General features: G+C 56.5%; 7 protein-coding genes across 18 annotated transcripts in view; 3 read left to right on the top strand and 4 right to left on the bottom strand.

Moving 5' to 3' along the window:
• The window catches only part of SHMT1 (serine hydroxymethyltransferase 1), a 59852-nt gene extending 13475 nt beyond the window's left edge, over window positions 1–46377 (top strand). For 2 of the 4 annotated variants that reach the window (XM_029211368.1, XM_029211367.1), the window contains exons 2-12: window positions 31693–31807; window positions 32950–33095; window positions 37660–37775; window positions 38034–38194; window positions 40601–40682; window positions 41071–41283; window positions 42870–42986; window positions 44154–44276; window positions 45129–45245; window positions 45675–45785; window positions 45990–46214. In XM_029211368.1, the coding sequence (XP_029067201.1) occupies window positions 31712–31807; window positions 32950–33095; window positions 37660–37775; window positions 38034–38194; window positions 40601–40682; window positions 41071–41283; window positions 42870–42986; window positions 44154–44276; window positions 45129–45245; window positions 45675–45785; window positions 45990–46162 (1455 nt within the window). In that variant the 5' untranslated portion in view covers window positions 31693–31711 and the 3' untranslated portion in view covers window positions 46163–46214. Of the gene's footprint in view, window positions 1–25354; window positions 25487–31692; window positions 31808–32949; window positions 33096–37659; window positions 37776–38033; window positions 38195–40600; window positions 40683–41070; window positions 41284–42869; window positions 42987–44153; window positions 44277–45128; window positions 45246–45674 lie in introns of those variants that run through there. The other 2 variants (XM_029211366.1, XM_029211369.1) reach the window with 2 other exon arrangements.
• A 4263-nt stretch (window positions 46378–50640) lies between these two features.
• SMCR8 (SMCR8-C9orf72 complex subunit) lies at window positions 50641–58501 on the bottom strand. Its single transcript, XM_029211365.1, has 2 exons — window positions 55712–58501; window positions 50641–51133 (listed from the first exon to the last, which is right to left on the bottom strand). The coding sequence occupies exons 1-2, from the start codon at window positions 58045–58047 to the stop codon at window positions 50680–50682; spliced, it is 2790 nt and encodes a 929-aa protein (XP_029067198.1). The 5' UTR covers window positions 58048–58501; the 3' UTR covers window positions 50641–50679.
• Window positions 58502–58706: 205 nt separating this feature from the next.
• On the top strand, window positions 58707–85049 carry TOP3A (DNA topoisomerase III alpha). 4 transcript variants are annotated; one of them, XR_003791964.1, is made up of 20 exons: window positions 58709–58988; window positions 66063–66122; window positions 67013–67086; window positions 68020–68095; window positions 68833–68941; window positions 70057–70200; window positions 70313–70483; window positions 70593–70801; window positions 72410–72484; window positions 73699–73781; window positions 74716–74923; window positions 76243–76428; window positions 76554–76683; window positions 79020–79133; window positions 79229–79394; window positions 80058–80201; window positions 80861–80983; window positions 81845–82512; window positions 83532–84500; window positions 84869–84955. XR_003791964.1 is itself a non-coding variant. In XM_029212043.1 (19 exons), the coding sequence occupies exons 1-19, from the start codon at window positions 58809–58811 to the stop codon at window positions 83709–83711; spliced, it is 2988 nt and encodes a 995-aa protein (XP_029067876.1). In that variant the 5' UTR covers window positions 58707–58808. The 4 variants fall into 4 exon arrangements, 3 of the variants coding, with proteins under 3 accessions (XP_029067876.1, XP_029067874.1, XP_029067875.1); XM_029212043.1 differs by lacking the exon at window positions 84869–84955 and having other exon boundaries at window positions 58707–58988; window positions 70701–70801; window positions 81845–82520; window positions 83544–83711; XM_029212041.1 differs by having other exon boundaries at window positions 83532–85049.
• Window positions 85050–88967: 3918 nt separating this feature from the next.
• On the bottom strand, window positions 88968–93273 carry MIEF2 (mitochondrial elongation factor 2). 3 transcript variants are annotated; one of them, XM_029211645.1, is made up of 5 exons: window positions 92594–93273; window positions 91430–91488; window positions 90858–91015; window positions 90514–90694; window positions 88968–90079 (listed from the first exon to the last, which is right to left on the bottom strand). In XM_029211645.1, the coding sequence occupies exons 3-5, from the start codon at window positions 91002–91004 to the stop codon at window positions 89025–89027; spliced, it is 1383 nt and encodes a 460-aa protein (XP_029067478.1). In that variant the 5' UTR covers window positions 91005–91015; window positions 91430–91488; window positions 92594–93273; the 3' UTR covers window positions 88968–89024. The 3 variants fall into 3 exon arrangements, with proteins under 3 accessions (XP_029067478.1, XP_029067480.1, XP_029067479.1); XM_029211647.1 differs by lacking the exon at window positions 91430–91488 and having other exon boundaries at window positions 90858–91141; XM_029211646.1 differs by lacking the exon at window positions 91430–91488.
• A 138-nt stretch (window positions 93274–93411) lies between these two features.
• On the top strand, window positions 93412–106793 carry FLII (FLII actin remodeling protein). 2 transcript variants are annotated; one of them, XM_029211640.1, is made up of 30 exons: window positions 93412–93537; window positions 95104–95214; window positions 95520–95591; window positions 96703–96783; window positions 97111–97196; window positions 97280–97441; window positions 97579–97682; window positions 97997–98172; window positions 98257–98414; window positions 99208–99292; window positions 99651–99798; window positions 99956–100092; window positions 100228–100440; window positions 100597–100776; window positions 101492–101574; window positions 101691–101765; window positions 101978–102061; window positions 102172–102343; window positions 102811–102915; window positions 103004–103195; window positions 103441–103629; window positions 103715–103845; window positions 103934–104156; window positions 104264–104418; window positions 104502–104562; window positions 104651–104779; window positions 104855–104961; window positions 105054–105159; window positions 105252–105317; window positions 105401–106793. In XM_029211640.1, the coding sequence occupies exons 1-30, from the start codon at window positions 93475–93477 to the stop codon at window positions 105533–105535; spliced, it is 3789 nt and encodes a 1262-aa protein (XP_029067473.1). In that variant the 5' UTR covers window positions 93412–93474; the 3' UTR covers window positions 105536–106793. The 2 variants fall into 2 exon arrangements, with proteins under 2 accessions (XP_029067473.1, XP_029067472.1); XM_029211639.1 differs by having other exon boundaries at window positions 103706–103845.
• Window positions 106069–121219, bottom strand: LLGL1 (LLGL scribble cell polarity complex component 1). Of its 3 annotated transcripts, XM_029211643.1 has the most exons (23): window positions 121067–121219; window positions 117858–117955; window positions 115966–116047; window positions 115740–115870; window positions 114577–114735; window positions 114323–114485; window positions 114100–114235; window positions 113806–113860; window positions 113533–113687; window positions 113242–113465; window positions 113005–113072; window positions 111795–111948; window positions 111617–111721; window positions 110927–111219; window positions 110622–110766; window positions 110391–110544; window positions 108472–108767; window positions 107862–108126; window positions 107646–107760; window positions 107376–107488; window positions 107067–107187; window positions 106831–106918; window positions 106069–106287 (listed from the first exon to the last, which is right to left on the bottom strand). In XM_029211643.1, exons 1-22 carry the CDS (start codon window positions 121145–121147, stop codon window positions 106840–106842), a joined length of 3192 nt encoding a protein of 1063 aa, XP_029067476.1. In that variant the 5' UTR covers window positions 121148–121219; the 3' UTR covers window positions 106069–106287; window positions 106831–106839. The 3 variants fall into 3 exon arrangements, with proteins under 3 accessions (XP_029067476.1, XP_029067474.1, XP_029067477.1); XM_029211641.1 differs by lacking the exon at window positions 121067–121219 and having other exon boundaries at window positions 117858–118091; XM_029211644.1 differs by lacking the exons at window positions 106069–106287; window positions 106831–106918 and having other exon boundaries at window positions 107063–107187; window positions 107376–107482.
• A 5665-nt stretch (window positions 121220–126884) lies between these two features.
• Window positions 126885–135668, bottom strand: part of ALKBH5 (alkB homolog 5, RNA demethylase) — a 23763-nt gene continuing 14979 nt past the window's right edge. Inside the window, exons 3-4 of the mRNA XM_029212261.1 lie at window positions 131898–132053; window positions 126885–131107 (exon numbers count right to left, since the gene is read on the bottom strand). Of these exons, the coding sequence (XP_029068094.1) occupies window positions 130930–131107; window positions 131898–132053 (334 nt within the window). The 3' untranslated portion in view covers window positions 126885–130929. The remainder of the gene's footprint in view (window positions 131108–131897; window positions 132054–135668) is intronic.

The following is a 135668-nucleotide window of genomic DNA, read 5'->3' as shown; positions in this document are numbered from 1 at the left end:
ATTATCTCACAGTTCTGGAGGCCAGAAGTTTGAAGTCAGCATCGCTGGGCCACGTCAGGTCAACAGGGCCTCTCTCCCTCCCTCCAGAGAGGCTTTAAGGGAGAATCTGCTCCTGGCCTCTGCCAGCTTCGGGGGCTGCCAGCCTTTCTTGGATTGTGGCTGCATCACTGCAATCCCTGCCTCAGCCTGCACACTGCCTTATGTGTGTGTGTGTGTGTTGAATCTCCCCCTGCCTCTCGCTTAGAAGGATATGTGACTACATTCAGGGTCCACCTATGTGATCCAGGAAAACTTCCTCATCTCAACATCCTTAACTTGATTATATCTGCCAAGACCCTTTTTCCAAGCAAGGGAATATTTACAGGTTCCAGGGATGAAGACTTGATATCTCTGTGGGGGCATTGTCCAGTCTATTACACCACTGTTATTCATGTCCCTGTTACTTAGCACTGAAGGGAGAGGGAGACCCCAGTGAATAGAAAAGAATACATGCAAAGGAATGTTCTGGGCAGCAATCTGTGTTGTAGCGAAAAGGATGGACATGATCTCTATGATGAGCTGACTTTGGGGAACATACAAACAGATCATGGTCTGATATCATGGGGCCTTATACAGTAATGAAAAGGAATGAGCTGTGGCTACATTTATCAACACGGATAAATCCCCTGCAGAAGGCTATGCTGAGCTCCGTGCTGGGGGTTGAGGGCCAAGAGTTGAATTGGACCCAGCCCTCCCCCAAAGGAGCCCCCAGTCCAATGATGGACCCAGACCCAGAACCAGTCATAACAGCACAGTGTATATACAACGGCAGTGTGTCCTGGGACCTGTGGTTGTGCTGGGAGCTCAGGGAAAGCTTCACTGAGGAGGATACTGAAGGATAACTAGGTTTGCACCAGACAGTCTTGGGGGAGGGGCATTCCAAGTGGGGAGAAGTCCAGGGACAACGGTGTGGCTGTGTGAGAGGAGTGAGGGGAGCAGCTGCAGGCAGGGTGCTGCCAGGGTCGGGCAACAGAGCTCCCAACAAGAGAGGGGACTTCCTGGCCCAAGTGACTGAGTGTCACGAGTGGTGTGACCAGGCTCTGCCCACCCCTCCAAGTGTCAGCAGTCACCAGGGTGACAACCTTCCTCATTCAGTCCAGGGTGGAAAGACGTTTCCACAACCAGGGATGACAGTCCTGAATTTTCCCTGTGCGCAGCTGTTTTCCCTTTGCCATGCGCTTCCCTCCCCCAGCGACCCAGTCATTCCCCACTGTTGTCTGCACGGCTCTGCATCCGAGTAGCTACACAGGTAAATACAGGTAAATACAGGTAAATACAGGTAAATACAGGTAAATACAGAAGCCAGCATTCTTGCATTTTTGGTCGGTAACTCCTCTCCATTTTCTTATCTGAGGAAGACGACTACACGAAGCAGTAGTTAGAAATCCATGAGGATGGGCACATGACGCATAAAGATGAACCTTTCGGCAGTAACAGCACGAAGGGGGGAGCGAATGCAGCTATTTAGGAGCAAAGTTTTAGTAAACCATCGAAATGAACGTTAATCTTGGAAACATTATGTTAAGTGAAAGAAGACAGACATAAAAGGCAACATATTTTATGATTTTATTTATCTGAAATGTCCAGAATAGGCACATCCGTAGAGACAGAAAGTAGATTAGTGGCTGCCAGAGTCCGGGATTGTGGGGGTTAGGGGGAGAGAGCAATGGCAGTGACTAACTTCTTTGGGGAATGATGAAAACGCTCTGAAATTGGATTGTGGTGAGGGTTGCACAGCCTTGTGAATAGACTGAAACCCACTGCACTTTATACTTTAAATTAGTGAGTTTTACAGTATGCAGATTATTTCTCACTTAAAAAAAAAAAAACCAAAAACCAACCCTACCACCCTGTGTGTAGCAATAGAAATGTACTCGGGTGCAGTAATGGACAAAAACAACCCCCCAGAGCAGCTGCACCCAGGTGTCCACTCCAAGTGCCACTCCATGTAGCAGCCAGGCGGCACGGAGCGTGGTGTGTAAACGGGACCGGAGGTCAGGCTGCGGTGCAGATTCAGATTCTCAGCGTATAGCCCAGAGAATCTGAATTTCTCACGCTCTCCCAGATGATGCTGGTGCCGCTGGTCTTAGGACCACACTTCCTGTAGGAAGGCAGTTCTGGTTATCTACTGCTGTGTAACAGTCCTTCACAAAACATAGAGGCATAAAACGATTGTTTACATGTCACGGTTCTGTGAATTGACTGGACTCGGGTGGCTCCCATGGGGTCTCTCATGCAGTTGTAGTCAGATGGTGGCTGGGGCTGGAATGCTCCGAAGGCTGCTCACCTGGGCTCACCTGTCTGGTACCTGGGCTGGGATGGCTACAACCGCCAGGGCCTGGCCAGGCCTTGACCTCTCTCCATGCAGCCTTCTCACATGACTACCTTTCCACATTCCTTAGAGTAGTCTGCTCTGTGACATTGGCAGCTAGCTTTCCCCGGAATGAGTGTTCCAAGACACTGCACAAGAGTGTTCCAAGAAGCTGCAAGGTCTGCTGGCCTGAGCCTAGAAATTGGAGCATTATCATCATTCTTTGGGGTTCTAATGGGCAAAGCAGTCACAGGGCCCACTTGAATTCAAGGAAAGATCACATAAGCCCTCAGTGGGAGGGATTTTAAAGAGCTTCAGCGCCATTTTTAATCCTCCAAAAAGGTTCTGCTAGATTCCTCGGGAAGAGCTTGTAGGTGCACTGTTCCCTCCTGAGTTCTCGTACCTTCACAACAGTTTCGTTGCCACCTGGTTTTGTTGTAGATCTAGTCTGTGAGACTGGGTGTGCTATCCTGGCTGAACTGTTTCTATGTAGGAATTTGTGGATATTGAAGTACTATACCACCACTGACACCATCATCCAAGACTCTTCCCTCTGTGTTTCAATTTGAACCTGTATATTTTTTTCATTCCTGATACAGGTCATCACCCAGTGTGGGAGCCACAGGGCTCATAGAACATGTAGGAATGTTCTGGCCAGTGAGCCCTCATCTACCTTTGGCTGTGTGACCTCTAGAGACTTGAACTTTCTGAGTTTCCTCATTAGAAAATGAAATACTTACTTTGAGGAGATGCATTAAGAGATGGCAGATTAAAAAAAGAGAGAGAAAGAGATAGCAGATAAAGGCACCTGGCACATGTTACACAGTCAGTAAAGAGTAGACATGAGAAAAATAAAAAATAAGACAGTTGCCAACAGATTGAAGAGAAAAACAAAGACAGATTGGAGGTGTGGGCAGGATGGTAAGTCAAGCCAATCCTTCTAGAGCAATTGGTAATATTTTACAAGAGCTGGGCAGCTGTTCTTTCCTTTGGCCTGGAATTTCCCCATCTGGGAATAAATTCCAAGGAAATCATTCCCAAGGGGCAGATATGCAGTTCCTCTGCAGATGTTTTTAACAGCACTATTCACAATAGGAAACAAAACAAGTGACTCATTTAAAAAGTCTTGAAAAAGCAGAGGAAGAGAGCAAGACAGCAACAGAAAACAGAAGTATAGGGAGTTCAAGGGGTTAGTCCTTCCACTAAAGCAACCATTAAGCAAAAACTGACAGAACTAACTTATTTTGGAACTCTGGAATCCAACCAAGAGCTTACAGCAACCAGGGGAGTGTTTAATGAAGCAAAAAAAAATGTTAAGTTTCAGTAAGAGGGGATTGTGGTGTCTTTTCCTTCCCACCCACCATCCCCCATTGCCCTGCACACAGGTGGCTGTGGAAATGGTAGCCCATGTTCCTGGTGTGACATGCTGAGCCAGGGGTCAATGTGGACTTTGTTTTCAAACACTGTGCTGGAAAGTTTCAACCAATTTGGCAGTTCCCTAAGGTACTGGTGCTGAGGTTTTGCTTGGTTTTGCGCCCCCTCAGGTTGAATCCACTTTCAGGAAGTGACTGTCAAAAGCATTCAAAGACATAGAATCCCCTTAGCCATCTGGGGCAAGGGTCAGTGGACAAGGATATCAGCAGATACTAAAAGGCCTGGGAAGAAGGAGGCTGAGGAGGAAGACACCTGGGTGGAATAACGGCATATGCCACGGTATTTGGACTACAATGAACATGCCCAGGGCCAGACGCATACACAGAAGCGATCTCATAGGATCCTAGGCCTACAAGTCTAGCTGACCTCTAGGCTCTGCATAAGCAGGAGATGAAGCAGAGTCCTAGGTGGCCTGGCCAAGCATTGTAGGAGCACCCCAGGTCAGATCCAATCTGCAAAGACCGGGAGAAGTGTTATTTCTTCTTCTTTTTGGCTCCGGGCTTTTATGAAAATTTCTGTCCACTGAGATAATAGAACAGAGAGTTCAGTGATGGCACATGGCAAGAAATACAGTTTTTACAAAATAGTTTTGAAAAGTCACCAAAAAACCCCACACAAAACAGAAAATGTCAGTTCTCCACAATCAATAACAACAAACTCTGGGGAGAGGGAAGAATCTGATCTTCAGAGTTATCATGTTATAATATCCAAAATATCCAGTTTTCAACAACAACAAAAAATGACGAGGAATGCAAAGAAAGAAAAGAGTATGTCCCATTCACAGGAGAAAAAGAAATTACAAGAAATTGTCCCTGAGAAAGCTCAGATATTCAACTTACTAGACAAATACTTTAAATCAGTTGTCTTAAATATGCTTCAAAAGCTAAAGAAGCCCAGGAGAATGATGTAAGAACAAATGGAGACTATTACTAAAAAGATATAAATTATGAAGAGGAACTATACGGAAATACTGGAGATGAAGAGCACAGTAGTTGAAATAAAAAGTTCGCTGGGTATCAGAACCAGATCTGAGCAGGCAGAGGGAAGAATCAGCAGACAAAGACAGAGCAAGTGAAACCATCCAGTCTGAGGAGCAGAGAGAAAAAATCATGAGGGAAAATGTTCAGAGCCTGAGGGATGCGTGGGCCATCACGAGATATACCAATATATGCATTATGAGAACCCCAGAAGAAAGAGAGAGAGAGAGAGACAGAGAGGGAGGGGCAAAAGAATATTTGAAGAAATTAAGGCCAAACACTTCCGAAATTTGGTGAAGTCATAATCTGCATATTCAAAACCTCAATGAACTAAAAGTATGACAAACCCAAAAAGATCTGCAAGAGACGTATTATATTCAAATTCTCAAAAGCCACATACAAGGAAAAGGATTTGGGAAAGTTAGAGGGGTAGCAAGCACCAGAAACTTGTCTCCCCACCTAGACAAGAATTGCCCAGGCAAAATCTGTCTCTTGTAAATATTTTGGAACTCTGGAGTCTATTGGAGGCTTGTAACTTCCAAGTAAAGGCTTGGACAGAAAAGGTGGTTAATCTCAGTCAATTTTAGCTCTTAGCAGCATATTAATTCCTCCTCCTACCCCTCAGTGCCATGGCAGGCAGCTGTTCATGTGTTCTTGGAGCAGCTTGTACAAGGTTGGCAGAAGCCGGGCAGAGGGGAGGACCATGTACTTCAGATACTGCACATCTGCCCTCTAATCACTGATTGCTGCTTCTGATCACACAGGTGCAGACCCAGAGGCAGGGCTATTGTGGCTCCTCCACCTAGTGTTACAAGCCACACCCTCTCTGGCTGAAGTGACTTCCAGGGGATGTAAAGGACCAGGCCTTTTTTTCTTACTTTATTTTTCTCTTTTCCCCATTTTGGGAGCCAGACATTGAAAAATAAGACATTCAAAAGCACCTGCAATACAGAAGAAATTAGAAAATCATCGTGCATGACCAAGGGAAAATGCAGACTCAAAAAACAACAGACAAGGGATTTCCCTGGTGGTCCAGTGGTTAAGAACCCATCTTGCAATGAAGGGGACGCTGGTTCAATCCCTGGTCAGGGAACTAAGATCCCACATGCCACAGGGCAACTAAGCCTCAACGACGGAGCCTGTGCGCCACAACTAGAGAAATGCCCGTGCACTACAACGAAACATCCTGGGTGCCGTAACTAAGACCCGACACAGCCAAAAAATAAATAAATACATAAAAACAGAAACAAAATAACAAAACAAAACAAACAAAGAAAACCACCAGGCAGGACTGTAAGTTTACACCTCAGGCTGATCCTCAGCAAAGAGACAGCTACAACAACTAAAAAATCAAAATCAAAACCAGCAAGTTCTGGGGAAGAGAGGGAATCAGATTTCCAGAAGTATCACATTATTAGGTTCAAATGTCCACTTTTCAACAAAAAATCACAAGGCATTAAAAAAAAAAAAAAGGACAGTATGGCCCATTCGACAAAATAAATAAACAAACAGCCAGGAGAAATAGTTCCTGAAAAAGACCTGGTGGCAGATTTACCAGATAAAGACTTTAAAACAACTGTCATAAAGATGGTTGAAGAACTAAAGGAAGATGTGAAGAAAGTCAAGAAAACAATGTATGAACAAAATAGAAATATCAGTACTTCCCTGGTGGTGCAGTGGTTAAGAATCTGCCTGCCAATGCAGGAGACACAGGTTCGAGCCCTGGTCCAGGAAGATCCCACGTGCCGCGGATCAGCTAAGCCCGTGCGCCACAACTACTGAACCTGCGCTCTAGAGCCCATGAGCCACAACTACTGAGCCTGCATGCTGCAACTACTGAAGCCTGCACGCCTAGAGCCCGTGCTCCGCAACAAGGGAAGCCACCGCAATGAGAAGCCCGCGCACTGCAACAAAGAATAGCCCCCACTCGCCACAACTAGAGAAAGCCCGCATGTAGCAACGAAGACCCAATGCAGCCAAAAATGAATAAATAAATAAATAAGTAAATTTATTTATTAAAAAAAATAAAGCTAATGGGGCAAAATATTAGCAATAGGAGAATGAGGGTAAAGGAAAGGGTACACAAGTATTCTTTGTATTATTCTGATTCTTGAAACATTTCTGTACATTTGAAATTATTTACAAATGAAGTATTTTTAAGGTATCTGTGTACACTGATAAAGTTTTCGTCACTTACTCATCCCTTCACTCCTGCAGTGTGCACTGAGTTCCTTCCATGGGCCATGCGCTGTGTCAATGCTGGGGATCCCCCTGAGCAGCCCCAGTTCCTGCCTTCGAGGCCTGTCCTGTCTCAGCAGACGTGTCAGCAACACATCACATAGCTGAATGGCTCCGTGCAGTTATGGTGTGTGTGTATATGGGTCCTAGCCGGGTTTTCTTCTCACTACATTTCTCTGACTCCAGCCTCTCCAAGGGAGAGGCTAGCCTTTTATCCTCATGCGTTTGGGGCTGCTTGGCCATTTTAGAAAAGGACCAGGGGAATGACCTTGGGCAAAACAGGCCTTGAAACTAAAGAACAAAGGCCCTGGGGGCCTGAGTCCCAGAGACAAAAGCCAGGCTCCCAAGAGTTAAAGATTAACTTTGTCTCTGTTACACTCTCAAGTATACCTAGTTGCCACAAGACAAGAAGCTCAATTATCAATTTTAACCTTATCTGTTCCTGTGCTTTCTTGCAGAAAATTCTCATTCACTTCTTTCCCCTCACAGAAGCAGTCCCTATTCCCGATATATAGCCACCATGGCTGCTGATCCAAGAATTTTGACGATTTCTGAAAATTACCAGTGATCATGAGACAAAACCTCCCTTTTGTTATGAAAGCAACTCACCCCTTCTGCTCAGGGAGCTGGCACCTTTTTTTCTGCCGTCTTCCTTGTGCACAAGCTGTCTCCTTTAATAAAAAGCTTTGCTCAAGAGCCTTGTGGAAGCGATATTCATTTCTAGGGTATTGCTGTCCAAGAATCTGGAAAGGGCCCAGTAACAAGGACACCTGAAATGAAAATCTTCCTGTCTCCATAGAAATTCTGATGTGAGGGAGGACGATGATGGTGAGAGTAAAGACAAGGACCACATCCAGACTGGAAAGTAAGAAGTGAAACAATTTCTCTCCCCGGATGGCATCCTCTTGAATATAGAAAACCCTAAGGTATCCACCCAAAATTATTACAACTAATAAGTCAGTCCAGGAAGATTGCCGGACACAAGATCAGTGTGCAAAAATCACTTATAATTCCACACACTTGCAACGAACAATCCGTAAGTAAAGTTAAGAAAACGACTCTATGGCATTAAACAAAAAAACAATAAAATGCTTAGGAATAAGTTTAACGGAAGAACTACAAAACTTCCATTCTGAAAACTACAAAACATTGTTAAAAGCAATTAAATAGGATCTAAATAAGTGGAAACATGGTTTTATCAACCTTAGCTGTTTCTGGAACTCTATGAGTGCGTAGGGTAGTCATGCAAAACAAGGAGCAACTCGTGAACTGAGGTTTCAATACTTATCACAAGACCAAAAGAGAAAAAAATGACAAAAACCTGTGCTTTATTCTGGGAGTGATTTTGTAGGATTATTCCATGCTTTGCCCAACGAAGCTTGATGCCTGAACTTGTCACATGTGGATCTGTATGCACAGTGGTAGCCACACAGCAAGTGCTTTGCCAGATTGACATTGTGAAGATAGGTTTTTCCTTATTAGTTTCCTGTCAACATTCTCTTTTCCTCACTCTGGCTCCCTCTGCCTTCCTGCCCTGTGTGTGCAAACACAGGTTTACAAGGGAAGATGTAGGATCTCAAATGAATTGAAGGTGAAATGCAATCATGGTGCAGCATCTTTCCCCATTCTATTTTGTATTCTATTCTAAAATCATACATGTTAGAGATGGATGAGCTCGCATAGCCTCCAGCACGTGGTAGGACCTCAATCTCCATTTGTATGCAATTGAGTCAAAGACAGAATCACTGAAGATGTGGTCTCAGAGGATGGGGAAGGTTTAGACAAGCATATTCCATGGAGGTGACCTCTGGGAATGTCTACTTTTTTACAAAGATGTTAAGCCCACGGGAACCATACCATCTTTTCGACTTTTCACTAAAGTAATTGACTAAAACACCTGATTATCATGAGATTTGAACCATTTTAAGCCATTAAGTTGGTGGTGATTGTGTACAATTTGTACCCTTTAAATATGTACAGTTTGTTATAGATCAATTATACTCCAGTAAATTTTTTTAATGGCAAAAGATCTGAACAGACACTTCACCAAAAAAGAGACATAGGAGGTAAATGAGCAATGTCATGAGTCCGTAGAAAGATGCAAGTAAGAAACACAACACCATTCCTCTACCCTACTAGAAGGGCTTAAAAAACCAAACCAAAACAAAAAAAACGCTGACAAAACCAAATCCTGATGAGGAAATGCGACAGCTATAACTCTCAGACCTTGCTGATGGGGGTGCAAAACGATGCAGCCACTTTGGGAAACATGTTGGCAGTTTTCTATAAAGTTATACAAACACTTATCATAAGACCCAGCCATCCCATTTCTGATATTTACCTAAGTGAGATGAAAACTTATGGTCACATGAAACCTGTACCTGTGTGTTTATAGCAGCTTTATTCATAATAGTAAAAAACTTGGTGCCGAATTTGACCAATGCTTTTTCTGCATTTATTGTGAAGATCGCTTTTTTTCACCTTTATTCTATTAACATGGTAAATTGCGTTGATTGATTTTCAAATGTTGAATAAACCTTGTATTTCTGGGATAAACCCCACTTTGTCAAATGTATTTTCATTTTTATATATTGCTGGATTTGATTTGTTTTGTTTTTAAATTAAGTAATTAATTTATTTACTTTTGGCTGCGTTGGGTCTTCGTTGCTGTGTGAAGGCTTTCTCTAGTTGTGGCGAGCTGGGGCTACTCTTTGTTGTGGTGCACAGGCTTCTCATTGCAGTGGCTTCTTTTGTTCCAGAGCATAGGCTCTAGGTGCGCGGGCTCAGTAGTTGTGGCACGCAGGCTCAGTAGTTGTGGCACACGGGCCCTAGAGTGTAGGCTCAGTTGTTGTTGCGCACGGGCTTAGTTGCTCCGCAGCATGTGGGATCTTCCCAGACTAGGGCTCGAACCTGTGTCCCCTGCATTGGCAGGTGGATTCTTAACCACTGCACCACCAGGGAAGCCCCAGGATTTGATTTATTAATATTCTGTTAGCTATTTTTGTGTCTCTGTTCATGAGGGATATTGCTATGTAGTTTAATTTTCTTCTAATAATTTTTGTCTAGTTTTTATAATAAGTAATACTGGGATCATAAAATGTTTTGGAAGGTGTTTACTACTTCTTTATTTTTCTGAGAGACTTTGTATAGTATTCTTTCTTTCTTAAATGTTTGGTAGATAGGAAAACTGTCTGGGCCTGGAGTTTTCTTTATGGGAACTTTATAAATTCAAGTTCTTTACTTGATATGAAACTCTTCATAATTTCTAGTTCCACTTAAGTCATTTTTGGTAATTTGTGTCTTTCAAGGAATTTGTCCATTTCATTTAAACTCCCTTATTATTATTTAACACTTGTATGATACATAGTGATGTCTCCTTTTGCCCTTCCTGATGTTGGTAATTTGTGTTTGCTGTCTTATTTTTCTTGAGTATTTGAGCTAGAGGTTATCAATTTTGTTGATTTCTCAAGACAGCTTTAGATTTCATTGATTTGTCTTCTCAGTATGTTCATGTATTGGTTTAAATGGTCGAGCGCAATTAAAAAGCTGTCTTAATGTCCTTGTCTGCTAGTTTCAACACCTCTGTCATTTCTGCATGTTTCTATTCATTGATGTGTTTTCCTAGTATGGGTCACATTTTTCTGCTTCTTGGCATGTCTCCTAATTTTTTATTGGACACAGGACATCATGGATGTTATTTGTTGAGTATCTGGACTTTGTTGTCTTCCTTTGAAGGGTGTTGGACTTTGCTCTGGAAGGCAGGTAAGTTACTTGTTGATGTGTTCGATCTCTTTGAGACTTTTAAAATAGTTTATTTCAAAATAATTACGGAGTCACAGGAAATTTCGAAGATAGTGCAGGGAGGGCTCATGAACCCTTCAGTGTTTTCCCCATGTCTACATCTTCCATAACTATTGTACAATATCAAACTCAGGAAATATATGTTGATAAAATATGTATGTATAATTCTGTGCCATTTTATCACATGTATAGATTCATGTACAGCCGCCCACCCTTACCATGGTTTTACTTTCCAGGGTTTCAGTTACCCACGGTCAACCTCAGTCCTAAACTACTGAATGGAAAGTTCCAGAAGCGAATAATTCATTAAGCTTTAAATCGCAGGCCTCCTGAGCAGCGTGATGAAATCTCCCACCGTCTCGCCCGGGATGTGAATCTTGCCTTTGTCCAGCTTAGTCCACCTGTTAGTTGCTTAGTAACCATCTCAGCTGTCAGACCAGCTGCCTTACTTTACTTAATAGGTCCCCGAAGTGCAAAAGTAATGATGCTGGCAATTGGGATATGCCAAAGAGAAGCCCTACAGTGCTCCCTTTAAGTGAAAGGGTGAAAGTTCTCGACTTAATAAGAAAAAAAATCATATGCTGAGGCTGCTAAGGTCTACGGTAAGAATGACTTTTTTTTAAATTGAGGTAGTTAATGTACAATATTATAAGTTTCAGATGCACAGCGTAGTGATTCACAATTTTTAAAGGTTATATTCCACTTAGTTATTATAAAATATTGGGTATATTCCCTGTGCTCTACAATATATCCTTGTAGCTAATTTATTTTATACATAGTAGTAGTTTGTACCTCTTAATTCCCTACTCCTACCTTGCCCCTCCTCCCTCTTCCCTCAACTCACTGGTAACCACTAGTTTGTTCTCTATATCTGTGTATCAGTGAGTCTGTTTCTCCTCTTTCTTTCTTTCTTTTTTTTTTTCTGGCCGCACCACACGGCACGTGGGATCTTATTTCCCTGACCAGGAATCAAACCCGTGCCCCTTGCAGTGGAAGCAAGGAGTCTTAACCACTGGACCACCAGGGAAGTCCCTCTGTTTCTTTCTTTTACCTTCACTAGTTTGTTTTATTTTTTTAGATTCCGCATATAAGTGATATCATACAGTATTTGTCTTTCTCTGTCTGACTTAATTCACTTAGCATGATACCCTCCAAGTCCATCCATGTTGCTGCAAATAGCAAAATTTCATTCGTTTTTATGGCTGAGTGATATTCCATTGTGTATATGTACCACATGTTCTTTATCCATTCCTCTGTTGATGGGCATTTAGGTTGTTGATTTTCGTATTATCTTCGTGTTATTGATTTCTATTTTGGTTCCACTGTGGTCAGAGAATACACTCTGTGATTTCAGTTCTCTTAAATTTGTCACAGTTTGTTTTGCAGCCCAAGATGTGGTCCACCTTATTCACAGTCACTCGAAAGCACGTGTAGTCTGCTGTTCTGTTGTTGGGTGGAGTGTCTGAGAAGTGTGAATCGGGTGCAATTGGTTGATGGTGGTGTTGGGTTCTTCAGTATCCTGGCTGGTTTCTGTCTGAGGCTTGTTTTAAAGTTTTCCTAGAGGAAGGTAGGTTAGCTTTCACCCAGGGGTAGTTTGGACTTACTACGCAGACGTGGCGGCTCCGGGGTGTCTGCTGTGTTCCCCTGGCCAGCACTGAGGAAGCTACTCTGGCTGCTCAGAGCTTGAACATCTTTCCCTGTGAACTCTGGGAATTTGTCAGCTCACAATTCCCTGGTTGTACGTCTTTGTGCAGTTTTACTCTGTGCATGCAAGTCACGCACTTGGCAAAACTCCAAGGAATTCCACACACAAAGGAATGGCTCATTCTCTCCAGCCCTGATCTCCACCCCCTCCACCCACCGAGACCACCAGCCTCTGTGCCATCCCCTCTCTGCACCCAGGATCGCCTCTGCTCACCCGACCAGGGCAGACCCAGGCTCCCCCTCCCCCTTTCTCATGAGTCCGAGCCCCTGACCCCTGGTTGTCCAGAGATTGCAAAGAGCTCTTTGATAGGTTTTTCCCAGTTTCCTAGTTGTTTATCAAGGAGGGTTAAGTGCAGTCCTTTCTACCATATCATGCCTGGAAGAGGAAGTCTGTTTCATATTTTTAACATTCTGAGAATAATAATGCCACATGGCAACACGGGGAAGTGATGGCAGTGGAGTTTCAAGTTCTCCTTTTATTTTAAGTGTTGCTGAATAGGAAAAAAAGAAAAGACAGTTACAGAGGCAACCTGATGTCAGGGATGAAGCAGTGGATGGAACTCCAGCCGTCCTGCATGCTGCTGCGTCCTGTCCACCTCCCTTCCACCTCCTGTCGTCTGGAGTCAGACCTGTTTGTCTGACGTGATCCTCACTCGGGGCGGGCTTCCTTGCCCCCCGCAGGCAGAGTTAGTGGGTCTCTTCTTTGCCACCCCCTCTGCTGCCTCACTCACTCGCTCCACCCTCACCCCAGTATTTGTCTCCTTCTCTTCCAACACCTGTGACACTTCACCCAGATGGTCACCTCAGCCTGGGTGTGGATGAGCTGGTCTGGGGAGAATGTGTGGGAGGACAAAGACCATAGGTGGTGTCTGGAGATCCCAACGCCTGGAGGAAAGCAGAGGAAGAGAGAGGAGCCCAAAGTGGACTTGATAAAAGCTCAGAGAGGTCAATCGACTTACTCAAAGCCACACGCATTCACTTCGCATGCCTCTATGTGCCTTTGTGGGAAGATCAAAGCTAACGTTAGCCGGTTTGCACTCGTTTGGCCATCCTTGTTTCTAGCTGGCATCCACTCTCACTGACCTGTGTGGCCTCTCCTAATTGGCTAAGATCCACTCTGCACGAGACCTGCCCCCCCACCCCGCCCCTGGCCCCCGGCAGGTAATATTTTGATCTGCTTAACGGAAGTGTACTCTCTCCTCACCCGATATTGGCTGTGACTCCAAATCCTCCTCCCGCTGTAGCCTCAGGAAGAGACAGCACAGCAGGAGGCAGAGAGAAGAAAGGCGTTAGTTCTTGATTTTCCAGTCATCTGGGAACTTCCTCACAGAGCAAATGGTTTGAGAGAGAAGGGTTTGAGTGGCAGAGGGGAGGCCTTGGGCTTACAAACACCTTCCCTCTCTTGAGAGTTAGAGCAAAGAGGACACCTGGTAAGACAATTTCCCATCCCACCCAAGCCTCTAAAATGAAAGGAGTTTCTCTGTGCTGGAGAAACAAGTGGTCTGGAGGGGAACAGCCAGGGGTGCAGGGAGCTCCTGCTCCGGCTGTGCTGTGCAGCTGGCTGCTGTGGGCAGTGGGTAAATAAAACCCCTGCTGGCTTTGGGTGGGCTGGGAATGCAGAGGACTGTGCTCGGGGAAAGGCAGGCCCCGGGGGTCTGCGTCCAGTGTCTGGAGTAGAGACACTCACGTGGGCTGACCCATAGCCTGTCAGGGCACTGAGGGGGTAGGCGCAGGATTCCCCAACACCGTGTGGGCACAGGGTAGATGGGGGCGTTACAAAGCCGAAGAGGCTGGGTGGTGGAGGGTACACAGAGCGGACATGACTGAACACCTCAGGGACCAAGGCCACGAATGCACCAAGGATGCCAGTAATTTGCGTAGAAGTGGACACTGCTGGCCCAGTCCATGCTGGTCACCACGTAACCCTTGAACTTCAATGCAGCAGCAGGAATAGTGGAAGAGACTGTTGCTGACTGAGCACCAGCTCCAAACATTCGGCAAGGTGAGACTTAAACGTAAGGCGGTATCAAAGAAGAGCACAGCTGCGTTTCTTGTACATCCACATTTGTCGTTTGAGATCCGCACGTGCTGCACTCCAGTCTCAAACATTCAGATGTATTTCTTCTGCACCTACTACGTGTCATGCCAGGCTCCAGGATGGCTGCAGCACTTGCCACACAGCACTGTGGACCCAGCCAAGCTCCAGAGTCCGACCTTACTTTGCATCCCGTCTCCATCACACTAGCCATGTGATTGTGGGTTGTCTGACTCTCAATTTCCTCATCTGTAAGCAAAGCTAATGATATAACTTGGCAAAATAGAACTAAAAACAAAACCTTCCCCCAGCCCAGACATCTCCACAAAAGCACTAGAAAAAGAAAACTCTTTTACTGTTGAATAGGCATTAAACTAGAGCGTGATAAGCATCACAGGCCACCTGCTAAGGGTTTGCAAAGACAGAAAGGAATCCACTCCTTTACACAGCCAAGCGCACTCTCCATTGCACGTGTGTTCTTGAGCTAAACAATAACTAGCCCTCTAGTAAGAGGATTCAACTGTACCATCTATCACATATAATTCATCCTAATTTTACCTGGTAACTGGGGAGATTAACTGTGCCTCCAAGTGAGGGTCTTTGGCAGGAAAGAATTCAAGGGTGAGCCATAGTAAAGTGAAAGAAGGTGAGAGCAGCCCCAGCGTATGGGGCTGTTAGTTTTATTTATTTTATTTTATTTTTGGCTGCATTGGGTCTTCGTTGCTACGCATGGGCTTTCTCTAGTTGCAGCAAGAGGGAGCTACTCTTCGTTGCGGTACGTGGGCTTCTCACTGTGGTGGCTTCTCTCATTGTGGAGCATGGGCTCTAGGTGCGCGGGCTTCAGTGGCTGTGGCATGTGGGCTCAGTAGTTGTGGCTTGTGGGCTCTAGAACGCAGGCTCAGTAGTTGTGGTGCATGGACTTAGTTGCTTTGCAGCATGTGGGATCTTCCTAGACCAGGGCTCGAACCCATGTCCCCTGCATTGGCAGGTGAATTCTTAACTACTGTACCACCAGGGAAGTCCCAGGGTTGTTAGTTTTTACGGGCTGAGTAACTTCATAGGCTAACAAGTGGGAGGATTATTCCAACTATTTGGGGGAAGGGGCAGGAATTTCCAGGAGTTGGACCATCATTGCCCACTTTTGGGCCTTTTATGGTCAGCCTCAGAACTGTCATGGTGCCCGTATGTGTGTCATTTAGATGCTAATGCATTACAGTGAACATATAATGAGGCTCAAAGTCTAGTCGAAGTTGAATCTTCCACCATCTTGGGCTTAATTGGTTCTAACCAGTTTCTGTTGTATCCTCAAAGGCTGTGTCATTCTTTTAATGGTTGCACCCTGCCCCCTTCCCTCCTGTCTCATTACTCTCTCAGAGATTTCACTCCCATATTCTTATCGGAAGAAGAGGGGTGACAGTTCGTCTTCTGTAGCTTGTTTCAGGGCTGAGTAGGTGTGTTGACCCTGCCTATCAGGGAGTAAATATCTCTGGATGCCTGATCCAGGGGTCCCAGGGGCAGGACAGCTCCTTGTTTTGAGTCAGAGGGCAGCAAGGGCTGGAATCCTGGCATAGTCATCATCTTGATGTGGAACTGTCGTAACTGCTCCATAGCCTTCCTACAAATCTTCTTGATGAAGCACTTTTGCAACAGCATCAGAGTACAACAATAACTATCTATAGATGACAAAAGACTTAAAAAGCCACAGTTAAACACTTGATTACAAGGTAATAGACAAAGAAACTCGATTACTGCTGTTACACACAACATTTTAAGGTAATAACCAGAGGGACTTCCCTGGTGGTCCAGTGGTAAAGAATCCACCCAAAGTTAGTTGAAGGTCAATGAACTTCAGTTAGAGTTTGATATTTGGGAAGTTTGTCAAAAATACCAAAAAGCTTTCAAAGCACTTTGTCAAATAGGATCACAGGTCACTGTGAAACAACACTTATTCACTTAACCAAAATGACAGAATATTTCAAAAGCAAATACAGATCACTTAAATGCAAAGAACCTCATACAATCTGTCATCTAAAACAGGATTCCAAGAAAACTTTGTTCTCTTAACAGAGAGAGAACTAAGCTCCAGTCTTGTACTAGCCTACTCTTAATAACAAAATCCATTTACCTAATTAAATTTAATCCAATCTTAGCCAGTCCTGACCATGTACAAAAGCTTTTCTCAGGGCTCCTTTTCCATGAGCCTTCTCTAACTTTTTGTATCCATACTATTTTGTCCCTTATTTTCTTTTCCATTCAGAAACAACCAGCTCTAGGACAAAACTAACCTTTTTCTCTTTAACAAAATGCATTTCCTCACACCTTCTTTTACTGAAAGCACACATCTAACTTTCCTGGAATAATGAAATGTTTCCCTTCTTGTTATTTTTTAAAATATTTATTTATTTACTTGGCTGCATTGGGTCTTAGTTGCGGCACACGGGATCTTTGTTGCGGTCTGCGGGATCTTTTGTTGTGGCACACAGGCTCTTCACTGCGGCACATGTGGGCTTCTCTCTAGTTGTGGCGCATGGGCTCTAGAGCATGTAGGCTTAGTTGTCCCGCGGCAAGTGGGATCCTAGTTCCCCGACTAGGGGTTGAACCTGCATCCCCTGCATTGGAAGGCAGATTCTTAACCACTGGACCACCAGGGAAGTCCCCCCTTATTATTTTAATAGCTTTAATTACATATATTATAATTTTAACCCTTAAAAAGCTTAATCTCCAGTGAAAATCAAGAAGCAAGTAATTGTGATCTGTTTCTCATACCAGTTTCTCCTGATTGGAAAACTTATGCTTTAGTTTTCCTCTTCTAAGAAGGCAAGCATAGGTAGACTTAGACCTGCCCAGCAATTAATGTCCTAGTATTCTATCCTATTTGAAATGACCCAGATAGTCAGTGAGTTCTCTTCATTTAACTTAGCTTAGTTTCAAGTTACCAAAATCTGGAGAGACCATATTAGACATTCCCAAAACATAATTATTCCTATAGAGTTTACCTAAAAACTCTTATCTCATTTACATTTACTTTCCTTAAAAGTTTCTTGGGAGTTCCCTGGTGGTCCAGTGGTTAAGACTCTGGGATTCCGGGACTTCCCTGGTGGCACAGTGGTTAAGAATTCACCTGCTGGGCTTCCCTGGTGGCACAGTGGTTGAGAGTCCGCCTGCCGATGCAGGGGACACGGGTTCGTGCCCCGGTCTGGGAGGATCCCACATGCCGCGGAGCGGCTGGGCCCGTGAGCCATGGCTGTTGAGCCTGCACGTCCGGAGCCTGTGCTCCACAACGGGAGAGGCCACAACAGTGAGAGGCCCGCGTGCCGCAAAAAAAAAAAAAAAAAAAAAGAATTCACCTGCCAACGCAGGGGACATGGGTTCGATCTTCGATCCCTGGTCAGTGAAGATCCCACATGCCGCGGAGCAACTAAGCTCATGCGCCACAACTACTGAGCCCGCATGCCACACTACTGAAGTCCACGTGTGCTCTGCAACAAGAGAAGCCACTGCAATGAGAAGCCTGTGCACCGCAACGAAGAGTAGCTCCTGCTCGCCACAACTAGAGAAAGCCTGTGTGCAACAATGAAGACCTAACGCAGCCAAAAATAAATAAATTAAATAAATAAATTTAAAAAAAAAAAAAAAAGACTCCGGGCTTCCACTGCAGGGGGCATGGGTTTGATCCCTGGTTGGGGAACTAGGATCCTGCATCCCATGCAGTGTGGCAAAAAAAAAACAAACAAGTTTCTTTGCATTGAGTTACTTTCCTTGTTGGCAAATTTGCAACAGGCATAAGGTCTTATTTGACCTCTAGTAAGCCTAGGTACAGCAGAAATAGTATACTTAATATTGTAAAGACACATCTGTATTAATCAAACCAACAGGCTTAAGCAGCTTCAATACCAGATATAGATTCAGTATGGAGTATTTCCCAGTTTCATTCTGAAATTCATTCTGGCCAGTTTCTTTTATATTTCTGAGTATTTATATAAGCGCTTAATTTCCTTTAAGCCACTTAAAAATATATTTATTTATATTTTTTGGCTGCGTTGGGTCTTAGTTGCGGCACGTGGAATCTTTCGTTGTGGTGCGCGGGCTCTTTGTTGCAGCGCCTGGGCACATTTCTAGTTGTGGCATGCAGGTTTTCTCTTCTCTACTTGTGGCATGTGGGCTCAGTAGTTATGGCGCACAGGATTAGTTGCCCCGTGGCATGTGGGATCTTACTTCCCGGACCAGGGATCAGGGATCAAACCTTGTCCCCTGCATTGGAAGGCGGATTCTTTACCACTGGACCACCATGGAAGCCCCCTTAAAGCCATTTAAATAGAGCTCTTTTACAGATTAATTTTGGTAAGATACATACAAACAGAGACCTCATAGTTGCCATTCCAAAGTTTTAGCCATGAATCAGGTAGAACAACGTATAATCCATCAGTTGCAAAAGAGGTAGAATTCAAATCGGGTTTCTGGTAGATGGAACAAGCCAAGGTCACCTGTCTAGATGGATCCCTTTTAACTAATCTTTGTGAAAGGCACTTAGACTTCTATTTGTCCTTGACAGTCAAGCTCCAAATTACCTACCCCCTTTCCTGAAATTTGCATTTTAAAAAGAAGGCAGAGATGAGGGTTCCTGGAGAAGATCAGGTAGAACATTTGCCTCTCAGAGGCATGAAGAGAAAGGCATGTTCCTCCTAGGATGATTTTGTTCCCTTAAGGCCAGAAAAAAATTTTTCCCTCAACACTTACAAGCCTCTTAAGATAAGTAGGGGAGGTTTGGGGAGTGGTAAAAGGATTTGTAGGTTTCGGATTATTTGGAGCCACACCTCTGGTCCTGTAAAGACTAGATGTGTAAATTAAGGACAGCTTTTTGTGTTTTCTCTCAAAGAATTTGGTGGCCACCTCAATGATACCAAAAGACTTGACACCTAGGTTGGAATGTTTCACTTTCCCTTATTTACCTTAGGGGAGAAGGCCCTCCCCCCCAAAATTCCTATCAACTATGGTCAGTTTAGTCAGACCGGTGACCTCCCATTTTGTTAATCTATTTGCAAACACTTTTGAGCATCCACGCTGGGTTTAAGAAATTTTCTAATTATGGCCCTCAGTTGGCCTTTGATCTGAAGAGGCTGGCCTACAGCCCCACGTGGTCCCATTTCTGAAGGTAGCCTGACTATTTTTAGTCCATTCCACTTACCCCATGGTTACCCTCTACTCGAATGCTACAGAGTGGAGGCATTTGTGGCATTATGTGGCTGTCTGGATTTGTCCACTCAAAGGCAAAGAGGTATTGGGAGTGTGGGTGCAGGGGGATGCTAGAGAAAGCATCCTTTAGGTCTAGCACTGCGAACCAGTTTGCAGTCTCTGGGACTTGGGTCAATATGGTGTATGGATTAGGGACTATCGGGTGAGGGTGAACTGGAACCACTGCCTCATTAACTGCCCTCAGGGCTTGAACAAACCTGTATTCTCCACTCTGTTTCTGATGGGCAGAATGGGGGTATTACACAGAGATCAGCAGGGTCGTAACAGCCCATATTTTAAGAACTTGGTTATTAAAAGTTGGATACCTGTTGAGCCTTGGGCCTCAAGGGACCCTGTCTCTTCCACGGTTAATCAGCATTGGGTTTTAACGAGATATGAACTGGGGGCACATTAGTAGTTTTGCCAGGACCTCAGTGTCCCAGACAGTGAGGTTCACTTGTGATATAATATGGGGTGGAATGGAGATCTCCTCTGGCTTGAGACTGAGGCAGGTTCGCACGGCTGGGTGCCTTCTCTGTGAGGGTCTCCAAGTTTGGAGTACTGTCTGGAACTTAGTGAGCAAGTCCCTTCACAGCAGGGGATGGGGCACTCAGACATGAGCAGAAACTGATGTGCAAGGGTAAAATTTCCTAGCAAGCAGCTGGCGGGCGGGGGGGGGGGGGTGTACTGAATCACTTGGTTTGGGCCATCCATCAACCCCCGTTATCATACAGGATTGTACAAGGGTCCAGGGAAGTCAGTCAGCACAGAGTGGGCAGCCCCCGTATCTAATAAGAAAATAACTCTTGTGCTGGCCACGTCAATGGCTGCCTGAAGCTCCTCTGGAGACGTGACCAGGAGTCCTTTGGGAGCCATGGAGGGTCCCAGGCCCCATCAGTCTTTGGTCCTGTCAACCATCGTTGGTGTGGGAGCCCTGAGCCGCCTTTGGGACTGAGGGCAGTCCCACTTCCAGTGGTCCTTGTGTTTACATTTTGGACAGGGTACTGCTGGCTGCCTTCCTCATGGGTGACGTTCATCTTCCTGGCTGCACTTCAAACAGATCCCTTCTTGGCAGGGCCGTGGCTCTGATCCAGACTTCCTGGATCCTGTCCCTGCCATGGACTTTCTCAAGGGAGGGTAACCCTGAGGTGGTGCAGGGGCTAGGGCTGCAGCCAATAACTGTGCCTTTGTTGTTGTCCCTGATATCCCAAAATGTAAGAAGAGAGTGGAGTGTGCTGCCACAGACTCTAGTGGGTGGAGCTCCTCAAGGGAGTGTCACAGAGATAAATCCTGATGGCAGTGTAGGAGATAGTGTAATTGGCTTGATCCATGATGGCTCCCAACTCCAGGGTAGGGGATCACGGCAGAAGAGATGTTTAATTAAGCAGGGGAAACTGGGCTTGTGGCTCTCAGGCCATGAGAAAGGGTCTGTTTGGCAAAGACAACAGTGAGGTCCCTGTGGGCACCTGAAATCTTTCTGAGAAAGAAAAAGAGAAACAAATAGAGCTGAAGGGTAGGGCTGGAGCTGTAGTGATAACAATACAAGGCAAAAGCTCCCCTCAGGGTATGTCTTTGTGCTGTTGAGGAGGGGCACCTCTTCACAGAAGTAAAACAGAGGTAACACCCCATCTGCTGGCAGAGCTGGCAGGGAGGCTCCAGGACCTGTAGACAGCCTAAGAAATCAGGAGGGGATGAGAAAAGGAGGATATAAGAGAAATCTGGGACAGGAAGGAAGGTGTACAGCCGGGACACTTCCTAGGCCAGAGATTCGTAGGTCCATTGAGAAAGGAGCTCCACCACTGCCTCTGCTCAGGGGTTGATAAAGTCTGAGACCACCATGTGTGACCAGGGGTGCAGTGAGGCCGTGAGCCCTGAGCGGCACCCAGGGAGGGCCGAGCCACAGCCTAGCTGGAGGCTCCTGTAGTGCCCCATTTGGGCCCCCTGATGCAGTTCTGGCATTCTGGAACCAGGCTAAGACTAAGAACGAGTAAGGAAGCGGAATCGGGCTTGAGGAGCCGCGGATGGGAAACTCACCCAATCAAGTTGCCGATGGCTTGCCACGGTCTTAATTTGGAAGTCCGAGTGATGGTCCCTGTGGATCATCTTGGGTCCAAAGAGATAGAGTGATAGGGAGAATGAGGGAGATTGAGGGGAGAAAAGCCCTGGGCCCGGCAGGCTCCTTCAGGGCCAGAGAGCTGGTCTCTGCCCAATCTCGCAGGCAGCGTCAGCCTCCACCTAAGGGCTACTTGAACTTTCAGGGCTCGGGACAAGTCCCGGCCACCCTCCGCAGAGGGGAGCCATAGCTCAGTAGGCGGATCAACACTATGCCCTTTGATGTCCCTTTCGTGGCCGCCACAAAAGGTGCTGCAGGAGAATGGGGGAGTGAGAGAATAGTCATGTCTCAGGTCTCGCGTGAGTTCCTGGGACGGGACAGACCCGCAAGTGAGGGTCCTTGGCTTCACACGGGAGAGAATTTAAGGGCGAGCCATAGTAAAGTAGAAGTGAGTTTGTTTAGAGAGATATGCACACATTCCTCAGGCAGAATGCAGTCCCTTTCAGAAGGTGAGAGCAGCGCTGGGGTGTGGAGTTTTAGTTTCTCTGGGCTGGGTAATTCCGTAGGCTAACAAGTGCGAGGATTATCCCAATTATTTTGGATAAGGGGCAGGGATTTCCAGGAATTGGGCCACGGCCCACTTTTTGTTCTTTTATGGTCAGCCTTCGAACTGTCTTGGTGCCTGTGGTGTGTCATTTAGATGCTAATACATTACAGTGAGCATATAATGAAGCTCAAGGTCTACTGGAAGTTGAATCTTCTACTATCTTGGGCCTGATTGGTTCTAACCAGTTTTTATTGTATCCTCAAAGGCTGTGTCATTCTTTTGACGGTTTTGCTCTGTTCCTTCATTCCTGTTTCAGGGGGAACAACAAACTTCTATCTTTATGACAGGAGGTAGTTTTGCAACTTAGAAGGAGGCTCCTACCCACCCACAGTCACTTGGAAATAGCTGTGCTGGATCCTTCACATTTCCGTTTCAAAGAGATGGCTCCCAGGTTCTTGAGAACGACATTCCTGGGTCATAAATTTGACAAAAGCCCTATCTAGTCTTCAAAAGAATTTATATACATTTCAAAGAGATGTTACCAAACTGAACTTGCATCTGCTCACCTGATGCACAGCAAAGCCAACCTACTGACGCAGGGTTGTGGTGAAATAAAGTACAGCATTTACCGCAGGGCCAAGTAAGGAGAATGGCGGCTCATGCTCAAAAGACCCAAACTCCCCAATGGTTTTCAGGAGGGTTTTTAAAGACAATATTAGGGGTGAGGGTTCAAGGGTGTGTGATCAGCTCGTGACCATTCTTCTGATTGGTTGGTGGTGAGGTAACAGGGTAGTGTTTTGGGAATCTCAATTATCAATTTTTTGGCTCTCACCGGTCTGGGGTCTGTGTGCTGGTGGGCAGCATGCAGCTAACTCCTTCCACCTGGTGGGGGTTTTAGTTTCTGCAAAACAGCTCAAGGATACGGCTCAGGATGTTATCTGTAGCCCTTGAGGAGGAACTAAAGGTTCTTAATTTGTTTATGGGTAAACTATTATTATTTTATCTTGCTTGACTGCTTTCCTTTGTTTCTGCATTTTCTCACTTCTCTGATTAAATTTGCTTTTTGGAACTTGGGAAAGCTTAGGAGGCTAAAGCCTTTCTACAAACAAGAAGCAGGGGACACAGGGGTGGGGGTGGGGTGTCTGTCCCCTGGAAGGTCCTGCAGGGTCCTGCTTTGTTTCAAAGAATAGAAAGCACTTACAAGTTTTCTAAAGTAAATGCTCAAAGAAAATGGAGGGGAGGGAAATCTCTTATTTAAACTGAGGAAATTAAGCCTTTTATTTTAAATTTGTATTTATCTTTACAATCTGCTTCCTGCTTGATGCTCTAAATTCCAAAAATCCATGGGGGAAGTGGGGGGGAGTGGAGGGCAGGGGAACTAGGGGAAGGAAGGGAGTCACTAGGCAAAAAAGCATTTGACAAAATCATTCTCACTACAGTTGAAACTCAAGGAGGATGAGTTTGAACTGTGCGGGTCGACTGGTATGAGAGTTTTTTTTTTTCTATATAAATACTAACTACAGTACTACACGATCCATCGTTGGTTGAATCCTTGGATGTGGAACCACAGACACAGAGGGCTGATCTTGAAGTTGTAAGTGGATTTTTGACTTTGCAGGCATTGGGGCCCCCAATCCCCAAGTTGTTCAAGGATTAACTTTATATGCATTGCAGTGCATGACTCCTGGAAATAACAGTGCTTCCTCTCTGAATTGTTATGGATCCCTACTCTCTCATTGTCTTTCCCTGGACTTTTCCGAATCAGCTTTGAATCCATTCACTGTGACATCAGTGACATTTGTTGCAACATTTTGGAAATTGCTTGACATTGTAAGAGGTAAAGTGTTGTAGGTACGTTGAGAACTGAAAGATCAGGAGCTACTAAAGAAAAAAATATTCAATGACACAGTAAGGCAGATTTTATTCAAGGGGGCGGGGATATTTCAGTAGGTGTAGGGACCACTGCCACGGAATCTTGCAGTTGGGGATAGAGATTGGGCTCAACTCTGAACACAGCAGGAGCAGTGGAAATTTATAGCCAAGGAACATGGTGAGGTTGGTGGATGGAAAATTACTAAGAGGAAACATCGGGGGGGGGGGGGGGGGGGGTCAGGGTTTCTGACATCACATCAAGTTTCTGATGTGATGTCAGAAACTTGATGTTTCTGGCTAAACTGACCAGGCCTGGGTGATCAGACATCACCGAGGATCGTAGAGGATGAGGATCCAATCAGATATGGAGAATGGGGTGGGGGTGGGTGGGTGGGGGGTAGGGTTCTGTCTAAACTGACTTAGCAGGATTCTTGCTTAATTAAATCCGACAACACAGAGACAAACAGGAAAGTCCAAAAGTCAGGCTTCTGTCAGGGAGAGAACTTTTGTCAGCTCTTTCCCTATATCGTGCAGCCCCTCGGTTTTTTAATTCTTAACAATGTTTTATATTATTGAGCCCTTACTGTGTGTCAGGCACAATGTCAAATGTTTTAGATATGTCTATGAGTCCTCCCAACAGCCCTGCCAGGCAGATATAATTATCTCCAATTCAAAGATGAGAAGTGTGAAACTCAATAAGTGAAGTGACTGGTCTAGGATTCTGTATGTGCAGAATAATAGTGTCGGAGTTGGAACCCACGTTTGTCCTATTTAAATGACCACCGTGCTAACCTATAAGTAGAACAATGCAAAAGTTAAGTATAGCAACAGAATCCACCTCTAATCCTCCGTCTTCTCGGAAATCCCCGGCCCCTGGCCCGCAGCCCGGGCGGATGACACCATGTCCCCTGGCCCAGGTGAGCAGGGGCACCTCTCCACCGTGCTGGGCGGGGCCCAGCCCGCTGCAGCCAATAGCGCGGGCGCCTCCGGGGGCGGGGCTCGCCCGGTTTCGCGCTCTGACTGGACGCCTCTGGGGCGGGGCTCGCCGGGATGCGCGCTCTGATTGGGCGCTTCTGGGGCGTGGCCGGGCCGGGGCGTTGCGCGCCAGGTTCTGCCTGCCTGACGCGCGGATCACGTGGCGGGGGGCGCGGGATTGCGGGTCCAGACTCCGGTGTAGCCGGCAGCACCGAGTGGCGCGGTGTCCCAGGCTGCACTTAACCGCGGCTCCGAGAAGCGGGGTCGGGTGAGTGCGGAGCGCCTTGCTGGTGCCTGGGGTGAGGGACCCGGCGGCAGTGCGCGCGCGCGGCTCCGGGTCGAGACCCGTGCCGGGGCGGGGTGGGGGAGCGGTGGCCTCGGCCGCAGCTGCGAAGGCTCGCTGCCCGTGCTGGCGGCCGCGTTGCTCGTGGAGCACTTTAGGTTTCAGTGCAGCGCGTCACCTCGCCACAGTATCCTCACGGCGGGGCTGCAGCCGAGTGCTGTTCTGTAGCCCATTTCGCAGGCGGGGAAGGGGAAGCTCGGAGAGGGCGGCGGGCCTGGGAGCCGCCCTGCGGCCTTCAGAGTGGCGTAGCCCGCGCGGTGCCGCTGCACGTGCGGTCGCCCTGCGGGGCGGGCCTGCGCCTGGCTTCCCCATCCCTCATCCCGGCCTAGGAGACAAGCGCTGCCCTGTGGGGTTCTTGGCCCGGGGCCCTGCACGTCGAGGTCCAGGAAGTTAAGCGACCCTTGGTCAGCTTAGGCTGGCACAAACATGCGCTTCAGTCGGGCAGAGTTGGCGGACTGGAAACACCAGTTCAGGTTCTTATGGACTCATATTTTTTTTACTTGAAGGAACATGCAGTGGACGTGGGCGATTGTGCTTTTATTTAGTGCAGTGTCACGGAAAAGAGTTGATTCTGACTCTATTATAAACCACTTAGCTTCTGAGTCTGTTTCCTCCTTTATAAAGTAGGGAACATGGACAGATGGTAGTTCCCTCAGGAGACTCCTGGCTGGTACCACTTGTGTGACAAAGGCCCAGGGAAGATCTGGGGGCATGGAGAGGCTGGTAACCTTGGCAAGTAAATTCACGTACTTGGACTGTTTATCCCTGGGGTTGAGGCGAGGATCATGCCAGAGGTGAGTGACATTTCTCCAGTGGAAGCACCAACAGTGTAACATAGTAACCGCTGCAGTGAGATGTGTTTTCCTAGGGTGCTAAGCTGGGGTTACTGAGTGGTAGTAACATGGCTCTAAGATCCCCAGGTGTCTTTCATAACAATAGTAGCTGCTGATTTTTGAGTAGTTACTCTGCCTGGCCCTGAGTGCTCTGTGTCTGGTACCTCATTTAACTCCCAATTAACTCAGAACTGTCGTCCCTGAGTCATATATGAGGGGACCGACAAACAGGTGTCAGCACCTGGGGCTGCACATTAGGAAGTGGGGGCGGGGCTTGAACCCCACAGGCTGCCTCTGCAGTGAGTTCAGCACAGCTCCCCTGGGTGTGGGGTGTGGGGGTGTGGTCTTCACCGTTGGGAAGTGGAGAATGGGAGGGGTCCAGCCTGTGAGATGTCCACCTGCTCTTCCATAAGGAACCTGGATCTTCTCCAATTGGGTTTCTCTAGTTGTTAGTTTCAGACAGTTATTTCTCAAAGAGGTGCACTGGGAAATAACTTGTCAGCTATGTACTGTCAAGGTGAGAATCTGTTCTCCCATCCCAGCTCTGGCCTTTGGGCCCTCAGATCTCATCTCCTGTGTCTCTGTTTTGTTCCTGATTTCTGCCCCTCAACAAGTGAAACCTCTTCCCATTGTAGGGCCTTTGCTGTTGGTGATGGCTCTTTCCCCCATCTCATAAGCTTGGCTCCTTTCCGCCGTTCAGATCTTAGCTCAGGCACCTTCCACGGCCGGTCTGCAGAAGCCCGCCACCCGTTTATTGCCCTCATAACAGTCATCACCCCCTGAAGTTATCCCGCGTATTTCTTGTTTACTTTTTTAGAGCCTGCTTTTCATAAAAGCAGGGCCTCTGTCTTGCTGACCCTAGTATTCTTAGCGCCTAGCTCAGTGCCTGGGATATAGGAGTCACTCAATAAATATTTGTTGAAGGAATGAATGAATCCATTGTAGGCTAATAATAGTGAAGTAAAGCTCCTAAATACCAAAAGCTTATTTTGAATTAAACATAGAATTACTATATGATCCAGCAGTTTCACTTCTGGGCCTATACCCAAAAGGATTGAAATCAGGGACTTGATATTTGTACACCCGTGTTCATAGCAGTGTTACTCACGATAGCCAAGAGGCGGGAGCAGCCCAGGTATCAGCAGTGGATGGATGGATAAACAAAACATAGTCTATCCATACAATGGACTATTACCCAGCCTTTAAAAGGAAGGAAATTCTGACACATGCTCCAACATGCATGAACTTTGATGACATTATGCTATGTGAAATAAGCCAAACACAAAGGAGAAATATTCTGTGATTTCATTTACATGACATACCTGAAACAGTCAAATTCATAGAGATAGAAACTAGAATAGTTTTTAGTGTGTGGTTTTTTTTTTTTTTTTGCGGTACGCAGGCCTCTCACTGTTGTGGCCTCTCCCGTTGCGGAGCACAGGCTCCAGACGCACAGGCTCAGCAGCCATGGCTCACTGGCCCAGCCGCCCCGCGGCACGTGAGATCTTCCCGGACCGGGGCACGAACCCGCGTCCCCTGCATCGGCAGGCGGACTCTCAACCCCTGCGCCGCCAGGGAAGCCCTAGAATAGTTTTTAACCCCAGGCTGGAGGAGAAGGGAACAGTATGTTTAATGGGGACAGTTTCAGTCTGGGAAGATGGAAGCGTCCTGGAGACGATGGTGGAGACGGCTGCACGACAGTGTGAGTGTATTCAATGCCACTGAACTGGGCACTTATATCACATTTCAAAAAAGATGAGAGAAGTTCAGGGTGTACTGTTTTCCAGCCAACCTCCGGACTCGAAGAATAGATGGTAAGTATGTCTTCCCTAAATATAGTATCAGTTAAAAATGATCTTCCCTCTGATCTAAAAAAGCACAGCCTCAGGATCTTTGTCTCACTTGTTTGCCAGCTATCTGGGTGTCCCTCAGCCCTGACAGGCTGGCACATGAACTAACCGTCACATTCAGGATCTTTGCTTTTCTTACTGTAGTTTAGAATGCCCCAGGATATAATAGATTATATCTGTAATAGATATTATTGATTTAATTGAAACAAGTCAAAAAACCTTGAAGTTATTGTTTGAATAAAGAATTCAGGCTTCTTCGTGGTTTAAAAAAAAAAGCTTAATTAGAACTCAAGTTGGGTGTGGACTGAGCACTCCATTTGGGGGATGACTTGACCTGAGTGGGAACAGGATACATGGTGGAAAACTCCCCCACGGGGTTTCAGTGAGAGCAGGGGGGCACTGCCCGCCTAGGAGGGGGCGCCGGCCACACAGAGAGCCCTCGCCAGGGTCGAGAAGGAACTGGGACTCCGAGTTTGCAACTTGGGTAAGAGAAGGGATTGCAGAGAGGGCAGAGGGCCACAGGTGGTGACTCTGAGTGAGACGAGCGAGACCACAGCTGGAGAGCAGAGAGCAGTTTCTTCCTGAGCAGAGCTGGTCTGAGTGCCTCTCAGGGACGGTTGTAGATCTGACTGTCCTGGGGGGAGGGCGGGGAGAGGGGGCTCCAAACGGACTTCAGTTACTTGGTGGTTGAGAAATACCTGCTCTGTGTTGCTTGCCACCTTTGAATCCTCTTTAACCTTGAGTAGTCGGTATTTAAAAGAAGCTTTTCTCTGAGATTCTAGGACCAGAGGGCCTGTTTTGTCTCTTGTGCTTTTTCTGTGGGTTTGCCACCTGCTGAGGGCACGTGGGAATCCGGGCTTGAGTTAGGAGGAGCCGTGGGCAGGATGCCCAGAGCACCCACGTCTCTCCACTTCTGGCACAATGTGGATGAGGCCCGGGCACGGTGGCCTGTGCTGCCTCTGCTGCTGAAGCATTCGTGGCATTTAAGTCCCAGCACTCACTGTTGGGTTTGTAGGAGTGGCCGCATTTCTAATCACGCTGTGCTCGTGTTAAAATAACGGCTGCTTCAAAAGTCCCAGTTAGGGATTTCCTGGTTAAAGTTTACTGATGGTGTCTTTTCAGTAGCTCTCCCAGAGATGAAGGAGGACCCCTGTGACTGGGGAACTATTAGCCTATTTACTTACTGGGTATATTTGTCTAGCAAATTATACTGTCTGTACTTGTGTAGGAAAAACTGTGCTCTTTCTGCCGTGTCTCCCCTTTACTCTCCCCGCTACCAGTCACAGCACTTCTGACACCAGACAGTTCCTTACCCAGCACTCCTGCCACACCAGCTGGTGTCTTAAAATTGAACTCAGTTCTGACACTAACCAGAGTTAGCACAGGTCAAGTGTTTCGTCCCAGCAGACAGCCTCCCCCGGCCCACTTCAGGTGCCGTTGCGAGTACTGGGTCCCCAGGTGACCCACAGCTTCTGTCGGGCTTGCCTACAAATCCGAGGCTCCCAGGATCCCCCTGGACTGGAGCATTTGCTAGAGCAGCTCACAGAATTCAGGGAGACACTTACGTTCGCCGGTTTATTAAAGGATGTGATAAAGGACACAGATGAGCAGCCAGATGGAGAGAGAGAGGCACGGGGCAGGGCCGGGGAGGGTCCTCGTGGAGTTGGGGTGCATCACCCACTCGGTGTGGAATGTTCACCCACCTGGTTCGCTCCCCGAACCCTGTGGTACTGGGATATTATAGGGGCTTCTTCCTGGAGGCCTGATGGGTCATTAACCCCATTTCCAGCCCCCTCCCCTCTGTGGAGGAGTTGGGGCTGGCCGTGTGGGTGCTGCGAAGCTTCTCATCATGGCCTGGTCTTTCTGGTGGTCAGTGCCCATCCAGGAGCCCGCCTGGAGTCGCCCCATCAGGACAAAAGATACTCCCATCACCCAGGGAATCGCGGGGGTTTTAGGAGCAGAGACCTATGTATATATTATATATATTATGTATACACACCCAGTGCTCCGTCTGGTGTCCTCTCCTCCAACAGCCACTGTCCAGACTGAGCCCGCCCCCAGCTCTAGTCCTTGTGGCTCAGTTATCCACCTGCATTTAGTGCGCTTGCTCTGTTTCCTGCTCGCCTCCCCCGGTAAGCGCCACGAAGATTCGGCCCGTTTGGTTCCCACTGTGTTCCCAATCCCAATGCCATGGCTGCTGCAGGCCTCCATCAAGTAATTGTCGAGGGAAAGAATTTGAAATGAAAACTTACCTAATTCATGGAGAGCACTGAAAAGCTGCCAACTATTGATTAAAGGAGGTCAGTTCCTGTAAATATTTAAGCCCTCGCTTGAGCGGCAATACCACTGAGCTCAAATGCTCGTTCTTTGTGGGAACGTATGTTAAGACACACGCCTGTCCAGTTGGCTGTACTGCAGTGATGCCAAATACAGGCGTGTGCCTCTGACCGTGGTCCTTACGGGAGGCCTGGGTTCCAGCCATATGATAAGACACACTCCTGTCCAGTTGGCTGTACTGCAGTGATGCCGAACACAGGCGTGTGCCTCTGACCATGGTCCTTACGGGAGGCCTGGGTTCCAGCCAGCGCGCGCTTTACCTGCAGCCCCGGCGGCGGGACTCTGGGTGTGTGGAGTGTGAGCTGGGGTTTGAGTCTGTCCTCCGTGGCCAGTGGGCTCTGCAGCCCTTGGCTAAGATACTTTCCTGAGTCTCATTTTCAGTACTTGAAAAATGGAGGGAATAATACATAAGCCAGCAATTCACTTGCTCACTTGGCAAATATTACTCCTGTATGGCTGTGCCTGGTACTGTGGGAGATTTTTTAAAAAGTAACCCTCAGTCCTTGCCTTCAAGGAAGCTGGCTTAGAGCTAAGCCACAACTAGGATAAGTTCAGCTGTGAAGAGAGGATGTCGGGCTCCTTGAGGCTGGTTTGGCCTCGAGGCAAGGAGGGTGGGTCTCCTGATGAACCAGCAGGGAGCCCCCGTGGTGGTTCTGCAGCAGAGTCCTCGTGGTCTCCAGGTGGTTCTGGGGGCAAGGCTAACACGTGTGTCAGTACTTTGGCGACTCAGGAACTGACAGGTGGTACTGAGCTGTGACTGAGGGTTTTTTAATTATTTATTTTTGGCTGCATTGGGTCTTCGTTGCTGCGTACAAGCTTTCTCTAGTTGCGGCGAGCACAGGCTACTCTTTGTTGCCGTGCACGGGCTTCTCATTGCAGTGGCTTCTCGTTGCGGAACACGGGCTCTAGGCGCGCAGGCTTCAGTAGTTGTGGCGTGCGGGCTCAGTACTTGTGGTGCACGGGCTTAGTTGCTCCGCGGCATGTGGGATCTTCCCGGACCAGGGCTCGAACCCGTGTTCCCTGCATTGGCAGGTGGATTCTTAACCACTGCGCCACCAGGGAAGCCCCAAGCTGTGACTGAGTTTAACGTTGGAAGTTTTCCCATTTTTAGGCGACTCTGAACCAGCGCGATGGCGACTCCCGTCAACGGAGCCCCCGTGGATGCCAACTTGTGGTCCTCGCATGAGAAGATGCTGGCGCAGCCCCTGAAAGATAGCGACGTGGAGGTGAGACTGCGGGTCCTATCGGGTGTTCTGATGTTGGAGGCCCTTGTTCAGACCTCTAGTTCTCACTAGAAGTAAACCGTGCTCGGGACAGCCTTGTGGTTCAGGTAAGAGGGCGGATTTATAGGCAGTGGCTGCAAAGTGGCTAAAAGTCCTTTGAGGGTAAATTTAGATATTTGAGTTTCTGTGAAGTGCAGAGCACTGTGCTGGCTGCTCCCGAGGAAAGGGGGACCGGTCGGTCATTGAGATTTGACCTTACATTTTTCCTTACACTCAGAGGAGTATTTCTTATTTATTTATTTATTTATTTATTGCGGTACGCGGGCCTCTCACTGTCGTGGCCTCTCCCGTTGCGGAGCACAGGCTCCAGACGCACAGGCTCAGCGGCCATGGCTCACGGGCCCAGCCGCTCCGCGGCATGTGGGATCTTCCCGGACCGGGGCACGAACCCGTGTCCCCTGCATCGGCAGGCGGACTCCCAACCACTGCGCCACCAGGGAAGCCCCAGAGGAGTATTTCTAGAAGCATCTTTTATTTACGTATTTTTACAACAGCTTTATGTGTGAGATGAGTGAACGCACCTACCATACAAGTCACCCATTTAAAGTACACAATTCAGTGGTTTTTAGAGTACTCACGATCACTTTTAGAACATTTTAATCCCTCCAAAAAGAAACCTCAAACCCATTAGCAGTCACCCCATCCACCCCCCAAATTCCCAGCCCTAGGCAACCACTGGTCTATTTTCTGTCTCTGTGGATTTATCTAAACATCTTTTATTTTAAGGAAGGGGAGCAAGGTTCAGGAGGGAAAACTTGGTGAACTGTAGGGATGAAAAGAACAAGGTGGTATAGAATTTAAAATTCTGTGGGATATGTGTTTTAAGGATCATCTTCTCTTCCATCGTTTTGTTTTCCTTAATTCATTTTCTGTTAATTCCTTCCCAGGTGCTAAAAGCTTTGAGGAAGATTTCCTCTGTTCCTTAGGTGCTGTGGGAATCACCTTAGTCCGGTTATGCTCGGCTTCTGAGGGCAAAGTATGAGTGTGTAATAGCATCTCTTCTCTTTACTGGGTTATAGCTTTGATCAGAGCGAAATGTTCAACTGAAACGTCCCAGTGTTCAGCGCCTGTTTTCTTCTCGTCAGGTTTACAACATCATTAAGAAGGAGAGTAACCGGCAGAGGGTCGGCCTGGAGCTGATCGCCTCCGAGAACTTTGCCAGCCGGGCTGTTCTGGAGGCCCTGGGTTCTTGCCTAACCAACAAGTACTCCGAGGGGTACCCGGGCCAAAGGTACGTGAGTGTCATCCAGGCCTGCCTCTGAGGCAGTGAATCAGGATGGAGTCTAAAACTGGGGAAATTTCAGAAGACAGCCAGGTTCTCAACAGTGGGGCCTTCTGTTTCCTCTCTTACAATTCCCAGAGGGTGGCAGCACCGATGCTGTCAGGGCAGGATAGTCGGGGTCCATTGGACCGTCCCCCTGGGGCCTTTCTGGAATACCAGCCAGGCCCGAAGGAGCAGCTGCCGGCCGTAGCTGAACCTCCAGAGGAATGTCAGTGCTTAGTGGAAGGTTGTGCAGGGAATCGCCTCCGTAGCAGGAAGGGGACCCCGAAGTGAAAATAACCTCTCATCCTAGAAAGCGTTTCAGCATTTTAAGTGCTGGGTTTACCTACCCAGTGATTTCCGTCAACTCCTTCACCCTGAGAACCACAAGAAGTCGTATTCATTTCTGGTTTTCATTACAGTCATTGTGAGGCAAAGATGGTGATTCCAGAATTAACACGAGGTTTTTGCAAATTTGTACACTTGTGTCCCAAAGGACACGGAAAAGGGAGGGTCATCTTGGAGTGGAGATGCCATGCTACACTGATTAGAGGGTCAGCACTTTTGGCCCCCGATGCCCAACCCCCTGGAAGGGGCAGGGTGGGGCAGCCAGAGGGCAGTGGTTGTGGGTCACACACCTCCCTTACCTTGTCCCACGCGTCTCCTTCATTAAGCTGTTCCCAAGGTGAGTCCTTCATGATAGACCAGTGATCATAAGTAAAGCACTTTCCTGAGTCCCGAGTTGTTCCAGTGAATTATCGAACCTGAGGGGGTTGTGAGCACCCCAGAATTTGTAGCCACCTTGGGCAGCAGTGCGGGTGGCCTGGTGACCGGGGACTTTCTCCTGACGTCTGAAGTTGGGGGTAGACTTGTGGGCCTGAGCCCTCAGCCCGTGGGTCCGTGCTGACCCTGGGTGGTCAGTGTCGGAACCGAGTGGAATCACTGGACACCTAGTTGGTGTCCGAGAATTGGCCGTTGATGTTGGAAAACCACACACACTCCAAACCCCAGGCTGCCCCGGGGGTTCCAGCATTTCCAGCTGACCTTGTAGAAAATGCTTCGGTGCCTCTGCAGAGAGGTGTGGTACAGAAGCCTTGCTGCTTCCTGCTGGGGCTGAGGGCGCCGTGGCCACAGCAGTACCCCCCACCCCAGCCCTGTTCCCATGGCGACATGAGTGAGGGGCATCCGCTCTCTGGAGGGTCAAGTCGACCGTGGCTTGGATCCCAGGCCAAAACCGAATCCCTAGCCCAGAACAGAATGGGGTGCGCGGGCAGATGGGGGTGTGTGTGGGGGGGGAGGGGATGGAGGGGAAAGTGGGGATGAGGAGGGACAGCAGCCGGGGCCGCGTTGCCGCTCCCTGAGCACTCACTGACTTTCTTCACCCCCGAGCCTCATTTTCTCGCATTTTAGCAGCGCGAAGCGTGGTCACACACCCTCATTTTTAGGTATCCACAGCCCGACCACAAAGTAAGCATGCTCACCCCTTTTCAGATAAGGAATTGGGGAATATGTGAAGGAGGCTGCTCCAGTCTGATGGGCCCTGTTGCCACGTGGCTCCTGCCACAGCTCCCAGCTGCCTCTGTGGGAGACTTGCAGTGACCTCAGATCCCGTCCTGTCTTTGCTCCCCTGGAAAATGGTGCAGCCTGACATCCTGCCCGTCCACAGCTCTGTCCCTGGCGTGGGCTGCTCTCCCGCAAGCTGTGGGAGACCAGGCCCTTTGGGTCACAGAGCAGGGAGTATGAGGCAGAAGCGACCCTCCAGATCAGTCCGTGAAGCCCCTTTCAGCTGTAAGACTAGTTCTGTGGTTTTCAGTTCCTTCCCTGAACCAAATAAGACTGTCGTTAAAAACTTAAATAGATGTGTATATAATTAACTCATTTATTCATGGTAAAATACTCTTTTAAGAGGTGATTATTAACCATTTTCATTTTCATGTTTTGTTAGTAACGTCAGTTAACCTTTTGGAACATTATTAGTGTTCAGAGTTAATATTTGAAAACAATATTGATCTAGCATTAACGGCTGCCTGACACAAGTTGAAAAACAAAGTTCTGGTTTGTATTTTCTATCACAGTTTTATTGAGATGTAATATGCGTGCCGTTCAGTCCCCCCAGGTAAAGTGTTCAATTCTGTGGACCCCAAGAGTATGGTAGAAGGGTATCGGGGCTTTGTCCCATTCCTGACACAGCTCCCAAATCCCTTGAGCAGCTTTTGTTACTCACGATGAGCCCTTCCCACCGAACCTAGTGTGTGTTAAGGGGGTGACACTTGGTGGCCCCTCGAGCGCTTCGGGATGGGGGCTGGTGGCCTGACTGGAGAGCTGGAGACCCAGTCAGTCGTGGCAGCCGATCTCACCAGTCAGGCCTCATAGTAACCTGAGCAGCGAGGCTTGGGGACCGTCCTGCCTGGCGGACACATCAAGGTGCTGGGAGGGTGGCGCCTGGTGGGGAGCGTGGAAGCTCCAAGCCCCTTCCCCATACCCTGCCCACGCATCTCTTCATTTGTCCTGAGTTGCATCCTTTATTTTTAAAGTTTATTTTATTTATTTATTTTTGGATGCGTTGGGTCTTCGTTGCTGCGCGCGGGCTTTCTCTAGTTCCGGCTAGCGGGGGCTACTCTTTGCTGTGGTGCATGGGCTTCTCATTGTGGTGGCTTCTCTTGTTGCGGAGCACGGGCTCTAGGCGCACGGGCTTCAGTAGTTGTGGCTCACGGGCTCAGTAGTTGTGGCTCGTGAGCTCTAGAGCACAGGCTCAGTAGTTGTGGTGCACGGGCTTAGTTGATCCGCGGCATGTGGGATCTTCCCGGACCAGGGCTTGAACCCGTGTCCCCTGCGTTGGCAGGTGGATTCTTAACCACTGTGCCACCAGGGCAGCCCAAGTTGTGTCCTTTATAATTAACCGGGAACAGTAAGTAGAGTGCCGCCCTGAGTTCTGTGAGTCCTTCTAGCAATTGCTGGACCTAAGGGGGTGTTACAGGAGCCCCAGGCTCATCACACGGAATGGGGGGGCCCGAACCTTGCAGGTCCTATAGGTCTGGCGCTAACTCGGGGCAGCTAGGTCAGAGCTGAACTGTAGGGCAACTGGGTTGTCAGAGCTGGTCGGTGTGAGGAAAAAGCCCACACGTTTGGTGTCCGAAGTGTTGTGAGTACAAACCTCACATTCCCCCTCTTTAGTGTGGTAAAATGCGCATACCGTAAAAGTTACCATTTTTAAGTGAAAACTTCAGTGACATTAAGTACACTCTTGATATGGAGACCATCCATCTCCAGAACTTTTTCATCTTGTGGAAGCAAAGCTCTGTACCCATGAAACAGTGACTCTGGCCAACAGGCACACGCAAGACGTTCAGCATCGCTAACCACCGGGGAAATGCCAATCAAGACCGTGGTGAGATACCACCTCACACCCCTAGGAGGGCTACTATCCAAAAATAAAATGACACTTGTTGGCGAGGATGTGGAGGAACTGGAAGCCTCGTGCTCTGTTGGTGGGAATGTGAAACGGTGCCGCCACTATGGAAAACAGTATGGAGGTTCCTAAAAAAAACTAAAAATAGAGCTATCATATGATCCAGCAATCCCACTCCTGGGTGTTTAGCCAATAGCGTTGAAAGCAGGACTTCAAATAGATATTTGTACACCCATGTTCATTGCAGTATTATTCACAAGAACCGGAAGGTGGAAGCAACCCAAGTGTCCACTGTTGGATGAGTGGATACACAAACTGTGGTCCATCCATACACTGGAATGTCCTTCAGCCTCAAAAAAGAAGGAAATCCTGACACTTGTTCCAACATGGATAAACCTTGAGGACATTATGCTCAATGAAATAAACCAGTCACAAAAAAGACAAATACTGTATGATTCCACATAGATGAAGTTCCTGGAATTGTCAGAACAAAGTAGAACTGTGGTTTCCAGGGGCAGGAAGGGGGTGGGGAGCTGTTCTTCAGTGGATAGAGAGTTTCAGTTTTGCAAGATGAAAATGTTCTGGAGATCTGTTACACAACAATGTGAACGTACTTATCAATGTAACACTACTGAACTGAATGCTTAAAAATGGTTAATAAGATGGCAAATTTTATGTTATGTGGTTTTCACTATACTCAAAAAACGTATATACATTTAGTTTAAAATTTTTAAAGCTGTTTGTGACCACAAGGCCTAAGTGTTAAAAATTTCTTCTGGATTGAGTTATTACAAGTATTAGTATACAAATAATAAAAAATACAAATGCATGATAAATTTTGATATGGAATTACTCAACCAAAAGTAAAATTTTATTAGAATGCAACCACTGTTCCCCACCCCGCCCCTGTGAATTGACTCCTGTGGGCACCTTACATAGGTGATCACACAGCCGTGACCGTGTCCCTAAGGTCTGTCCGCCCCTCCTCACAGATGGCCAGACACAGCCCCCTGGGCGCTGGCGGAAGCTGTCGCGTGGGTTCAGGGTGTGCGTTCTCATCCTTGCTCCTCCGTCCTCAGTGCAGAGGTGGGCTGCGTGGGCCCACGTCCCCTGCCTTCCCCGCAGGTACTACGGCGGGACGGAATTCATCGATGAGCTGGAGGTCCTCTGTCAGAAGCGAGCGCTGCAGGTCTATGGCCTGGACCCCCAGGGCTGGGGAGTCAATGTCCAACCCTACTCAGGTAATCACCACGTCCAGACAGGCCTGGGCAGACCCCTTCCTGCCAGCCTCCCGGGGATCCCGCTGGGCTTGGGGTCTTCCCCTGTCGCCCTCGGCTGCTAGCTACACGAGCGCCTCCCGGGCAGCCCCCGTCTCTGAATGTCCCCACCAGGGGCACCTGGGGCCAGAGGAGTGCATCGCGGCCAGGCCTGTTCTGGCCACCCTGGTCGACGGCCTTGTGGGCAGGAGTAATCGCACCTCCCTGGTCTGCCCGCTCCAGGCTCCCCCGCAAACTTCGCGGTGTACACAGCCCTGGTGGAGCCCCACGGCCGCATCATGGGCCTGGACCTGCCCGACGGGGGCCACCTGACCCACGGCTTCATGACCAACAAGAAGAAGATCTCCGCTACGTCCATCTTTTTCGAATCTATGCCCTACAAGGTACAAGTGTGTCTCTCCGCAGCTCCACAGCCTGTTCTCAAAGCCTCCAATGCTGGGCGCGCCCATGGGAATACAGAGCTTCATTCCCAGGCACCTCAGGGAGTATCCCTGTCACTGTCCTTTCCCTGCCCTGGGGACCCTCGGGCGCTCAGGGCTCGCAGGGGATGGAGCGCTAGGGGCTGAGCTGAGGCGCAGGGAGACGGGCGGGGAGGTGACTGACCACGGCTTTCAGCCGCAGTCGGGGTGCTGGCTGGTCCAGAACCGGGGGTGTGTGTGACAGCCAGACCCCCCAGGGTTGGCCCCAGCACACAGCCCTCCACGCCGGCCGAGTCCCTGCAGGTGGGGGGCTAGAGCTGGGGCTGTGCGGCCACCCACGCCTGGCATGGTGAGAGTAGCCTGTGTCTACACCCCCGCCCCTGCCAGACCTGACTTCAGCCAGCTGCACCCAGTACCCGCCTGTGCCTGGCATGGGACCAGCCCTCGTCATCATAAACAGTGTGGTCAAAAACCGCATGTAAGGTTGGTGGGCTCGTGGAGGCGTGGCGGCTTATCAACAGGGATGACCAGAGTGGGGTGGAAAGCAGGTAACCTGCATCGTGACTTGTGGTGCACAGGGTGCTGCTTCCTTGTGTCTGGACCCGTCTCCGGTGTTTCTTGTCGAATGGCTGCCCCTGGTCATTTCCACGTGCCCCGCCACCCACCGAGCCACGGCAGCCGCGCAGCATTACGCTCGCTGAGCTAACTTTGCTCTTTGAAAAATCCAGCCAGCGGGTTCCCTCCTCTGCCCGCCGGGCTGCCTCCCTGCCAGGCCCCTCCCCTGCCCCTGCCCTCTCTGGGGGACCGTCACCTCCCGGCAGTCGCCCCACACGGGCAGACAGGAACCGCAGCAGGAATCTCTCCTCTCCACTTCCTGTTGCTGCCCTGTGACGAATGCCTGTGAATCCTTCCAGGAGCTGTTGTATTGTTGAATTTTCAAGATACAAAAAACCTTTTTAAAAAATCCCACAAATTTAAAAAGCAAAATGTGGAGGGAGAGAGTAGCAACAGATTTTTTTTTTTTTTGGTAATCAGTCTCTTTTAAAACTTTTTTAGAATTATGTCCAATTTTTTACTGTGGGTCAGCTGTTGATTGTTTATTAAGACAACAGTTTCTTCACCGAGTTCAGCTGACTGAGGAGGAACCGGTTCACGCCCTTGAAACAAAGCCCCAGACCAAGCCCCAGAGCATCCTTCCGCCGGTCCCAGCGACGTCTCACACAAGCTCTGTAACTGTGCTAAGCTGTAGGCACCTTTTTCATTTGGAAAGGGCGCCTACCCAACCTGAATCCTCCCCCCGCGGGGGCAGGGGCTTCCAACCACCTCCTCCCCAGGGGCTCCCATGCCCCTAAAGTCTCCCTACAGCGACCCCTCTGTGGTTATACCCACTCCCCAGCACAAGTGCTTTGACACAACTTTAATAAACTGAAATTACTAGGAAATGAGTTCCCCCCGACCCCCCGAAAAAAAAAGGTTTTGTGTTTTACATGCTGCACATGGATCCGTGGTCTGCGGGGAAGGGATTTCTGTGTATGGGGTGAGGTCAGCGCCCCGGCGACAGGTGGGCACCCACCTGGCCTAGTGCCGCGACCGGAAGGCCTCCTTCCTGCAGGCCCCCCCGCCCCCGTCCTCACCATGCGGGTGGCCTTCCAGCACAAGGGATTCTGCTTCTGGGCTCAGTTCTGTCTGTCAGATCGTCCTGCAAGCACACGCTGCCTTAATTACTCTTTTTAGGTGTTTTTAAGTTTTTCTCAATAGTGCTTTGTGCAGAGGTCTTGTTCATCTTTTGTTAAATATTTCAGTTTTTCAAAACTAATGTAATGATATTATTAAAATTTTGTTTTCTATTTTTTCCTGCCTATATATATATATACACACACAAATATAATTGACCTTTGTTTTTCAGCCCTGTAACCAGGGGCCTTGCTGATCCGTTACTGGTTCTAAGGGGCTCACCTCTGGTGCCCAGGCCTTCGTGGTGCACAATCGAGGTGTCCGAGTAGCGTCGGCCTGGGTGGCCTTTGGGCCCCCGAGCCTTTCTCTCTTCTTTTCGCCTCATGTGTCTGGACTAGACGGACATGGGGTGAGGCGGCCGGGCCTTCGCGCCCGCACACGTGCTGCATGTTTGTCCCTCTGGTTCCTTCTGCGGCGAGTCAGAAGCAGGGCTCGCTCTTCGCCCAGGGCCCCCAGGGCATCCTGTCCGAGAGCCATGATGCCTGGTTGCCTAAGCGCTTGTGCCCCGTCTCGCCCACAAGTCCTGGTTGGCAGCGAGGGCAGCAAAGAGCTCTGGGCAGGTGGAGGGAGTCCTCTTACCCTCGACAGCCAGGCAGGAAGAAGTGGCCCAAGCCCCCGTCTCCGTGCTGTCCACAGGTGAACCCCGACACCGGCTACATCAACTACGACCAGCTGGAGGAGAATGCCCGCCTCTTCCACCCGAAGCTCATCATCGCAGGTGAGGAGCCCGGCAGGGCCCCAGCCTCTCACAAACAAGCTTGTGTGCTGCTCCCACCCTGTCCTCATTCCCTGCTGGTTTCTTCCGCGCAGCTGAGCTGCTTGGGTCTATTTCCTTTTCTGTCAGGACCATTAGTCCTGCACTGTTCCCCAGAAGCATCTGGACATGTTGGCCCCTGCCTAGTTGGGCTGCTAATGGCCAGGGGCCGCCCCAGCCACGCAACACAGGGGCAGAGAGCAGGGGGTCGCCTTTGGCACAGGTGGGATTTGCAGGCGTCCCTCGTTTCCGTCCTCAGGCCTTAGAGGGGGCAAGGGTGGCTTTCAGACATCGTGCCCAACCGAGGCGGCTCTGCTCTCGAGCTGACTCAGTGTCACCCTTGCCGTCTCAGGGACCAGCTGCTACTCCCGGAACCTGGACTACGCCCGGCTGCGTGAGATCGCTGACGACAACGGGGCGTATCTCATGGCCGACATGGCACACATCAGTGGGCTGGTGGCGGCCGGCGTGGTGCCCTCCCCCTTCGAGCATTGCCACGTGGTGTCCACCACCACCCACAAGACCCTGCGGGGCTGCCGCGCCGGCATGATCTTCTACAGGAAGGGTGCGCTCCTGGCGGGGCCAGGGCTGCCTTTCTTCTTGGGGCCCACAGTCGGTTTAGGGAGCTGGGAAGACTGACCCAGATGCTGTAAGGAGCAGGAAGCCCTGAGCACAGCTGTCCAGGTCCGGGGGAAGGGGGAAGGGGAAGGGTGTCCTGGGGGCCAGCGTCCTGTGGCTCAACTTATCCTGTTGAGTGGAAGATGTTGGGGTGACAGGAGGGTGTGCGTGGCTGGCAGGGCTCTAGGAGACCTCGCAGTGCAGCGTTATTTTGGTGAACTTACTGTAGCATGTTTCTCCCAGAGACAGACTCAGTAATCAAACCATAAGACACTGATGTGTAAACCGTAGTAGGAGTTTGTCGTTTGAGTGAGGAATTTTTCCTCCCCACAATGGAGCCTACGTGCACGTGTCCCCTTATTTGGGAGTCCCATTCCTGAGAAGCAGGATTAGGGTCCCATAGTCTTCAGTCCCGGTGCACTAACCTCACGTCAGCAGAGAGAACCCCCCTCTGGTGACCGCATCTCTTTTTACCCCCTGCGGGACCCCCTTGCCCAGCCGCTGGCCAGGACTGGATACACCATGTGCCCACTGGGCTTCTCAGGGCCCTGCTGCCTCTGTGCCCCTCAGAGTCCCCTCCTCAGTTGTGTTCAGGTTTCTGAGGCAGGCGGCCTTTCCCACCTGCTGGGGAGACATTTGTTTTCCCCACTGTATGTTGGTGATATTCGATTGACCCTCCAGGCGGAGCAAGTCCTGGCTCTGCCATGGATGTGCTGTGTGATCTTTGGCTAGTTGTGCAGCCTCTCTGTGCCTCAGTCCCTCACCTCCAGAGTAGGGATCATAATAATAGTACCTGGCCCTGGGGACTGCTGTTGTGAGGATCGAATGAATGAATTTAGGGAAACTGCTCAGAGCAGTTCCTGGCTCACAAGAAGCTCCATGGAGACACTGGCAGCTCTTATTACTGGTCCTTAACTTTTCTCAGAAAGGAAGCTTCTTCTCCGTTTCTGGCCAAATGAGTCACGTCTCCCCCAAAGGAGTCATCTTGGAAGACTGCTCTCTTGGACAGTTCTTTGAGGAAATATGCCCGAGGCGTATTCTTTGTTACTATCTCAGTGGAGGGGCATTTTCATCTTTCCTTTCACCTCTTTTTTTTTTTTGGCTGCATTGGGTCTTTGTTGCTGCACGCGGGTTTTCTCTAGTTACGGTGCACGGGCTTCTCATTGCTGCCAAGTACGGGCTCTAGGCACGTGGGCTCAGTAGTTGTGGCTCGCGGGCTTTAGAGCGCAGGCTAAGTAGTTGTGGCACATGAGCTTAGTTGCTCCGTGGCATGTGGGATCTTCCCGGACCAGGGCTCGAACCCGTGTCCCCTGCACTGGCAGGCAGGTTTTTAACCACTGCACCACCAGGGAAGCCCCTTCCTTTGACCTTTGAAGGGTCAAAGGAAGGGTGGTTCCCCCACCCAGCCCCCCTGGGAACAAGCACCCTCCCTGGCCTGCAGCATTGCCTCCAGGAGTGGGGCCGGGTCTGTGTCCAGGTGGGGAGAAAACAGAGGGGATCGCCTGTCCCATGTTCGTGTTGTCTTTTGTCCAGGAGTGCGCAGCGTGGACCCGAAGACGGGCAGAGAGACTCGCTACAACCTGGAGTCACTCATCAACTCTGCCGTGTTCCCAGGCCTGCAAGGGGGCCCCCACAACCACGCCATTGCTGGTAATGCAGACCCACCTGCCCAGGCCCCGTGGCCACACGCCTTGGGCGGCTCCCCCATAGCCCGTCCCCCAGAGCGTGTGCACTGTCTAAGAGGTGCTGACGAGGCAGGGAAGGGGAGCATTGCATATGTCATCAGGGACAGAGGTGACGGCCACTCCACTGAGTCGGGCAGGCCCCACCTGAGCCCCTGAGAAACTGCGGGGAGGGGACCTGACAACGGAAGACTGCACAGCCGAAGGAGCACATGGGCGTGCGGGCGGCCCTCCCCTGGTCTCCTGGCCTCCAGGGGAGAGGACGGCGACACCCGTGTCTGACCCTCGGCCTTGACTTTGGGGCCACGCTGGTACCTCCTAGGTCCTATTCCATGATGGCCCAGCAGCTGTCATAGACATACTCCTTCTCTGGTTGTACCCGAGCCTTAGAAAATCTGATGAGCTCAGAGCTTTTACTCCGTCTTTGGAGCACAGCAGTTGGTGGGGGAGCCAGGACAAAGGTGTCCTGTCCCCATTGGGAGACCGTCAGGAGAAGTACCGGTGTATAAGAGAAGGGGTGTGGAGGGAGCAGTGAAGGGGGAGTTTTAGGCTCCAGAGTGGGCAGGGGCCGCTCCCCTTACACCCACCCGCTCAGCGCCCTCCAGTGGGGGGATGCCAGCCCTCCAGCCTCTCCAGGCCGTTCTCCACACACGGACTGGGGGCTCCTGTGCCAGGACGTGGGCACGTGGTTTGCATCCTCCTCCATCTCTGTGCCCCTGTAAGCAGCCCTGGGGATCGAACAAGGTCCCAGAGGAGTCTGGGTGTGCAGGTAGATCAGGCCTGTACCTCTCATCTGGACTCTGCTCTGAAAGGTGCATGATTTGGCATCAAAGCATCAGCAGCTAAGTGATCCGTTTACACACGTCGAGCTTAAAAAGGACATAAAATCCATCTTGCTGGGAACAGCTCTCCTCTGGTGATTTCCTTAGCCCGAAACTTCATGCTGGAGAGAGGCCACCTCAAAAGCACTTGCTCAGGGAGAGAGGTCTGAGGCTTAGCCGGGTAATTGCAGGGTTAAAAGGGATCATTTTGGGAGGAGATGTAACCTGCCGCCCTGGGTGACACTGAGAAGCTGGGAAGCCCGAGTGGAGACGGGTGTTTCTTTGACTCACGGTCTGTCTTCATCTCCTGCCAGGGGTGGCGGTGGCTCTGAAGCAGGCCATGACTCCGGAGTTCAGACTCTACCAGCGCCAGGTGCTGGCCAACTGCAGGGCTCTGGCCGAGACCTTGATGGGGCTGGGCTACAAAGTGGCCACAGGTACGACAGGAACCGAGCCCGTCCCGGCCCTGTCAGGGTGTGGCTGTAGGGTCGTGGCCTGGGCACGGTGGCCACAGCCTTGGGGTGACTCGGGATCCCCGCAGCTCTGTATACACGACCTCGTTCAAACCTCGAGATAGCTTTGGGAATCACTGGTCTTATTTTACAAATGGGCGTCTGAGGTTCCTAAAGCCACGTGGCAAGCAAGGGGGCTGTGGGTCCAGAGCCGTGCATCCGCTTAGGCCACATGCGTCTTTGAAGCCGCGGTCATCGCCTAAGTCAGCGATGGGGGTCTAGTTAACCCAGGGATTAACTAGAGTTCAAAGTGAAGATCGGGTGCTTGGAAGATTCCTTGGGCCGTTCCAGAAAGTTCTTCCTTATCTCTTCTGCACCATCATCCTCGCAGGATTGGGGTTAAAGCACACAATGGCTGGCAGTGCCTGCACCTGACGTGCCCGTCACCCTGTCACCTAGATTGCCCACTGCCCGCTACTCTGAGGCCCCCTTAGAGGGAGCCTTGAGGGTGGACTTAACGAGAAGGGGCACATTCCCAGATGACGTCATCACCCCAACAGGCTTCGAGGTGCTGCCCTGGCACCTGACAGGTTGGGATGTGGCGGCAGGCCGCCTGGGCTGGCCGTTTGCCCTCAGCCCCCTCTGCACCCTCAGGTTCCCTTTTTAAACTACTCTGCTTCTTCTCAAACTCTGAGGCCCTGGGGTATGTGGTCTTCAGCAGGTGATGAAAGCCCCGCAGGACACGTGGTGGGGGTCACACACCCCCATTTCTTTGAAAGAGAAAGATCCCTTGGCTCGGCACGGGGTTGGCTTCCATGTGTGTAACCTGGTTTCCAGGTGGTTCTGACAACCACTTGATCCTCGTGGACCTCCGCTCCAAAGGCACAGACGGCGGCCGGGCTGAGAAGGTGCTGGAAGCCTGTTCCATCGCCTGCAACAAGAACACCTGCCCAGGTGAGCATCCTCAGCCCTCTCCTGTCTGCACCTCTCAAGGCCGATGGTGACTTGGCTCTGGGGACAAGATGTGCAGCGTTGGATGGGGCCAGGCCGTGCTCCCCTGCCCGCCCCCTCTGACACGGCGCTGACCCCGCTGGGGACGGAGAGGGAGAGGGAGGCTGGGGCCTCTGGAAAACTGGCTGCATTTCTCAGCGGGTCGTGAATAAGATGTGGGTGACGCCCCCGAAACCCAGACAGATGCTGCCCTGGTGTCAGGAGCAAGGACCACGTCGCAAAAGGCGGCTCTCCTGATATTTCAAGTAGTGCAGCCGAGGTGTGAGCCAGCGTCCGTGGGCCTACTCCTTTTGCCCACGAGCCCCTTCCCAGTGCCCGACAGTCAGTGGGGAGACGGGTGCAGCCCAGGGACAGAGCCTGTTTCTCTTGAAGGTGACAAAAGCGCCCTGCGGCCCAGCGGACTGCGCTTGGGGACCCCGGCGCTGACATCCCGAGGACTCTTGGAAGAAGATTTCCAAAAAGTTGCCCATTTTATTCACAGAGGTGAGGAGAGGCGTGGACACTGGCCGCACGGGGCTGTGCGGTCGGGATGAAGGACGGCTCTGCGTCAAGGCTGGAGCAGGGCCGAGAGCCAGAGCATCGCCCAGCAGACCGTGTGGGCTGAGAGGGTGGCGGGCGCGTGGACGGCAGAGCAGTCGGGCCCGGCCGCCGGGGGCACGTGGGCAGTGGCGTCTCTCGCTGGTGCAGGGATAGAGCTGACCCTGCAGATCCAGGACACCGTGGGGGTGAAGGCTACCCTGAAGGAGTTCACGGAGAAGCTGGCAGGGGCCGAGGATCACCAGCGGGCTGTGGCGGCACTCAGGGCGGAGGTGGAGAGCTTCGCCGCCCTCTTCCCTCTGCCCGGCCTGCCCGACTTCTAGAGGAGTGCCCGCCCGCCCAGGGACCCAGCGCCCTGGAGGCCCCACACAGGTCCCATTTCGGACTTTGCTTTTTTTACCTTGTTCACAAACCAACATTTGTTTAAGGCTCAGTGTTAGTCATCCTGGGACAAGTTATTAAGGAGTTTAAATCTGAACCTCACTTTCTCACAGCTACGCATAGTTGTTCTGGAAAAATGAAATACAATTTAGCCATTCAGCGTTAATTATCCAGACGGGTGGAGGGCAGAGTTACTGGGAAGACTCCACTCTTAAGAGCCCCTGGGCTTCCCTGACTTGCTGCGGCAGCCAGAAGCACCGAAGTTCGAGCTTGGAAGAGCTGCCCGTTGCTATCTGCTCCCCCGTGGGCACCAAAGGAGGACTCAGTTATAACCGTCGCAAACGAGGAGGGAGCGTCCTGGCCCTTCTGCTGTGCTTTCAATCAGAATCACAAGTTAGACGGGTCTATTCAGGTGCCACCCAGCTCCGTGGGAGTGCCGCTTACAGCACCTGGGCAGGAGGGGGATGTGATCCCCTTCCCCCAGCCCAGGGCAGGCAGGCCAGGAAACCTGGTCCCAAGCCGCTGAGTAGACAACCACCTCCCTCCCGTGATCGGGAAACCAGAGGTCACCTTCCCACAGAAACTTTATTTTTCACAAATCTCAAGTGCAAAACATAGGTGACCATTTATAATAAGCACAAATTTTTAACCACAGAATGTCTACAAGAATTATAGCTTTAAAAAATACAACCAATTTTTATATCTCAAAAATATCTCAACTCAAATAAATTAATTTCTTAAAAAGTACACCTCCTACTATTCGTTTGGCATGACTGGTTGAACTCTGGTGCAGCCACACCGGGAGCTGCAGGCAAGCGTGTGGCGTGTGCAGCGTGCTCTCGCCCTGGCCGCAGTGACCACGGCTCACCCGGTGGGACTCACGCTCACACATGACGAGGAGCATGCAGTAATAATACAGCTTTTCAAAAAACGACAAACACGACGTCCTCACGCACTATGCTTCTCACTGTGGCCTTAACACAGCTGCAGTTGACGCCCCAGGGCTCCAGCGCAGCGGGCAGGGCGGCTGCCACCTCCGCAGCTGTGGAAACAGCCTTACACCCAGGAGCTTGACTCTTCCCCCCCGCAGGAGACAAAGGCCACCACACAAGCACTCCCGGGAGGCTAGGCCCCAGACCAGCACTTGATTCATGGCCAAGTGCTCCCTCCTCTCTGCAGCTGAAACCAAACCTCAAAGCAGGACAGGCTCAGAACAGCTGGGTGTGCTCCAGCCTTAGCTGAGGCTAGGCTGGATTTCCTTCCAGCCAGAAGTAGAGATTTGATACTTTTCCTTTTTGCAATGCTAATACCATCTCTCTCTCAAAAATTCCAGTTGTATCAGTTTCTATCACAATATTGAGAAAAAGCCAGAAAGCTAGCTGGTTTGCTTCAAAGCACGAGCCAAGGCACTTTCTTGAGCCTCTAGGGAGATGGGAGGTAAGAGCTGATGCTGGCTTGGGGGGCTGGTGCCTCCGAAGGCTGTCCACATGGACTGATGGACCGCACCAGCCCAGGAGGGCTCCTGCCTGTGCAAAGATGACGTGGGCCATGTGGAGAAGCTGACCGGCCAGGCGCCATCAGGCTGGGAAGGCGGTGGGGGGGGGGACGCGCCCAGCAGTGGTGGAGTGGGTGGCGAGCTGCGTGCGAGATCTTCCAGGCCGCTGGGCCTCCGGGGACGTGTCACGAGCTGCAGCAGCCCTGGCACTCTGGGGAGAATCTATCGGCCATCCTGGGATTTTGACATGGGATTTGTTACTTGTTTGGGGATGAAGTCTATGATACTTTGCACACAGTAACTGATCTGAAGCAAGAAGTTCAGAGCTAGATAGGAAATGGCAGCTGGACTATCACAGCTCATTTCCAGGTTCTACTAAAGGAGTAGGGTCCCCAGGGCCACAGGTGCTAGAAAAGGGTTCAGCTGATGTCTACCGTGGAGCTTCTGGAAATCACTACTGCATAAATGCCAGCCTGGGCAGGTTCTTCTTAACCTGGACTGCTTTAAAAAGGCAGGGTGGGGGCTTCCCTGGTGGCGCAGTGGTTGAGAGTCCGCCTGCCAATGCACGGGACGCGGGTTCGTGCCCCGGTCCGGGAAGATCCCACATGCCGCAGAGCGACTGCGCCCGTGAGCCATGGCCGCTGAGCCTGTGCTCCGCAACGGGAGACACCACAACAGTGAGAGGCCCGCGTACCGCAAAAAAAAAAAAAGCAGGGTTGGGGGGCAGGTAATGGACTGGAAGTGAAGTTGAAACAAACCTCAAGGTTTTGGTGCCTGGGCCTTCGAGGCAATACTTAGGGTTGAAAAAGTATTAAGGGCACGGACACCCTCTGATTTTTGAAGCGTTTCTCAGCATTTGGACGCTTGCTGACCTATTACCAGAGAAAACCTCTTAAGATTCCCGACGAGATGAGTTTGTTGCACAGGCCCCCACCACTCAGACTCAGGTGCGTCTGAGACTCCTGGCAGGTTCCAGTCCCCAGCGTGGCGGGGCCGGGAGGGCCTGGTTCCCCTTTGAGCTCCCTTTGAAGAGAAACATACTTGGTTGGCATCAAGCATTCTGTGAAACTGCCACACTGCAAAGCTGGATTTTAACCAAAATTTAAATGCTGGAGTTCAGCCACTAGTCAGCGAATACAGCTCTACTCCTCGATGAAGAAACAGCTCAGGAGAGGGGCTCCGGGTGCCCTCTCTGCGGCCGCCCCACGGCCAGGCCTTCTCGCACCGGCAGGGCTCGCCCGAGGCGGAGCTTCTGCACAAACACCCTCCAGAGTGGACTTTCGCTTCTAGGAGGCCAGTGTGTCTGAACTGCTGCCCTTTCTGGCTTCCCAGGTGCGAGGTGTGAACCGCAGAGGCCATGTTGGTGGCCCGGGAACGAAACAGGGGTGGGCCCATGATCGCTTCCCATCTGGTCATTTGGGCCCCACGGACCGCTCTTCCCTCGGAGATAAGGTGTCACAAGCTCGTGTCCCAGGAGGCCCAAGTAGATGCAATTAGCCACCTACCTAGAAAACAAAGCAGCATCTGAACACAAGGGGGCCGGTGGTAACAGGAGGGCAGCCTTCCCACCAGCACCCACACTGCACGTTCAGAAGCTGCCATGTGGTCCCTGGAGACGTCTCTCCGGGGGACACAGGTGACAGCACAGGTGCGAGGACCTGAAGAGACGCGGTGGCAGCCCTGTCACAGTGGGCCTTGGTCACGGCCTCCGGAGCAGAATCACACTCTGGCAGGAATGGGGACCCTGACCAGAAGCCTGGGCAGGGAGGGCCACGGGAAAGAGATGATACGAAGCCTCCTTGGTCGCCAGGGGGTCCTGGCCGCTGTGCTGCAAAGCTGGTGGCGGACCAGGTCTCAACAGCAGGACTCTGACGACACAGGACACGGCCCTGGCAGACATGCACGCGTGCTCAGGAGCAACCACTATGGCTGCTTCAGGTGCGCTTTACCACAACTTGGGGAAAAAAATTAAAAAGCAGTAATACCAAGAGTTCTCCCTGCTTAGGGACAAACAGCTTAAGGAAGAAAAGTATGACATTTTCAAGGTTGCAAAAAACCATCCACCTACACACACCAGTGGTAACTGTGTCAGGAGGGTCCTGGTGGGTGAACAGGAAGTGGGGCTGGGACTCAGCTGGGGTGGAACGAGCTGCTGTGCGCGTGCTCCAGGCCGGCACGGCCTTCCCGGAGGAGATCCCAGCCCGCTGGCTGCCCCGCGCCCGCGACACCCCGTGAGGTAGTGAAGTGGTAGCGACGGTCTGCGGTGACCTCTGCCGGGCGAGCGCCAGCCCACCTGCAGACCCTCCCCGAGAGGACAGTGTCGGCACCCCCAGGACAGCTGGTGGCTCCTCGCCCGCACAGCAGGAAGCCTGTGCCCAGGCCCCCACGACAGCGGTTCTGATGACCAGGGGCCAGTGACTGGTCACTCCGCTGAGCCTGGGAGCCCAGCGGCAGGCCCCTCCGTGCCTGGCGAGGACGTGAGGACAGGGCAGGGAGCATCCAGGGGCCTCCCCTGGGAGGGCGGCTCCGCGACGGCACGCGAAAGGCCCTGCTGGGGTCTGCACTAGGCAATGGACGTTCCATCGTCCTGCTTTCGACCAAATCATCCAGTTAACGGCTGCTCCCCTTGATGTTGCTGCGCAAGAGGGCCGGCGTGGTCCTCCCTGCAGGCTCCGCCTCCCTGTCCCTCATCACAGTGCCGAAGCTTTCTTCTGCCCTGGCCCCCAGTCCCGACCCCAGGCCACTCTCCAAGGGGCCGCGAGCTGTTACCGTCCTTCCAGATGCCACCAGGGGGCCAGTGCCCCCACCGTCCTTGCCCAGAGCCATCTGGGAACCACGGCTGCCACCTCGGTTTCCTTCCCGCCAACGACACCAGAAGTCTAAACAGCTCAGAAGACCCCCGGTCATGCCAACGCCCTCCCCGTACCGAGTCACAGGTCTTGGTCACAGTGGCCGGGCCTGACCTCAGATCTTGTATAGGAAACTGGGGACGTAGTCGAACCTGAGCACGGGTTGGCCGGCTGCGGAAGGCTCCCGCGTGTAGTGTAGCTTCAGCAGCTCTGCCAGGTACTGGACCACCTTGACGTCTTCGTTCACCAGCCCCAGGTTCAGCTGCAAGAAGCTGGCCTGGCGGCTGGCGGCCAACCCCTCAGCTTCCGTGCCGCGGGCAGGCAGGTGCAGGTGGCGGCAGAAGGCATAGAGGAAGGCCTTGGCGCAGAGCTGCGTGAGCACACTCTGCACGTGCAGGGAGTAGGTGCTGCCCCGCTTGATGTGTGTGCGGTGGTCCGCCAGCCGGGGCACCAGGGTGCCTCTGTAGAGGGGGCAGCGCAGGGTCTTCCGGTCCAGGTCCAGGATGCTCATGTAGCGGCTGTAGCGGCTCAGGGCGTGGAGGGTGCCGGCACTGGCGGGGGACGCCACCCTGAAACACACAGGCCAAGGTCAGGAGGCAGAAGCCGGGGTGGGCCCCTGCCGTGAGGCCAGCCCCCACCCGGCCCCACTTGCCAGCACACTCTGGAAGGCAGGTCTGGCCACCACGACCTTCAAGGCTCCTCACCCCTCTCACGACCAAGGTCAAGTGCCTAGTGTGGCCCACGAGGCCGTGACGACCTGCTTCCTGCTGCCCCTGACGCCCCACCTGTCACTCCCCAGGCTTTCCGTGGGGCCCCTTGTGCTCTGCCCGGAACACCCAGCCTTCCCGGACCTGTTCGCTCCTCTTGTTCTTGCTCTGTGACCTGGGGCGAGGTCCTTAACTTCCGAGCCTCGTCTGTGAGGCAAGGACGATAGTCCTGCCTCTGGGGTCACAGCGGAGGCACAGGCTGTGGCGCTCAGGACAGCGTCTGGCCCTCGCCACCGGCCTGGCACTGACCGGTGTGGCGCCAGGAGCTCCTGCAGACCCAGGACCATACCCCATGCCGTGCCCGGCACATCAGAGGCAGGCAGGCCGGGTTCACTCAGCGAGGGAAGGAGGCCAGAGTGTCGGCCTCAGTAAGCGGCCCCTGACCACCCCGTCTAGACCAGGTCTCCCAGAGGAGCTGGGATTACCCTGCAGAGTCCAGCAAACGGCTGGCTGACCAGCCACTTCACACACTGACGCTCCTCTGGAAGCTGGGGCTTGTGAAGTAGTTGTAAAAGGACTGACGGTCTCTTGGGACTGAGGTCGCCTCATCATACTTTCCCCTCATGGGTGTTCTCTTCTTGTAGAGTTGACAGTCGTTTATCGTGCGCCTAGCGTATTCCAGGCAGTGACCTGGGGCCTGGCCTGGCCGGGAAGAAAGGACACACACACGAGCCGGCCCAGCGAGGGGAGGCATGGCCTCCGTGTCCACAGCAGCGGCCGCGGGCTGGGAAGGCACTGGAAGAGGGGCCTCGGAGTCCTAAGAGAGGTGGGCTCTGGGGACTGCAGAGCACGGCAGGCGCAGGGGCGAGCGGGGCCGGGCCCCCCACCACAGGCCACGAGGAGTCAGACTTGCCGGCGGCTCCCCGCCCGCTCCTGGGTGACCCTTACCTCCCCCCCAGGGGGCTGGGCCACGAGCTAAATGCCTCACCTCATCTTCCTGCCCTGCACTCGGCTGCCGCCCACCTCAGGCCAGCCTCTCCCCAGGCTCTGGCGCCCCAGCCTACTCCCGCCCACGGCGGCACCACCTCTTTTGCGCCTCCAAACTCTTCCTTCATTGGCTCCCCCCAAAGCTCCTCCGGAGGCCAGATGACACGGGAGGAGGTGCGGCCGGGCCTCTGTCCCTCGGGCAGCACCCCGCCCACCCCCGTCTTGAACTTCATTACGGCCCATCTGAAGCCGGGGTGGCGGGGGGACTCTGCACAGATGAGGACACTGGGCCCACAGAGGGACTGTGGCTTGTCCTAGGTCACCCACGTAGAAGGCGGCTGAGCCGGGATTCAGCCCAGGGCCTCTGACGCAGCACCAGCACCTCCCCGCGCGGAGCGGAGCTGTCTTCCAAACAGTCCAGGCCTTCTCACTGCTGCTTAGTAAGCAACCTGATTATCGCTGCCTTTGATTTATAATCGTGCGAAACCAGCCTGATTGTTTATCCATCTCTTACACCCACAAATGTCTGATCTGACTGACAAGCATTTCCAGGCAGAGGGCCTACTTCAGTGGAAAAAGAAAAATCCAGGGCCAATGCCACTGGTGGTTCTGGGGTAAGAGTCCTGAGGAACAGTCCTACACACAGTCCAAGTGCCTGGGGGGGGGAAGGGACTGTCCTAGGCCACAGCTCTCGGATCCCAGACTGATCCAGCACCCGGGACCGAGCCCCGTAGACACACAAAGGCACCCCTCTGCTCGCACCCTTAAATGCTGACCCTCAGGTGGGCCTCCACCTGCCTCTCCGTCTCAGTGCCGGATCTGACTGCGGGGCCGTCTCACTAGCCACCTGCAGCTCTGGGCACCCCTGGGGCCGGGGCTCTGCATGCATCCCGGGCGCAGCCCTTCCCTGCTCCGCGGGGTAGCGGCAGAAGCCTCCACGCCCGACAGCTGGGGCCACGGCGCCTGACAGCTGGGGCCACGGCTCGTCCCCTCATGGCGCCGCCCCACCGGGTCCGCTGCTCACCGCCCGGGACGCCTTCGGGTGAGCCGCAGCGAATCCAGTTCCCTCTCTCCTCCTGGCCCCTCGGCCGACCCTCCAGTGACACGTGCCCTGGGGGGCAAGGCCCCTGACCCGTCGACTGCGGTGCCCGCTGGAGCAGGGCCCTCCGGGGGCAGATCTCCCGATTCCCAGCACCTGTGCGTGCTCAGGGGTGTGGGAGGGAGGGCTTCGTGGGACGAGTCACCAGACATTCCCTAGAAAGGTCTCAGCTGTCACTGCTGACAGGCCTCCCGCTTTCCTGGAGGGACCCTCCATGGTCCAAGTCTGGAGGTGAGGGCCCGGCTCCACCCCGGCCACCTGGCCTGCCTTCCACACGGCGATCGGCGCCCCCCTCCACTGCCCCCCAGGACGTCAGAGCAGCGCCTGCACGGAGCAGGCGCAGGTCAGACACGATGGGTCCCCGACACTTGCCAGCACGAGGCAGGTCTTCCTCGAGCAAATGGAAACAGCCTGGGGGAGCGCCAGCCCACGGGGTGGCGACGCTGGGACGGGAGCAAGGGCAGCCCTGTCACGCAACGCCCCACTGCTGACGCACCTGTATCCTGGCTCCAGGCACAGCGGCTGGCCTGTAATGGCTCTCAGTAAGTATCTGGCAAATGACCACTATTTTCCCAGGAGGGAGGAAGGCGCTGCCCAGGCGCCCACTGCAGAGGAGCAGCTCACAGCCCCCTTCCAGGGACACTGCCACCTGCCGCTACCCCCGCCTGCATCCCAGAGACATCGTGATTGATCACAGCTGGCTCCCCGGTGCAGCCACGCCGGGCCGCAGAATCCTTCTCAACACAGCACTGCAGTTGGGTGCCCAGGAGAGTGGAACTGACGTGAAGGATGCACCTCATTTGCCTGCCACCGCGTTCTAAGGAAGGAAGCTCAGGGGAAGCCTCTGGAAAGGGCAAGGCCATCCCGAACCTGGTCCTGGATAAGCCAGGTGATGTCGATAAACTGACTGTGTTTTTAGATTCTCTCCCTTTTGAAGCAAAAAAAAATCAAAGGTCAGGAGTTGGGGTGAGAGGAGAGAGTTGGAGAAGTGAAGGTGTGTGTGTAGGGGCCGCCCGCCCGTCATCCCACCGAGAAGAGCAGCCAAACACAGTCCCTTAAAGGCCTCCCCCCACCCCGACCCCAGCTCAAACTTGGCGCCGGCAGGGGGCGCGGGGGCCCAGGCACCCGCTGAGCCTCAGCCCTGCGTCCACACTCCCACGATGCCCACGGGCTGGGCTTGCCCCGGTTTGGCAGGCCCGTCCTCACTGTTCCCCCACTGCGACCCCAGCCTCCCTCCACTCAAGTCAGAGACCCCAGACCTCCTCCGGGCACCCGTCCCACGCCTCCCATGTGAGGCGCCCCCGTCAGAGCTCTCGGCTCCCTGTGCCGCCGGGCTCTGGCCTCCGGAGCACGAATTCTCCCAGAGCAGGGCCCCTGCCCGAGACCTCCACCTCGTACCCCAGCCCCGCCAGCACGGCCCGAGAGTGAAGTGGACGTGGAAGCGCCCCGGGCTTGAATCCCATCGCCATGCCCCCGCAGGGCGGCCACGGATCGAGCAAGTCAGGTGGCCGTGAGCGGGGCGAACACGAGGCGGCTTGGGACGGTGACCTCACGGATGCCAGGGACCCGTGTAAAGGCGCTGACTGCCACGGGGAGGAAAGGGCTCCTGCCCTCTCCGTAGTCCAGAGAGTGGACTCCTACCATCACCCAGCTCGACGCGCATGAGTCTCAGGTGAGCAAAGGCAGGTGCGGGGAGAGAAGTGAGCCCAGTGTGCACGCCAGGGCAGAAGTCCCCCGAGCCAGACAAGGAGAACGTGGAAAACCCCAAAAGAACCTGCTACAGCACAAGCCGGTGACGTGGGGAAAAAGGAGAAAGCTTCCAGGGGGTGGGGGGAGGGGATGGGCTCCTGGGGCAGAGGGGACAGGGGAGGGAGAGCCGGGGCGGCTGCCTCTCCCAGCACCCCTGCCCTCCTCAGATGCAGACCCCGCCTCAGTCATTTACCCCATAGTGTGAGTTAGAGACTCAGCAGGGACCTGAGACCCAGCGGTCCAGTCGTTCCCAAACCTCGCCGCACACCGGGCGAACTCCACGTCGTACCCCAGGCCAACCCAATCGCAACCCTGCGGCATTCTAGAAAATCCTCCCAAACCATTCTGACACAGCAGGGTGCAGACCAGGTTGGGAACCACTTAGGAACTGCAACCCCTCATGTGACAGACAAGGTAACAGGTCAGAAAAGGGAGAGGATTTGCCAAAAGCGACACAGCGAGTTGGTGCTGGGGCCAATCTGGAAGCCAGGCCTCCTGGTTCTGGGGCCACCACACCGACTCGTGAACCTCACCCAGAGGGACGGCCACCTGAAGCCTCATCTCTGACCAGCCAGGGCCCATCCCCACCACCTGTGACCAATTACCTCTGCAGACCAATAAGCTTCCACTTCTGAAAATCCGTGATGTGCAAAGGAGAAGACACCCAGTGCTTCACGGGCTTGGCGTGGAGGCTGTAGCTGGGGACAAAGATGGACAGCGCGGTCACAAGCTTCCTGACTGCGGCCTCCTCCTCCCCGAGGATCACGAGCGTCCTCCCGCTGAGCAGGGAGTAGATGGCTGGGTGGGCAAAGGGGTACTGGCGGACGAATCTTAAAGCGTTCTGGCCCGCCCTCTTCTTACGCCTCTCGGAAGAGGGAGTCCCGTCGGAGCTGGTGGAGATGACGCCGCTCCCGCAGCTGGTGGCGTCGGAGTGGTCATCCAGGCTGGTCTTACTGCCGTCCTGGCTGGCCAGCAGGTGGCTCGGGTCCAGCTCATAAGCAGGGAAGCCTTCGGAACCGCTGCCTCGGGAAGAGGCGTTGGCATTTTCCACCGAGAAGTCCATGTGGAACTCCTGGTCCTTCTGCCGGTAGCGCTGCGGGGGGACACTCACGACCCCGTCCTCGTCAGAGCGCGTGTGGCCCGGGGTGGAGAGCGGCACCCGCAGAGTGCCACCCTCCCTCCCAATGCAGCAGGAGTCTGTCTGTGACGGGGTGACTCCCGAGCCGCCCTCCTCGGCCTCCCCCAGCTCCGGCGGGCTGAGGCCTGCCTGGAAGTGGATGGCTCCCCCGCCGTCATCCGCGTAGGACTCTTCTTCATTAATGGCACTTGGGTAACTGGCCTTGAAGTCGTCGGGGATGAGGGCCTCAGAGGGGCAGGTGCTGAGGACTTCAATACTGTCCCCGCTGATCGTCCTGTGGCTGACAGCCTTGCTCCGGACCACCTGGGGGCTCAAGGGCACCGTGAGGCTGGCCTGGCTGTCAGACTTAGACAGCACAGAGGTGGACTTCTCTGTGCCAAGAACCTCAATGCTCTCTCCACTGCTGATGCTTCCTTTCATGTCCATATCCAGGTAGTCCAAGTTTTCCTGGGGGTCAAAACTGCTTGACTCTGTCACCTCCACTTCCCTGGACCCCTCCTCCCCAAGTTCCCGCTCCATCTTGATTAGCACGGACTCCACACTGGACTTGTAGGAGCCCACGCTAATTAACACTTGAGGAACTGGACATTCTTCTACAGACCTGGAAGGCAGCCTGTCGTGACTAGGCTTAGGGCGTGCACTCTCCTGTTTCTCTTCCCCCCTGCCATCGACCTCTACCAAGTCTTCAAAGAGGAAGTTTGTGATATGCTGTTGCTTCAGGAGTGCTCTGTCGATCTGGCTGGTCAGGAGGTAGCACAGGTCTCCTCTGAAAATGTGCTCAATGTGGCTGAGCTGGGCTAGGGTCTGGGTGAAGTACTCGGTGTCGCAGAGCTCTTCCAAGGTCTTCAGCTTCTTGTCAAAACACTTGGTGGACTTTGCTTTGATGAGTTTTGGGGTGTAGGTGGGTCTGCAGGTGTAATGGTCTGTGTCAGCAGACTCTTCGGGGTCAGAGGTAGTGGCTGCCTGGCTGGGCGGATCCTGGGTGTGCGCCGTCTCCCCAGGACACAAATCGGGCCCCCTCAACTTCCGATGAGGGTACGAGCGGATCTGCCTCAGCAGGTCTTGATGTTCAATGATGGACTTCTCCACACTGGCCAGCTCATTGGCCTTCTCGATGGCCTGAGATGAGTAAAAACCTTTGTCATTGGCTTTCTTCTGGATCTCTGTCTCGGTGTGCAGCACTGTCCTGGTGTAATCCAGGTCTTTCAGTTTTTTTTCAAGTTCCCCAGCAAATGCCTTTCTGTTGCCTGTTTTCAAGCACTCTGAAGCTTTGGAAAATTCAGCTGAGAGCTCCTGGAACTGCTGCATGATTTTGTGCTGGTCTGCTGAGATATAAGCCATACAAAAGGGCCTCACGAAGCCACGGGCCTCCAGGTCGTACAGGGTGAGGTGGTGCACGTAGGCAAAGGCCCCCTCCTTGGAGTCTCCCAGCACGACCTTGGAATCCTCCACGAAGTTCAGCTTGGGGTAGGCAGAACCAGGGGGATGGCCCACGAAGGAGGCCTGGTAATCCACAGACATGATCCGCAAAGAGAAGTAATTGAGATCAAAAGAACCGAAAACTTTGGTGTCATTGGGGATGGTCAGTAAGGGCTGGGGTCCCACCTGCTCAGAGAACTCGGAAATAAGGATGAAGTCCCGAGAGAACTTGGCCCCGGACAGTTTGGACCATGGACTGGCTCCTTGGCTGGCGAAGGGGAAGAGCGGCACCGAGTACTCTTCGGGCAGGGCCGGCTCATTGTAAGGTTCCTCCTCGTATTCGTCCTCTTTGGTGAAGGCCACCACGTCAGGGGCGCTGATCATATTTCCAGATATATGGTGAGTACATTGAGAGGAAGTGGGAAAGAATGCGGGGGTAGCCAAAGCGAGGGAGCCAGGCCTCTGGAGGAGGAAGCAAAGTGCTTAACGGGCTTCTTTGCGCCCTCAGAGGTACGAGGCAGCCGATCACATACCCGCGGGCTCGAACTCCCGCAGCCCCTCAGAGCTGTGGCTCCTCCAGAGCTCTCGGAGGCTTGAGGAACTCCGCGAGTCGGGAAGACCGGGAGGCCGGCTGCCCTTCTACTCTTCGGGCGACCACAGCCGGCGCAGGGCACCCGCAGAGAGGTCACCGGCACTCCCCAGAACCCACCGCCACGGCAACAGCCTCAGCCCTGAACAGGTGCCCAATGCGGGGGTACGTGCCGCCGCACGGACCATCCAGGCGTGGCAGCCCCCCCGGCCCGAGAGCAGAAACCGTCGCGACTCCCCGGACGCCACAACCCAGAGACTGCTACCGCGGCGCCGCCATCTTGGTATCACATGACTCGAGACACCGTGCCGCGAGACCCGGAAGCGTTCGCGTCAACTTCCTATCCGGAGAGCGGCGTCTCCCGAGGGCTGAGCGGGAAAGGAGGGAAGTGAGGTGGCCGCGCCGTGCAGCGTGGGGGTTGTAGTTCGCGGGGCTCTGCCCCTCACGCCGACGGAAGCGGCGGGAAGGCGGGCGGAAGCGGGCTGCGCGAGGGACTGCGGGTTAGCGGGAGGCTCCGGGTGCCTGGGCTGGCACAGCAGATTCGCGGGGCCTGGGAATGATCTTCCCTGTCGTCCGCCGCGCGCTCCGCTGGCTGCCGCGGCCTGGGAGCCGGGCGCTGACCCTCGCCGACATGGAAGTGGCCCTGCGAGGCGTGCGGAAGATCCTCTGCGTGGCCGAGAAGAACGACGCGGCCAAGGGCATCGCGGACCTGTTGTCCGGCGGCCGCATGCGGCGGGTGAGGAGACCGATGGGCGGGCGGAACGGGGACGAGCGGCCGCTGCTCCCACTGGGGGTCCTAGCCGTTGGGCCGGGGCCTCCGGGCGCCTCTTGCGACCGACGGGCGTTTAGAAACGGAGTTAACGTGTTTCTCGTTTGCTTGGAGACCTTGGGTCCGCCTTGCACGGCGGCGGATGCCAAGCGGGCCTGAGACTCGGAACCGCAGGCCACACTCCCCCGACTTGCTTTCGAGCCTGCGGGGTCCCCCCCTGCACGCCCGGCCCTACAGTCTAGGTGCATCCGACAGGGCAACCCGCCCGAGCCCCTGTTCCGTCGCTACTAACGAATTCCGAGAGTCAGGCGAGTTGGGGATCAGGTGTGTTCTGGACACGGAAGGCCCAAAGGAGAGGAACGGTGAGAAAGGGTCTGGGAAGGAGGTGACACGAGGCCTCAAGAGCTGTCAGGACACTCTCAGTTACAAAAGTGGATCCTGAAACGGTTTTCTGGAGATTTCCCAGAGCATGGGTGGACGTTCCCTGCTCTTTTTTCTTTCACATCACAGGGTCCTCAGGTCTCTGCTTCCCGCGGTGGATGGTGGGAACAGGAGCCGAGGTTGTGCGGGTGCTAGCTGACAGCGTCACCTCTTTTCCGGAGCTGAGTGTCCTGGTGACCAGCCCCAGGCTGTGCCCATTTCTAGGGCTCCAGGCTCCTTGAGACGGGCCCGTCTACACAGAGCTAACTTGTGTATCCTTCGGGCTCTGTTTGAGTATCTCTTTTTCAGGGAAACTTTTCCTCACATCCCTCTCCCCCAGCTGGGTCAGGGTGCTGTGTGATAAGCTCACCCTGTTCTACTTGGAAGGCATCTCCCAGTTACAGTTCGATAATGTGCTGTTGATGCTGTATCCCTGGTACCTAACACGTGTCTGGAATACAGGAGGCCCTCAATCCATACTTGTTGGATGAACATTTGAGCTCAGTCTTGAAAGTTTTACCAGGCACTGGAAACGCCATGTTCAAAGAACAACCCAGTGGCTTGAAACAGCTTGGCAAGTTCAAAAGCTGGGAGTTGGGAGTGGGCACGGTAGGGGAAGGAGCCAGTGGGCACGGCAAGCATGGCAGTTGAAGGCACATTGTGAGAGGAGTAGAGAGCCACGTGTTTTACACGTGAGTGTCAACTTTTTTTTTGAAGATGTTGGGGGTAGGAGTTTATTAATTTATTTCTGCTGTGTTGGGTCTTGGTTTCAGTGCGAGGGCTTTCTCTAGTTGTGGCAAGCGGGGGCTGCTCTTCATCGTGGTGCACGGGCCTCTCACTATCGCGGCCTCTCTTGTTGCGGAGCGCAGGCTCCAGACGTGCAGGCTCAGTAGTTGTGGCTCATGGGCCTAGTTGCTCCACGGCATGTGGGATCTTCCCAGACCAGGGCTCGAACCCGTGTCCCCTGCATTAGCAGGCAGATTCTCAACCACTGCGCCACCAGGGAAGCCCCTCAACTGTTTTGAAGTATACAGTTCGGCAGCGGTTAGTACTTTCCCAGTGTTGTGCATCCGTCACCTCTGTTTAGTTCCAGGTTTTATCACGCCAGGAGGAAACCCCGTAGCCATGAAGTAGTCACTCCTCATTCCCCACTTCTCCAAGCCGCTGGCAGTCACTAAGCTGCTTTGTGTCCTCAAAGATTTGTGTCTGTTCTGGATATTTCACACAAAAAGATTAATACAATACGTGGCCTTTTGTGTCAGGCTTCTTTCACTTAGCATTTTTGAGATCCGTTCATGTTGTAGTATGTTAGTACTGCATTCCTTTTTACGGCTGAATAATATCCTGTCGTATAGATAGATCACGTTTGGTTTATCTTTTCTTCAGTTGGTGAGCATTTGGACTGATTCCACCTTTTGGCTCTTGTGAATAGAGCTACTGTAGACGTTCATGTACAAGTTTTTACTTGAATACCTGTTTTTAGTTCTTTGGGGTAAATGCCTAGGAGTGGAATTGCTGGGTCATAAGTTAACTCTATGTTTAACTTCTTGAGGAAATGCCAAACTGTTTTCCACAGTGGCTGAAACATTTTACATTCTTACCATCAGTGTTCCAGTTTCTCCACATTCTGTCAACACTTGTTCTTTTTCTTTTTTTAATTATCACCATCCTGGTGGGTGTGAAATATCTTGTTGTGGTTTCAGTTTGCGTTTCCCAAATGACCAATGATGCTGAGCATCTTTTCATGTGCTTGTTGGCCATTGTGTCTCCTTCTTTGGAGAAATGTCTATTCATGTCTTTTGCCCATTTTTGAATTGTCTTTTTGTAGTTGAGCTGTGAGAGTTCTTTTTTTTTTTTTTTTTTGCGGTACGCGGGCTCCTCACCCCTGCGGCCTTTCCCGTTGTGGAGCACAGGCTCTAGACGCGCAGGCCCAGCGGCCATGGCCCACGGGTGCAGCCACTTCACGGCATGTGGGATCCTCCGGGACCGGGGCACAAACCCGCGTCCCCTGCATCGGCAGGCGGACTCTCAACCACTGCGCCACCAGGGAAGCCCGAGAGTTCTTTATATATTCAGGATACTAGGTCCTTGTTAGATATATGGTTTGCAGATGTTCTCATTCTGTGGATTGTCTTCTCACTTTCTTGATAGTGTTCTCAGATGCACCGAAGTTTTTAATGTTAATGAAGTCCAGTTTATCTGTTTTTCCTTCTTTTGTTGATTATACTTTCACTGTCATATCTAAGAAGCCATTGCCAAACTGAAGGTCATGAAGATTTGCCCCTGTGTTTTCTTCTACGAGTTTAAACTGTTATATTTGGGTCATTGATCCATTTTGAGTTAATTTTTCTATGTGGTATAAAGTAAAAATCCAGCTTCATCCTTTTACATATGAATAGCCAGTTTTTCTCAGCACTGTTGAAAAGACTGTCCTTTTCCCATAGAATGGCCTTGCCATCCTTGTCAAAAAACAGTTGACCATAGATATTTGGGTTTATTTCTGGACTGTCAGTTCTGTCCCATTCTTATGTATGTCTTTGCTTATGCCAGTACTACACTGTTTAGATTTCCTGTAGCTTGGTAGTAAGTTGTGAAATTGAGCAGTGTCAGTCCTCCTACTTTGTTCTTCTCTTTCAAAATTTTTGGCTACTTGGGGTCCCTTGCAATTCCGTATGAATTTGCTGTCTTAATATTAAGTCTTCCAATCTATGAACACAGATTGTCTTTCCATTTATTTATGTCTTTAATTTTTTAATGTATTTTACTGAAGTATAGTTGATTTACAATGTGTGTTAATCTATATTGTACAGCAGAGTGACCCAGTTATAGATGTATGTACATTCTCTTTCATATTCTTTTCTGTTATGGTTTATCACAGGGTGTTGAATATAGTTCCTTGTGCTATACAGTAGGACCTTGTTGTTTATCCATCCTATATATAATAGTTTGCTAATTCCAAACTCCCAGTCCATCCCTCCCCCACCGCCCTTCCTCTTGGCAACCACAAATCTGTTCTCTGTGTCTGTGAGTCTGTTTCTGTTTCATAGGTAAGTTCATTTGTGTCATATTTCGGGTTCCACATATAAATGATATCATATGGTATTTCTCTTTCTCTTTCTGACTTACATCGCTTAGTATGATAACCTCTAGGTCCATCCGTGTAGCTACAGATGGCTTGATTTCATTCTTTCTATGGCTGAGTATGTCTTCTTTAATTTCTTTCAACAGTGTGTTACAGTTTTCATTGTGCTCTTGGATGCTGTTATAAATGGAATTGTTTAATTTGCTGTTCAGGTTGTTCGTTACTGTTGGGTTTTGTGTGTTGGTCTTGGATCCTGCGACTTTGCTGACTTTATTAGCACTAATAGTTTCATTGTGGCTTCAGGATTTTATCTATAAGATCATGTTGACTGTGAATAGACAGTTCTACTTCTTCCTTTCTGACTTGAATGTCTTTTATTTCTTTTTCTTGCCCAGTTGCTCTGGTTAGAACTTGTAGTAATCTTGGATAGCAATGGCGAAAACAGGCATTCTGTTTTGTTCCTGATTTTAGTGGAAAAGCTTTCAGTCTTTCAGCATTGAGTGTGATGTTAGCTGTGGGTTTTTTGTAAATGCCACACTTCACTTTATGGTGAAGGCTGTTGAATTTTTTTTTTTTTTTTTTTGCGGTAGACGGGCCTCTCACTGTTGTGGCCTCTCCCTTTGCGGAGCAGGGGCTCCGGACACGCAGGCTCAGCGGCCATGGCTCACGGGCCCAGCCGCTCTGCGGCATATGGGATCTTCCCGGACCGGGGCACGAACCCATGTCCCCTGCATCGGCAGGCGGACTCTCAACCACTGCGCCACCAGGGAAGCCCAAGGCTGTTGAATTTTTATCAGATGCTTTTTCTGCGTCAGTTGAGATGAGCAGTGTAGGTTTTAAGTGGATCATACTTGTGTTTTATAAAGTCATTGTGGCCACAGAGAACTTGAAGAAAGAAAGGCTAGAGTCCGGGAGGCAGCTGTTGGGGTTCTCCATGTGGGGGGCAAGAGGCCTGAACCCTAGGGACCCAGGAGCACTGGGTGGGAGCAGAGGGAACGGAGAGGAAGGGAATGGTGAAAGCAGTCAGGATGTAAAAGGTAAAAGTTCACCGTGCTTTCACACGTTTTGGTCCTTCTTCCTGAAATGACATTTTCCCTCTTTTCTCCTGATGAACTCTTCACCTTTTAAAATAAAAAATAAAGGACAACTTAAATGAACTTATTTTGTGAACTCTTTCCTCAGCATCCTCGCCTTCCATTTCCTTCTCTGTTTCCAGATGCATTCTCATCACTCTTTTTTTTTTTTTTTTTTGCGGTACGCGGGCCTCTCCCTTTGCGGAGCAGAGGCTCCGGACACGCAGGCTCAGCGGCCATGGCTCACGGGCCCAGCCGCTCCGCGGCATGTGGGACCTTCCCGAACCGGGGCACGAACCCGCGTCCCCTGCATCGGCAGGCGGACTCTCAACCACTGTGCCACCAGGGCAGCCCTTCTCATCACTCTTGATGCTGGCCATCATCACGGGTCGAGTTCTCTTGCTGCTCATCCCTCTCTCCCATGGTGTGTCGCTCCCTAAGACAGTGACGGGTCTGTTCATTTATTTATCCCTCACACAGGGCTTGCCTCGAGTGAAGCAATCCCTGCCTCTAAGGGACTTAAGTTCTGTGGAGGAGCTAAGACACCTGCACGCAGAGCTCGGGACCAGATGATAGTCGTTGCAGCTTTGTAATAGCAAAGGATGGAAGTAATGAGGACTGGTCACGGCAGCGCGTAGCAAAATAAATTGTCCTTTCCTATGATAGATAGTTAGACACCTGTTATGGAAAGGACTTTCAAACGTGTATACAAATATGTATACATTTGAGAGAAATTCACCAAAATATTGACGCAAGATAGAATGTCTCTCTTTTTTCTTTAAAAGTAGTGCTCAAACGCTAGTAACTGCTTCAGATAGTGGAGAGAATACAAATGTGTATCAAGTAAGCCAGCCCCACTGTCCACGGTGACCACTGTTAGTAACTTATAGATCTTTGAGGGCTTTATATCCCGGAGGAGAAATCTTAAAAAAGAATCCCGTGGATTCAGTGGCAGCAATGTGATCAGTCCCCACAGAGCACTTAGAGAAGATGGGACTGCTCTGGGGTTTGGGGGAGCTTGTTTTTTTTCCTTTAGTTTTAATGGCATGGATGGCGCTGCAAAGAGATCACAGAAGCCACATTCTTGGTCTGTCTACTAGGTTTTCTTCTTTCGCTAGGCTCCAAAACTCTGCTGTAATTTGGGAGCAACCCACTCCCCTGAGCACCTCACCCAAGTGGTGGAATCATACGTGATTGAGTACTGTCCTCAGCTGGGAACTGCGGGGAGGCAAGTTGGAAATGCCAGGAAAACATTTTACTTCCTCAGGACCATCCATTGGTGGGGGAGGCTGCCTGGGAGAGCCCTGGCCCCGGGTCGCACACATGCTGTTAGACAGGTCATCCACTAGGGGAGGATTAGAACAGTGGCTTCCAGACCGTTCCCGGGAGACCCAGGATACCACGGACGTGCACCTCAGGAGCCACCTGGGGCCGGACTGGGGAGGGATAGGCTGTTAGCAGAGCTCAGCCTTGTTGCAGCCAGAATGCTTGGACCTTGTTACATATCAGGGTCCATGTAAGAGCTTGTCTGGGAAGCTTCAGCGCTTTCTTAAAAAGAGGTAGAAACCCCAGTGATGCAACGATTTCTTTTCTCTGGTACTAAAAGGGCTTAACTAGCAACTGGAGTTTGTAGAGGGGAGTTTCCTTTCTTGGCAACACTAGACGAGTGAACTCTTAAGATAAATTCCGTCTTTAAATTTGCCATTGTGCCTCGAAAAGAGCCTCATTCAGTGTTCGACACAGAAAAATTGTGTGAGGATGTTCTCGACACGATCCTTCTTGGCGCTTGGAGGTTCCCCCAGTCCCACTTTGCCTGTGTCTTGTCTTCTGTGCAGCGTTGGTGTGAAACTCACATGCATAGCTACTTTTAACACCTTTGTAGAAGGTGGGATCTTCTCTGAGAGGGTTTCGTTCACACATAAGTGCAGCTGAGGAGGAGCTTTGTAGGCTGGTTCCCAGGCCTGACTGCGGCTCATAGCGTTACTGGATTTCAGAGCCAGAGGGACCTTACAGGTAACTTTACTCAGAATAAATTGAGGTTCAGAAAGGTGAAAACTTGCCTGTGGACACCAGTTTATTGGCGCAATTGTATGGCCAGGAAGTAGAGAGGTGTGTGTGGAGAACGGACAAAACCGTCAAGAGACGCGTGTCCTAATCCTCTCTCTGGAGTAATAGTCATGTGATCCTGGACAAGTCCATTCTCAGCTCTAGAAAGATGTTACGTGGTGTTAGCTGATCTCGCGTCACCTTGCAGCATAAAAGCTCTGTGGACTTGAGCAAGTACATGCTTGTAACTGAGTTCGGAGGGGCCACTTCACAAATGGTCTTAGTGATTTCACCTTGTTTTAATCTATAGGAGGTACTGTTGCATTTTTAATGTTCCCACTTATCAGGGATTTGCTTGATCTTTATGTGAGGCATCATTTGTCTTTTTTGTAATTTATAGATTTTCTTTTTGTTTTGTAGAGAGAAGGACTTTCCAGATTCAACAAGATCTATGAATTTGATTATCGTCTGCGTGGCCAGGTAGGTGCTGTAATACTTCTATCCTGTGGCTGAAGGATGCTTTCAGATCCATGCGCCATTCTGGTGTACATTCCTTGGGTTTTTAGTTTTGGCTAAAAAGAGCAGCTGTTTACGACAAACCCTCTCTGAATTGCTTGTATTTTAGAATTATTTAATCAAGGAGAATTAGCCTGGCCTTTGTAGAATATGTCACTGTCTTTTAAGAAAAACTATTGTTATGACCTAAAGATCACTGGTGACAGGTGATCGTTGGAAGCCTCTTGTTTATAAAATATGGTCCCAATCTTAAGTCTTTATAACAAAAAAGAGGCTAATATACAATAGTTTAAATTTAAAAGGCATCATGGTACCAGAATTAGAATGGTGATTGTATCGCTATAGTTTTGGCTTTGAAGAGGTATGTTTGTTTGTTTCTTCCCAGTCACCTGGTTTTGGGGGGTGTGTGTGTGTGTTTTAACAGACTTCTTTTTAGAGCAGTTGTAGCTTCACAGCAGAATTGAGAGGAAGGAAACACAGCGATTTCCCACATACTCCCTGCCCCGACGCATGCACAGCTGCACGTCATCATCAGCCCGCACCAGGCGGTACATTCATTACGACTGATGGACCTACACGACACCACTGTCACCCGGAGCCCACACTTGACATTGGGGTTCACTCCGATCGTGTGCATTCTGTGGGTTTGGATGACGTGTACCTATTATTATAATATCATACAGAGCATTTTCACTGCCCTAAAAATCCTCTGTGCTCTGCCTGTGCATCCTCCCTTCCCCCCACCCCCCGATGACTCTTTTCTTTTCCCTTTGATAGAAGGTCCCCTCTTCTATTTGAATGATTTGGGAAAATCTAATTGCTAAAAGACTAACTTGAATTTTGTTATCATTCAGAATGTCACCATGATAATGACTTCAGTCTCGGGACACTTGCTGGCTCATGATTTCCAGATGCAGTTTCGCAAGTGGTCAGTACGATTCCGGGGGCGGGGGGAGCTTTCTGATTATGACAGTAAGTTGTGAAATATCACAGGCAGTGTGAGGCATGTCGGTGTTACTTTGTTACTTACAGCAGTAAGATGACTGAATCCATTGGGCTGCTGTAATAAAATACACACACTGGGTGGCTTATGAAGGACAGAAATGTGTTTCTTCCAGTTATGGAGGTAGGAGGTCGGAGTGCCTGCATGGTCCCTCGAGGGCCTTTTCCAGGCTGTGGCCTGCTGACCTCTCACTGTGTCCTCACATAGTGGAGGGTCTAGGGAGCCGGCCGGGGTCTCTTATAAGACTGCGAGTCCCCTTCATGAAGGCCCACACTCACGACCTGATCACCGGCCAAAGGCCCCACCTTCTGACACCGTCACATTGGTGTCGGGATTCCAGCATGTGAATTTGCAGGGAACACAAACCATAGATACCATAGCAGTGACCTAGGATTAACTGGTTCGCTGTGAACTTTTACCATAGGTTTAAAATAAACAGCCACTTTCAGGTGCGTTCCCCCAAAACACTCAGACCTTTTTTTTTTTTTGGCCATGCTGCACGGCTTGGGGGATCTTAGTTCCCCGACCAGCCAAGGATTAAATCCAGGCGCCGCAGTGGAAGCACCGAGTCCTAACCACGGGACCGCCAGGGAGCTCCCTACCCAAACCCTTTGCATGCAGGCATTGGATTGCAGTCACCCTATCGCAGATGCGTACGAAAGTTCCAGAATTTCTTCTTAGCAGCTCCTGTTAATCGTCACGGGGAGTGCATTGCCCAGAGGGTAACGCCTTGCCTGTAATCCTCTGGCGTTCCACAGGGGACTCTGTCTGGTGGGGATGCACCCATGAGGGCACTGGGGCAACCTTCTCCCATTGTGTGCTGAGCTAGGATTTTGTGTGTTTTCATTTCTTTTCCAGGCAGAGCTGCAATCCTCTTGTCCTCTTTGAAGCAGAAATTGAAAAGTACTGCCCAGAGAATTTTTTAGACATCAAGGTAGGATCTTTTGGAAGACATATTGAACAACCACCGCCTAATGAAACCAAGTGGTTTCTGTATTTTGACTGCACTAAAATTGAAGGATAGGTTTTCCCCTAAACTAAGTACCACGATTTAAAAAAAATTATTCCCGCCCGTTATGTAAATGAGGCCATTTCAGCTAACCGGCTGAGGGACTGAGTGAGCCTTTTTACAAAGAGCGCTGCTTGACTAAACCCTGGGAGTAAGTGTGGTTGCGTCATCAGTGTCAGCTCCCCTCCCGCCCCCTGTTGGAGGGAAGAGACTACGATCTGCAAGAGGCCATCTGGCGCTGCGCTGCGGTGTCTCGGGCAGTTAGGACGCCTGTCCTTGGTTCACTGCTGACTAGGAGCGCTTTTTGGGATGAAGCTCGATTAGGGGGTGATTTTTTTTTTTTTAAATTGAGGACATGATCAGAACCCCTAGAGCTGTAGGTGTGTTAGAGCCGAGTTTCAGGGCTCGTCAAGATGGTGTCGTCGTAATAAACCCCTGTCTTCTAGAAGCTCACGGGTGGGCGGGTGGGTCTAAGGTGGGGGGCGGTACTAGTGACCTTGGCATCCTTACCACATACGGCGGGGACAGTTTTCTCCGTGTCTCCTCACCAAGCTGGCGTTCTCCAAGAACCTCATTAATGCTGGGGCAGATCCAGTGTGGAGCTGTCATGCGATGCTCTGCAGATCACGCTCTTACCACTGTTTCCCCACTGGGCGCTTCAGAAAACTCTGGAGCGAGAGGCTCGGCAGTGCCAGGTGCTGGTGATCTGGACCGACTGTGACAGAGAAGGTGAAAACATCGGGTTTGAGATCATCCACGTGTGCAAGGCTGGTGAGTGTCTGCTCTGGGGCCGCAGCAGGGGTGGCACTCTGTCCTGAGTCCCTCTGCCGGGCTCACCGGCTGTAGCCCAGGGCTTGTTGTGTGTTTGGTCCCAGTTGATTGCCAGATCCTTGAGAGCAGAGACTTGATATTCTGTTTTTAAAAATTAAATATTCACGGGCTTCCCTGGTGGCACAGTAGTTAAGGATCCGCCTGCCAACGCAGGGGAGACAGGTTCGAGCCCTCGTCCTGGAAGATCCCACATGCCGCGGAGCAGGTAAGCCCGTGCACCACAACTACTGAGCCTGTGCTCTAGAGCCCGCGAGCCACAACTACTGAGCCCGTGTGCCGCAACTACTGAAACCCATGTGCCCTAGAGCCCGTGCCCCACAACAAGAGAAGCCACCGTAACGAGAAGCTGCATCACAACGAGGAGTAGCCCCTGCTCGCCGGAACTAGAGAAAGCCCATGCGCAGCAACGAAGACCCAACACGGCCAAAATTAATTAATTAATTAAAAACTTAAATATTCACAAAGAATGTATACACTGTACGTAAAATACAAAGAATAGTTCTAGAATGTTCTTTCTGGTTTTGTTTTTTAATTGTCTATATTCCTTGTACAATGCCTGAACACTAATAACTGTTGAAGTGAGCTTAATGATTTCAGGTAACTTAGAGGAAGTGACATGCAGGCCATTCTCGGGCTTCAGAGAGTGGGGGGCTGCTCTTCTCCCTAAATGCTCTTGTGTTTCAAACTATACCGACTCCTAGGATTAAATATATTCAGTATTCACTCTCAGGGACAGTGTGCGTGTCCTGTGTGATATCCATAACAGGACGTGAACTTCCCCCAGGACCTTTTAATTAACATCTCCCTTTTCCCTAAAGGCCCAGGAGAGCGCGAGAGTGACACCTGGAAGGGCTCACGGAGAGGGTTTAGCTAATGGCTGAGATGCACTCGCTCCTGTTTCTGACCCTCTCAGCCTGGTTACAGTGAGGCTTCCCTCTTAGACAGCATGTCTCTGATTTAACTGAACCAGTCAAACTGGCTGCCTCGCAGCTTCATGAACTGGTTTACCCTCCGTTCACGGGGGACCTGCCCCGGTGCCCTTGTCTGTTCCGCAGTGAAGCCCAGCCTGCAGGTGCTGCGAGCCCGTTTCTCCGAGATCACCGCCCGCGCTGTCCAGGCGGCCTGTGAAAACCTGATGGAGCCCGACCGCAGAGTGAGCGACGCCGTGGACGTGAGGCAGGAGCTGGACCTGCGGATCGGTGAGGGGTGGGGTGGTGGGCAGGGGGCAGGACTCGGGCTCAGACGGTGGCAGCTGGCTGTGACCTTGCAGTGCTCGGCCTCTCCTTGCTTCCCTCCGTCCTCTCTCCTCAGGGGCTGCCTTCACCAGGTTCCAGACCCTGCGGCTGCAGAAGATCTTTCCTGAGGTGTTGGCGGAGCAGCTGATCAGTTATGGCAGCTGCCAGTTCCCCACCCTGGGGTTCGTGGTGGAGAGGTTCAAAGCCATTCAGGCGTTTGTGCCAGAAACCTTCCACAAAATCAGAGGTGAGGCCACTCGGGGTGCAGAAGCTGAGGGCACGTGGGGAGTCCTGGGTGCTAATTCAGGGTGTGGTTTGCACCTCGCTGCCCTTGACCCCCTCGTCACTGTGTTCAGGACCCACCTCAAGTGTCCGAGGTGGTTTCCTCTGTCTCACGGCTCTTGGCTTCCACCGTGATGGGCCTTTTCCCCTCCGGGCCACGGCCTTCCTGTGTGCCCCCACAGTGACCCACGACCACAGGGATGGCGCAGTGGAGTTCAGCTGGAAAAGGCATCGGCTTTTCAACCACACGGCTTGTCTTGTCCTCTATCAGCTGTGCATGGAGGTGAGAAGGGCTCTGCAGGTGATGATCTCGGAAAACCATCCTGTGATTTCCCAGGCCGCTCCCTCTCTGCCCCATTTCCCACCAGACTGTAGCTTTCAGTCTGCATCCAGGACATCACTTTCTGGGTGCCAGTAAGACTAGAACCCCATGAAAACAGCACTAGAAATGTGGAAGGAAAGACCTGTAGAACTTTTAGGTGAAACCAGAAATGCTAAAAACACATAGTTAAAGTCCCTCGTGAAGCAGTACCCTGACACCAGAGACTGATAAGGACCAGCTGGGCCAGTCCAAACCCGAATCCTAGAGCTGGGTGGAGCTAGATGGCGTCTGGCCCAGCGCCTTCCACTGGTCAGATGATGAAATCCAGAGACGTGAAAGGCACAGATGAGTGAATGTCATACAGCGATAACGACAGGACAGGAAAGTAGGGTAAAGGAACGGAGAAGGGCCAGGGGCGGGGAGGGACTGCTCTAGGGCTGGGACTCGAGAAAGGCATCCCAGGGTGACCGCCGAGTGAAGGTGGGAGTGGTCAGCAGCGATGGCCGTGGGAGGATCGAGACCTGCTCAGGCCGCAGGCCCGTCAGTGTCTGGTCCACCCTCAAGACGTCCGCTCTGTGGTGCTGCTTCCCGTCGCTCAGCACACGATGGCCTGTTTTAACCCAGGGGCTGCACGCGTTGGTACCTGAATAAAACTCAGAGGCCTCTAGGTTTAGTGAGTCAGGGATGCCTCTTGGCTCTGGCCCCCGGCAGGTTTAGTACTGACTTGGTATCGGGGAGTAATAACTTGCGCACCTGCTACAGGCCAGACGCGCTGTATGTTACGTGTTATTTGTTCGGTCCTGGTGGTGCTTCTGGGGGTGGTAATGCCAACCCATGCCACAGGCGGGGAAGCTGGAGAAAGTTGAGTAACTGTGCAGATACACTCGAGCTAGTGGGGCCCGAGCTCGGACAGCTCCTGCAGACCACGCTGCCTCTCGGGTCGCCCCACCTGTCCACTGCTCCACCCTTTGGCCCTCAGGGTTACACAGTCTGCACATTTGTCTGTTGGATAAAAAGACTTGCCCGTTTTCTGCTTTACCAGGATGTGGTGCAGGGAAACATGGCAGGTGGGGTGCTTGGAGCTCCTTGTCCAAGAGCACCTGGTCCGCAGTCTATTTGCAGAGAGAAATTTGGGTTTTGATTTGTAAATATCCTCATGAAGAAATCACTTAAGCTGAGTTCTTTATCCTTTTGCATTCCCTTAAAAATGTGAGGTTGGTCTTAAGATTAGAGTTCTCCAGTTTGTATTATGTAACTTCTCCTATTTCCAGCTCTGTATTGTCGTGAATTAAAAAAAAAAAAACCAAAACAGTAACACTGTGCATGCGTAGACAGGAAACTAAGGAGATGCGAAGGCTCTGGAGTGGACGCCTTGGGGCTTGTGAACTTGCCCCTCAGAGCCTTACTTTGAGTGAGAAGCAGGTGCTGGTGTCCAGCACACTGTGAGCTGCAAGCTGACGTCTTGAGGTGGGGAGCAGGGCTGCTGTGGGCAGTGCCGGGGGCGGCCAAGGAAAGCTGGGAGGATGCTCCAGCAGGTTTAAGTGGCCTCTGCTTTTCCTGGCTTTCTAGGATCCCAGGGCGACCGTGGTGGAGGTCAGGTCCAAGGCAAAAAGCAAGTGGAGGCCTCAAGCTTTGGACACTGTGGTATGTTCTCGGGGTCTGTGCCAGCCCTGAGGAGCTCCGACTTCTGCGGCTGGGGTGGGGCTTCTGCTGCGGAGGGTGGGGCCCAGTGGCCGGAAGCACTGCTTCCCAGTGCCACACAGGAACGCTCTTAGGAGAAGTAGAAGCCCCAGAGCGCATGCCTGCCTGACCTCTTACATCAGCTAATAAACGCGATATAACTGCTCTATGTGGGGTTTTGGAAACAAGGAATAGAAATCACCCATCACCTCTCCATCTTTAGGTAATTGCTGATGTAATTTTGGTGTCTTCCTTTTTTTTCGGTGTCCTTATTTTTTTGCAGCATTACTGGAATAGTTAGTGTTTTCCACCCGAGCATTTTCTTTAACGTTTTTGCACAATGTACGTAAACATCATTTTAAATATCTACTTTATTAGCCTACCCTAGAACAGGGCTTCTGAGATCTTTTTGATCCCGAGAAGAACCACCCAGCGGGACACAAGTCTGAATAAACCACATTAGGGTGTCCCTTCCCAGTCACCACTCTGTAGGAAAGTTCAGGGTGTAATTACTGTCGGGGTCGCCTCTGAAGGTTGAACATGCAGAACATGCCGGGACTGGTGGGCAGTGCACCCTTTATCGCGGGGTGGGCGTGTGTGTGTGTGTGTGTGTGCACGCGCGTGGTGAGGGACGATGGGAGGGGGTTACGGATTGATTGTGTACAGTAGGCATGAGTGTTTCATCCCTCACTGGTTAATACGCTTTCACGTGTAGCCAGCAGCATTGTCAGAGGGTCGCCAAGGGGAAGGGACGTCTGGTGATCCCCCACGAGGCTTGGAAGAATGGCGTTCATCACCCAGGGGATGTCCCCAGGGTTCAGATGGTGGCCCCAAAGTGCGGGTCTCAGACTGCTGGCATTAGAATCGATACTTTAGACGCTTGTTAAAAGCGCAGATTCCCAGCCTCTGTGCTGGCCCTCCTCTCTCAGAATCCCTAGTGCTCGGGCCCAGGAGCCTGCTCGCATCCCAGGTGATTCTGGCTTCTGCACATTGGAGTCTGGGAACCCCTGGGCTGGGGCCTGGCTCTGCCCAGCAGTCCCAGAAACCTTTCCGCAGCACAGCCTTTCACGCAGACGTGTGAGAGCAGCTGGAGGGACGCCAGGAAGTTCTGAAGAGGAGGTGTGTGGGCGTTTGGGGGCCTGTGACTCATGCACTGTGCCTGTCCACACATCTTACAGGAGCTTGAGAAGTTGGCTTCTCGAAAGTTGAGAATAAATGCTAAAGAAACCATGAGGATTGCTGAAAAGCTCTACACTCAAGGGTAAATATTCGCCCACATTTGGGAAGAGAGTTTGTTGCATCTTTATCAGGGTGAAATATTTTAGAAATAGAGCTTATGAGGAAACCAGACTGTCTAGATATCACCTGGCTCTCAAGTAGAGGAATTTTGACATTGACTTCTCTTTTCTGATGGAAAAGGCATTTCAAAGTCACTCAAATCCTAAAATAACACTCCACAGAGTAAACTCAAATCCCACTCTCGACCTCTCAGCAGGCGGGGCGCCGGGGCCCTGGCAGGGGCGGGTGGCACCTTTAGGACTCGTGTGCCTGCTGTAAACCATCCTGCCTTGGGGGTCGTGAGCACCCAGTGCCATCCAGGGACAGTGTGGCCACGCTGACCCGTGTGGCAGCCACTCGCCGTACGTGGCTGTCGAGCACGTGAAATTTGGGTTGTCCAAACTGGGACGCGCTGAGAGCGTAAACATAATGCGTTTTGAAGGCTCGCGTGAGAAAAGGATGTAAATTGTCCCAGTGATGTTTAAGTGGCTAATGGAACGTTTAAAATTACACACAGGGTCCACCCTGTAGTTCAGGGGCAGCATCATTCTTTCTCTTCTTTATGACGAGCCACGGAGCATGGGCCGCCCGGGTCAGGACCGCAGGGCTTGTCCTGGGGTCGTTCTGTCCACCCATGCTGGGGAGGTGGGGAAGTGCCCCAAGCGCCCCGGGGACAGGAGGGCTGGGCTGGAGCAGGCGTGCCCTTGCCTCTGTCCCCGACCGCCGGGAGTGACCCAGCAGGACGCCTGTTGCTCCTCACCCACTGCGGGGGTCACGTCTCAGGGCTTTCCCCAGCGTGGGTAACGTAGTTGCCTGGATCAGACGGGCTGTTGCGGGTGTCACCAGTGTTCTCAAGCTGACTTAATCGTTTATAGACCAATTCAGCAATTTCTTGTTGTTTGTTTGGCTTTGTTTAGGTACATCAGCTATCCCCGAACTGAAACAAACATTTTCCCCAAAGACTTAGACCTGACCGCACTGGTGGAGGAACAGACCCACGATCCACGCTGGGGGCCCTTCGCCCAGAGCATTCTAGAGCGGGGCGGCCCCACTCCACGCAACGGGAACAAGTCTGACCAAGCTCACCCTCCCATCCACCCCACCAAGTACACGGACAGCCTGCAGGTTGGTTTCCCTGGCTGTGCTGCCGCAGAACCCGCAGGGAGGTCAGGGGTCAGGGCTGGGGTTTGAATCTACTCTGCGGGCTCTGTCTTTCGGAGCTAAGTGTTTTCGAAATTTCCATCTCAGAAAAGAGGTCGTGTCAACATCCTCCTCCCACAGTCTGTGCTTGGCTTCCCGAGAGACCCCCATGGGGGCTCTGCTCCATCCAGCCCTCCCCTGCACTCCGTCCCCTCCCTCTGCTGCTGCCCTGACCCTCACCACAAACAGGTGGCCCCTTCCCTGAGCCCGTGCTCGGCCCCCACTCTTCTCCTCCCAGGACCGGGCCGGTTTCCGTCACCTTCCCGAAACTTCACCGCCACCCTCCGGCCGCACTCCGGGCTGGGGGCTTTCTCACCCAGCGCCTGGAGCCTGTAACACGGGCCAGCCGTGCTCTCAGCCAGGCATACGCTCCAGGGGCCACGGCTGCTGAGGCCTGCTTGGCGGCTGCAGGCTTATTGTTTTGTTCTTCCTCTAATAACACACGTTCTTTCTGATTCTGAAAGCCATACATGTTTATTTTAGACAATTCACAAAATAAAAAAGATTATAAGGAAGTAAAAAATTGCCTGTAATCTCACCATTTCCTGAGAACCACGTTTTTATCCTCTGTGTGTATATACTTCTTACAACTAAATTATAACCTTAAACAACTTTGTAAACTAATGTTTTCTGTTTTATATCATGAGTATTTCCCCACAGGCTAAAATATTTTAACGTATGGTATATAATGATTGCATAGAGGTACTGTATTTTGCTAGATCTGTTTTTAAAGGGTGATCTACTGCAGTTAACATTTGCATAATAGATATTTATGTGGATGTCACATTTCCTTTGAAGACATTCTTAGAAGGAGAACTTTCGGATATCAGTATGAACGTCTTACAGGCTTCTGATAGAGGGGCTTCACTATGTCCTTGTTCCCGAAAGGGTGGAGGATGACCACGAGCCCTGTGATAGGCCTGAGGCTGCCGGTGCATCTTTAAGTCTGTGTGTCCTACACACACTGGGCCTCTTGGAAACTGGATGCTTTCGCTTTGGTCTCTGCTCACACTGGGTTTACATCAGAGGAGTTGCTTTCCAGTCTTGATGGCAAGGGGACTCCACTTGTGAAGTTTATTGGCCTAAACCCACAAGCAGCGAGGGATTTGCCTACACTGCACGTGGGCACGGGGCTGCAGGAGCTGCGCTCTGTTGTGTGTGGAGCTTTGGGCTGGAAGCTAGCACCAGCCAGACTGAACTGCCGGCAGCGTCTAGAGGGACTAGGGCTCCTCTTCTCCCCACAGGGGGACGAGCAGCGACTGTACGAGCTCATCGTCCGCCACTTCCTGGCCTGCTGCTCCCAGGATGCCCAGGGCCAGGAGACCACCGTGGAGATTGACATCGCGCAGGAGCGCTTCGTGGCCCACGGCCTCGTAATCCTGGCCCGAAACTATCTGGACGTGTACCCCTACGATCGCTGGAGTGAAAAGGTGACACAGCGGGGAGGGGGGACCGTCGTGCTCCCGGCCCCCGCACCACGTGACAGAACAGAGCGTGTGGTCTGTGCCTGGGTGCCGGGCAGGGGTCTGACCACCACATTTGCTGCCCTATGTAGACCCTCCCTGTCTACAGTCGAGGCTCCTGCTTTCAGCCCAGCACCGTGGAGATGGTGGACGGGGAGACCAGTCCACCCCAGCTGCTCACTGAGGCCGACCTTATTGCCCTCATGGAGAAGCACGGCATCGGTAAGTAGCTTGTCATCATGGTAACCAGCGGCTCTTGCCCTCTCGTGGGTGTGGGGCCCAGTTCTCCTCTGATCTTCACGACAGATCTAACCAGGGGGCTGTGTTCTCCTCCCCACTTTGTAGCTAAAGGGAAGCTTAAGAGCAGTTAAGAACTTGCCTCAGGTCACAAAGTGTGTGAGCTGTGAACACCTGGGTCCAGATAACTCTGCAGCCGGTGCCCTTAACCACTGCCCTGCACCACCGCATAGGGACACAGGTGTTTCCCATTACTCGGGAGTCTCACCTGGGACACACTGACTGGTATTTTTGGCCCACACAGGAATTTGTTGTTTTTGTTGTATTCTTAACAAGGTACTAACATTTAACCTGCCAGGATTCACGTAAACACTCTTTTGAAGCATCGGGAGGTCTGGCAGCCTTGAGTGGTGGCCGTTTTCTGTCGCTCACGCTTGGCTTCGCTCACCTGCTTGGCACGTGCTGGGCCCTTCAGAGTCTGAGTCTGCCACCCGCCCTTTGCCATGGGTGGCCGTTTGCTTAGCTTCTGTTAAAGCATTTCCCATAATTGTTTAAGAATCAGAAGTTGGATTAAAAAAAAAACAAAACTGGGCCAGAATTGTTTTTCCCAATAAGTCCCGTGGCCCAGGCTTTGCAGGTGGGTCCCTTGTGACTGATCTGCTTCCCCCCTCAGTTTTCACCACTGCTCTGCAATCTCAAGGACTACCTCTGGCAGCTGAGTCCAGAAGGGCCAGCACCACAGGGCTGGGGGCGCATGTGGAGGGGCGGCCCCCAGGCACAGCCGCCTCACTGCAGAGTGAGTTTTGTGCCCCTTCCTGGAGCCCACTGGCCATCACTGTGCTACCCAGAAAGCCTGTGGGTTTAGGTACAAGTAGAGGTAGTTCACCCACCATAATTTGTTTATAAAAACTTTGGTCCACAAGAGCTGACCTTGGTCTAGACCCTGGGGACACAGTAATGAGGCCTGGTCCTTCCCTTCAAGGGCTCATCCAGCAGGAGAAACAAACCCAACCAAAACATTAGATGCATCGGGAGAGGTTCTGCAGGGACCTCAGAATCTCGTGGTGAGAACTCGCGCTGAATGAAGGCAGGGCCTGAGGAAGGACGCGGAGACCGGCAGGCACATGCTGCGGGGGGAGGTTCTGGAAGGCAAGGCCGGAAAGATGATTTGAGCCCGACTCTGCGGGGCCTGGACACTGGGCTCAGGGGCTCGGATGTGCCCGAGGTCAGCAGAGAGCCGCCTGAGATTTCTAAGAAAGGAGCTTACCTACATTGAAACAGTGGTAACAGCTTTATTGAGACATAATTCACACACCGTCCACTCTACTGAGCTCAGAGGTACAGTCCAGTGTTCAGTAGATTCATGCAATTGTGCAGCCGTGGCCACAGTCCATTTCAGAGCATTTTAATCACCTCAGAAGCCCCATGCCCGTTAGCTGTCCCCCTCCCCTGCAGCCCCCCAGCCCTCATCTTTCTGCCTCAGTGGATGTGCCTGTCCTAGACATTTCTTATCAATGAACGACATAGTGTGTGGCCTTCTGCACCTGGCGTCCCACGTTGCCTGCTCTGCGGGCTCGTCCAGGTAGCGTGTCTCAGTGCTTCATTCCTTTTCACCACCAGACCTCTTCTGTCGTGTGGATGGACAACGTTTCGTTTATCCATTCATCAACTTATGGACATTTGGGTTGTTTCTAGTTTTTTGTTCCTGTGAATAGTGCTGCTATGAATATTTGTGTAGAGGTTCTTGTGTGGACATGATTTCAGTTCTCTTGGGTACATCCCTGTTGCAGAATTGAGGGGTCACATGGTGACTCTGTGTTTAACACTATGAGGATCCTCCAGACTGTTTTCCATGGTGGCTGCACCATCTTACAATCCATGCAAGAGTCAGGGGTTTCACCAACATTTGCCGCTCTCTGTCTTTTGGGTTGTACGTGTCCCAGTAAGAGTGAAGTGGTATATCTTTGTGGTTTTGATTTGCATTTCATTGGTGGCAGAGCTACATTTCAGAAGATCCCTGTGACTGTGGCATAAAGAATAGGCTGGGTGAAGGAAGAGACCAGCAGCCAGGAGACCAGGGACGTTGTAATGATGTGGACCCTGACACGTGGCGGGGGGCAGGGGGGCTTACAGAAGGGATTTCCAAGCTGGGCTCGACAGCTGGAGTGCGTGGACGTGAGGGAGAGGAGGCTGCTGTTGTGGTTTCCACGTGGCCGGCTCTGAGTGGAGGTGTGTCACCTGCAACAGGAAGTCCAGGCAGAGGAGGGGGGCTGCGCGGAGTTGGGGCGTGGGTTAGTCTGAGTGATAAGGGTGGCCTGCAGGTACCGACGCGACGCACGCAGAGCACATCGAGACCATCAAGGCCCGGATGTACGTTGGGCTCACGCCAGACAAGCGCTTTCTCCCCGGGCACCTGGGCATGGGGCTTGTGGAAGGTGAGGAGCCGGGGGCTCGAGCTTGGGCAGAGGGCGGGGTGTCACTGAAGCCCCGCGGGTGTGTCTGAGCCGCACGATGCTGCCCTTGTTCACAGGCTATGACTCCATGGGCTACGAGATGTCCAAGCCTGACCTGCGGGCCGAGCTGGAGGCTGACCTGAAGCTCATCTGCGAGGGGAAGAAGGACAAGCTCGTGGTCCTGCAGCAGCAGGTGCAGAAGTACAAGCAGGTCTTCATCGAAGCCATGGCCAAAGCCCAGAGGTGAGTACGGGCCTGCTCTCCTGTGCAAGCCCGCTCAGCCCCGGTGACGGCGCGCCCCAGATGCCGCTGTTCCCGCCAGGCAGCTCACCCTCGCCAGTGGCCACGGCCCCTCCAGGCTTTCCTCCCGGGTTTGGCTGGTTCCTGCTGCAGAGCCTTGCCAGTCTGGAGACCGTAACCAGAAAGACCTGGTCCAGTTTCTCTGGGCTGTTGGCTTTGGAAACGCCCTTTCCATCCTGTCCTGAGTTAGCAGGCTGCACAGCCTCGTGGGTGGGTTCACCGGGTGCTGGTGTGCACCCCGCTGTTCTCTAGGGTGCTGGGAGGTGGCTGTAATAAGTAGCATGTGTGTATTCTGTTAGAAGTAACACGTTTCCTAACCCCGTACCAATTTTGAAAAGAAATGCATGTGGTAGTTTAAACTTGATTCCAGACCCACACTCAGGTGTGTGCGCGGCCGGGCCGTCTTGTTTGCTTGCTGTGGGGCTAGTGGCGAGGCAGAAGCGCCTGCCTGCGGCTGGATCCCTCCCGGGAGCCGCGGGTTGGAGGAGCCGGCCGCTTGGCCAGCACGGCGCCCTGTTCCCGGTGCTCCGCCTCAGGCCTCTGGCTGACTGGCCGGCTCCCCGGGTCGTGCGTGCTCACGCGGTAAATGCTCTGCTGGTTCTTCAGGTTGGACGAGGCCTTGTCCCAGTACTTTGGGGCAGGGGTGGAGCTGGCCCAGCAAGAAGCCATCTTCCCAGCTGTGCCAGAGCCCGTCAGGAAGTGCCCACAGTGCGGCAAGGACATGGTCCTCAAGACCAGGAGGAGCGGCGGGTCAGTGCCCAGCTGTGCCTTCCCCTCCCGGCCCCCCCCCCCGCCCCGCCCCGCCCCTCCCCGCCCCACCCCTGCAGCCCAGCACCGGAGGCTGTGCAGGGCCCATCCTTTTGTTCGCACGTTGCTATTTAGATGCAGGCCTGCTTCACCAGCCCCTGGACTGGGTGTTGGGGCTGGAATGGTGGCCCTGGGGGTGTGAGGCCCTGTGGGAATGGGCGGGTGGGGGGCTGGTGAGGGCGGGGCTTGTCCCCTGGGGATGGATGGCGCTCACCCTGTGTGTGGACGGCGATGCAGACCCCACTGGTTGCTGACCCACTGAGCCCGTTTTCCTCCTCACAAAGCTGCAGGGAGGGTGAGGATCGGATTCTCTGCAGCCTGGGCAGGTGTCCAGGCTGCCGGAGGCCTAGGCGGGCTCAGGGAGCACCCAGGGGCCAGCGGGGCCCTGCCGTGGTCTGGGCGCTGGCAGCGGCTTGGTTGTTTTTAAGCAGGAAGAGGCATCAGCAGTGTGACTGTGGGGATTTCAGGGACGTAAATGCAGGCTGGTTTTCCTGTCACTCAGTGTCAGTGACCACCGTGTCTTCCAGAACCATGAGTGTCCCATGTCATCAGCTGGAGCTGTCTCCGGCAGCTCTTGCGTGACCCTGGCCCTCACTCCCCAGGTTCTACCTCAGCTGCACGGGGTTCCCGGAATGTCGCTCGGCCGTGTGGTTCCCGGACAGTGTGCTGGAGGCCAGCAGGGACGGGAGCGTGTGTCCAGTGTGTCAGCCACACCCCGTTTACAGGTGAGCTGGGGGCCGAGGCACCTGCAGGATGGGCACAGGGTGGCATGCCTGGGGGCCCTCATTCCTTGGCACCTCCTGGAGGAGCCCGACCTTTCCCCGCCTCTCCCACCGTGGGCTGACGTGGAGGCTGAGGAAGGTGGTCTCCTCCAGAAAGCCCCAGGCCCGCGCCTAGGGCTGGTCCCCAGACCTTTGGTCATGGGACCCCTTACACTCTCAGAAATCACGGAGGAACCCAGAGAGCTTCCGTTGTGAGTTAATGTTTATAAAGATTCTACCACGTTTTCAGCTAAAGTGGAGGCATCGTTTAAAATGTTTAATAACGTGTTTGTAACAAATGCATTCCATACTAACATAAGTGAACATATTTTTAGGATAAAATGTAGTTATTTAAAAAAAAAAAAAAACGAGAGGAAGATTGCATTGTTTTCCATTTTTGCCAATTTAACGGTCTGGCCTAACAGGAGACGGTAGGATTCTCAGCTCTCCATCTGCAGTCAGTCTGCTGAGTTTACTGTGCATTTCGGAGCTTCTGGAAAACCCTAATGCATGCACACAGGAGAATGAGAGCAAAGCCCGCGTGCGTCCTAGTGCCGCTACCAAGTAGTGTGCCGTCACGTTGAGAGGCCTGGACCACGCTGAACTGGGGCACAGGGAGGCGCACCTTCCAGAGGCTCCTGGGTTCTGGCGGGTGATGGGCCTTAGAGCTCATCTCCCTCCTGCTCTGCGCTCCTGTGCGACCGTAGGGGCCGGGCTGGCTGCGCCTTGCGTGGCTTTCCTAGGTGGGGTGGGCACAGCCCTGTGTGGACCAAGAAGACTCGCACCCGGTAGTTAACGTGTTTTCTCATCTTCTGGCCTCACTAGGTTGAAGTTCAAGTTTAAGCGAGGCAGCCTTCCCCCAACCATGCCACTGGAATTTGTCGGCTGCGTTGGTGGATGTGACGAGACCCTGAGGGAGATCTTGGACCTCAGGTTTTCACGGGGGCCCGCCCGAGCTGGCCAGCCGGTCAGCCAGCCCTCCGGCCACCTGCAGGCCAGCCAGCCCCTGGACAGAATGGGCAGCAGCCAGCATGGCCACCCCCAGCCGGCTCTGGCCAGGACTGCGCCCCTGCCCGCCGCCGAGGGCGAAGGCAACTCCGTGACCTGCAACTGTGGCCGGGAGGCCCTGCTGCTCACCGTCCGGAAGGAGGGGCCCAACCAGGGCCGCCAGTTCTACAAGTGCGGCGGCGGCGGCTGCAGCTTCTTCCTCTGGGCCGACAGTGGCCACCCAGAAGCAGGGGGGCCTCCCTCCGAGGCGCCCAGACCCCCGGGCGGCTCACTGGGACGCCCGCCGGGCTCAGGGAAGCCCCTGGGCGGGCCCGGAAGCCCCGGTGATGGTGGCGGTGGGGCGTGCTGCCTGTGCAGCCAGCCCGCTGTCACGCGCACTGTGCAGAAGGACGGGCCCAACAAGGGGCGCCAGTTCCACACGTGCGCCAAGCCCCGGGAGCAGCAGTGCGGCTTCTTCCAGTGGGTGGACGAGAACGTGGCCCCAGGTGAGGGGGTACACGGGGCCTGCCCGAGGAGGGCAGGGGCGGTGGGGTGGGGGGGCACGGGTTGCCTTGCTCCCCCTCCCCGCTCAGTCACACCTCCTGCAAGGTCACGGGCAGCTTGCTGTGTGCCCGGCGCCATGCCGTTGTATCTGTGTGTCTTCTCTCACGTTCATCGGGTGGCGGTTGTGATTGCGACTCACAGGAGAGGAGGGCGAGACCCAGACGGGTGGCGGGACCTGTCGGGGTCACACAGCGACACAGCCCAGGCCTGGCTCCTGGGTCCGCCTGCTCCTGTAGCCCTGCACTCCTCCCGCCTTTGTAAACCTGGAAGGCTCTGTATCGGAGCCTCATCCTGTAAGACGGAGGCCCTGGCCCTGATATCTGGTTCCTGCCCTGGGTTACACAGCTTGGGTTGGCACCCCACGGATGGGTGTGGGGAGGACCGCTGCCAGACGCTGGGTCAAGGTAAATGACGCACCTGAAGGCACCTGGCCCCTCCAGGACACGCAGAAGCCTGGTCACGCATCTGAGGGAGCCTGGCGGGAGCTTTCTCTTGGGGCCCACCTGTGTGACCTTGAACCACTTGGTGCGGCTTCTCAGCCTGTTTCCTCCGTAAGATGGGCACCTGCCTACCTTTCTAGGGTCTCTGTTAGCCTGAAACTGTGACTCTAGCACCCGTGCGGCAGGTCTGCACACACAGGGAGAACCCAGAGGCTTGGGGCAGGCGGAGGCTGGAGACGCTAGTGCCCTGCGGGATGTTGTCCTTCGGCGCACACGGCAGACGCACAAGGGCTCCCGGTGGGCGGAGGTGGTGTCTGGGCCGCCTGGTCATTTGTCCTGGGTGATGGGGCGGCCAGTACTGTGAGGCTCTTGGAGGACTGGAAGGGCCCAGAGCTCGGACTCTGCACACGCTCAGGGGGCTGCTTGCTTGGTCCCTGCTTCTGCGTGTAGGTGACACGGGCCCCCTACCAGGGCTGGGGCTCTGCCGTCCACACTCATTTCTCCCCTCGCTCTCCCCGCAGGGACCTTTGGAGGCCCCCCCCTGGGCAGGAGCCAGAGGAGGAAGCCAGGGGCCGGAGGCCAGAAGCAAAAGGGCCCGGGCTGGTTCCTCGGACGCCGGGTCCGCGGCCAAGAAACCCCGGAAGTGCAGCCTTTGCCACCAGCCTGGACACACCCGTCCCTTCTGTCCTCAGAACAGATGAGGGCAGGGTAGGGCCAAGGGGGCCACTGCCTCCACCTGCTGCTTTTGTCTCGGGAAACGAGCTGTTTCTGCAGGGCGGCTTTGAGGAAAGTGGCTGCTCTTGGAGTGTGACCTGTGTTCTAAGGAGTCCGGGTCCAGACCGCTCTCTCAAGAAGGCCACGCCTGGTGGACAGTGGCCCTGTGTCTGGGGCTCAGGAACGGCCATGGCCACAGCTGAGAAGCCATGGAGGCTGCCCCCTGCGATCCACAGGGGCTGTGCTGTCGGCACCCTAGCGGGAATCAGCCCGGCCCTTGAGGGGCCTCCCTCCACAGACGTCCTGAGAAAGGGTAGGATGGCAGGGATCCCCTGTTCAGAAGTTGTGTCTACAGAAGGGTTATCCCTCTCTATCTCAAAGCTGCTGTGGCCAGGACGCCCCACAGCTCATGTGCCTCAATAAAGGATTCTACCCCTTGACCCTGGCGGGTGATGGTGTAGCGTCTGGTGAGAGTTGGCAGGAGTGACAGGTACTTGCAGGACCCCGGGCAGTGCCTGGGTCCTCTTGCCATCCTCTGGCCCCAGTGGCCTCCCCCGGCCGCACCGCTGTCCTCTGGGGCAGAGAAGAGCCGCCGGTGCAAGATTCCGACGCTTCCCATCTCCACACCCTGCAGAGGTCTCTGTGCGTCTCACCCGCCTCCTGAGAGCCTTGGGAGCCGAGCAGAAGCAGGTCGGCTTCGTTCCGTGGTTTAGACAGCAAGCTGGAGGACAGGCTGCCAGAGTCATCCTGCTAGTGAAGAAATGAACTGTCCTCAGGTCTTGGGACTCCCAGCCCCAAACCCTTCACTCAGACCAGTCCTTGTGCCCTGGCTGGGGGGCGGGATGCCCGCAGTTGCCCCTGGAGCATCAGGACAGTGGGTGTGGGTCGGCCCCGCAGCCCAGTCTACTTTGTGGTTGTACGTGTGCCGGACATTTCATATAGACGGAACCATGCGGCACGTGGGCTGTGTGTCTGCTTTCCTCTGAGTGGCGTGTCTTCCAGGGTCACCCCTGTGGTTGCGTGTCGGTGTTTTGTGCCTTTTTACAGCTGAACTAGTCCGCTGTGTGCATGGGCCCCGTTGTGAGCAGTGTGGCTGTAAACCTTCACGTACAAGTATTTGAACGCCTGTTCTATATTCTTTCAGATCTACACCTAGGAGTGGAGTTGCTGGGTCGTGAAGTTCTGTTTAATTTTTTGAAGAACCATAACATCTGCACCATTTTACATTCTCACCAGCAATGTACGAGGGTTCCTATTTCTCCACATCCTTGCTAGTACTTATTTCCCCCTTTTTCTTTTTTTTTTTTATAAATTTGTTTATTTTTGGCTGCGTTGGGTCTTTGTTGCTGTGCGCGGGCTTTTTCTAGCTGTGGCGAGCGGGGGCTTCTCTTTGTTGCGGTGCGCGGGCTTCTCTTCGTGGTGGCTTCTCTTGTTGCGGAGCACGGACTCTAGGTGTGCGGGTTTCACTAGTTGTAACTCGCGGGCTCCAGAGCGCAGGCTTAGTAGTTGTGGTACACGGGCTTAGTTGCTCCGCGGCATGTGGGATCTTCCCAGACCAGGGCTCGAACCTGTGTCCCCTGCGTTAGCAGGCAGATTCTTAACCACTCCGCCACCAGGGAAGCCCCCCCCTTTTTTTCTTTTAATTGTGGCCATCCTCGTGGGCCTGAGGTGGTGTCTCATGGCTCTGACTTGCATCTTCCTAATGACCACTGAAGTCGAGCATCCTTTCAGTGGTCACGTGGCCTTTCACGTATCTTTGCAGAAATGCCTTTTCAAGTCCTTTGCCCATTTTTCAGTGTTTGTGCTTTTGTTGTTGAGTTGAACGATGCTGAACGCATCTGTGGATTTTAGTCTTTCCACAGGGTGCTCCTGTGCACACCAGGACCAGAGCTGCCGGGTGGGACTGGGGTCCTGCTGGCCACCTCTTGCTGTGCTCCTGGGCTGTGCCTTTGCCGAGCCTGGTGGCCTCTCTGGGGGTGAGGGTTGCCGTCGTCCTGGTTATAGTGACGGAAGCTGTGAGGGGGTTTTCCTCTCAGGACGCTGGGTCGAGGACCCACTGCCCCCGGGGTGGATCAGCCGCCTTTCCCTCCAGGACTGCAGATTTGGGGGTCCTATGACACGTCCGCGTTCAGCCTGCAGGCGGGAGGGGCCGGCTCCGCAGGGGCTAGGGGTGCACTGTCCCTGCTACACCAGCAGCGTTCGCGCTGGGCGCGGGTGCGGGGTCGGCCTGGAAAGTTTCGCTGTGAAGTCACACAGGCAAGTGAGCCTGAGGCCCCCGCGAGCAGAACTGCTGTCTCAGGAAACGGGCGGCAGTGCCAAGAGGACCCAGAGCAGCGTCCCGGGTGCCCCGCGCTGGCCTTGGGTGTTGTCCCCACAGCCTCAGCGTCTGTCCTCTGTAAACTAAGTGCAACCAAACTGTAACGTTACTGGGGTTTTTTACAAGATTATTTTTTCTGACTACAAAAGAAAAATGTACTTTAAAATGCAAACGCAGGGACTTCCGTGGTGGTGCAGTGGTTAAGACTCTGCTTCCAACGCAGGGGGTGCGGGCTCCATCCCTGGTCCGGGAGCTGATCCCACATGCTGCGCAGCATGGTCAAAGACAAAAAAATGCAAATGCATCAGACACACGTGACTTAAACCAGGCTGAAGGCCGCTGTCTTGGAGGGGACAGGACAGAGGTGGGGCAGGGGCCCTGGACTAGGGCCGAGAGCTTCCCTCTCCTGTCCAGCTCCAGCCCCGCCCGTCAGGGCCCCCCCGGGCCTTGGGGGTGGTTTTCTGGCCTGGCTTGCTGACTGCAGCACCGCCAGGAGGTTTGGCGAGACCTCTGGGGACCTGAGCACGGTGTGCCCACCTCGCCTGCAGTGTGCAGCCCTCAGCGAGAGTGTTCCTGTGCAGGCTTTCGTCAGGGCTTTTTCTGCTTAGTAAGAGCGCGGCCTGATACCACTGGCTGGGTCAGCTCTGGGGCGCGAGTGGTGCCCACTTGATGGACTGGCCGCAGTGGTCCTGAGGGGTCCTGCTCATTCCTGCTCACCCAGAAAGGGTGCGTCTCGTGCGCGGAATGACTCGTTGCTGAGCTGCCTTATAACGGGTGTAGATGGTGAAGCTGTAGGTCAGTGAGTGTCTATTTGCCCTTTTGCGCTACTCTTCCCACCTGCACTGGCCGTCTGTTCACTCTGGCAGGTGGAATCACCGCCGTGCTCCTGGCTTCGGGTCACTTGGTAAAGCCAGGGACGAGGACTGCCCAGTTCAGCCGAAGGGTCTGCAACTCCCAAGTCAGAACCGCCCTCATTAAAGCGGTGAGAGCGAAGCTGGGCAGCGGCCACCGTGGAGGCCCCAGCACGACCGCGTGCCAGATGCTGGCCTTGGACAGGGGATGTCTCCCCGAGCACCTCGTGTCTCCTCTTTAGTTAATTCTGGGTTTTTCTTACTGAAATCATGGTATGAGGGGAAACAGAGACCTACCTGAAGCAGGAGGCCACCAGAGGGCCCGCGAGTGGGGTCGGGTGGTCTGAGAGGGACCTTGAACCCACTCGCGTCCCGACTGCTCCCAAGCCACGCCTGGCCAGCCCTTCACCCATCGGCGCCCAAGACCCCCAGCCTTGGTTGGACACGGGCCTGCAGCGGAGTCCTGGCGCGCTCGGGCTCAGTGATGCTGGACCTTGTGTCCAGGACCTCTGGGTCAGGGGTGCCTCGCTTTGTGCTGGGTTAACGCTCCCGCTGCTGCCTGTGAAGCAGGTATTCTGGAACCCCTGTTTTATAGGGGAGGGGGCCAGGCCGCCCCCGCCTCCAGCCTGCCCCCTTGCTGACCCTCCGCGGCCATCACAGCTGCTCACCGCTGAGAGCACTCAGGCCAGGAAGCTCCTGAATCAAGTGACCTGACGGCCTTCGGGGAAGCCAGTCTCCTGCCTTGTGACCCTCTGTGCTCGGAGACCGAGACTGTGTGAACACCCACGAGGCAGAGGCCACCTGTGGCCCTGCACCCAGAGGTACACACTAGCACCTCCTCTGGCCCCTGTGCTGGCCCTCGACCAAGGGAGGCCTCCGAGCCTGTCCCCACTTCTTGTCCCTAATCCCACTTGGAAGGGGGACACACACGGGATGGGAAGGAGAAGCAGCACAGGCCTGGCACAGCTGCGGTGGCCTCACCACCAGCACACGTGGCCCCAAGCCCTCTCCGGCCTCGTCTGCCATGTGTGGTGACAGGAAGTTAGCCACGGCCATGGCTCCTATGGGGACACCGAGACGTGGGGTCCTGCCCTCCACTTCTGGGGCCACGTTTCTCTGCCCACTGACAGTGCTGGCCGAAGGGCTGTGTGGCAGCCCCACCCGTCCCGGAAAGCACAGGGGGCTCCAGGGGGCAGGCTTTGGAGAAGAAACAAAACCCTAGCCTGCTGGTTCCGTTACTAAAGCAAGACATCGCTCTGGGGATCCTGTGACATCCTCCCTCCACGTAACCGACTCTTCTAATTCAATCCATTGCCTCCAGGCTGATCCCAAGCTCCTCTGGTCAACTTTACAGAACCTCAAGTGGCTGCATGTAAGAGCCCAACGTGAGTCCCGTGGACGTTTGAAGTTTTCCTTTTTATTCTAGTTCACAGTTCTCGAGGCATAGCTTTGCTTCAGCAGAAAGGATACCAGAGAGAGGAGAGACACCTAGGAGGGGAGGCAGACAACCTCCCCCCACGACCCAGCCAGCTTCAGGGAGAGTGCAGAGTCAGCCAGTGCGGCTGGTGCCAGCACCGCGGGGGCTGGGCCCAGCAGCAGCCAGGGGACACTCTCAGCTCCGGGCCAGGTGGGCAGCACACACAACCTCAGCTCCCCCAGCGAGGAAGGGGCCCTCCCAGGGCCCCCGCTGCCGGGAGAGAAAGTGCCCCCAGCTGGAGGAGAAGGGCCTTCCCCCAGGTGAGCCCCCGCTGGCCCACGTTAGAGAGCAAACCAGACACGCAGCATGGAAAACGCCAGCCTATCAGTCAGCCAAAAGCTGCATCCCGAGGGTTCCAGGCGACTTCGGCTCCTGGGGGACCAAAGGCCATGCCCACCGCCCGGCACCAGCAGCCTGAAGGAGCCTGCACCCGAGGGAAGCGTGACTCACCCTTGGGACAGAAAAACAGAGGCAACGTTACCCCTGCCCGGGACTCACTGTGGCTACCGCGGGCCGAGGCTCTGGGATTGGCCCTGAGGCCGAGGGGTGAGTGCGAGCGCGGGCCGCCCAAGCTCGCGCTGACCCGTTCGGGGTAAAAGCAAGGGCAGGGTGCTCTCGACGCCCTGCAGGGAGGCGTCCGCCTGGACCCGCGCCTCTAGAGCAGCCCCTCGGGGGCCCGCAGGCCCCAGTACAGCGCACAGCCCATGTCGTCGATGTCCTCTTCCTGCAGGCCGTCCAGGAGATTCACGCCACGGCTGAAGTGGCAGGGCAGGCTGGCCCGCTCCAGGCTGCCGACGAGCAACTCCAGGGCCTGCAGGAAGTGCTCCGCCAGGGCCTCCTCAGCCCAGTCCGCTTCCTGCTCGCCCAGGTGCAGAACCACCTGGGTCAGGGGGCCGCGGCCCAGCCGCCCCAGCGCCGGGTGGCCACGACAGACGCCGCAGAGCAGCAGCAGCAGCCGCCGGCGGGTCCCGGCGTCGCGCTCGTCCAGGGCCCGCAGCCGGGCGGCCTCTGCCGGGTACCAGTCCTGCAGCCAGAGGTTGCCAGCCAGCCCCTCCAGGGGCCAGGCCAGCAGGAGGTCTCCGGCCTGGGCGCCGGCAGTGGACAGGAGCACAGCCACGGGGAGCTCCAGACACTCGTGCTGCACCTCGAGCAGCAGTTCCTCCGAGGCCACGCGCGGCCGTATCAGGCACCCGAGGAGGCTGCCGATGGCTGGCCAGTTGACAGAGGCGGTCAGGGCCTTGCGGAGCAGCTCCAGCAGGACCCGGGGGGAGAGGTAGCCGCCCACCAGGAAGCGGTCCCAGGGGCTGCTCCCGCGGGGGTGGAACTCCAGCTGAGTCCTGCGCACAGCCCAGCAGCGAGGGTCCTGGGCTACGGTGTCCACACCAGGCACCAGGCTCCACAGGCCAGGCTCCAGCACCAGGGGCACCAGGAGACGCACGGGGTCGGCGGCCCCCGCCTGCAGCCCGTCGTAGAGCGGCCCGCCAGGCATGAGTGCCCCGAAGGGCAGTTCTGGGAACTTGTTCCGCAGGTAGGCCTGCAGCTCCAGGGCAATGTCGCCGGCCAGCTGCTTGGCCAGAGCCACGTGGGCCACTGGCATGGTCACGTGGTCCCGCTCGAACGCCAGCAGCTTCTCCTGGAACGTCAGGCACACCGACGGCACTGGGGAGCAGAGCTGAGGCGACGTCGGGGGATCTGCGTCTGCGGGCCCCTCTGTGGAGTGAAGCGGGGGGGTCGTGTCAGAGGGACTGTAACGTGACCACCTGAGAAAGCACCAAGCTCAGGTCCTCATGCACAGCGAGCGCTTGATGACGGGTTCTCATCGTCCTATGCCCTGAGGCTGAAACGGCTTCACGCGGGGTGGGAAACTGGCCCCCATCTGAGGGCCCCGCCGTCCTAATGCTGCCACCTTGCTCCAGTGCCACCCCGCATGGTCCACGTGTTCTGGTGGCTGGAGCCTCGGCACCACCCAGGAGGGGGAAGGACAGACAAATGCGTCATTAAACACTCAGGGAGCCCCTGGCCCTGGGGGAAGAGGGACCCAAATGGGTCACACGGTCAGTCAGGGGCAGGGCCTGGCTGCATCTCCTGAACCTGACCACCAAAAGGGGACCCACCCAGCTCAGACAGGAAGGGGTGCCACTCACCTGGGGCTGAGGGTGAGGGGGCCGGGGGCAGCACGGGCTGGCTGAGGGCTGTGGGCCGAGGCTGGGGCTGGAGGCGTGGTGTGGCCTTGAGCAGGCTCAGTTCCTGCCAGCTGTCCTCCAGGCACGTGGAGTCCCGCTTGGCGTCATCCTCATCCCGAGGGCTGGTGGCCCTGTCGATGAGCTGCAGGCAGAGTGACAGATGAGACAGCTGAAGCCCGGGCAGGAACGGCAGAGCCGAGGGCAAAGCCAGGCTGGTGGGGTAGAGGCAGGTGCGGCCTCGGGCAGTCCCACCATCGCCGCCCCGCTCTGGGAGCCCCGGGGTCACCGGGCCAGCCCGGCCTTACCCGCTTCACGGCCAGGGTGGCAATGCCCAGCACAGCAGCTCCGCCCACCCCCAGAACCAGACGGGCGTTGGCCAGAAGGAAGTCCACAGCACCGCCCAGCACTTCGCCGTCACGCCGCTTGCCCCGATTCTGGGAGAACTCCGCCATGGTCAGTGTGCCTGTGAGGGAGCCAGGGTGCAGGGACTGCTCAGCGAGGGGGCCGGCCTGGCAGCAGGGCAGGTGCTCTGGCTGCCATCACGCTGGGATCACTGAGGCGAGCCCTCAAGGGGCCTTCCTGAGAATTTCTGAGGAGAAAGGGGCCACTTGCAGAGTTTCTTGGGAGGAGATTGGCAGCTGCAAACAACCCCCCCCCCCCCAGACGGGGGCTCACGGAGAAAGGCCCCAAGGCCCACGGCAGGTCAGAGGAAGGGGACGATCTCCCCCATCCCACCCTCCAGGCCCCCCGACGTCGCAAAAGACCATGAAGTGGATCTTATCGACACCACCCCCATTCTACAAGGAAATGGGCTGCTGGCCCACACAGCGAGTGCTGTGGACTCAGACCCACAACTGCAAAACCTCTGGACTCTTACCCACTCCTATGGCCAGGTCCTAGGAGCGGCCTCATCTTGGTTCCTAACCAGGGCTGGCACTGCAGGAGGAAACCAAGGCCCAGAGAAGACCACGGCTTGAGGTCCCAGGCAGCCTGCCCCGGACAGCCACTCAGGCCTTTGGGGGGACCTCAGTGAAGCTCAGGGGGCCAGTTGCCCCCCAAATCTCAGCAAGGAAGCCCCCAGAGACAATGCTACCAGGTCAGAGAACAGGACAAGTGAGATGGCCCAGGCTGCCCTGGGGGCAGGAGCTTCCTGTCAACAGGTAGTGCCAGACAGTGTTGAACACCCCGCTGCAGCAAGGTAACTCTAAAGACCACAAACAGGGCTAGCCCAGTGCCCTGGACAGGGGCCTCTTGCCTCTCGTACTTGGGACGATGGTGGGTGGGAAGCCGACCTCAGCTGCTGGGAGCCCAGGCAACAGAAGGTAAGCTGAGGGCCAGAATGCCCCAGATGAGGTTCGCTCATCTGTAAGATGGAGCAGGTGGGGTGAGGAAAGGTCCAACGTGAGGAGCCCCAGTGTGGGGCTGGGAAGGCAGGTACCTCTGCCAGGCCAGTGCGCCAAGCCCCAGCTTCAGATTCTTACAGGGGACCTGCCCTCAGGTCCCAAGCACTGAGGTGGTGTGACCAGGGGACCAGTCAGATGGCCAAGAAGGACTGTCTCGCTGAGGACGCCCGAACAGATGACCCTGAGCTCAGAACCAACTCAACCCCAAGGACTTCTGTCGCCCTGCTCGCGGCGGGTGCCCGGGCTCGGTTGCCAGGTGGGGCCGGCAGCCCCGCACCCCGCCCCACCCCGCTCCCAAGCTAAAAATAGTTAAGAAGGCCGGGGGGTGACCCAGCGTGGCCCCGCGGCGGCTTCCTCGTCGGGGATCAGTACTGCCACCCGCCTCCAAGCTGTAAAGCGCTCAAAGACCCTGCCTGCCTGAGCTGGGTCGCGCAGACCCCAACCAGGAAGGGGAGAGGGCAAGGCCGGGCCTCCCCTCCTCCAAGCCCCGGCCGCGAGGGTCACCGCGGCCCTGGGAACGCCGGGATGGACCCAGGACGCGACTCGACCTCTGCCCGGCCCCGGCTTTTCCCCGGTGCCCCCTTTCCTGGCAGGGACGGCGCGGCGGGCGGAGGCCACGCCCCGTTCCCCGGCCGTACCTGCGTCGCTGCTTCGGCGCCCCGGCCTGGGTACGCAGGGGGCCGCTTGGGCCGCGCCACGGGCCCGCCTAGGAATGGAACGTGGAGGACCTAGAAGCCGAACGCCGAGGCCGGGGTCGGCCGAGAGCCCGGCGCTCGCAGACGGGCAGGCCTCGGTTCCAATCGTAGCGCTCGAGGTCCGCGCCCACGTGCCACCCTGAGGCCGCCTCGGCCAATGGCGGCCGCACGCTCCTCGGGGCGGAGCTCCCCGGCGCGCTCCGTCTTAAAGAAGCAAGGCAGCGCTCCCGGCCGCGGCTAGGAGAGACGCGAGCCTTTTCCGGGCCGGGCACGCACCCAGCGGGGCCCTTGGTCACTGTGGTCTGCAGCCGCCTCTCCCGTGAAGGGAACACTAGCCCTGTCACCTACTGGGGCCGCCATGTGCCGGCCCGGGGACGCCTCCCTCGGGGGGCGAGCGGGCACGTAACTGCGCACCCGGGGGTTGCCTCCGAGCGGGGACGCCGAGGAGCGCGGGCGCTGCCCCCAAGCGAGCGTCTCCCGGAAGGAGGCCCGAGGCTCGGAACGAGGACCCGGGCGTCCTCTTGCTGCTTCCCCCGCGCGTCCGAGCCTGGGCCCGAACCACCGGGGTCCTGGGCGCCGGCCAGCTAAGGGGACAGAGCCGCGGGCCGAGAAGGCCCTGCGGGGCACAGGCGCGCCGTGCACTTCGAGGCGCCGCGCCCCACGGGCTGGCCCCGGGCGCGTCCGGAACTGAGGGCTGGGCAGCGGCGGGCTGAGGGGTGGAGCCAGCGCGCTCCCCGCCCCGCCGGCTCCGCGCTCCCCGCCCCGTGCGCCCCGCCCCGCCCCGCGGGTATCCCGCTCCCCGCTCCCAGCAGCCGAGCGCCGCCATGGAGGCTACCGGGGTGTTGCCGTTCGTGCGCGGCGTAGATCTCAGCGGCAACGACTTCAAGGTGAGCCTCGGGACGGCGGACGGACCCCCCAACCCGCCCATCCGCTTTCTACGCGCCCGAGACCGCGGACGGGCTCGCCCGGGCCCCGCCCCGAACCGACACCCCTAGGTCTCCGTCTGGCGCCCGCGAAGGAGACCCAGGGCGGGCCGGGCAGGCGCACGCGGGGTCTCGGAGCCGCTTCGGGGTGCGTGGGGAACCCCCACCGGGCCCCTGCCTGGCGCCTGGCCCCGCCCGGCCAGCTGGTGGCCCGGGTCGGAGCTCTTGCTCCCGCCTCCCCAGTCCTCCTTCCCCTCCCCTGTGACGTCACACGCCCAAGCCGGGCCCTGACTCACGGCCGCGCCGCCGGCTCTGCCCTGCCCCCGCCTGCCACCCCCATCTTGTGTGGCCTTGGGCAAGTCACTTCCCCTCCTCGAGCCTCGCTTTCTCGTCCGGTGAAGGGGCTTAAAACTAGTCGTCTGGAGGCAGGGGTTAGTTGTTGTGGAGAGGTTGGTGTCGAGCAGCTGGGCGAGGGCTTGGGTGGCACTTGTCTGAGCAGCTGCTGGACTGATTGACCCGGGCCACCGGGAACCCGAGCCCAGCCCTCCAGCCAGTGGGGGGACGGGGGGGCACAGTGGTCCTGGAGGCCCGGGAGTGAGACTGGCAGGGTTAGGGCTGGTGACCAGAGACGAGGCTCCGAGAGTTGGCCTGGCTCCTGGAGGGTGGTCCAGGCTGCAGGGTGGGGTGTGGGCAGGCTCAGGCTGGGGGCAGTGTAGCGTGAGCCTGGGTCGGCAGCGTCCCGCGGCCCCGGCTGTAGCTGGGGTCGGGGGTTGGGCCAGGGCCGAGGAGACAGGCCGCCTTCCTGCGTTTAACCCACGTGTGCGCAGTTGACCCCAGGCACAGGTGGCCACTTTTCTCTGCCCCCGTCCCCACCATGCTCACCTGGGGTCCCCGTGTGTCCTCTCCAGACTGGGAGAGTCTGAGTCACCTGCTGGGAATGTGACCGGAGGGGGAAGGGGACACCAGCCAGGGGCGCTGAAGGCACTTGCTGCCCAGGCTCCCGGCCACAAGGGCGGGGGATCCCGAGGTGGGCGTTTGAATATGGGGAACAAAGGGCTGAATGAACTAGCGAATAAGGCTGTGCCTCTGCAGGGTGGGGCGCTGCGGCCTCACAAGGGGAGTCGACCTTGCCACTAGTGGACATATGCTGATGGCAGGGTGGGAGCACAGGCAGGGCCTGGACGCCAGGCAGAGGCATTTGGCTGATGTAACCACACAGCTAGGTGTGCGGGTGTCACCTGGAGTAAGGTTTTTTGGGGCTGAGAACACAGCGAGAGAGACAGATTCTAGATCAGCAGCCGTCCTGACCATTAGTTGTTGCTTACGACGCTTTTGTCATCGGGGCTTTATTAGTTCTAGTCTGTGGGCGAGGAAATCGAGGCATAGAGTGGCAGAGTGACTTGTCCAGGGTCACACAGCTAATGAGAGGTGACTGTTGCTCTCAAAGGCTTCCGTGGGCAGTGGGGGCCACTGGGCGGTAGAGCAAGGGTACCCTGTCCCAGACCAGCCTTACCACGACATACTCCTCAGGGTGGCTACTTCCCTGAGAATGTCAAGGCCATGACTAGTCTGCGATGGCTGAAGCTAAACCGCACCGGCCTCTGCTACCTACCGGAGGAGTTGGCCGCCCTGCAGAAGCTGGTAAGAGGCTCTGGGCAGGCAGGGAGGGTCGCTGTGGATGGGGCTGGCCAGGCGGGAAAAAATGCACAGAACACAGACATCACGGAGGAGGATGTTGACCACAGCAAAACTGGTGGAGAGGGAGTGAGTACCCCATCCCGGGAAGTGTGCGAGAAGAGTCTGGGTCTGTGAGGGAGGGAGGTTGCAGAAATGGACTGGGCTTCTGTGGCTGAGGGCCCCCTGGATGGGGCAGCGTTGTGGTGGCAGATGGGGGCTCCGTGGATGCCCCACCGCCCTGCTGAGCCCCTCTCCCCGTCCCTGCCCAGGAGCACCTGTCGGTGAGTCACAACAACCTGACCACGCTCCACGGGGAGCTGTCCAGCCTGCCGTCACTGCGGGTGAGTGCCACCCGAGGCTGCGGACCTCGGGCCGGGGCCTGAGGGTCGGGCCAGCACCTCTCTGCACCCGCACTCTGCGGGGGAGAGCATGCAGTAATGCCGTGTCGAGTAACCGTGGGGGAAGCGCTGAAAAACCCCAAATGCCACCCCGTTTGAATAACAAGTATTATAGCAGTTGTTAGCAGCTGAGCGCTGTTCCAGCTGATTCACGAGAGTTTCTTATGTGATTTTCACCTCCTCCAAGTTCACAGCTGAGGACACTTGGCCACGGAGGCAGGTCGCACAGCTGCAGTGGTAGAGCCGGGGTAGGGCGGGGCTTGGCCAGGAGGGCAGGTGGGCGGGGCAGTTCACTTGGGCCTCTGCTCTCCTTGGAGCCCCCATCCCAGACCCTCAGGTCTCGTCGAGGGTTATTCCCATCCAAGATCGGAGCCCTGAGATGTTAAGGGCACAGTCTCTGGACTCGAGTTTAAATTTGAGCTCTGCCACTTCCCGGCCGCATGACCTTGGACGAGTTCCTTACACTTTCTGAGATGGTCCAGCAGTGACCGCCGTGAAGCAACACGGTGGCGCCACACAGACGCCGGGGCTGAGGGAGCAGCAGCGGTGGCTCTTGTTAGTGTTTTTGTCACTTGCAGTCATGCTGCCATCACCTGGCCTGTCCCCTCCCCACCAGCCATCCTGCACTAACTTCTGGCACTTTGGAAGCGTGAGCAAGTTTCAGCCCTAAGGGGAGAGAAAACGGACTTGCTTTGAGTCTGCGCTCTGACCTGTCTTTGGTTCAACCTTCTTCTGTACTAGAAGCTCTGACTCAGAGCTCTATCCCTGTCTTGCCCTTTGGGGTTGGGAGAAAGAGGGATTATTCCATCAGGAAAGGTTCCCTGAGATTCTGTGTGCTGGGCTCTGGGTCACATTTGAGTTGGGTTTTGAGGTATAAATAGGAGCTCATTGGTAGTATAGAAAAGGCTTGCCAAGTAGATTATGAGCAAAAGCCACAGTGGGAGAGCACTCAGGCCTGGCCTTGGTGGACTTCTGGAGGTGGTGTCCCCCCCGATCCCTGTTTCTCCTGGGGGGTGGAAGCTAGGAGTCACGGACTCTCATGGTGTATCCCCAGGCCATCGTGGCTCGAGCCAACAGCCTGAAGAATTCCGGAGTCCCCGATGATATCTTCAAGCTGGATGACCTCTCGGTTCTGGTCAGTGGTTATCTGCCACCTGGCCCTTGTGCCAGCCCCACCATTCAGTGCCCACCCACTACGCTGGACCCTGGGGCCGTGGTGATCCTGTTCTACAGACACCGACACCTGAGATTTACAGGGGGCGGTGCCTTGCCCAAGGTCGCTTATGGAGTTGGATCCCTAACCTAGGCCTTTTTCCGCCCGGGGTCCCACTGTCTCTCTCTGCCCTGAAGCCCCCTCCTCTGCTCCCCTCTCAGTGCCTGTCCTGACCCTCGAGCCCGGCGGAGGCCTGGCAGGGTGGGACCAGCCCTGACGCCCCTGACCCGGCCTCGCCCCTCCACCCAGGACTTGAGCTACAACCAGCTGACGGAGTGCCCTCGTGAGCTGGAGAACGCCAAGAACATGCTGGTGCTGAATCTCAGCCACAACAGGTGCCTAGAGGGCGGGCTGGGCGGTCCGGGGCCGGTCCTGGAGGTGGGAGCGCGGCCCTGACCCGGCAGCCCTCCGCCCGCAGCATCGACGCCGTCCCCAGCCAGCTCTTCATCAGCCTCACCGACCTGCTGTTCCTGGACCTCAGCGAGAACCGCCTGGAGAGCCTGCCCCCCCAGATGCGCCGCCTTGTGCACCTGCAGACGCTTGTGCTCAGCGGGAACCCGCTGCTGCACGCCCAGCTCCGGTGGGTGCCTGCCTGGCCCTCCCCACCAGGGCCCCGGCCTTGCTGGGGGCCGCGTCCCGGCCACTGTCGGCCTCGTGCTGCGGGCCCGCTCGGCCCCAGGCCCCAGCCCTCGGCCTGAACGCCGCGTCTCCCCACAGGCAGCTCCCGGCCATGACGGCCCTGCAGACCTTGCACCTGAGGAACACACAGCGCACCCAGGGCAACCTGCCCACCAGCCTGGAGGGCCTGAGCCACCTCGCAGGTTGGCAGTCCCTGGGGACCCCTCAGCCCCTCACTTAGTCACAGAGGAGGGGATGGTACCCTGCTTCAGTGAGCATCTCTAGGGGGAAGGGGGTGCGGTTCTGTCACATCTCCTCCAGTTGTCACCGTGATGACTGGGAGTAACACCAAGTTACGCGTAGGCTTTGTGCGTAGACTCCCTTCTCTGAGAAACCAGGAGGTGAGGCCTTGTACCTGAGGCCACAGAGCCAGGAGGGGGAGCCGGGGTTCACACAGGCCTGCTGCCCCTGGAGCCCACCGCAGGGGCCCCGACTGACGCGCCCACCCCACGCCCAGATGTGGACCTGTCCTGCAACGACCTGACGCGGGTGCCCGAGTGCCTGTACACCCTCCCCAGCCTGCGGCGCCTGAATCTCAGCAGCAACCAGATCACGGAGTTGTCCCTCTGCATCGACCAGTGGGTGCACGTGGAGACCTTGAACCTGTCCCGCAACCAGCTGACCTCACTGCCCGTGCGTTGGGGCCCAGGGAGGGCGGGGAGGCTGCCGGCCGCCCCGTGCCCGCCCCTGACCCGCCCCTGCCCGTGCCGCCTCTAGTCGGCCATCTGCAAGCTGGCCAAGCTGAAGAGGCTGTACCTGAACTCCAACAAGCTGGACTTCGACGGGCTGCCCTCGGGCATCGGCAAGCTGTCCAGCCTGGAAGAGTTCGCGGCTGCCGACAACAGCCTGGAGCTGATCCCCGAGAGCCTCTGCAGGTGCTGGGCGAGGCTGGGCGGGGCGCGCGGCCCCCTCACCTGCCCCCGTGGGCTTCGTGCGGCGTGGGAGACGGGAGGGCTTGCGTTGGCTTTGCGGGTGCAGCCCCCAGAGCAGCCTCTGGGGGGATGCGATAGGGATGAGGCCAGAAGGGCTCCACTGCCACCTGCATTTGGGACACAGTGCTGCTTCCGTCCCCTCCAAGAGGCCATAGCGCCCACCAGCATTGTCCCCGGCACTGAGGACGGAGGACCCTCGGCAGCTTCCGGGTTAATTTGAGGGCAGAACGTGTTTTTTTGTTTGTTTGTTTGTTTTGAGGTACGCGGGCCTCTCACTGTTGTGGCCTCTCCCGCTGCGGAGCACAGGCTCCGGACGCGCAGGCTCAGCGGCCATGGCTCACGGGCCCAGCCGCTCCGCGGCACGTGGGATCCTCCCGGACCGGGGCACGAACCCGTGTCCCCTGCATCGGCAGGCGGACTCCCAACCACTGCGCCACCAGGGAAGCCCCAGAACGTGTTTTTTGATGTCCTCTTGTTCACACCCAGGGGTCTTTAGTTCTCGAAAGGTCCCTTTGGAAGGTGCTGCCCTGTAGAAGCTGCAGAAAGACCCTCCTGGTCACTTAGCCATGAGGAGACCCCGGCCCCTCCCGTCTTTGCCGGCACCTTCAAGTTGGCTGGCTTCCTAACTAGCTGGGCTGCTTAGTTTCTCTGGCCCTACTTGCCTCCCCAACCCAGGATTGAAAGGCCCCCAGCTCCCCGTCTGTCACCCCGCTGAGGCCCAGCTATGTCGTCACAGGTGCACGAAGCTGAGGAAGCTGGTCCTGAACAAGAATCGCCTGGTGACCCTCCCGGAGGCCATCCACTTCCTGACGGAGATCGAGGTTGGGCAGGCGGCTGGTACTGGGGGGAGGGAGGAACGGGAGAGGTGCGGACAGACCCCCAGAGAAGACTGAGCAAAGGGCTCCTGGAGGGGTAGCTGGTGCCAGGGTGAGGAGGGGGTGATCCACGTCCTGTGGACATGTCCTGTGTCCACATCACGCTCGACAGCATCACTTAAGCCTCATAACCAGCCAGTGTGCGAGGTCACACTTCACAGACGGGAAAGCCCAAGCCCATGAGGGTGGCTGCAGGATGAGAACTTGAGCCCTTTGGCCCCGGGGGTTGCAAAGAGCAGGGCTTTGGGGTGGCCGTGAGGTAGAACTCGGGCTCAGCGCCGGCTCCGCTCACCCCACGAGGCAGGTCCTGGACGTGCGGGAGAACCCCAGCCTGGTCATGCCCCCCAAGCCCGCTGACCGCACCGCCGAGTGGTACAACATTGACTTCTCGCTGCAGAACCAGCTGCGGCTGGCGGGAGCCTCCCCTGCCACGGTGGCCGCGGCGGCGGCTGGTGAGCAGGGAAAGGTCTGGCCTGGCAGTGGGGGCTTCTCCCTGGGCCTCAGCTTACCCATCTGTAAATTGGGTGGGACACGCTTTCTGGATGCGGGGCGTGGACGCCCCAGGCGGGGTAGGGGGCAGCCAGGTCAGCTGTGTACCCCTCCCCTCAGCAGGGAGTGGGCCCAAGGACCCCCTGGCTCGCAAGATGCGGCTGCGGAGGCGCAAGGACTCGGCCCAGGATGACCAGGCCAAGCAGGTGCTGAAGGGCATGTCGGACGTGGCCCAGGAGAAGAACAAGAAGCAGGAGGTAAGCCGGGCGGGGCTCAGGCTCTGCTCAGCAGTGCAGCCTGGGCCCAGCGGGAGAGGGGGCCCTGAGCTGGGTTGCAGGCGGGCCAGCGCTAGCGGCTGCGCAGTCAAGCCAGCGTCGTGCCTGTGATCCCAGGAGAGCGTGGACTCTGGAGCACCTGGGGGCAAGGTGCGGCGCTGGGACCAGGGCCTGGAGAAGCCGCGCCTCGACTATTCCGAGTTCTTCACGGAGGACGTGGGCCAGCTGCCTGGCCTGACCATCTGGCAGATGGAGAACTTCGTGCCCGTGCTGGTGGGGGAAGCCCTCCACGGCAGGTTCTACGAGGCCGACTGCTACATTGTGCTCAAGGTGCGGGGCAGGGGGCTGCGAGGCCCAACCTGGACGGCTCAGAACCGCCCGCTCCCAGCCGTGTTCCGGGGGAGGGTGGGCGGCGAGGTCTCTGCCCGGGAGGCTGCCCAGCAGAAGCCTGGCAGGGGCTGACCCAGCCACTGCCCTGGCCTTCAGACCTTTCTGGATGACAGCGGGTCTCTGAACTGGGAGATCTACTACTGGATCGGCGGGGAGGCCACACTTGACAAGAAGGCATGCTCTGCCATCCACGCCGTCAACCTGCGCAACTACCTGGGCGCCGAGTGCCGCACTGTGCGTGAGGAGATGGGCGAGGAGAGCGAAGAGTTCCTGCAGGTGCGGAGGGGCGGGGGCGGGGCCGGAGCCGAGGGCCGGTGGGCGGGGCTGGCTGAACCGTATCAGGTGCTGAGCCCCGCTATGGCAGACAGCAGGGACCTATGGCAGACGGCGGGGACGGATGGGCTGAGGTCAGGGAAGTGAGGTGAGGCCACCAGTTGGGAGCCTGGGTCAGTGGAGGCGAGTCCTGGCTCAGGTGAGGGTAAGGAGACCAGGCTAGTTTGGGAGCTGGAAACTGGGTTGGTGGCGGTGCAGGAGACCAGGAGGGATGGGGAGCTGGGACTACAAGCTGCCAGAGGGTGGCCCACCGGCCGGCCACGAAGGAGGCGGGGCCAGGAGCAGGGCCAGAGTCCAGGGAGCTGGGTTAGTGAGAGGCGCCGGCCTACCCGCCGGCTGGTTACATGTAGGTACCTACATGAGACGAGATTTTGGGCACTTCTGAGTTTGTCTTCTTCCATAAACTCGCCCGGTGCTGTCCCCTGATACGCGCGTACCTAAGCATGCTGTGTCCGGACACGAGCAGACGCGTTCACGGTTATGTACGTCGTACCACCCCATGTGCGTTTACGTTTATAGACACAGATCTTGTATTTTTAACATCATCGTGGATTCACAGCATCTGACTCGGCTACACGCAAGTCCGCCCCTCCTGACAGGTGGTGTTGGGTGGGGGTGGGGGGACAGCTCGGTGAAAGTCCACACGACCCGCACGCAGGTATTTGACAACGACATTTCCTACATCGAGGGTGGAACAGCCAGTGGCTTCTACACTGTGGAGGACACGCACTACGTAACCAGGTGAGGGGTGTGTGGGCGGCACTGACCTGGACTCAGCTGGGCAGGATGGGGGGAGGGTATTGGGGTAAATCTGTCCCTTGGTGCCCCCGCCAAGCCACTCTTGCTCTGGCCCCCAGGATGTACCGTGTGTATGGAAAAAAGAACCTCAAGTTGGAGCCTGTGCCTCTTAAGGGGGCCTCCCTGGACCCAAGGTGAGCCCCATGACGTGAGGTGGGGTGCTTCACCCCGAACCTTCTCCCCACCAGTGGGGGGCAGGGCTTGGCTCTAGACAGAGAGGCCTTCCAGCCCTTGTCCTGCAGAGCTTGGCAGGAGGTCCTGCAAGGAGGGATTTGGGGCGGGGTCAGAGGCATGGGGGTGGTCGTTGCTGTGGCCAGTGGCAGCCCCTCCCACTCCTCCTGTCCAGGTTTGTTTTCCTGCTGGACCAAGGGCTGGACATCTACGTGTGGCGGGGGGCCCAGGCCACGCTGAGCGGCACCACCAAGGCCAGGTAAGAGGACTGTGACCTGCCCAGACGTGCTGGGGTGTATGTGCAGAGGAAAACTGTCACCCAGGGAGGAGGCGTGGGCTTCATCACTAAGGCTTCGCACCCGCCCTCAGGCTGTTTGCAGAGAAAATTAACAAGAACGAACGCAAAGGGAAGGCGGAGATCTCGCTGCTGGCACAAGGCCAGGAGCCCCCAGAGTTCTGGGAGGCGCTGGGCGGGGAGCCCTCCGAGATCAAGCAGCACGTGCCGGACGACTTCTGGCCGCCCCAGCCCAAGCTGTATAAGGTGAACGGGGGGCGCGGGGCTGGCCTGACTGCACTGGCCTCCTTCGGGACCTCGGTGGGGAGAGGGTGCCACCTTCTGGGCAAGGAGTAGCTCAGCACGGGTCTGAGGCTGGCTCTGAGTGGGGCCGTGCTTCCGGGAAGGCGGGGCTGGAGAGGGAGGCCAAGAAGCACATGGGTGCCAGGCCTGGGGACCTGGCCTTCGTGCTGTAGGTGTTGTGGGCGGGAAGAGGACAGGTTAGAGAAACCCGTAAGGACCTGGAGAGGGCGGGTAGGGAAGGCACCGTTAACCAGCCCTTCTTCCACTGATAGGGTTTTCTAGAAAGCACCTTGGGGTGGAGGGAGAAAGCCGGCCCGGAGAGGAGCAGGCTGTGGACCTGAGCGCAGGGGCCAGCCTGAAGCAGGGGCTGTTGTGTGGGGCTCGTGTTCCCCAGACCCAGCCTGGTTAAGCCCACCTCTTGCTCCTGCCAGGTGGGCCTGGGCCTGGGCTACCTGGAGCTGCCGCAGATCAACTACAAGCTCTCTGTGGAACATAAGATACGGCCCAGGGTGGAACTGATGCCTGGGATGCGGCTGGTGAGATGCACGGGGAGGAGGGCGTGGGGGCTGGATCCCTTCTTGCTGGTGGTCCTGGTCTTGACCTCCAGCCTCCGGGGCCCCGCAGCTGCAGAGCCTGCTGGACACGCGCTGCGTGTACATCCTGGACTGTTGGTCCGACGTGTTCATCTGGCTCGGCCGCAAGTCCCCGCGCCTGGTGCGCGCTGCCGCCCTCAAGCTGGGCCAGGAGCTGTGTGGGATGCTGCACCGGCCACGCCATGCCGCGGTCAGCCGCAGCCTGGAGGGCACAGAGGCGCAGGTGTGCGATGCGGCGCCCCCGGAGGCCGCTTCCCCGAGATCCCGCGGGCGCGTTCTTGCCCTGACACACTGTGGACCGGTTGGTTACCAAGCTCCACAGCTTCCCGGGCCCCGCCCATGCCCCGCCCCCGCTCCCACTCCTAGTCCCCCTAGGTTGCTAGGCCACACCTCTCCCAATTCCTAGGCCCCACCCTGCTTCCCCAGGCCCCGCCTCCTCTGTCTCCTACTCCAGCTGTGCCTTCTCAGGTGTTCAAGGCCAAGTTCAAGAACTGGGACGATGTGTTGACTGTGGACTACACGCGCAATGCAGAGGCTGTGCTGCAGGGCCCGGGGCTCGCGGGGAAGGTGAAGCGTGACGCTGAGAAGAAAGATCAGATGAAGGCCGACCTCACCTCGCTTTTCCTGCCGCGGCAGCCGCGCATGCCTCTGGCAGAGGTGGGCCCGGGGCTGGGGCGCAGGGCGGGCTGGCTGGGCTGGGCTGCCCCACCATGACGGGTGGGGTCACACGCAGGCGGAACAGCTGATGGAGGAGTGGAACGAGGACCTGGACGGCATGGAGGGCTTCGTGCTCGAGGGGAAGAAGTTCGCACGGCTGCCCGAGGAGGAGTTTGGCCACTTCTACACGCAGGACTGCTACGTCTTCCTCTGCAGGTGCCTCCCCCGCGTGCCCCTCACGCCCCCCCCGCCCCCCGCCCGGTGCTGGGGGCTCAGCCCTGACCACTGCCCTCTGGCCCCGCAGGTACTGGGTCCCCGTGGAGTATGAGGAAGAGGAGGAGAAGAAGGCGGGGGCTGAGGACGAGGGAGAGGAGGTGGCGGCCGAGGCAGAGGAGAAGCAGCCCGAGGAGGACTTCCAGTGCATAGTTTACTTCTGGCAGGGCCGCGAAGCTTCCAACATGGGCTGGCTGACCTTCACCTTCAGCCTGCAGAAGAAGTTTGAGAGCCTCTTCCCCGGCAAACTGGAGGTGTGCCGGCCATACCCCCAGAACACGGGGAGGGGGTGTCCCTGGGACTCACCCAGGGGAGCCTTGCCCCACCAGGGAGCTGCCCCTGACGGCTTCCGTGCCCCCAGGTGGTGCGCATGACACAGCAGCAGGAGAACCCCAAGTTTCTGTCCCATTTCAAGAGAAAGTTTATCATCCACCGGGGCAAGAGGAAGGCGGCCCAGGGAGCCCTGCAACCAAGCCTGTACCAGATCCGCACCAACGGCAGCGCCCTCTGTACCCGGTGCCTGGCCGCGGGGAGCGGGAGCGGGCGGCCAGCGGGCCTTGTCCCGCCCGGGCTCCTTGCTGACCCCTCCCCTCTCCCAGGTGCATCCAGATCAGCACCGATTCTGGCCTCCTCAACTCCGAGTTCTGCTTCATCCTCAAGGTGGGGCCTGGCGCGGCGGGGGGCGGGGCTGCGGGCGGGGCGGGGCTGCGGGCGGGGCGTGACCTGGGCCCCCACCCCGCACACCCAGGTTCCCTTCGAGAGCGAGGACAACCAGGGCATCGTGTACGCATGGGTGGGCCGGGCGTCGGACCCCGACGAGGCCAAGCTGGCGGAGGACATTCTGAATAGCATGTTTGAGGCTTCCTACAGCAAGCAGGTGAGCGGGGTGGTGGCGCACACTGGGTGGCTCGGGGTGGGCTGCCGGGCCCGCGCTGACCGACCTTTCCCCCAGGTCATCAATGAGGGCGGGGAGCCTGAGAACTTCTTCTGGGTGGGCATCGGGGCACAGAAGCCCTATGATGACGATGCCGAGTACATGAAGCACACGCGGCTCTTCCGGTGAGGACAGCGCCGCCCCAGCCCCCAGCGTCCCCCTCAGTCCCGGCCCTGCTGCCGTGACTCTCAGCCTCTCCACGACCCTCGGCCCCCAGGTGCTCCAACGAGAAGGGCTACTTTGCAGTGACCGAGAAGTGCTCTGACTTCTGCCAAGACGACTTGGCAAATGATGACATCATGCTCTTGGACAACGGCCAAGAGGTGAGAGCCCCTCGGCCCCGCCCCGGGGAGCCCTGCCGTCCCTGGATGGGAATTCTGAGGCCGGGCGACCACCTCCCCCACTGTCCCCACAGGTCTACATGTGGGTGGGGACGCAGACAAGCCAGGTGGAGATCAAGCTGAGTCTGAAGGCCTGCCAGGTGAGTGGGGGGAGGGGGCCGAGGCTGGGCCTGGGGGGAGGGGCTGAGGCTGCAGGTGCGCACTCACCCGTCCCGCCCGCCAGGTGTACATCCAGCACCTGCGCTCCAAGGAGCACGAGCGTCCCCGCCGCCTGCGCCTGGTGCGCAAGGGCAATGAGCAGCACGCCTTCACCCGCTGCTTCCACGCCTGGAGCACCTTCCGCCCGGCCCTGGCCTAGGGCCGCTGCCTGCCTGCCCTGTTGGCCACCACAGGCTCTGAGGAGGGAGAGAAAGGGCCTGTCTGTCCTCCACCTGCCCCCAGTGCCATAGTCCCCAGCAGCAGCAACGGGAGTAACCCTGACCAGTGCCCCCAGGGGCCTGGGCAAGTGGATCTCCACCGTGAGCTCACGTGTGATGCTCCCTCCAGGGATAAAAGCAGGTGTGGTTGCCCTTTAGGAGATATTAAATGCTTTTATTTTCAATATTAAAAATCAGTATTTTTAATATTAAAATTGCTAATTTTAACAAAATGAAAGAAAAACCCAGGGTACAATCTACAAGGAAACCCATCCTGACCCCCGCTACACACACACACACACTCCTGGTGGAGCTCACACACACACACACTCCTGGTGGAGCTCTCAGTCAGAAACACACACTCTCGTGCACAGCCTGGGGGGGGGGGTTTGGGGGTGCTGGCCCAGGAGCACGTACCAAAATAGTTTTAGAAAAATGACTGTGGTGCCTGGCACAGGCGTTAGAAAAATACTCTTTGCAAAAGGAGAGGGAAAGGACGGTGTTGTCGCCTGGGAGGTGACGGGCTGTGAGCCCCAGCTGCCCTCCCCTGTGGCACCTGACCTCCCGGGTGGCCTCTGGGGCCAGGCTGGGCAGGCCCCGCTGGAGCCTGAGATTAGCAGGTGCAGGTCTACGTGAAGGGCCGGGGTCCTGGGTCCCAGCTCCGAACAGGGCAGGCCTGGCAGTTCTGGCCTTCCTGGTGGATGAAGGAAAAAGGGATCGGCAAAAGGCCAGGGAGGTCCAAGGGGGCAGGCGGCCCGGCCACACGTGTGCCACTGCTCAGTCTCCTGTCCAGGACGAGGCAAGGGCCCTGTAGTGACAGCCTTAGCCCTGACCACATCTGGGCCCCTGAGGCCAAAGCGTGGCCCTGGAGGGGGCAGTGGTGACCCCAGCAACAAAGAGGGAGCCACAGCGTCTGTGCAGGGAGAGGCGGGGGGCGGGGGCAGACCTACGGCCTCAGATTCGGGCCTGGGCCGCACCGAGACCGGCACGGGGGCCGGTCAGCCTCGGGCAGCGCCCAATCTCGCACACCTGGGTGATCTCACCTGCGAAACAGGCTGGCCAAACCCATCTGAGCCCCAAGCTGCCGTTCCCCTAGGTGGTTTGGCCTGGTCTCGTTCCAGACACCAGCCGTGTTATCTGGGGGCTGACGGGCCGGGCCTGCCAGGGTTTCGGGTGCAAGACCCGGGGGGTGGGGGTGGGGGGTTGAGGCCGCGCCAAGGGGACCAGGGCCCCGCACCTGAGTGCCTCATCCAATCAGGATGGGGCAGGCTCGGGCCTCGTCCTCTGACAAGTTCCGCAGGTTCTTCTCAGATTCCTCTGAAGAGCTGTGGGGAGGGGCAGCGGTCAGTGGGTCTGGGGTCAGGCACTCCGCGGCCCTCTGTGCCCAGCTGGGATATGAGGCTGGCTGAAGGGTGGGGGGAGGGAGGCTGGGAACCGACCAAACCCCTCCTGTGGAGCCAGCCACCTCCTCACCCCAGGAAGTCCTTCACGTCCTCCACCGTCACGTCCCCTGTTGTGTCCAGTGTCGTGTCGGCACTGGTGGCTGAGTCGACGGACGTGGGTGAGAGCGTGGCCTCAGGCGGCTCCGGGGTGTCTGCAGAGAGGAAGTGGTCAGGCCCTTCTCAGGGCCCTGGGGCAGCCTCCACACCTGGGGCCCTGGTCCTAAGTCCAGCGCACAGTGGACCACGGCACCAGCACACGGACCCCCACCCTCTCGTGCCCAGCACGCCCTTCCCCCAGCTCCCTCAGGGGCCGCATCCCGCAGAGGCCCGCTCTCCTCACCAGCTCCCTCGCTGCGGGTGGGATCAGGGCTTCCGCCGCGGCTCTGTGGGCCCAGGACGACGCCAGGGGTCCCGTTAGCCTGGCTCAGCTTGGGCGACTCTCGGGGCCTGTAGCTGCAGAGATGGGTCTGTGCTGGGGACCAGGGGCAGGTGCCTCATGGCTCGAGGGCCAGGCCCCAACCCTCCCACTCCTGAGCCCTGGGACCAGAGAGGGGTGACACCGGGGATGGCAACCCTGCTCCTTGCTCCAGGCCCCACCCCCTCCATGCACCTGGCACGCATGGCATCACGGGGCCAACTGATGTCCAGAGAGCAGAGCGGCTCCGTGATGTTCCGGGCGCTCAGGGAGAAGCGCTCAAACTCCGACGGGGAAATCAGGTAAAACCCTGGGGGTGGGTGGGAGGGGAGCAGAGAGTGTAGTGAAGGGCCTGCCCCCGCTGCCGGAAGCCCTGTGAGCGGCCCCTCCCCTGCCGTCCGGGGCCCTCACCCTGGCCGTGTCGTGTGAAGACGCAGGAGGCGATGCCGCTGATGTCCTCCTTGCGGATGCAGGCATAGTGCACCTGGGGCCGCAGGCCGGGCACCGAGAACACGTGCACGTCGCCCAGGTTGGTGAGGCAGGCCAGGCAGGTCTCGGCGTAGTCCTCGCAGGCCACGCTGGCAAAGGTGGCCAGGGCCACCTTGCGCACGCGGCAGCCCTCATGGGCCGTCAGCTTGAACTTGGTCTTGGCGCTCACTTTGGGCAGCGTGAACACCTGGAGGCAGGCAGGGGATGGCCGCTGAGCAGAGCCCGGCCCATCCTCGCCCCCGTGCTGCCACCCAGCCCGGCCCTCCAGGCCCACCCGCTTCTCTGCCTGGAAACCTGCCAGGCCCCTCCCGCTGTGGTGGAGCCGGTCCTGCCGGTTGGAAGGGCAGGGGGCCGGGACCCCCCACACCTGGAGCTCTGGGGGGGCGGTTGAGGTCCTGGGGGCCCCCGGGGCGTCGCTGCCGGCTGGGGGCTCTCGGGAGGTCTCAGCAAGTGGGCATAGGCGGGCAAGCGTCGTCAAGGGTCTGGTGGTGTCCAGGAGGCGGAAGCCCCAGGGGTCTCCGTGTCAGCTCACCTTGAACTGCTCCTCGGATGCGATAAGCACAGCGTGGCCGCCCTGCATGTCGGGTGCCTGTGCCAGGTCCCTTGAGGCCTCGTAGGGCTCCGGCAGCGGGCGGCCGCGTCCATCCAGCACGGCCACGGCCACCACGGGTGCGCGGTGCATCAGCTGTACCTCCTTGCCCAGCACGGCCTCCACTGCCCGCTCGGGCCGCCTGTCGCTGTTCGCCGCTGCCGCGGGCACCTCCAGCGCATAGGCAAACACGGAGCCCGAGTTGGTGCCCGCCCACATGGTGGGGCCATGGTGGGCCGCTGGGGGACGATGGGCTGGTGAGGCAGGCACGTGCCTCCCCTCCCCGCCCCTCCCGATGCCCTGGTTCTCTCCCGCCCACACCTCCCTGGTGACCTCGGCCAGTCCTCCTGCAGGCACAGGAGTGACCTCTAGGGCACCTCCGCGGGGATGTCAAACTAGACCCTGACCTCTCAGACCCGCCCCCCCAGCATCCCGGGGATGCGGCCCCATCGCGGAGCCACAACTCCCCTACGTCCATCACTGGTCCTGCCGCAGACACCGAGCCTGCCATCCCGTGCAAGCTGACCCCCCTCAGGAAGAAGTGGAAAATCAGCTAAAAACGCACAGGCGTGGATGGACCAGGCAGTCACCACTGCGCACCTTTGATGAACTGGTGACCGCAGCAGCAACCATGGGGGCGGGGGCGGAACCGGAGCAAAAATTAGTGAGCAATCAAAGCCATGCTTGCCAAAGCCCAGCTGGCTTCTCGGGGACACTGGAAGCAGGCCAACCAAAACCCCGGGGCTGCCGCATCCAGACAGTGGGAAGATCCACCAGACAGAGGGACGCTCCACAAACACCACCAGAAGTGGGGGCTCCCCTCCCAGACGGAGACGGAAAGATGCATCAATGAGATAGCGCCACGTGCAGACTAGCTGGACACTGACCCAACCCCAAAAAGGCGTTTCTGAGATGAACAGAGTCGCCTGTGGGCCGAGTGTGACAGGAAAACTCCAGCTTCAGCGTCCATGCTACGGCGTGCGACTCGGGCACCCTGGCTGTAGGTTATGTCCACCAGATGCACACTGAGCTCACACAGGGGCTTCACTTAAAGTCCCCGGGACACGACCGATGTGGCCGTCAGCAAGTTAAACCCATCAGCAACTCCGTCCACAGACCCGACCGCATCAGTGCCCTCTGCAGGACCCTCAGGGGCTCCAACCGCTCGGGGTCAAAGCCAGCTCCTCGGGCTTCCCTGGTAGTGCAGTGGTTAAGAATCCACCTGCCAATGCAGGGGACACGGGTTCGAGCCCTGGTCCGGGAAGATCCAACATGCCGCGGAGCAACCAAGCCCGTGTGCTACAACTACCGAGCCTGTGCTCTAGAGCCCGTGCTCCGCAACAAGAGAAGCCACCACAATGAGAAGCCCGTGCACTGCAACGAAGAGTAGCCCCCGCTCACCGCAACTAGAGAAAACCTGCGCACAGCAACGAAGACCCAACGCAACCAAAAATAAATAAATAAATAAATTTATATTTAAGAAAAAAAACCTTACTATAAAGCCAGCTCCTTGGCTAGGCAGCCGGAACCCACACCTCCCGGGCCCGTCCTCTGCTCCAGCCACGCTGCCCGGGGTCTCCTGACACACGCCCACCTCAGCTTCGGCGCTGCGGCCCACACACACCCCCAGGACCCGGGCTCCCGTCTCCGCTCGGGTCTCCGTTCACCAACCCCACCGTCGGGCTGTCCCGGGGGCAGCTGTGGGCCGGGGCACCCTGTTGCCAGCGCAGCCCAGCACTCAGCAGGCAACACTTTCCGACCTTCCGGGAGGCGCCACTCCACACCCGTTTCCCAGGCGGCTGACTGGAACCCGGGCCACACCACCCAGGGCCACCTCCCCAGCACACCCCTCCCAGCCTCACCGTCGCGAAGGAAGGTGTCGGCGAAGTAGAGGCAGCGCACGACGCCCGAGAGGGAGTCATCGGCCGAGCGGGGCTCAATGCGGCGCTGCACGGGCGTCACCTCCACATCGTGGGGGCTGGCCTGCTCCGCCAGCTGCGCGTTGGCCTCCTGCAACTTGAGGGGCACGAGGTTCGGGAGCCCGGTCTTCCCGTCCCTGCCGCCCCGCCCGGCCGCCCAGCCGCCTGGCCCACCTTGCTGCCGGCGGTCAAGCGCTTCTTGCCCGAGACGCGGCTTTTGCGGATGCGCCGGAAGGACTGGCGCAGTGACTTCTTGAGCGACTTCACGCGGGACAGCGGCCCCTCCATGGCCAGGGAGTCGTTGGGGTGCAGGGTGCACCTGGGGGCGCAGGTGCCGGGCATCAGGGAAGCCCGAGCCCCAAGCCCGCCCTCGAGCCCAGCCACCAGGGGGCCTAACTTCCACCAGCAGCGCTTCCTGTGAGGCTCGAAAGCACCCCCCACCTGCGCCCCAGCAAACCTCAGGAGGGGCCCGCACGCACCTGGCCAGCACGGGGCTCCTGCGCAGGTAGTCGAAGAGGCCGAAGCCGTGGCTGGTGCCAAAGGCCACAAGGCCCCACTCGGCGTGGAGCGTGACGGCAGTGACAGCAGCCGGCGGCAGGCACTGGACCAGTGCGCGGGGCTGGAAGCCGGCCGGCCAGGGCAGCGGCCCTGTGCGTGGGCTCAGCCGCTCGTGGCCCTTCCACGTGAAGCCCTCACGGTCCTGGAGGAGGTCCACGCTGGCCACGCCCACCGCCTGATCCGACGGCTCATCACTTAACTCCAGCACCAGCACCTGAGGGGCGGGGAGGGGGGGGCAGGGGGCAGTCAGCACAAAGAGGGGGCCACCCGCGCCCCACCCGAGCCTCCGATGCCTCTGCCAGGGTGGTCCCAGGATTGTCTCCAGTGCATCCTCTGAATAAACACTTACTGGACGCCCACTGTATACCAGGGCCCTCACTGAGCAACACGGTGGCGACCAGGACCTGCCAGCCCTGCCCTCCTGGGGCTCATCTAACACCTGTGCTCCCACCCCGGCCCCAAGCCTCTGTGGGTCCCCACAGCCCTGGCTGGTCCCACCTGGAGCCCCGTTCCCACCTCTGGGTTTTTGCTGCTCCGGTCCCTCTACCACCCCACCAGACCCTCCAGAAAGCCCCCCAAGACCCGCAGTCCTGGGGACGCCTTGGCCCTACCTGGCCCGCGGTGCCGGCCACCACCATCTGGGCGGTGTACTTGCAGAGCGCCACCTTCTGCACGCCAAGACGTGGATCGTCACTGTAGGGGTCGAAGCAGCCCACCTGCAGGGTGGAAGGACTGGTGACACAGGGCGGAGCCCGGACCAGGCTCCCCGGAGCCAGGGGAGGGGCCCACCTTGCGGAAGGGTGGCCAGTCGTCCTCGGCGGCCTGGGCCAGGCTGTCGGCGTGCTCGCAGTCTGTCTGAAAGAGGCCGGCGGTGCTCAGCTTGTAGAGCGGCCGCAGGGCCACGCCGGAGGCGTCCCAGAACCGCACGGTGCCATCCTCGTGCCTGCAGGGAAGGTGAGGTCAGGTCCCAGGTCCTCCAGCCCCCCGCCCCCTCCAGTCATCCAGCGACCATGCACTGGGCACCAAGCGCCTAAGCCAGACACTGACTAGACTCCTACTGCACACAGCAAACAGAAAGTACCAACCATATAGGACACATACTGAGCACCTATTGTATACCAGGCCACATACAGCAGGTGCTGGGCCCTTCCCTGCAAAGAGGGTGAGAAGGTGCGGAAATAATCACCAGAAATAATGAGCAGGAGGTGAGGGGTGGGTGACACAGGGAACAGAGGACTACGGAGGTTCTGCCCCCCAGGGGAGCCTCCAGAAAAGGTGACCAGAGAGGCAGTCACAGAGTGGAGGGATCGGCTGGGGCAGGGGCAGCAGAAGGAAGCCTGGGGAGGCCGGGAGGAAGCAGAGAGGGAAAGGGGGGAGGAGCAGACCAAACTGGGGTGCAGCCTCAGGACACAGCTGCAGAGTCCAGGTCACCGGCGCCTGGGTGGTGCGGGGAGCCCAGAGCCAGGGCATGAGGTGAGTGAGGCCGTGGGACCAGTTGGGACGGCTCCGGAGGCCCTGAAAGCCACGGTGAGGAGTTCTCACTGGAGAGGGGCCGCTGGAGTCAGAGGCCCGAGGGTCCCAGCACAGGCGGACGGCAGGGGCTGGGCAGGAAGTCGGGGCCCGAGTCACCGGGCACGTCAGCGCCCGCCAGGCCCAGGCTGGGCTCTCGGGCACCTGCCCTGTGCAGCTCGGCATGGGCCAGCCCAGATTTTCCAGTCCCGGGGCAGGCTGAGTGGGTGGAGCCCAGTTTCGGGCTAAAAGGAGGGCTGAGCCTTAAACCAAAGTCTAGAGAGGCTTCACCCCAGTGCACCCTGCGGGAATGGGGATGACCTGGTCCCACCAGGGGCCGGGCCTGAGTCAGCGAGCAGGTCAGCTCCCACCAGGCCCAGGATGGGCCCTCCCGCACCCGCATGGGCTGCACCAGGCCCTGCTCGCCCACACACACACACTCATACCACGCGTCACAACTGGGCTGAGCCGGGGACACGCGTTCGCCTACCCGGTCAGCAGCAGCCCTCGCTGGGTCGGCTCCTGAGCCAGGTTCAGGCCCCCGGTGATAGGCCAGCTCTGAGAGACGGAGACAGAGACGGAAGCAGAAGGTCAGGACAAGCATCTTCCTTCTCTCACCCCAGGAGTGGCATCCAGGGCACAAAGTCCCTCCGAGTTCCCCACATACACCTGCCACATCCCCATCTCAGGTGTGTGCCCAGGCAGCACCCTTCCTCCGGGCACACACCAAGGCACCGGAGGCCGGCTGGGGGTTCTGCTGCTCGCCAGCGCTCACGATGCGGGCCCACAGCTTGGCGGGGACGTTGGCGACGTGGGCCGAGCAGGTGATGGCGGACGAGTGCAGCGGGGCCAGGTATGGAGCGGGCACAGCCGGCCAGCCGGGCGTCTGCAGGTCCAGCACCACCAGCTCCTCTTCGAGCAGCACGGCCAGGGCCTGGGGCTCGTCGAACTCTGCGGGACGGGGTGGGTGAGTGCAGTCGCAGACACACGGGCACGGGGTGGGAGGGCAGGTACGCACCGTCCTCGGGCCGCGTGCTGTGCACCGTGAAGAAGTCGATGACGCGGGAGGTGAAGTCCAGCGTCACCAGGGTCTCGGCCTGGAGCACACTCACGCAGTGGCGGTCGCCATAGCTGGCGCGGGGCATGCCACCGCTGAAGACGATGAAGTGCTCGCTGCTCGGGGCGGAGGAGCCACGTGAGCCACTGGAGGGGCCCCGTGGGGACCAGGAGTGCCTCCCCCACCCCCGCCCTGCGCTCCCGCAGCCAGGCTTGGCCCTGGCGCACCACCTACCCAGACGCACAGTTTCGCCACAGGATCTTGCTGATGGCTTTGCAGGGGAAGGGGCCTGGAGGCGTAGGACAGCATCAGGCTCACCGAGCCCCGGCCGCTTCTCCGTTCTCCTCCTGCCTCCAACACTCCCACCTCCCGAGGGGGAGGCACGCTGCCCAACAGCCCCGAGGGGGTCTCATCTTTGCAGCTGGGCTCAGCCCCGCCACCTTCTACAAGTCCTCCCAAAGCCCCCCACCAAGGCCAGTCTGAGCTCAGGGTCACTGCTGACCTCGCACAGGCCTCCCCGGCACTCACCGTAGGGCGTGGTGGCCACGGTGGGCTGTATCGTCGGGGAGTCGCCGGCGTCCGTGGCCCAGACGGCGTAGCTGCCGTCGCTGTGCGAGCTGACCAGCGTGCGGCCGCTGCGCTCCCAGCACACGCTCTCCAGCTGCTGCGGGGCGGGGTGGACGGGCGTGAGCGCAGCAGCTGTGAGCTGAGGCCCCGGCACAGCCTCCGGCCTCCCCCCTCCGCCACACACCTGGTTCCCCAGGAAGATGCGGTCAGCACACCGCGCGGCCCGGTTCCAGATGACCAGCAGGCCTCGGCTGTAGCCGATAAGGATCTTGGTGGGGTCCCGCAGGTGTCCCTGGAGTGACTCCACGGGGCCCAGGGCCTTCCCGCACCGGTAGTCGTCAGGCACGCTGCGGGGGTGGAGGGGAGGGGGGCGTGGGGGGTGAGCCGGTGGCAGCGCGCCCGGCGGACGGGGTGCAGGGAAGCCGGGTGGCCTCTCACCTTCGCAGAACCTCGTCCGGGCCAAGGGTCTGCCCCTCGAGCAGCGTCAGGGTGGGAACATCCAGGAAGAAGACACTTCCGCCCTCAGTGCCCAGGGCTGCCAGGTCACCGGCAGCCACCAGCAGGACCACGGTGATGCGGGCGAGGCTGGGCAGGCCACTGTGGGGGCCGAGGGGAGGGGGGTGAGGGCGGGAGCCCATCCGCCGGCTGAGGAGGGCGTGGAGGGGGCTGAGCCGCTACTGTCAGCTTGCCGCAGCCCCTCTGCACTCGCCACAGCCCCAGGAAGGGCACGGTGGTGGCTGCGGACGTCGTAATTAGCTCGCTCAATTATTCATCAGGACATCAGCAGGGAGAGGGATAAAAATAGGTCCCCAGGTCTTGGAGAAGGGCCCCTGAGCTCCTCCCACCCACCAAGAGGGGAAGGCAGGAACCAAGCCCCACCTGGGCCAGGACCAGAACCTTCAGGACTCACGGCCCCCTGAGCCCCACTCAGGAAGCCCCGCCCCCAGCCCATGGATGTCTCCCTGACTTGCAGGAGGGCCCTGGATCGCTCCCCGGGAATCCATCCTGGGTTAGGGTTGGACATGGGGGCGGTGGGGGGGAGGCGGGGGTCACCTAGCCCCAGTCCAAGCCCAAGCAGGACGAGCCTCCCGTGGAGCTGCACAGGCACCTTGCAACCTGAAGGACTCACCCGCTCTGGCCATTTCAACAAGGGCTGCCGGGCCAGGAACCAAGGGGCCCCTTACTCTCTCCCCAGGGGTCCAAGCCCATGCTGTCACCCCCCTGGGGCACCCTGCCAGCACCTCACAGCCCAGCGAGACCCTCCTTCCCCCGACCCGCCCTTTCACCCAGGCACACTGTGACCCATCACCCCGCCCCCAGTTGAGGGCCCAGGGGACCTATGCTGATGTCAGTTCCTGCCCCAGATGCCCCTCACCGGGCTCTGGACACACTCTCCCGTCCCGTGTCTCCTGGGGCCCCAGTGGTCCTGGAGCACAGACTGTCCCTGCTCACCTCAGACTCTACCAGGACGCCCACCTGACGCCTGCCAGGCCATCAGACGTGCCCCCTGAACCCCAGCCCTGGGGCGGCTTCCTGTCCCCCTGCCCCTCCACAGGCTCGCCCCACATCCAGCAGCCGTCCCTGGCCGAGTCCCCCAGTACCTGGCACCATCAAAGCCCGGGCGACTGGGTGGCTGGTGGTGGAGGGCTTCCTCCAGGTGGGCGCAGCCGTTGTGGTGGACGACCTCCCAAAGATGGAGGCTGCTGTCATCCAGCAGGGTCAGGAGGCGGCCCTGGCAGGTGAGTGAGACCAAGACTGAGCCGGTCTGGGGCAGGGGGCGGGGCGTAAATGGGGTTCACGGGAGCCAGTGGCAGGGCCGAGGCTCACCTGGCCAGGCAGGAAGTGCATCTGGGTGACGGTGGCCGCGTCTCGATGCAGGCCCGTGAACTCCACGCCGGGGGCACCGTAGCTGAGGGTGACGGGTCAAGGGCGGAAAGCAGGCACAGGCCGGGAAACCATGCCTCCTCCTCCCAGGACCACTCTGACGGGCCCTATCCAATGGGCCTGCCTATCCAGGGGCCTCCCTAGTCCACGGGGCTCCTCGCCGCAAGGAGCACCGTCTTGCACCGCCACTCAACACGCAGGCTCGCTCGGTCCTGCAAGTCGGTGCTGCTGCACGACCTTCACCTCCTCATCTGTAAAAGGGGCTGACGCAGGGCACGTGAGAGTAAAAGCACCCCCCGCACACACGGCCCGGGCCCGGCTCACGGCTCTGCGTCAGCCTCTCCGGGCTGTGTGCACAGGAGCCGGCCCCGCACATCGCATCACACAGGCGGAGATGCCAAGCCAGGCCTGGGAGGCTCAGCCACAGGCCGATGCCAGCTGCAAGCCAGGAACCCCACCTCCTTCTGGGGCAGGCAGCCCCCACCGCAAGGGGAGAGGCCACGGAGGCTTGGAGAGCTTGGGTGACCTGCTTCAAGAGCCCAGTGTGAGCGCCAGAGTCCCAGCAACCCCAGGCTTCACAGTGGACGGGCAGGCCGAGGGGCCCCAGGAGGGAGGACTGGGCAGGGGTCAGGAACGTTGCCTGGAGACAAGGCAGGAGCCGTTGCCTGGAGCTGGAGTTGGGATTCCCTGCAGGAGCCGGGAGGACACAGACAAGGGGACAAAAAACAGGGCAGGGGCACTGGGAGGGAACCAGGGTCGCCAAGGAGACGAGGCCAGACTCGGGGGTGGGGGGTGGGCCGCGGCCCCTGTGGCCAGCCTCAGTTTCCCAGCCCAGGACTCAGGCCGGAATGGTCTGGGAGGGGTGGGGGGCCTCGTCCCCCTCTGAGGCTGTCTGCCTGCCTGTCCTTTGTGAGCACGAGAAAGGCCGTGCCACCAGCAGAGACTCCGCCGGGACCAGAGGAAGGGGCTCCGGGCCCACAGCACACGCGGGGCAGGACAGCGCCGTAAGACGCAGAAGCAGCGGGCCAGGAAGTGGGACCCCTCGGCAGGCGGCCAGGGCACCGGCCCCTGCGTGCCCACTGATGCCTCAGGGGCCCACGGGAGGTGGGGGCACCCAGGTCCAGCAGCTCTCCCTGGAGTCGACAAACTCACAACTTCCTGGCCAGTGCCCCCAGCCCCTGGGTGGGGAGACCCCGTGCCACCATGCAGTGTCTGGCCAGACCCTGCCCCTGGGGCCCCACCTGAGGGGCTCACCCTGTGCAGCGGGGCTGGGATCCCCCACGGCAGGAGGGAGGCGTCCAGCTGCCCGCTTCCCCCCACACCCGCCCTGCACTCGCCGGAAAATGCCCCTTTGTGCGGCTCACAGGCCCATTGTGTGGTGCCAGCATCCAGGTGCGGGCTGCGCGGCGCCCACCATGCCGAGCCTGGTACTGCTGCCAGAGCCTTGGCTGGACACACGTGTCTTCACACTGGCACACGTGTGTGTGCCCGGGCACCAGGGCAAGGCCCGCCGTGACCCTGGCCCACCCACCACCCTTGCTGGGGACCGTGTGCAACCAGCCCTGGCCCACCTCCCCAGTCACAGCTGCTGGGATGGTAACTGCCAGGTAACTGGCTGGCTGAAAGGCAGCGCGGGGCAGCCGGGGCCACCGCGAGCTGAGCCCCATCATCTCTGTGAGGAGGCGTCTCAGGCCAGCAGCTGCACCAGCCTCCACCAGGGTCCAGGCAGCTCCCGTGGCCTCCCAGCCGGGGCCCTGCCCCAGGGGCCCGGCACACGGGGAGCTGCAACCAGGACATTCTGACGGGCCCCGAAGGCCGCGGCCCACAAAGGATACATCTTGACAGCCCCAGACCGGGTGCCGATGGCCATGATGCGAAGCTCAGGGTCAAAGGCCAGGGCGCTGGGCTGGTTGGGGAAGCCATGCTCCACGGTCTGCAAGGAGGCGAGGGCATTGGCACAGGCACGGCCCACCCACCCCAAGGCAGCCTCCAGGCTCTGCCACTGCTTCGCACCCATGCTCCAGGCCTCAGAGCCCTCAGCTGCGAAACGGGTAATCACAGCTCTGGTGAGGAAGGGCCTGAAACCCTGGCCCCGCCACAGAGGCCCCCCCCCCGGGTCGAGGCCCCGTCCCTCTCTACACTCGGGTCCACCCCACCGTGCGCAGGGCTCTGAAAACAAACAGAACGGGGCTCGAGAGGAGGCGCAGGCACAGAAGTGAACCCCGCGGCCCCACGGAGCAGGGCTCCGCACCCCACTCCTCCAGGCAGACTGAAGTGGGGTGCGGTCCCAGGCAACCCCCAACACAGGCTCTGAGGGGTGGTCAGAGGCCAGCAGCCAAGGCCAGCTAGGCAGAGGCTCTCGAGCGCCACCCTGACCCGGGGCTGCTCCCCAGTCCCAGAGACAGGGAGACTGGAGCCCAGAGAGAAGGAGCTTCCTGCCCAGGTCCCGAAGGTGTCATGCACCTGCCAGACTTGGGTTCCCACCTGGAAACTGGGAGACGTGACTCCCTTCCCATCCCTGGTTGGGATGGTGGGCAGGGGGCTTGTGCACTGGGGGTGTCAATGCAACGGCTCCCACCAGGTCCCCAGCTCCCGGCAGGGCCAGTCCCAGTGCAGACCAGCCCTGGCTCCCCGCCCCCCCACCTACCCAAGGAGCCCCTAGTCAACCCCGAGGCCTGGCTGGGGGCCCTCCCTGGGAAGCCTGCACCCTTGGGCCCCCAGCCCCCTGCCCTCAACACCAAGGTGGGACACCCCATGTGGGTGCCGGTACCCCCTGGCCACTGCGTCAGCAAGACACAAGTTTTATAAGGAACCCTGGTCCCCAGGCCTGTGGCCCCAGCCTGCCTCCAGCCTCACCCCACCCGGGCAGGGACTGAGCCCTCTGAGCACCTGGCTTGGCCTTGGGTGAGTCACAGCACTGACCAAGCCTCGGCTTCCCATCGGGGCACTGGTGAGCCCACTTGACCGGGGTGGGCTGGGGAGCACCGGCACCGCCATGCCCACACTGGACCTGACCGAGTCTGGCGGCCCACTCCTCTGCTCAGGACCCTCCGGGGCTCCCGGCTCACTCCGAGTCAAAGCCAAGTCCCCTCCATCTGGCTCCTCCCACCGGCCCCCAGCCCACTTGATGGCCTTCCGCCCTCCTCCAATCTACTAGGACCTCTGCATCTACGGTCCGTCTACCTGGAACGTGCTTCACCCGGCACTCTCCACGGTGGGCTCCTTCCCACGGCTCAGAAGACAACTGCTCAGAGGCCCCCTGAGCTGGCCCAGCAGCCATCGCTCCACACCCTCACCTGCCTGATTTCACCCACGGCACTGACCACCAACCAAAGCACTGGAGGCCGCACACTTGCCTCTCTTCTTTCGGCTTCTCACTATCTCCCCAACTAGTACATCAGCCCCACCCCGAGGCGGTATCCGTTAAACTGATAGAGTGGACATGCCACAGGCAACTTGTGGGCAGGGCTGGGATTTGGACCCAAGAATGAGTCCAAAGTCCAGGCTCATCCTGGACCACCACCCCCTGCCCATGCCCCACCACTCGGGAATCTGGGCCTATTTTCTAGTGATCACCTACCAGCCCCTCCTCTCTAGTGACCCTCTGCCCAAGACCACCCCCTCCCACCACTGCTGCCCACTCAGAACAGGGCCTCACCCTTCTTGGCAGGGAGACCAGCTTCTGCCACCAGGCGCCAGCCAGGGGGAGCAAGCCTCCCCTCCACCTGTCTCAGGTCCCCACTTCACACCCCGACTCCCTGGCTGAGGAAGTGATACCTGAGCACTACGCCTGCCCCACCATCACTGTCCTCTCATCTCGAGGGGGCTCATCCTCGGCCACTCAGCACAGGAAGGGGGACACCTCAGAGCCCCTGGGCACCAGCCTCCTCTCTGGGCCCCTTGGCCACCAAGTCTGAGGGTCCTGGCAGCCCCTACGCCACCTGGAAAACCCGCCTACCCTGAGAGTCGACCCAGCCTCGGTCATTACGGGACCGGTCGCCCCAGAGCTTCCTCCTGGACCAGAGTCTCCTGGCAGCCAGGTGGGGACCACAGCACCCCTCCCGAAGCCCCTGGTCCTCAAGGCTAAAGTCAGATCCCACTGACAAGGGGACCCAAAGACCAAGTGCCCCAGCTCACTCTGACTTTGGGCACGTGGTCAGCCCTAAACCTCAATTTTCTCACCGGTGTGTGAGCATAATGACTCTAGGCCCCAAGAGCAGCAAGGGGCCCTGCGATCAAAGGGCTTGGGTGTAAAATTGAGGCCAGAAGTGACACCCCTGGGGAGCGTTAGCAAGGGGCAGGCTGGGGCCTCTCTCAACCACACCAGCGCAGGGGAGGCGGGGCTGAAGGCAGCCCCTTTCCCGTGGCCCCTCTGGCCCTACCCAGGAAAGAAAGGAAGGAGCAGCCCTCCGCCCCCACCTCCGCCTTGGCTCCAGGAGAGGCGGTGGGTCGGGTGCCCCTGTGACAGAGCCCACAGCAAGGAGGACAGTGGCCCTATTCCATAGCAAGGGAAACTGAGGCCCCGCGATTCGAAGTGCAGTTGAGTAAACGGCCAGGCATCCCCCGCTGGAGCCCCCGGCGGTGCCGGGCAGAGGGCAAGCCGGAGCCCCGGGCGGTGGGGGAAGGGAGGAGAGGAACCGGGAAGGGATTTCCCAGCCCCACCCCCCAACATCTGCCTCCACTCCGCACCCCTCCCCACCGGCCTGGGTGCGAAAGCAAAACAAACCGGGCCCAAGGGCTGCACAGGGGCGCCGAGGGGTCCCCGAGAAAGAGATAAAGAGACAAGAGAGTGGGAGCCGGAGCGAGAGTTGAGAGCCGCCCGGAGACACACGGAGGCGGAGAGGCCCGCTGGGAGAGGCCGACGGAGTCCAAGGCGCGGAGACAGGAGCAGGGGAGCGGAGGGCAGAGATGGAGCGAGGCTGTCGCGCGGCTCGGGCAGAGCAGAGCGGGGCGGCCGGGCCCAGCGTGCGACCCCTCCCCCGGCCCGACGTGGCTCCGGCCCGGTCCCCGCCCCCGGCCAGCCGCCCCCGGCCCGCCGCCGCACCTTGTGGAAGGCGAAGAGCTCCTGCTTGAGCTTCTCGCGCTGCGGGTCGGCGCCCTGTCTGCGGAACCGAAACTTCATCATCTTGCGCCCGGCCACCCGCCGCCGCCGCCGCCGCCCGCAGGATGCGCCGCGCGGCCCCGCAGGTCCTGAGGCGCGGGCGCCAGGCGCGGGCGCGGCGGGGCGGGTCCTGCAAGGGGCGGGCCCGCCCAACGGACGTGTCTCCTGGCCAATGGGCGGCCCGCGCGCCGCCCGCCCCGCCCCTGCCGCCTCTCGGTGGGCGCCCGCGAGCACGCCCGCTGCGCGTGCGCTGCGCCGCGGAGCCTCCCGGGACTTGTAGTCCACGAGCAGAGCTCTGGCGTAGGCTACTGGGAACGAGTTTTTGAGGCGAGGCGCGCGTTCCCCCATTTGGAGGAGGCTTTTCCCTTCTTGCAATGAGCGAGCGACGCGCACACTCAGATAATGAGGCAGCCCCGTCCCGAAAGCCAGGAGAATTCTGACAGGGGCGACTCCGTGGTCCCCGACCTCAGTTTCTCCATCTGCGCCATTGGCCCGGTGATTGACGAGTTGTATTATGTTTGACCAGTTTCACGGGACACCACTTGGACCATCCCCCAGCGCGCCAGAGCACCGCCCACGCCACGCTCCTGGTCCCGCTGGGTGGTCAGTCAGGATTGTCCTCCTCCGCCCACAGCCCCCTGCGGAACTCCTATACATCCTTCAGGATCCGACATAAAAAGCTCTGGTGGCAGCACGGGAGATTCTTAGGAGCGCCATCAGCTAAAGAGAGGGACAGAGACCCAGTGGGGAGAAGAGGCTGTTCCTGGGGAGCTGGCATTTGGTCCCGAGATTGGATCCGGGCTTCTCCGACATGGGGGGAGGGCCTCCCTACGCAGGGAATGGTGTATAAACAAAGCTGCACCGCCTCCACGCTGAGGGGCGATGGCCTGTCCCCACCCACATCCCAGGCCTCCTTTTCTCATCTGGACAGTGGCCTGGAGGCTGAACCTTTCCTTCCGAGACCGAGAATAGGCTGCCCTGGGCTCAGGGTCCCAGAAGCTTAGGTGGGGCAGGTAGGCCTGGCCCAGACCCCACCAGCAGTGTCAAGGGAGGCACCTGACTTGTGACCCCAGGCAGTTGCCAAGCCACAGGCCTGACCACCTCCCCGCCCCCAGTCAGCCCTGCTCAGCCCTTACCTGGGGTTGGGGCTGGATCTAGAAGAGGAACGAGCAGAGGGGCAGGGAGGTGAGAGGAAGGAAGGTAAGAACAAGGCTTATGAGTGTCTACAGGTGTGGCAGGCACCAATCACATCCCTTTCCTGGTTTCAGCTGATTAAGTGCTCTCAACAGTTCTGTGAGGGAGGAAGCCCCCGAGGTTCTAGATGAGGAAGCTAAGACAGGTGGGCGCAGGCAAGGGGGCTGAGCTGACTGCACTGAGAAGGGTCAGGCACCTCCGGCCTCTGCCCATGCCATGCCCAGCACAGGCAGCTCAAGCTGGTCTGAAGCCTGGGTTCTGGTCCCTGCCCTGCCACCCATGGCTGACTTTCACAGCCTGAGCCCCAGTGGCCTCTTCTGCAGAACGAAGGCCTCACAAGGGGAAGCATTAGGAAGGTGTTAATTCACATCCCTAGTCCGTCCGTTGCCTTTAGAAGCTGTGCGGCCTGGAGCAAGATGCTTAAGCTCTCTGTCTCGGTTTCCTCACCTGTAAAAACGTGGGTAATCCTAGTACCTGCCTCAGAGGGTCGTTTCGAAGATGAGATGAATTACCACTTGTAAAGCCCTTAGACCAGACCGCAGCCAGGCAGACAGGAAGTGCCATGTGGGACTCAGCTGTCGTTAGAATTCTTGCTAACTGCTGTTTGAGCTCTGCCTCTCTGTCACCCTGGGCAAGTCCCTGCCCTTCCTCAGTCTCCACTTCTGTCTTTGAAAGGGAACCGAGTCAGCAGGCAGTAAGCAGCCATGCCTGCCCCACCGCACACCCACAGCTCCCAGTCTAGGGGAGCACAGAGCCGAGTGGAGACCACAGCCACCCGGAGTTCGCTGTGCTGTGAAGGGGACACCTGGGGGCGGTGGGAGCCCAGAAGAGGCATCTGACGCAGGGTAGGTGCCCCTGGAGGGAGGGGGGCAGTTCAAGCTGGGCTGTAATGGGTGAGCAGTTCAACAGTAGAGCGGGCAAGGGGTGGGGGTGGGGGCCCAGGCAAGCAGGGGTTCTCAGAGTGTCAGAACTCCCCCCACACCTGTGCAAATGCCCATGGAGTAGGGCCCCAGAGCCTGGATTTTAAACCAGTCCTTTCCCAGGTGACTCTAAGGCCCCAGCTTGGCCCCATCTGATCAGGTTCAAGGGGTTAATTAAATGGGTAAACTGAGACGTGAGCAGATAGGCCCAGCCCGTCCACACGTGGGTCAGGGTTAGGAATGGCACAGGATAAGTGTGGGACACCCAGGACAGACTGCTTGTGCTTCCCCTCCCCCGTGAGCCCGGGCCCAGGTGTATGATTACCGTGGTCACAGGGCAACAGGGCCACGCCTGCTCATTGCTCAAAGCAGGAAACAGGCTCTGGGGAGCCCAGGCAAGGGCATGGACACAAGGTCTTCAGTGACCTCAGGCGGCCCCACACCTGTCCTGGATGTTGGGGGGACGATGGGGGCAGGAGGGCGCCTGAGTCAGCAGCACTCAAAGGGAAAGCCGGTCCCTCTTGCAGCCTCCCAGCCTCAGGTCAGCCTCAGGCCAGGGATGGGCTGCTACCTTCTCGGCATTTCCGGGGTGGGGTGGCCTCTCCCTACACCCTCCTCCTCCTCCTCCTCCTCGGCCACCCCAGGGCCCTCGCCCAGCTCTGAGGTGGGACCCTGGTCTGGCTTCAAATCCCAAGACATCCCCTTGCTAGCTGGGTGACCTCAGGTAAGCCACTTGTCCACCTTGGGCCTCAGTTTCCCCATCTGTAAAATGCAGTAAGGACTAAATGAGATGATTCCAAACAGGCGTGGAGCCCAGGGCCTGGCAGGCTGTGTACCTAGTGAGCCAGCCATTCCTAGACTCTGGCTCATAACCAGCTGCCTCACCATTCTTCAAACCTACCAGACAGGCTCTGCCTTGGGACCCCTGCACTGGCTATTTCCTTACCTGGGACGCTTTGCCCCCAGGTTTTCACTTAACCAAATCCCTCCCCTCCTTTTGGTCTTGACCTCATGACACTTGCTCAAGTAAGCCCCCCCGCCGGCCTCTCGATTCCTGATGCCTCCCTTGCCTGTTCCTCTCTGCCTGCCTCTTCTCACCCACCGTGCATCTGACTTCTGTGTACATTACTTGTCTTCCAGCTTGAGAATGTGCTCCCTGAGGGCTCAGTTTTTAATGCTGTTCACTGCTGTTTCCCCAGTGCCTAGAACAGTGCCTGGCACACGGTAGGTACTCAACACATTTAAAAAATAATGTACGGATGAATAAGAAAAGGTCAGAAGCAAATGCGACAAACTGTTAACACGTGTGGGTGGTAGCGTGGCTTCCCAAGTATTTTTCAGTGTGTTTGAAATACTGCATTAAAAATACAAAATGCAAATAATAACAGTCCACACTGTTTGGGAGTCAGAGGTCATAGGAAATGGTGGTTGAAGCTTGTGGCGAGGCAGGTGCAGAGTAGGGGTGTCCCCGAGCCAGGCTGGCATCCTCAGAGGCAGGCACCCCATAGATGCTGTATCTGTGCTTTATCAGCCTGGACCTTGTGGTGACACTTGGAGGTAGGTACAAGGACAGCCCACTTCACAGACAGGAAACGGAAGCTAAGGCCCAAGGCCACCTGTGGAGAGGAGGGAAGGAGGGCGAAAGCCCCGCAGGGAGGCCGAGTAGGGGCAGCCAGGGAGTGGGAGGGAAGGCGGGACAGCCTGGGCCAGGGAGATGGCCCCGCCTTCCAGGAGCTGGCCCAGATCCTGGCTGAGGCCACGACCCTCCTCTGCTGCCCAAACCACACAAGCAGCTTCTTCCTGGCGGCTCGGCTCCGGGGGGGCCTGGCAGGCCCCGCGATTCCTGGAGTGGAATCTGGGCTGGGGGCAGGGCGGGCAGGGCCTGGGTGGGAGGAGATGAGGGGTCCAGCAGGGTGGGGGCTGCCTGGGAGAGCACAGGAGCCCTCATCCTGCATGGTGGCTTTGAGGGCCCATATAGGGGAGGGGCAGGGGCAGGGGCAGGGGCTCTGGGGCCCACGGAGGGTGAGCAGTGTGTTGGGCCTCAGGGAAGGGGCCAGGCAGCGGGAGGCTGGGGCAGACCCAGCCTGTCCTCGTTTTACAAGGGAGGAACCTGAGGCTCAGAGAGAAGTGACCTGCCCAGGGTCACGTGGGGGACCACACAGGGGTCTTTGGACCTCCAGCCCAGAGCTCCCTCTCCAGATACAGGGCTGCCAGGCCTGACACTTGCCCTGAGCCTGGGTCTGAACTGTGCTTTTCTCAGCTCACACTGGGTCACAGGACCTGGGGATTTGGAGGCACCAGCCCCCTGCAAGGGTGTCAGGTTTGAGGCTCCAGGAGATTCTCAGAGGCCTACTGGAAGGTGGGGTTCTGTGCTTCATTCGTCTCTGTGGCTGCAAGTTCTAATCCTGCTCTGCCACTTCATCTTTCTGGGCCTCAGTTTACTCATCTGCAAGATGGGGCTGAACAGTAATTGCTACCGTTTATTAACACTGAGCAGTTGATCTGTACCAGGCACCAGTCATACCTTTCATTCTACGCCTATCTTACAGAGGAGGAAACCAAGATCAGAGAGATTTAAGTAACCTGCCCAGAGTCACACAGCTAGTACATGGCAGAGTCAGGATTTGAGCCCGGGCCCCAAGCGAGGTATTTAGAGATTGTGGTGAGAATTAAATGAGACAGATCGTAAAGGGCCTCACTCACGATGAGTCCAGAGAGGGTGGGAGTTAGGGAGTCAGGTCCTGGTCTCCCAGCCTGCAGTGGCAGCACTGGGCCACACAGAACTCCCTGGGCTGTGCTGAGGGAAGACAGCGGTCCACGGAGCCCAGGGCAGCCCTGTACCACAAGGTGGCTTCCAGCAGGAGCCGCCTAACGCAGAGGGCACTGGCAGCACAAAGGCTTGGGGGACAATGCCCGGCGAGTTGGGTCGCCCTGCACAGCCGCTCACCCTGGGGCCCTGGCTGAGCAGGGTGGCAGCAGTGGGGAACCCAAGTTCTTGCCCTGGGGCCTCAGCTCCCCATCTAAACCAAGGGAGGGCTGTGCCCCGCCCACTCCGAGTGAGTGGGGACTCTCCGCTGGGACTCTGCTGCCGCACTGTGGGCACCGGAGGGAGTGCGCCAGGAAACGCCCTGACACCCAGCGGGAGGACCCCAGGCCCTCCGTTTGGAGCCCCTTAATCTCTACAGGTGCCGTGCCTGCCACGCTCCTTCTCTGCTCTCACCCTAACTAAGTCTGACCACATCCTCCCCTCAGCAAAGCCCCGCAACTGCCAGTTGTCACGGTTTAAGAACCTTTGTGAGCCGGCTGTTAAACACAGCCATTGTTTAAAAACTAACTTACACTGAAAACAGAGGTGAAGTTCAGAACTAAGCACTTCCGGGTTTACTTTGTTTCCCTCCTGTCTGTTCTTCTGCATTACACTGGCTGCATCTGTGTGGTGGAGACACTGTGATAACGGCGCTCGCGGCTGTGCTTGGAACCAGCCAGAAGGGAAGGTTTCCACGGCCACAAATCAGGCTGGGTTTACCACTCATGTTCTAGACCAGTGCCTCCAACAGAGACACAGTGCAAGCCACACATGTAATTTCAAACTCCCTAGTAGCCAGACTTAAACAGTAACAGCAAACAGGTAAAATTAAATAGCATACTTTATTTAACCCAGTTATGTCCAAAATATTATCATTTCCATGTAATCAATATAAAGTAACTAATGATATTTTTACACTCTTTTTTTGGTACTAACTCTTCAAATTCTGGTGTGTTATTTTACGCTTAAAGCACAACTCAATTCAAACCAGCCACGTTTCTTCAGGTGCTCAACAGCCGAGCTTCCAGTGGCTATGTATTGGACAGCACAGGTCTAGACTTAAGAAATGGGTGGAGAAAATATTAACGATGCAGATTAAATTTAAAACTAATACTGAGGCTGAAACATTTCAATCCCACTAACAATCTGTTCATCAGTGAGTAATCAGTAGGTCATGTATCAAATTTAAGGACAAACTTACTGGGAAGAGAGCAGGGTAGTAGTAGGCTGAACAGTGGCCCCCAAAGGTATCAGGTCTCAATCCCTGGAATGTAAAATTTTTTAAACATTTTTTAACTTTGCCAATGTGATTAAAGATCTTTACATGGGGAGATTATTTTTGGTTCTCAAGGGAGGCTGTAATGAGGGAGAGGCAGAGGAGATCTGGGACACAGAAGAGGAGGCCATGTGGCCACAGAGGCAGAGACGAGAGTTATGTGGCCACAAGTCAAGGAATGTCTACAGCCGCCGGGAGCTGTCAGACGCAAGCATGGGCCTGCCACACTGATTCCAGCCCAGTGGTGGTGATTTTGGATTTCTGACCTCCAAACTGTGAGAAAATAAACGTCTGTTGTTTTAAGCCCCCGGACGTGTTGCGATCTGTTTCAGCAGCCACAGGAAACTAATACAGGTAGATGGGATGCAGCTCCGTTTACCATATTGTGGCTGAATTACCACCACAGGTGAGCTACAAATACAAGAACTCAACAACAACTAAAATCAATAAAAGCATTCTGTGAGAAACAGCTGGCTAAACAGAACTTAAAGAGTACTATGTTTTATTACTGGTAATTTATGTGCTACACATCTATCAGTACGATCTACAATAACCTTATGTGTGTGTGTGTGTGTGTGTATGTGACACACACCAGGTTGTCCTGTACCCTCAGCAGAGCTCAGCACAGTCGGACACTCGTATTTTTTGAATGAATGAATGTGACTTTGGGCCTCAGTTTCCCCCACCACACAACAGGATTATAGGAATGGGATGGGTTCTGCAGCTGGGAAGGGCTGGAGCCTGATGTTGTTAGAGCTCCTCTGTATACAAGCCTGGGCTGGGAGCAGAGATGGGACTCAGCACGTGGCCCAAACAGCTAGCTAGTGCCCCAGCAGAGGGCTGGGAACAGTCAGATTCAGGGACTCAGATACGGCCCCCGCATCTGCTTGGGAACTACTCAGAGGATTCTCACAGTCCCAGAGACGGGGTGCCATGGAACCGCTGTACAGGGACAGAAACCAGCGCCAGAGACACAGCAGGACCTCCGAGGGCTGGACCCCGTTCCTCTGGCCTCATCCCTCAGTCCTCAAAGCAAAGGGCCTCCTTCACTCACTAGGAAGAACCCAGGTCTGGCTTTATCACAGCTGCAGTGGAGAATCCCTCGCAGCTCCCCAGCCCTCCGCACGAGCCCCCATCCCGTGACCCGAGTCAGGGGCCCAGGCACGGTGTGGGTGACCTTTCCCTCAGCTCCCATGTCTCCTCTCCGGGGCATCCAGGGCCCTATCCGCCCAGCCCCGTGGCTACCCCTGCAGGCCCAACTGGCCACAGACCCCAAGGAGGCTCTGCCCACCCCACCCCCACTTCACATCCTGTCACTGATTTGCAGGCCTGAGCCCTGGCCACTCACTTGCTCCCTCTGGACTCTCCCCTCCCTGTTAAATGGGGAGTTATGTGGCTTGCCAGGCTTTCACAGCAAGAATTTGGCCAAGCAGACTGGCTCTGGGCACTGGAAGTGAATGAGGGAGACTCTAGACCAAAGCCCCTGACCAGAGCCTGGGAGCCAGGTCCAGGATCTGGAGGGACTAAACCCCCCGGACCCCACCCCTACTCTACCCAAGCCCCTCTGCCTCAAGCCTGGATCTGCATCCACCGCGCTACCGCACTCATCTTGAGAGCAGGGGCTGGAAGGGTTTTGCTCACTATGGGGCCCCAGTAAGGGCCTGGCCAGCATATCGCAGAACTCCAGAATTTGTTTAATGAGCAAAACCACCTACGTATTGTCTACAGAGGCCAGGCCCTCTCCTGCCTTTGCTCGTGCTGTTCCTCCTCCACTGGCCCGCAGCCTCTCTGATCACCCCAAGGAAGACGGGCTTCCAGAACTCAGCACAATAGGATCCTGGCTCCTGTGGGCCCACGGTGCCCTGGGCACCTGGACATACGGCTTACGAAGTCCATCCTCCTTGCAGTTGGAGAAAAGACAGTGGGCGAGCCCGTCCTCAGCCCTGCGTCAGCAACTGCTCCTCTCCTCTGCGGCCTCGGTGGGCAATGAACTCCACCCCCCCACCCCCTTCAGAGTTTCAGGGCAAAACAAAGGGATTAAGGAAGAACCAAAGGCAAGTCCTCTCTTACGACAGCATCAGACAACTGTTTCAAAATATATTAGATTTGGTTTTTATTGTAGAGCACACATATCAGGGCAAAGTGCTGCACACACAACTACAAATCATTTTTGGGAAAAAAGCTGTAAAAAAAAAAAAAAAAAAAAACTGCAACTGCTTTAGTTATGCAGTCCCGACTTGAGGAATCCACACTGGCAAAGGAGCTCTGGCCCCTGAGAGGGGCTTCTTGATGGTGGCTGCCCCCCAGCTTTCTGCAGCCTCTTCTGTAAGACTAGCCCCCTGGGATGGTAGCAGCCTGGGGACTGGGAGGGCCTCTGCTCTCAGCAGGCCTGGGTCTTGGCCCTGGCTGGCAAGAAGACATTCCTAATGAACCCAGATCAGCAAAACCTTGCAGCTTTCAAGGATCTGAGCAGGTGGAAACTGCCGAAGACTTCACTTATTTTTTCCCTTTCATTATTATTTTTTAAAGGACCCTTCCTTCCCCAGCTCTCATGCCCCTGAGGCGGAGGAGGCACCAACCCAGTCTGCAGGCCTGAGCTCTGGCCTTGGATGCATCCTGCAGGCGGACAGAGGGGGCGGGCAGCTTCCTATGGGGACTGACATAGGGAGAAGGCCCAAGGAGGGCCGATGGAGAAGAAAGGAAAGGGAAAGGAAAAAGCCAGGAGACCAAAGGAAAAAATGAAAACTCAGAACAAAAGAAAACAAAAACCCTACCACACACCACAACAATTTTCCATAGCCCAAACACTAGACTCAGAAGGACACCAGTCCCTCCAGCTAGAAACAATTCCTAAAACTGCCCCAACACGGCAAGTCTAACTGTTCCACACAATCACACGTGTATGCTTAAAAGGAGCAACCCAGCAAAGAGGCAGGCTCCTGGCAAGAGGTCAGGACCACTGCAGCCGGCCCCTGGGCAGCCCAGGGACCCGTGGGCAGAGCAGGCCAGAGGGCATGCAGGAAGCCCGGGGTCTCAGCCAACTGAACAGCTCAGGGGCTGGCACTACCTAGGCCTCTGCCCGGTTCATCCCTAACAATTGCTGCAGGAGGAGCGGGTATCTGCGGGAGCTGCTGGGGCCTGGAGAGCAAGTGAGGGGTGGGAGGGCAGCAGGCCCCCTGCAGAGCCGGCAAGACCTCAACCCATCGCAGACAGTGGGGGGAGGGGGAGGAGATTGAACTTCATTTACAACACTAAGAAGATTTACATTTAAAGCAAAACAAGAATTTTTCTAAACCAAAACATTTTGTTGCTTTTAAATAAACCCAGCCAGACACAGCCCCACGTGAGGACAGCTGCCCCCCACGCCTCCACTGGCCACTCCAGCGTGAGCTTCTGTGCCTACAGATGCCAACAGCCTTTCCATCCAGGAGGAAAACCAAGAACACGAGAACCAGGTCCTGGCCAATTCTGTTCTTCAGCCTTAACAGGCAACAAACCAAGGAAAAAAATATAAGAATCAAAAAAAGAAAAGGAAAGGAAAAACCCCTCAAAACGCAACAAAAGGAGGGGCAGCTAGTGAGGATCAAGCCGAGTCCCGGAGGCTCAGGCCTCAGTGCCGCCGCATCTTCACCTTGCGGGCGGGGCTGCCCGCCGCCTCCGAGCAGTCCTCCCCGGGCTCGTAGGACTTGCGCCAGTAGTTCTCCGAGCTGAGGCTGCCCCTCCGCCGGTGTGTGGGCAGCAGCACCGAGCGCCGGTTCTCCTCCTTGTCCATCTCCAGGATCCGAGGCCTGTGAGGGAAGGGGTGGGGGAGGCGTTACCCAGAGACTGGCCCAGGGCCACCCCAGCTCACCAGGTCTCCATGGAGGGGGGTGTATGGCAGTGGCAGAAGCACTGGCACCGTGTCTTTCTTTGCCCAGCAGGTGCCAACGGTCACCCCTCGTCTTTGAGACATTCCCCGGTTACCCTGTGGGGTCTGCTGGGCTCTGAGTCTGGTGCCCCAGGACACCGCCAAGGCTGCCGGGCAGAAGGCGGCTTTCCTATCACAGCCTCAAGCCCCTGCCTGGTTCTGGCATCCCCCTCGGCTTCTCAGTCCTCCCCCGACTCCCACTCTCCCTCTCTGCTCACCAACCCCACCAGCCCTGAAACTACCAAGCTCTTACTGTCTCCGGCTCTCAGCCCATACGGCACCCCTGGCCCACACTGCCCCTCCCATACATCCTCCCCATCCTTCCAGCCTCAGCTTCAGCAGCTTCCTCAGAAACCCTTCTGAAACGGGCCCCTGCTCGGCGACCTTCCGAGGCCTGCACTTCCCTGCTAACGTCCCATGTAACCCACCGGAGCGTGTGTCAGGGAGCAGGACCAGGGAAGGCGTGGGAAGGCACAGAGCGTTCCCACAGGCGGATGGCCAGGGCTTAGTCGAGAATGCCACCAACCCCAGGGAACCAGACAGAAGGCATTAGAAAGGTGGACAATGCCCGGCTCCTAACCACCTACCCCAGGCTTCCCACCCATCTTGCCCTGCAGCCAGGCCGTGGCGCCTGCTTTGCTGGCCTGTGTTGAGGGACCGCAGCTGAGTACCTGTGGGCAGCATCAGGGTCTGCCTTGCGGTGGGACCGCTTGGGTTTCAGAGCGGGGTCCCTGTTGTTTCCGGACAGACGATCTGAGGCATAGCTGGGTGGTAACACAGAGCTGCTCAGGGACTTTGTTTCCAACCGGGGTGCATCTAATCTCGTCCTGCAAAGGAAATGCACATGGGGTCACCGGCAGGCCTCTGGGGAGGGTGTGGCCCCATTAGACCAATTCTTTCTCTGGCCGGGCTAGGTGGAGGCCAGCAGTCTCCTCATGGTTCAACTAGGAATTGGTCCAGCTGACTTGCAAAGACCGTCCTTCCCAAGTTCAGGCTTAGGAGTCGGGGACGGGAACACTTCTGTTTGGAGACTTTCAGTGACCTGCTGCCCCAGGGGAAGGATCCCAGGGCTCTCTCAGCTGGACGAGACAGCCCCATCTCACCCTCCTCCGGCCCAGAGATTCTCAAGGGACAGCTACTGCACCTGCCAGAGGACTGAGGGCCCCACTGGTGGGCACCAACACACTCCAACAGACACATCCACCCCTGCCTGAAAAACCAGACAGGAAGGTTCCCCTGGTCCAGGCCTGTGGAAGGACTGGAGGGGAACATAGTAAGAGCTTCCCTACCCTTACACGGGGACGCCAAGGCTGTGGTAGAGCCAGGAGGAGGGCCCAGACCCAATCCCACATTCACGCTTGGCTCTGGTCCCAACACAGCCACCTGGCAGCTTCTGCTGGTTCCGGGACACTGACCAAGCCAAGGCCAGAGGGCTTCTGAAGGCAAAGCCCCCACCTGGCACTTGGAACACACCAGTCAGTCGAGGAAAAGCGTGTAAGTATGGAGGGGGAAGAAGGGATGGAGAAACTGGGTAGGGGTAGCCCAGGGCAGCGATCCGAGTCCTTTAGGAAGTCAGGCCAGGAGGAAGCTGGCCTGGGAAGCCTCAAAGAAGCCCCAAGGCCTCCTGTGGGATACAGAAGCCAGCAAGTCAGGCCGCTGGCAGCAAGGGGCAAGAGAGAGGCCTGGGGTGGGGAGTGATGGGGGCACAGCTGGCAGAAGGCCCTGGAGGCATCTTTCCCATGGGCTGCTGGCCACAAAGGAACAACTGGGTTCTGAGGAAGAAGGTGCTATGGCACCTCAAAGGACATCCTCACAAGAACGCTGGGGGAAGAGAGCAGAAGGGGAACCCAAGAGCTGCCTTGGGTTCTTGGGAATGACTGTGCCCGGTCCTCATAACAGAAGGGAAGACTAGGTCAGTCAGGAGGGAAGGCACGTGTGCCGGGAAGTCCTGGGAGAAAAGTCTAGTCCAGGTGAGCCTCCAAGCCTCTTAGACAGGGAAGCCAGAAGGGCCCAGCTGCACTTACTGGCCCACCAGCCTCGGCTTCCACTCTGGGGACCCCGGGCTACAGGAGACAGGACCTAGGAGCAACAGGAAGATCCAGCCCTGAGGCTGCCACTCAGAGTATGGGCTAGTCACCATCCCTTTCAGGGCCTGTCTCCCCATCTGAGCAAAGGCCTCTTTCAGTTCTGAGGGTCTAGAGACCAAAGACAAGTCGCCTCCTTCAAGGCTAGGATCCTTTCGAGGGGCACTGGGAAGACGTGGTGCTGGGCACACCCAGACCTGAGGGTGGGAACCAGAATCACCGAAGCCCTGAGACCTCTCGTTGACCAGGCCAGGCCTCAGATCCCTGCGCTGAGAGCTCACACCAAATGTGACATGAGCCAAAAAGCTCGACTCAGAGGACTCCAGAGTCTGAAGCCTCGGGAAGGAAAGCGCCCCTCCAGCACTGCCGAGCCGAGCTGACCCGAAGACCCCGTGGGTGCCGGGAGCACACGCCCAGGGCAGAAAAGCCCGTGTGGGCAGGACCCGCGGCCCAAGACCGTGAAGTGGTTTTCCTCGGGTGAGTGCGGAAGGCCAGAGAAGAGCAGCGCCACCAAGAGGAGAGCCTGGCCCACACACCTCCGGGGCTGGAAGGCACATCCTGCCACGCAGGCATGGCTGGCACACACTGAGCCCTGGTGGGGCCCGCCCTTCCTGAGCTGCTTGCGACTAGGGCAGCCGGCCCGGGCAGCCGGGGGCAGTGGTGGGGGCCCCTCGCGGTGGGTCCAGGACTGCTGGGGAGGCTGGGGAGACAGGTGGGACCAGCTGAGAGTGGACAGAAGCCAGGCACACAGACAGGCTCTGTGTCCCTCCAGCTGCCTGAGAGAAGAAGAGACGGAAGGCGCAGCTCCCCCCACAACAGCTCTGCTACCGTCAGGGCCAGCCCTCAGGGAAGGAGTGATCAGAAGCAGCCCCACCAGAAACTCAGCCTCCCGCACCCACTTTGGGGGCAGTAGGAGCTCTGGGGCCAAAATGGCTCCCGACACATTCCCTGGGGCTGTTACAAGTACATCTCAGAACGTTGGAGGAGCTCCACTTTCGAAAAGCCACCAAGCTGCAAGAAGCCGGGCTAGAGCCAGATGCACAGCCCAGAGCCCACCAGCAGTGTGCCTTCAGAGCACACCCCTCCCCTCTTAAAGGGCAGCCAACTCCCAGGGAGCAGGCCAGGGTTCAGCAGACAGAGCCACAGGTTTGGAGGCAGGAAGCCCAGTTCTAGCAGTAAGGTCTGGGCCTGTGCCTCCTCGGGTGGTTAACAGGAACCAAGACCTTCCTTACAGATCTGAGCCAACATCCAGGGGTCACGGCAAGGCACCCCAGGTATGTCGGGACAGCCCCCAGGACAAAGCATGGACTGGTCCTAGGTACCGGGAAGCCAGAACCAAGGGAGGATGGCCAAGCATTAAGGTAACATTACCATGTGACCGGAGAGGAAGGGAGGAGACTGACTGTCTAGGTGCTGCCCTCACGTTCCTTTATCAATCATGACTCCCGCGGAGAAGCTGCTGGGGCGGGGCGGGGCAGGGTGGGGGTGGGGGAGGGGGAGAGTGCGAAATCAGAGACCCAGTCACTGGCCTCAGCCACACAGCTGCTACCCCAGGATGCCCCTGAAGCCCAGGCAGGCTCTCTTCACCGCGGCAGAGCAGAGAGCTGTCCTGGCAGAGGCAGGCCACCGTTTCTGGGAGACGGGGAACCAGTCTGCACTTCAGGCCCCGCTGCTAACCACCCACAACTGCTGGTTCCACCCTCCCCAAGCACCCTTGTACTACAAAGCCTGGCTTTCCCAATGGAGCAAGCAGGCAGGGCGCAGTGAGGCAGGCCTATCAGAGTACACTCCTCGCCTACGAGTGCCCTGGGCCCCAAGGTCTACGCTCCTGCCCCTCTAAGTATCAGACTCCCCCACAGCCCAGACCCACACCCATCCCTCCTGCAATAGTACCGCCTCCCAGCTCCCACCAACACCACACGCTTCTCTCCAACTCCTGCCCTGCTCTCCCCGCATGGCAGTGCTGACACGGGTGCAGCAGCCTGCTACGGTCAGAGGAGCCTGAAGGACACCTGAGTGTATCACCCAAAGAAAGGGCACCCCAAGCACGTACATGGTCCTGGGCTCCCAGCAGACCTCCCCCGACCTAGGCCAACAAAACACCCAGTCCCCAAGGGGAGCCTCTCCAAATCGCCCAGACTGCTTACCACCACGCCATCCATGCCACATGCGCGTAACCCAGGGCCTCCACAGACGCCAGCCAGACCACAGGATCAGGGTGCTCAGGGATCCCCCAGTTCAGGCCCTGGTAAGGGCTCACTGTCCTCCAGGACACCAGGAGACCTGACACTGAGGCTGCTTTCCCGCACCGGGGCTGCTGACCACCATGGCTCTGGGCTCCCCTTTCCTCACGCTGCA

The sequence above is a fragment of the Monodon monoceros genome, unplaced genomic scaffold (assembly GCF_005190385.1).
Source record: "Monodon monoceros isolate NGI ecotype Baffin Bay Population unplaced genomic scaffold, NGI_Narwhal_1 Super_Scaffold_9, whole genome shotgun sequence".
Lineage (NCBI taxonomy): Eukaryota > Metazoa > Chordata > Mammalia > Artiodactyla > Monodontidae > Monodon > Monodon monoceros.
The sequence above is the reverse complement of the archived record's forward strand: the minus strand, read 5'-3'. Positions and strand labels throughout refer to the sequence as shown.

Excerpts from the sequence above, each read along its gene's own strand:
- SMCR8 (XM_029211365.1), bottom strand. The coding sequence starts at position 58,047 with ATGATCAGCGCCCCTGACGTGGTGGCCTTCACCAAAGAGGACGAATAC. Across the intron at positions 51,134-55,711 it reads AAGCTTATTGGTCTGCAGAG|GGTGGCGTCCCCCGCCAGTG; the intron begins GTAATTGGTCAC and ends TGTGTGTTTCAG.
- TOP3A (XM_029212041.1), top strand. The coding sequence starts at position 58,809 with ATGATCTTCCCTGTCGTCCGCCGCGCGCTCCGCTGGCTGCCGCGGCCT. Across the intron at positions 72,485-73,698 it reads CTCAAGCTTTGGACACTGTG|GAGCTTGAGAAGTTGGCTTC; the intron begins GTATGTTCTCGG and ends CACATCTTACAG. Across the intron at positions 76,684-79,019 it reads CATGGAGAAGCACGGCATCG|GTACCGACGCGACGCACGCA; the intron begins GTAAGTAGCTTG and ends GGTGGCCTGCAG.
- MIEF2 (XM_029211645.1), bottom strand. The coding sequence starts at position 91,004 with ATGGCGGAGTTCTCCCAGAATCGGGGCAAGCGGCGTGACGGCGAAGTG. Across the intron at positions 90,695-90,857 it reads CCACCCTGGCCGTGAAGCGG|CTCATCGACAGGGCCACCAG; the intron begins GTAAGGCCGGGC and ends CTCTGCCTGCAG. Across the intron at positions 90,080-90,513 it reads CCCCTCACCCTCAGCCCCAG|AGGGGCCCGCAGACGCAGAT; the intron begins GTGAGTGGCACC and ends TTCACTCCACAG.
- FLII (XM_029211639.1), top strand. The coding sequence starts at position 93,475 with ATGGAGGCTACCGGGGTGTTGCCGTTCGTGCGCGGCGTAGATCTCAGC. Across the intron at positions 96,784-97,110 it reads TGGATGACCTCTCGGTTCTG|GACTTGAGCTACAACCAGCT; the intron begins GTCAGTGGTTAT and ends CCCTCCACCCAG. Across the intron at positions 104,780-104,854 it reads AGGCTTCCTACAGCAAGCAG|GTCATCAATGAGGGCGGGGA; the intron begins GTGAGCGGGGTG and ends CCTTTCCCCCAG.
- LLGL1 (XM_029211641.1), bottom strand. The coding sequence starts at position 118,039 with ATGGGTGCGAAGCAGTGGCAGAGCCTGGAGGCTGCCTTGGGGTGGGTG. Across the intron at positions 113,861-114,099 it reads CGTGGCCACCACGCCCTACG|GCCCCTTCCCCTGCAAAGCC; the intron begins GTGAGTGCCGGG and ends CTACGCCTCCAG. Across the intron at positions 108,127-108,471 it reads CATCCGAGGAGCAGTTCAAG|GTGTTCACGCTGCCCAAAGT; the intron begins GTGAGCTGACAC and ends GCCTGCCTCCAG.